We start from the raw sequence: 129,948 nt of genomic DNA, 5'->3' as shown, positions 1-129,948 counted from the left end.
AGAGATGCCCAGACTTAATCAGATAGTGCTCAGTAGTTATCTGGGAACACAGATGTATTCATCTATCCAGCTAAGGCAGCCCCTTTGACCACATTTTCACATCCTAGTCCTGACCTCCGTAACATTAGCTCCCAGTAAAGCCAGCTACAAAGCAAAAACCAACCCTAATCCCCACCGCTACTACCTATACTGGCAGGAGGAAAGATCCAGAGATTAAACGTCTGGCCAAGGGTATTTGTCAGGGAGCAGCAAAGATGAATCTGCTTCATGGTAGGAAAAACAGAACCAAGAGCCAAGGGCGGCCCTAATGCCAGCAATGCCCTCACCATCAGGGGTTCTACAGGATCTGAACTGGGTGAGCAAAGCTAAGTGCTGAGAGCACCGTAACAGTTCCAGAGAAGGTGAGAAATTAGGTCCAAGGTTAACCCAAAAGAAGTTCAGTCAGGAACAAATGGGCCAGAATATAAAGCTACAGTATATATCCATCCAGGAGACAGAATGGAAGAAAAGTTACCTGCAACATAGGTCTGAGATCCCTCCAGAAAGGAGAGGCCAGGTGAGCACTCTCACACTTGCAACACAGCACAAACTGGATATAAAGGAGCAGGGCTGAGCTTAAATGGGCTCCTGGCAGGGGTGTGGCTGAGCCCCAGGTGAGGATGCTTGGGGCAATTACTGCCTTCAGGGCTCTGATAGCATTAAGGCTCGATCCCAGCATTCAGAAGCATGGTGTTGAATACCAAAAACGTTGTCACCTGTCCTGGCATCTTAAATAGTGCTCTTCTGACAGCTACTCTATGCCATTGTGTGAACAAGCTGATGCGTGTTAAAGTGTGAAGCAATAGATGCTCCTGTTGCAATCAATTGCAAAGCAGAGAACTGTCCTGTTGTTCTAGATCCATATGTGTGGCTTTGCCCTGGCTCAGGAAAGCAAATATGAGGGTGTATAAAAACACAGGTGAACTTGCTTAACCTCAGTGTGTGCTTATGTGCCATTGATTTAAGCTACTGCATTTGAAGTTACACGTTTGTCTGAAACAGGACTTTGCTAGCAGCTCTTGAGTTTAGTAAAACAACTCTTCCTGTGCTTATGTTGTTTCTCAGCAGTGCTTTGAGACATTATTTGTCAGAAGGTTCTTCATCTCTCCAGCTTATATATGTTAAGTAAGTACTCCATAAAGCGTGGGATGTATATTATAGTCAAATGTGCTTTCAAACATTCTTGGGGTTTTGGTAAACAAAACATGTTCTGGTTTTAAACTCCCAAGTTTTACCTCATGCAATATAACTGTACACAAGTTTTCTATTTGATTATACATATTATTAGCCGTGCTCTTGTGTGTCTCACTCCTATTCTACTTATTTACTCTGAAATAAAAGCCAGTCATCTCTCACAGGGCATTGCAATTTTTATCTGATTTTTTCTGCAAGATGTTAGCAAAACATATTTAAGGCTGACCCTGACACCTGTACTCATTTTCCTTCAAACATTTCAATTATTACTTAATTTAGTCCCACTTGAATAGTCCTGCAGCAATGTCTTGAAAATGAAAGGGTTTTTAAATTGCCCATACAAGCACTGATGTTAATACCATGACTTCATTCAGTATGGAGGATTCTACCTCTAAATAGATTTATTGCTTTCTGGAGATGTGGTTTAGACAGGAAAATAAAAAATAACAGGGCTTGCCTTGGGTCAAAATGGGACACAGAGGTGGTGCAAAGGGCTGGAACCCAGGTCCCCCTCCAAGGCCCCCTCTTCTGTAGGCCAGTGGCTGAACAGGGACTATAAACAACCTCCAGCTGGCATTGCTGCCTTCTGAGAAGTGGCAACCAGCTACGCTTGTTGCTGATTGATCAGTACTATCCAAAGCAGGCAGGAGTGTAGAGCAGAGTTCAGAGCAGTTGCCTTCAATGATTTCATCACTGCTATAAACCAAAGCATGGGGCTATTCATTTGGGTATGGGTATCAATACAATCATCATTCAGATTTTGTTGGGAGGGCACTGACTGGTGGGGCTGTGTGATGCCAGGGCACACATAGGGTAAACTACATCTAGCATGCCTCACTTGAGGCATGCTCTCTAAAATAAACACATACTATGTTATATATATAGTATGTATCATAGAATCATAGAACTCCAGACTCGTTTGGGCTGGAAGGGGCCTTAAAGCTCATCCAGCTCCAACCCTGCCACAGGCAGGGACACCTTCCACTAGAGCAGCTTGCTCCAAGCCCCTGTGTCCAACCTGGCCTTGAACACTGCCAGGGATGGGGCAGCCACAGCTTCTCTGGGTACTCTGTGCCAGTGCCTCAGCACCCTTACAAGGAAGAGCTTCTGCCTAAGAGCTCATCTCAATCTATTCTCTTTCAGCTATATATATACACACATACATAGGTACATATATATACACTATACATAAAGTATATTAAAAATTAAGAAGGTGCTTGAAATAAAGAAGAAATTAAGAGTGAAATATTCTAATTCTCTGTAGTGCAATCCTGGCATAATTATACTCTGCCAAAAAGGAAAAAAAATTGTGCAGCTCCACAGAAGATTCGAAGAGTTAAAATGCAGTTCTCAAAAAGCACAGATCTCATTAAAGGAGGTAATAATCTCTGAACGTGACAAACTGCATGGAGAAGAACAATATAGCAGGCCAAAAGGGTTTTGAACAACATCTCTCTGAAGACATAAGAGGTAATAATAAAACATCTTCAGAAACATTAGAGGAAGGACACTTGCCACAGAGATGGTGTGGCTGATAGACGATGACCAAACAAAAAGGATGCTTGAGAGAGACAGGTCACAGCAGAAGGGTTAAGTGAATTGTTTGTGTTGTTTTTCATTATGAAGGAGATGAGAAAAGAAGGCAGGAAACAAAGATAAACAGTCTGTTTTCATAATGACAGCAACTTCCGATTGCAATCCCAGAGTGACCTGAAAATAGATCTGCTCATACATTAAGATATCATCTGGGGACTGGAGGTGTGTGAGGAGTGAGACAGCAACATTTATTAATGACACAAAATTAATCATTATAAAGAAAATCTGAATTGGTTTCAAAAAAATCTGACAAAATCCAATGTCTGAAGAATAAAAAACATAGCTGAATTTCAGTGGAGGAACATGGATGCTGCTTTGGAAACATCTGCTCCAAGTTCAGCACAGCCATGGGTAAATGGAGTGTGAGAGATTTCTGGCAAAGAAATAGAGAACAAAACAAACTACGCTGTTATCTGGATCCATTGTGCACCTTCATGATGAATAAATTTCTGCTCAATGCCTTCGAAAAAGGAGACAACAGAATGAGGAAGGGTGAGAGGAAGGAAGTGAGCTTGGACAGAGACCGTAGCTTCTGCATGAAAATAGGCTAACACATCAGGACCCTTCAGTCTGGCAAAAAGGTGGTTGGAAGGGATGTAGGAGACACCTCTTAGCACGAATAGAGAACAAATACTTGCTGTTCTAGGAGGTATCCAATACAATTACCAAGAGAAGACTTAAAAACAAAGCCCAAGGAAGTAATTTTGCAAATAGTGCACAATTATGTTGCTGATTTTTTCCTGCAAGACATGATGGTGCTCCAATTGATTCTTATTAATTATGGTTATAAATAAGGGGGGAAATGACCAAAAGCAGAGATAGGTTCAAGGAAGAACTGAAACAGAGACAGGCACAGCTTTCAGCTCAGGAAGTTTCTCTCCATGAGTGATAAAGTTGGGAAGTTGTAAGAGAGTGCATGTGTGCTCTTGCCCTCCCCCAGGATACTAAGTGAGAGGGGAATTTGTCCTCACTATTTATAGAGGCTATGTCAAGGCATAGACCTCCTATACCATTACCCTGAGTCTATGTGGCTTTTTTCTGCTGACAGGGAAGAAAACATTTCCTCCTGTAGCTGCTGGACATTGAGAGCTGGAAGACATTCTTCATCAGACTGCAACAATTTTATGTGGATCACATTTTTGACATGAAGTGTTCAACTAATGGTGAAGAAAAAGCCTAGTGAGTCATCAAATGTGACCCTGTGCTCTGCACAGAGCAGGTTCTTTTCATAATTCACACTATTAAACTCAGCTAATCTGTTCTTTAAAATCCTCTCTGGTGAATCTGACTTAAGCACGTTATCACAATAAAATAAATACATTTTTTCAGGGATTTTCATGGGCTTGTCAAGAAACTGCACAAGAAGGCTGGATATTCTGCCTTGTCGCATTGGTCTTATTAATTCCTGTTCCCAATATAACCAGGTGCTCCTGGCAGGCCCCAGAAATAGCAGAGGGCCTCAAGGACATGGACAATCACCTTTTCCCATCAGCTGGTGTCACCAAGCCCCGGTTGCTCCTGAGTCCCTCCTGTCTGCTCTGACCTGCTGCAGACACATCTATGCACTTGGGTGATAGTTGCTGGAGGAGGTGGGAGGGAGGGGAAGAGGAAGCCACTGTGGCTGACTCTGGTTTCTTCAGGTCCTAGAAGAAGACCTGGTGTCCTGCTGTTAGATCAAGAGCCTTCTGTGCAGTACAAACCCCAATGCAAAGGATGCCTGCTGTGGTCGACTGTTCTCCACCTCTGCTTGGGAACATATCTCAGGATCAGGAGAAATACCAGCATGTGCCTCCAGCTTTATACTTGCTTCACAGCATTCTCACACACCCCCTGCCATCATTTTTATAAAGAAACCCTGCACTGTACGGTTTTGTTTCTTTGATCATTAAAATTGCACCTTCAGTCCGTGGACCAATCTGATGCAGGAAAGAACCCATCTACTCTGTCAGCCTGTTTTTCATGGCTGAGGGTTATCTAAAATGCCTGAACCTTCTTTCTCACTCTGTATGGTCATCAGAAACTCAGAAAGCACAGAGGCATAGGGCTGGGCTCCATCAGGTGGGAGCAGTGAGTCTCCTGGCTGTGTCTTACACCCCAGCTACCTCCCCATGGCCCAGGGTGCTGTGCTGAGGGTGCATGTGTCCCCCAGAGCTGCACCAGGTCCTGCCCCATCAGGTTTTGCTCTGGACTTTTCTCTGAGGCCAGTATCAGGTAGGGTTAATCCTCCTGGTGTTATCAGCATTACAATGGATCTGGATCTACGGTTTCAGTTCCAAACCATGGGGTTTTGCAGGAAAGCTCACTGAAAGGAACTTATAAAAATAACACAGCTTGGCGTGGACAGCGTGTGTAGTGCCAAGGGGCAATGTCACCCTAATAGAAGCTGCTCGGCACTGACACAGCTCACACGTGGCAGCATGTTAACATGTATAACACTCACATAACAACATCATTTCCATCACCAGCCCATTTGCCACAGCAGAACTTCTGTACTTCCCAGGAGCCACCAGCCACCAACCTCTGGCCATGGTTGCAGATCTGGAATCACTCAGTGGTGTTGTTAATGGTGTTAACATCCTTATGAACAGCAAGCATCCATAGGGCCACCAGGCTCAGTATCTCCTCCGTAACAGCGCCTGTCCTGCAGCACAGCTTTCTTGTTCTTAAACCCTGCAAGAACTTCACTCTTCTCAAGTGATTCCTTTCCCAGCTTCATAGGCTGCTTTCGCACGGCGTGTTTATGAAGGAGCAAAAAGAAAAACACATTTTAAATAGATTGCTGTTTCACTTACAGGTCTGTGTGTTCCGGACTATCCCTGTCTTTACTCTTGCAGTACCAAGAGAAACCCTTGCAAAATCACATGGGGGCATCCCACCAGCTTCCAGTAAAGCATTTGCAGCTCCTAAGGGCTTTCTAATCCACTCTGAAACAATGCCTTAGGCTCCCAAAGCACTCGGTTAAACTGGAGTCAATGCTTTGGCCAGAGCCAGAACTAATTCAGAATAATTCAGTTCCTGAGCACACTAGGTCACCGCACAAAAGGATTTGATGGGTGAAACCTCTATCAATCTGGGCAATACCTGTACATAACTTTCTTGAAAACCTACTTTCAATGATCCCCAGGGCTTTTGATACAATTTGGCTTAACATTTTTTAAAGATCAGCCCCTCGCAGATAATTGATTTTTGGCAGTCTCCGGGTGGCCGTGGAAAACAAGGTTTACATTGTGCAGCATCTCACCTCTCCTTCCATTAAAATGTAGGTTTAAAATAATACACTGAAAGTTGCTGATGTTTAAAGGGGAAAAACATACCATGAAGGAATTAAAAAAAGATAGAAAATCGAAGAAGAAAAGACCACATCAGATAGTGGGTTAGCCTGAAAGGTGACCCGAACCCAGCCAAACCATCCAGATGATCAGCAAAGATGATCAGATGATCAGCATGAGCCACATCTGGATCATGCCGAGACCCCTGGACTTGACTGCTCCCATCCTGCTACATTGACACACAAAGCTAATGTTTATATCTCCAACATTTTGCTTAATAACTGTGCAAATTCATTCACATGATACATTTTTATGATTTAAGACCTCTAGAATTTTATGACTGCTTTTAATTTATCATACTAATTCAAGCTGTAATACCCTGCCGGAGATGTAGAATGAGGTTGACATACATCCCTTGCTCTGAATAGAATATATTAAATTCCAGCAGCTAGAAAGAGTAAATTTAGGTTTTATCTCAGTCAGATCCGTTTTGGTCCCTTCCTGCTCCAGATACACTGCTATTTCTCTTTTGTTTAAAGGTGGCTAGCAAAGAAGCAGCAAAAATGAGAGCTATGCTTTTTGTATTTGTGCTTTTTCCAGTGTACGGGGTGAAAGAAGCAGGAAAGGTTATTACCTACAATAATTTCTGCTTGTTCCTCAGAAATTCAGGTCTTGTTTGTACTAGGAAGATCTCAGATGGTTGAAGACTGACAGGCAGGGCAAGATGGAGCAAATTGCCTTGTGGGACTTTTATGAAGCTCTGATCTTTGAGGCCACTTGGGGACTGGTCTCTCATAGTGTTACCAAGTAGCCTGGGGAGAGAAAAGAGCTCTGGGACTGCAGAGAACTCATTGCACAGTTAATTTGTGCAGGATGCTGGTGACTGTGAAACTTGCTGAAGGCTTGTGAGGTTTGAATTCACCCTTTCCACCTGCAACAGTCTCTATGGCTGTGCCAGCCCTCCAGCACATCTGCCCGGATGGGGAGAGACAAGCTTGGTACAACTTATCATTCATAGTGAAGAAAAGAAAGGGAGAAAAAAAAAATAGAAAAAAGAGGCCTTTCATCACCACAGAGCTGCAAAGAGGAGTCCAAACTCAATTTTCTCAGTTTAGAAGAGAAAATCTTATGCAGGTCATCTTTAATTTGAGTGATGCCAAGTGAGCGATTCTCTGCCTGCCAATCCTTCTAATTCCTTTTCTCATCATGGGTCAAGAGTGGTTCTGAAATGCAGAACACAGACCTTAATTATGAAGGACAAAGCACTCAGTTACACTAATTGTTGATCTTGAAAACAATCCGCACACCCTCCCCTCCAGCTTTAATCTTAGTGTTCATAGGATCAGAATGAAAAAGCCAAACCTGGCCACCCAGCCCTCCCCTGCCACAGAGTGCCGCTCCCCTCAAAGTTCAGATATCCATCAAGAGGTAAATCCAGGCTTGGGCAGCAGAGGTGGCTCAGGGTGGAAGTTGTAGGTGACATTTAAACTCCATCCTCCAGACGGGTTCAGGTCCTTATCGCTGCCCATCATGCTCAGTGTAGTCCCACCCCAGTGAGGCTTTGCAGGGTCTCCAGGCTGCACACTTGGTAGTGCTGGAGATGCAAACGGCTGGGCCCAGGAAATATCAATCTGTGCCAAGACACATTCCCTAACAGTCAGCAAACTTTTCAGCCCTTCATTTCATTCTAAAATTCCTGCTGATGGCACTATAAATAATTGCTCCCCACCCTCCGGATGCTTGAGAGGCTTGAGTCACTTTGCTGAAGGGAGATGTATATTTTGTTCGTCTTTCCTCACTCCACTTCTATCTGCCAGTGGTTTTCAAATCCAACTCTGGGGTTTCCAGCTCCTCAAGGTGAAGGAAACAGGTTTCAGGGGCTTCACCCAAGAAGAGTTCGTCTGCAGCCCCGCTCAGACCACAGGAACAGGTTTTTTTACTTTCAGGCACTTTCAGGTTTCCTTGCCAAGTCATTTGCTCTCCTGCTGCAACCGGGAAAAAGGGAGCTATTGTCCCAGTTCTCGGTCGCAAGGGGCAAGCTCCTTCCTCATGTCACCAGAAGTCACAAATGGTTAAATTGCTACCAAAGAGATGGGAGCCAATGACAGAAGCAACCTCAAGCAGGAAAACCGATCACTGCAAATCCCCAGGGTAAGATGTTTCTTTTCCCCAGCACGCCCCGCACCCCTATAAGTTAACGGCTGTGCCGCAGGTTCCACCCTGTCCTGGCGTCTCCGCTGTGCCTCCTCGTCTCTAAGGCTCATTCCTTTGACTGCTCAAGTCAAAACATCCCGCTGCCCACCAACCACCTCATCCCGCCAGGTGCTCCTGCTCAGCAGCTCATACACGGATACATGGCTCCAATTGCCTTGCTCACTTGCAAGTTCCCTGTCCCATTGCTCTCTCATTTACATCAAATACCATCAGTGAGAAAAAAGTCCCTTTCCCTGACCCTGCACCCCCAACAGCTCCCAAAACCCTGTGTGCTTTGAGCCGTGCTGAGTTCGCAATATCCCCCACACAAGCCTGTGAAATGACAGCAAGGCAGAGGTTTTTGCTGGTGGATTAGCAGAAGGATTTTTTTCTCCTGTGCTAAGATTTCAACATGCCATACATAAACAGCTCATCTCCTGATTTACTGAGAGTGGTGGCCACCATCTAGCACTTCTCAGGGAGATTAGTGGATGCTTTTTCAACCCTATTTCAAACCTCGAGGACGTCTGTTGTTTGTCAAAAGTGTTATTAAACTCAGATAGGCACCAGGATAAATGTTTTCCTGGCACAGTGTCTGTTCCCCTCCAGGAATCCATGTAGGAGAGAGGCTCCTTGGGACCCACACTCACCTGGGACCTGGCTGCAAAGAGGAAAACAGGCTCTTATTAAGGTCAGGGCACCCTCATGGTGCACCAACCTGAGACAGTGATGAAGGAACAGCAACACATAATTTAAAGAGACAGCTGTTTTGCGTGGAAATACAAATTAAAAGATCACTCAGTTAGAAGGAGGAGGGAGAGAAAAATCGATCAGTGATTGAGATAGTTACCAGCTAAATGTCCCTGTGCACAATGTTCCTGCTGAAAGGGCAATTTATAAGGCCAGCTAAAGCTTCCACGGGTTATACTGCTGAAGAGAGGAGACTCCAGAGTGAATATAACGCTGTCTTTCTTTATAACACCAGTATTCGGTTCTTGAAGCTCTTAAGAAATGCTCTGCATTGAGAGTGCAATGCGCATGAAAGGATATGGGAAAACTCTCTTAACCTGGTGCACTTACAAGGGGGGAGGCAGAGGGGAGAGGAGCCGGGAGCAGAGCCAGTGGGGGCAATCGTCGGTGAAAGCGTGACAGGGACCAACTTCTGCAGTGATTTATGAAACAGGCATCCCAACTTCTCTTCTGCTGAACAGCAGCATTTTGATTTAAGGAGCAAGGGGGAAAAAATCCCAACTCTAGGTCATGCACTTAATTATTTAAAAGGGAGGGAGGAGAGCAGCGCTGGCAGGACGGGGAGCCCCTTGCCCCAAGGTGTGCTGCAGGAGGATGCCTCCTGCCTCCGTCCCCATGAGCCAGAAGCAACGCGTTAGACTTTCTCTTCGGCAAAGGAAAAGACATGGGAAAAAAAAGGGGGGATGCTTCCAGCTGACAGCGAGGAGAGGGGGAGAAGCCATGCAAGCAGCCCGTGCGTACCTACTGCCGCCGGTCCCAGGTGAGCGACTCCCCCCATCCATGCCGCGGTGCCGGTGAGCCCTGAGATGTCCTGAAGAAGTGACTGCTGTGACTTGGGAAGATGGAATATGGTACAAGCTTTAATTAAAAGAGTCTGAAGGCTCTCTCCTGCTGCTCGCCCGTTTTTTTGCAGTACCAGATTGGATTTAAAGGGCTAGAACCCCAATTCGGTTTTGCTGCTCCCCCAGGAGCAATGCTCTCCCACCTTGGCCTGACAGTTCCGGCAGCAGCTTGCAGCCCATCAGGGGCATCCTGGCAGCTGAGCAAGTCCGTAGAAAGCAGCAACAGTAGCTACTCAGTGGCAGCAGCAACAAATTGTAGTTCAATGCTCGGGAGAGCAGGCACAGTGGGTGGCAAGCAGGGATGCTCCTGGCAGAGAGGTGGGCGAGGGCAGCCTGAGCACTTCCACAGATGCAAAGTTTGTGCTCTACCAATTCTCTGGTGAGTTAGGAGTCATGTCCCCTCCGTCCTGGTGCTGCCACTGCTCTGCGACAGTGCTCAAAGGCATTGCCACTCCATCACCAGCCCAGAATGTGAACGGAGGGGGGCTGTGGGGAAGGGTTGCGTCACCCCAGCTCAGCAAGACGGGGTCCTCAGCCTTCTCCTGCCTGCAGCCAGCAAGAAGGGAGACATTTCCATTTGGATTAGACAGCTGCTTGCTCATGCCAAGGCAGCATGCAGAGGACCTTCTGCTGGCGGGCATGCTGGTGGCACTGATCCCTCCTTTGGTTTCAGGTTCCTTCAGCCATTTTCCAGATCTCCATCAAAATGCCCATCTGCAACAGTCCAGGCTCTCAGATCATCCCAATCTGCTCAGCATGGATAGTCAAAACACTCTGTCAAGCCTTGCTGGACTACTTCCCCCTTCCTTACCCAACAAAGAGGGGCTGAAGATTGAGTGCAAGGTTTTAACTGAGCACTACTTGGTCCAGATTATGAGTTAGATGAGGAAAAACCAGAGGAACAACCAGGACAGAAAGCCTAATCTCCTTTTTCCCTGTTTGGGCCAAAATGCAACCAACCCTTGCTGAGGCCAGCTTCAGAGCATCCTGACCATCAACTCTGGCGCTGGCCATGTCCGATCAATCCCTTCCTTGCACACACAGCTGACCCGCATGTTCTGGCTTTCTGTTGTCTTATTAATTACATGAGGTGGTGGATGCCAAAACAAAAAAGCTGGTTTTAATTCCATGCTGCAACCCAGTTCCAGGCTGCTGAGATAATTAGCAGGTTTTTAATGAACAAGAAGACTACCAGCATGGAGAGAGGAAGGATGCGGAGGGCCGGGAAGCACAATTTGGGTCTGGTTAGGAAAATCACAGTCAAGTTGGAGACTCCCTTCTTCAAGACAACGTTCTGAACCATCGTCAGCACCCGGCGAGACACTGCTGGCTAAGGGGATGCCGCCGGCTCTGCAGAGCAGCGTGACGAGGCGTCTGCTTGGCTGGAGGCCACACCGGCGAGCGAAGCGGCTCCGTCTCGTCGCCATAGCCTGTTGACATCCATCTGGCTCCTGGAAGAAGGGAGGAAGCAGTTTTGGAGCCTGCTTTTTCCCAAGTCTTGGGCAAGCACAGCTGTGAGTCCCATTGACCTGTGGCGACTGGGTTTGCTGGAGCATCATCAGCACTCTACAAGGGCTTCTGCTGGTGGCTTGAGGGTTTCACCCCAAAACACATCTATTCAAATCACTTATAATCTATGTGAACACCTCCGCGTCCTCCTTCAAAATCAATCTGATAGCAAGCACGGATACAATTTCCCAGGCTAACGCTGATGTTAGCTATCAGCTGCAAATTGCTAGGTAAGACATTCCTTGGCAGAGGCTGGTTGGAAATGCTTTTCTAAATAATGAGGTGTATCAGGCAGAGGTGAAATGCCAGCAAAAACAATGTGTCCCCAGAGACTCCAGCCTCCGACCTGAGATGTTGCTTTCCTGTGTGTATCTCAGAGATATGCGGCTGTTGTTCCTTTAATTATTAATCCTTGCATTGACATATTCAATGTTCATGGGCTCCTAAAGGCTGCTCCAACGTAAAAAATGAAGAATAAATTTCCTTCTCTCCCTTAAAACTTGTCTCAATCCCATGACCAATTTTATTGCCGTTCTGCTCTAATTTTAAATATGACGAGAAACATTAAGGCCTTCAATTAAAAGATCTCTTCCTTGAGATACTGGAAAGTGGCCTGAAGTATAGACCACGTGTGATATTTTTCATAGTGATGATGTGTGCTATGTCTGATTTCCAGATCAAACGCCTTGGCGATCAGGCACAGGCTTGGCCAGGCTCGAGCAGCATCTCCTGGCTGTGCAGTATTTGGAAGATCCTTGGCCTTGTTTGTATTTTCAGCCACAGACTCCTGTTTCTGAAATGAACCTTGCATTGACTTTATTCATTTCGGTCAACCTGCAAGTCTATGGTAAGGGGCAAATAAACCTCTGTGTGATTCCACCCTGGATTCTTGGATCTTTTGGCTTTTGACTGTTGAATATTAATCTCTTCTCTTTCCTTTGTAGCGAGCTGGGCCATGGCCATGACACAGCAGGTCTTCCTTCCACAATGAGCTCAAAACTCTTCATTTACCACAATTTCAGTGTTGGGTTTATTGCATGCCATTAGTCATGGTTTGGTTCATTGAAGGTGTTCTCATGTCTTCTTTTCTACAGCAACATAACGTTCTTGCATTTGGACCTGTTTCTGGAGGGCAACAAGCCTCCTGAAAAGCTTGCAGCCAGGGAGATACTTAATCTGGGGCAGAATTCAGTGTTTGCAGGTATTTGCATTACCAAGTGCTGGCAATGCTAGACCCAGCTGATTCTGTGAGGCTGCAGCACTGCTTGGTCAGCAGCTCATTTTACTTCTGGTCAGTTGCTCTTTTCTTTGTGGAAGTGGTGTCACTTTAATTCTGTTTCCAACAAGGATGTTCAAGGATAGCTTCTCGTGACACTGGGGAGAACAGTGGGGTTCTGAGGATGAGATGAAAAGATAGAGCTGGGCATTACGGCGACACGTGAAAAGCACCAATGCAAAGGCACTTCAGGTGAGAGAAGCTGCTAGGCTGGATCAGACCTTTGTTCCATTTACTCTGACAGAGCACCCAGACTCTGCAGCAAGCAGGGACACTGCTTGCCCTTTCACGAGGCATCTCTCTTATTGACACCAGCTCAACCATCCTTCCCCAAATCCTTGGGTCTGATTGCAGCTGGGCAGGGTGCGAAGGGCACAAAGGCTGGGAAATCATATGCAGTTCAAGCAGTGGGGTGGCAGAAAGCCCATCAGTCAGATACAGAGCTGTGCAGGATCTTGTCCAAAATCCACATCACATTGCTGTTAAATTCCTTCCCAAACCTAAATGGTGAGGAAGGCCAGGGATGGCTGAACACACAGATGAGCTGACTCTTCTGCTCTCAAGCCAAAGTGTTAACTTTTGTCATTAGTGTGCGGTTTCAATGCATGAGGATATATCTTGCTTCTCTACATCACATTCTGTGGAGGAGAAACCACCTTCTCACTTGTGTAGGCTTTGAGGCTAGAAGACCCCATTGCTGCTTCTGTCATTCAGTGTTTCTCACAGCACAGACTAAAGAGTTTCATTGATATAACAAATTGCTACAGAGCAGCCATGCTGGCTGGAGACCTTAACTCTGATTTAATTAATTCATAATCCAAGGAGACTTCTGTACGAAAACCCTTTTTCTGCTGACATGGAAGCAAGATTCAGTATATCTGCTCTGGGCAGACAATGGACTCTCAAAGTGCGATATTGTGTAAGGCCAAGAATATAGCCATATGCATTTGCAATTAATCACACAAATTACAGCCCTTTAATAAAGATGAAAAGCAAAGAGAATAAAACATGCTGGAAACCTGTAGGCAGAGTTTTGGTCTCCTGAATTCAAATGCAAAGCTTTGAAAAACCTTGTTTGCTTTCACCAAGTGTCACAAGGGATTATTTAGAACTTCAAAAAGAATTTGGAAACAAACAAAAAAGCTAGTGAAACATGGATGATTAATCCACTTTTCTATATCTGCCCCCAAAGTCTCCTTTTGCTGACTTTCTAAATCCTACTTGGACATTGATGACCAAGACCAGACCATGGAGAAAGTTCTTACCTATCTCACAAAATAAAGGGGTACTTAACTAATTTAATCATGATTTTTTTACCCCGATTTGCAAATGAAACTAGATTCATGCCATGTGGATGTGCATGTGTCCATCTGTCTCAGTGGCTTCTGCATTCCTGGAGGCAAGTTAGCAATAGGGTTGTGCCCAGCCAAAGAAAGCCTTTAGCCTGACCCTGTCCAAGGAGAAGCCTTTGAAAAGCTGCAAATCTGGCAAAAATACTTCATCCAGGCTTGCAAGACAGAAATCAGCAGAACACTAAGCTTTACTAGGACTAGTGCAAGGGGATAGGGTGAAGATCCATAAAACCCCAGTGTCTGTGCTCCAGCTAATGACTGTTCACAACTGAAAACAAAATAAAGGGATTTTTTGTTTCCACAATTAGTGGGTGATGTTTTGTGCAAGACACACTGACAGCAAGGTATAAGCAGAATCCAGGGAAGGACTGCACGTGTGTAAATGATGGGAATCACTACTTCCACTGGCAAACAGTTTGAAAGGAAAATGTGAAGGAGACCTAAATCATCCTGCTTCAGGACATAAATCACCTTCTAACAGTAGAAGAGAAGAAATCTTATTGATAGGCTGGTTTAAGTTTTCAAAATGTAAAAGAAAAAGATTGGAAGCTGTTTGCTGACAGTTTCAATAACTGCTGCTCATTTTACGGCTATGCCTAGCTTGAGTCTAAGGAAAAGCCAAGATCCTAGAGCCAGTGCATCCACTCAGTTAACTACCTGTCCTTCTTCACTAAAATACTTTTGCATATATTGGCCAATTCAAACTCAATTTCACACCACAGCAGAGACCTCAATGATCTGCACTTCCAGCAAGTTTCATGACAAGAGGGTGGATAAGCAAGAAAGCCCAAAATTATGTCCCTAAGAGGAAGAGGCAAGTTCAACTCTGTCATATGCAAGACATCTCCTGTCCAACCCATCAGCAAACACAGCTCTGAACCAGCAGCAGCATATGGTGCCACCTGCCCTGCCAAACTAGTGGGGGACAAGGGAATGAGCTGGGATTACTGGATAAAGAGTTTAAAGCTTTAATTCCATAGGAAAGCAGGTCTTGACGATTCTGCTGTCCTCAGTTATTTGGCTGATTTTTTTGCCTTCGACTGAGTTGGAAAATTTCAAGTTCTCTTAAATCAGGAAAACATTCAAATAAAACCCACCAAGGCTTGGTCCATGCAATCTGTTCTGCTCCTGAGCATGACCTCTCTGCACAACACCTTCAGAACTGGATGGATTTGCAGGGCTCATCCATCACGACAATTCCCACCTGCCAACCTGTGCTGTGGCTATAATGCGATCCCCATCTCTTTATCACTCAAAGCTAGGCTTTGCCTACCAGAGGGGAAAGCCAAAGAGAATCTCTGCAAAGAGCACATAATATTTTACCCCTCATGCATGTTTCATACGTTTGTTGTCAGGTCATTTTGTTCTCTTTTGCTCTCTTAGGAGGACACAGAGCGCACCCACATGTACCATGAAGCAAGCCAAGACTGGTTTCATTACAAGACCTTAACACCTACCTGCCCATTCACATGGTTTTAGCATGTGCTGTTTTACCAGCATTCCATTCAGTGTGGCCAAACCCAGCTCTTGAGCAGTTCACACCCAACACCAGGAACCCTGTCCTGGGGCCACGAGTCCTGCTGGGTGGCCCTGGGGACGCCACTGTGGACCCAGCCTGGCACAGACAATGTGAACCTTCAACAATGGGCATCAAGCCTAGCTCTTGGGAGACCAGTTTCTGGAATAAAAGGGGGCTCAGCTATTTGCACCTGGCTGCAGCACCTGCTCAGGAATTAAGAGTCCTCCTCCACCAGCACCAGAACCCAGTCTCAGCATCCTATGCTGGCTATGTGAAAGCCTTCTCAGAAAGGGTAAGAAAGTTTGACTCCCTTCTTTCTAAGAGAAGACAAACACATCCCAGCAAGCAGAGGGTCTCTCAAGCACTTTCCAGCCTCTCCATGCTTACTCTCTGCTGTGATTTTGGGTGGATACTGGCATGGTGTGTGTTGCAGCAAAGGATGCTGTGCCTCTGGGCTGCTGCCTGCCCCACAAAACTCTGCCTGGGATTTCAAGATCCACAGTGTGCTTGCAGCCACTAACTGGGTTTTTATGGGCTCCTGCTCTGCTCTCATGTGAGCAACTCCGAGCACTCAGCAAAAGCCTCATTAAGCAATTCTCTGAAGTGGTGCTATTATTACGAACACGCTAAGCAGAACCTAACACTACCAAATTGTGTAACTGCATCCAACCGCACACTGCGCAACCTGTGTTTGCTCAGTGTGAAGCCGGCACACAAGTGTGCGCAGGAGAAAAAGCAGAAGGAGGAGGGAAGGTTTTAACCCATGCTTGAATATTTACATCGCATACAGAGCCGAGGCATTTGCTTAAAACAAAAGCACCAGCGAACAATGCCAAACTGTGTGTTTGCAGCTGGGGGAATTTGTCTTCCCCCACTTGCTCCAAGCAGAAGCTGCAGGACCAGGAGTGAAGTCTCTGCTGCCAGGATGCTGCCAGGAGCAGCGTGGCTGCTTACCTTGGTTTCCTGTCTCCATGGCAATGGTTCTGCGTCATCCTTTTAGCACAGCAATCTCAACCTATGCTAAATCTGGCCTCATTTTGGGATCCCAGGGTAGAAACCAGTGCAGCAAGTTATCCTCACTGTTGCGTGCTGGGTGGAAGGTGCTGTCCCACCAGGATGGCCATCACATCAAATGCACAGTGCTGAGCTGCCTGTCCAGGTTCAGCACTCACAGACAGCAGGGATAGACCAGCCCTGCTGCTCAAGGTGGTCTGCAGTGCCCAGTGGAGGGGCTGCAAAGCCACTTCCAGATTCATTTACCTTTACCCCACAGCATGGTGGGTGAGCCAAGCAGAGAAGTTTTGTCACCCTGCACCTTGCCCCCAGCAGTTTCAGGCTGCTTTTGGTGCAGATCTGAACCCTAGGAAAGGGACAGTTCCAACTGGTGTTTCCTCTACCACACAAAAATAAACCTCAAACTCAAAGGAAAAGCACCAGGGGCCTGCCTGACTTACACACCAAGGAAAGCCCAGAGGCTGTTTGATGGGCTGTGCCTTGCAATGACCTCAGGACACTCATGCAGCCTCATCCCCAGGGCTCTGCCTGGTACTGCTCAGAACAGGGCTGGGTCTCTCCAGCTCTAGCATCTACCAGGAGGTGCAGAGGGCTCAGAAAGTGTGAGGCAGCAACAGAGATGGAATGGTGCACCCTCATTTGTTCCCTGGCATGCAGTCAGATGTGGCATTCATGCTCCTCTGCCTCAATTCATCTGTTAATGCAGTCCCCAGCAGAGAGGAAATGTCCTGAGTGTCTGCTTGGGAAAGAAAAAAGAGATGAGAAAGAAAGTTAAACCCACAAGGCTGGGAGGAAGAGCTTATTGAGGGGTCTTGAGAGGAGAGAAGAAAGAGAAATGTGTTGGGTTTATTTGAAGCAGGTATTAGTGACTGCTCTGGCTGCCCTATCCACCCCTGGGCTGCTGCTGCCCCACACCTGTGTCTTTACCGAAATCACCTCCCCCTCAATCACCAGAGAGAATCTTCTGAATGCATTTTAGGTTAGAATTAAAGAGTAAGAGATTCTCCTTCCTAAATCGTCATTTTGTGTTAATCCTGTATTTATACTAAATGTGAATGAATCAAATAATTGAAGGACTAGGACAACAAGAAATATCAGCATACAGGGCTTCCCATTAGTGTACGTGGGATTGCAGCAACTCAATTCTGCCCTGGAGTGCAAAGATTAACCCTTCATGTGCCTTTAACCCCCTCATCAGGCTCCTGGGAAACCTCTTTTTTGTTTGCCCCTAACCAGCTATCACCTATGCTGGAGAAAAGGCACAAAGAGAGCAGCCTGTGGACCCCCAAGCACTCTTTTTTGGGGTGAAGAAGGAATTGAATGGTGCTGGTGGGTCCTGAATGCGAGCAGATGAAGCAATAGGATGGAAATAAACTTGAATGACCTGGGGAGAACAGGCAGATGACATGGAGCCCCAATGCTTAGCTGCTGACCTTAACATCACAGAATGATTCGGGCTGAAAGGGACCTTAAAGCTCATCCATTTCCAACCCCTGGTTCCAACTATGGGCAGGGACACTTGCGACCACGAGGTTCAGCAGAGATGAGGAAAAGCAGAGGGGACAGCGCAGAGACATCGCGATTCCCGACATCTCCCGACCCCCGAAGCCCCAGCAGCCCTTGCGAGAGAGCGGCTGACGTGACAGGGGGCGTTCCCGCGGGAACGGCGACCGCACCCCTGCCCCTTGCCTTGAAAGAGCCTCTGAGAGGGCAGTGACCAGGCGCAGGGAGGAACAAGCAGGTGGTGGTGCGAACCCTGTTGCTGGTGTCCCAGACTGCTGACCAATATGGTCGCCTCCAGAAGGAGGGCTTGCAGTAAGGAGACTGTAGCAACTCAGAGACCCTGTCCCAAACCGTGGCTGTTCAGGTCTCTGGCTGCAGGGAGTGCCAGAGCCTGCTGCTGCCGAGGGAGGGAGGCCAGCATTCCACCTGTGTGAGGTGTGAGCAGGTAGAAGATCTGCTTAGCTTGGTGGCAGAACTTAAGGAGGAGGTTGAGATGCTCAGGACCATCAGGGACTGTGAAAGGGAGATCGACTGGTGGAGTAACTCCCTAGCATGTCAGCAGGAACGGTTCCAGGGAGATACCCCCCAAAAGGGGATGGACCCCCTGCCCTCTCAGACAGAGGGGGATGACCCGAGACAGCCCCTGCCCTGTAGCTGTCGCACAGAAGTAAGGGACCAAAAAGACGATGAGGGCTGGAAGCGAGTTCCAGTTCGGAGTCGTGGGCAACCCTCCTCCCTTCCTGCCCTGCTTCCCCAGGTGCCCCTCAGTAATAGGTTTGAGGCCCTGGATCTTGATGGAGAGGTAGGTGAGGATGTGGTGCAAGGCCAGACTACAAGGTCACATAGGAAAAGGCGGTCGACTTCACACCTCAAGACTGCCTCTGATAAGAAAGAAAGAAAGGTCATTGTCGTAGGCGATTCCCTTCTGAGAGGAACAGAGGGCCCGATATGCAGAGTTGACCCTCATCATAGGGAAGTGTGTAGTCTGCCTGGAGCCCGGATCAGGGATATCACCAGGGCGCTCCCCAGCCTGGTGCACCCCACAGACTACTACCCGCTGCTGGTCTTCCAGACAGGTGGGGGGGAAGCTGCTTCCCGCAGTCTGAGGGGGATGAAGAAAGACTACAGGGCCTTGGGGCGGATGGTGAAAGAGTCTGGGGCTCAAGTGATCTTCTCCTCACTTCTTCCATCTTCCAGTGATGATGTGGGACTGAATGGGAAAATTCAGTCCGTAAACAATTGGCTACGAGACTGGTGCTTTAGGCAGGGCTTTGGGTTCTTTGATAACGGCTGGTTTTATAAGGCTCCAGTCCAGATGATGGCACATGGGAAAGGTTTATCTCACAGAGGCAGAAGGATGCTGGGGCATGAATTAGCAGGGCTCATTTGGAGAGCTTTAAACTAGATTCGAAGGGGGATGGGGTTGTAACTGGGCTTGCCCCAGTGGGGCAGCACTCTAGGATTGATGAAGACTGGGAGGCCTCCTATAATCCTAGGGTGAAATCGGTGAGCTCAGCTCCCTCCTTGAAATGCCTGTACACCAATGTGTGCAGCATGGGAAATAAGCAGGAGGAGTTGGAGACCTGTGTTAAGTCAGGAGATTATGATCTGGTGGCAATTACAGAGACGTGGTGGGACAGCTCACATGACTGGAATATACTCATGGAGGGCTATGTCCTTTTCAGGAAAGACAGGCCAGCCAGGCGGGGTGGTGGGGTTGCTCTTTATGTGCAAGAGCAGCTGCAATGTACTGAGCTCTGTCCAGGAACAGGGGATGAGCGAGTTGAGAGTCTGTGGGTGAGAATTAAGGGGCAGGCTGGCAGGGGTGATACTGTTGTGGGTGTCTGTTACAGGCCACCAGATCAGGGTGAGGAAGTTGATGAGGCCTTCTACAGGCAGCTGAGAGCGGCTTCACATTCACAGGCCGTGGTCGTCATGGGGGATTTTAACTTCCCTGATGTTTGCTGGAAGGACTACTCAGCAACCCAGCCACAGTCCAGGAGGTTCCTCCAGTGCATGGATGATAACTTCCTCGTGCAAATGGTGGATGAGCCAACCAGGAGAGGAGCGCTGCTGGATCTCATCCTCACTAACAAGGAGGGTCTGGTCGAAGCAGTAAAGGTTGAGGGCTGCCTTGGTTGCAGCGACCACGAGATGGTGGAATTCAGGAAATCAGGAAATCCCATGGGCAAGGCTGCTTGAAGGTAAAGGGGCCCAAGATAGTTGGTTGACATTCAAGAATTGCTTATTCCGAGCTCAAGAGCAGAGCATCCCGACACGTAGGAAGTCAAGGAAGAGGGCCAGGAGACCTGCGTGGCTAAATAAGGAACTGCTGGGTATGCTCAAGTGGAAGAGGAGAGTTTACAGGTCATGGAAGGAGGGGCTGGCCACTTGGGAGGAATATAAGGCTGCTGCTAGAGGATGTAGGAAGGCAGCTAGGATGGCTAAGGCCTCCTTAGAATTAAATCTGGCGAGAGGGGTCAAGGACAGCAGAAAGAGCTTTTTCAAATACATGGCTGATAAAACTAACACCAGAGGCAAGGTAGGCCTGAACGGGATGGGTGCCCTGATGACAGAAGATACAGAGATGGCAGAGTTATTGAATGCCTTCTTTGTCTCAGTCTACTCTGCCGGAGGCAGTCCTGAAGAGCCCTGTGCTCCTGAGACCTCAGATGAAGTCAGGTCACTGGAGCAGTTTGCCTTAGTCGATGAGGAATGGGTTAGAGACCAGTTGAGCAATCTGGACATCCATAAATCCATGGGTCCAGATAGGATGCACCCGCGGGTGCTGAGGGAACTGGCGGAAGTCATTGCTAGACCACTCTCCATCATCTTTACCAAGTCTTGGGAAACGGGAGAGGTGCCTGAGGACTGGAGGAAAGCAAATGTCACTCCAGTCTTCAAAAAGGGCAAGAAGGAGGACCCGGGTAACTATAGACCAGTCAGCCTCACCTCCATCCCTGGGAAAGTGATGGAGCACCTTATCCTTGGTGCCATCTTAAGGCATATCAAGGATAAGAGGGTTATGAGGGGCAGTCAACATGGCTTTACCAAGGGGAAGTCATGCTTGACCAACCTCATAGCCTTTTATGAGGAAATAACATTGTGGATGGATGATGGCAGAGCGGTGGATGTGGTCTACCTTGACTTCAGCAAAGCATTTGACACAGTCTCCCACAGCATCCTCATAGCTAAATTGAGGAAGTGTGGTCTGGATGATCAGGTAGTGAGGTGGACCGCGAACTGGCTGAAGAACAGAAGCCAGAGAGTTGTAGTCTATGGGGCGGAGTCTAAATGGAGGTCTGTATCTAGTGGAGTGCCTCAAGGGTCAGTATTGGGACCAGTATTATTTAATATATTCATCAATGATTTAGATGAGGGAATTGAGTGTACTGTCAGCAAGTTTGCTGATGACACTAAGCTGGGAGGAGTGGCTGACACACCAGAAGGCTGTGCTGCCATCCAGCGGGACCTGGACAGGCTGGAGAGTTGGGCAGGGAGAAACTTGATGAAATATAACAAGGGAAAGTGTAGAGTCCTGCATCTGGGCAGGAACAACCCCAGGTTCCAGTATAGGTTGGGGAACAACCTGTTAGAGAGTAGTGTAGGGGAGAGGGACCTGGGGGTCCTAGTGGATGGCAGGATGACCATGAGCCAACACTGTGCCCTTGTGGCCAAGAAGGCCAATGGCATCCTGGGGTGTATTAGAAGGGGGGTGGTCAGTAGGTCGAGAGAGGTCCTCCTTCCCCTCTACTCGGCCCTGGTGAGACCGCATCTGGAATATTGTGTCCAGTTCTGGGCCCCTCAGTTCAAGAAGGACAGGGACCTGCTGGAGAGAGTCCAGCGCAGGGCAACTAAGATGATGAAGGGAGTGGAGCATCTCCCTTATGAGGAAAGGCTGAGGGAGCTGGGTCTCTATAGTTTGGAGAAGAGGAGACTGAGGGGTGACCTTATTAGTGTATATAAATATATAAAGGGGGAGTGTCACGAGGACGGAGCCAGGCTCTTCTCAGTGGCAAACAATGATAGGATAAGGGGTAATGGGTACAAACTGGAACACAAGAGGTTCCACTTAAACTTGAGAAGAAACTTCTTCTCAGTGAGGGTGACAGAACACTGGAACAGGCTGCCCAGGGAGGTCGTGGAGTCTCCTTCTCTGGAGACATTCAAAACCCGCCTGGACACATTCCTGTGTAGCCTTATCTAGGTGTTCCTGCTCCGGCAAGGGGATTGGACTAGATGATCTTTTGAGGTCCCTTCCAATCTCTAACATACTGTGATACTGTGATACCTTCTACTAGAGCAGGCTGCTCCAAGCCTCGTCCAACCTGGCCTTCATGAGGCAGCCACGGCTTCTCTGGGCATGCACAACCATCCATCTGCAACCTTTTGGCCATGCTGCAGACACCCAGGATCTCCTTGGGGATAGTGGGTGTAAGAGGACCTGTTCTGCAAGAGAGATGCCTTTGAACATATTTTGGCTCATGGTTTTGGTAGAGGAGATGGGTGGTCAGAAGAGACCATCCAAGGACAGACAGCTCTTGCTATGGAGCCAGGCAGGTTGGCTGGGCAGAGGACCTCACAGAAGGGACCTTCACGATGAAGCCCTTCCAGCCTGGTCCTAGATAGCCAGAGCAACCATCCATAGCTGGGAGTGGAACCCTGAAAAAACGTGTGAAAGGATGCTAAGGAAAAAGGGATGCTGGAAGTATTGGGGGTGACAGGGCACAGGGTCAGCATGGTGGTAATAAGGCGGGGCAGGGGGGAACCCAGATGATGACCTGTTACTGGATATGTGGTCAGCCAAAGGTCTTCCTTTCCAGCCTGCTCCCATCACACAGGCTTAGCCAAAATACTCAAGACTGGCTCATCTGAACCACATCCTTAGGGCCATCACACAGGAGTTGGGAGAGGGCCTGGGAACTTTTTTCCAGATAGATTTACAGGCCCATGTAGGAGCATCCCCAGTGCATGAGCACATCTTTCCATGCAGGAAATCCCTAGCTTGAAGGGCACTTAGGTATAATGCCCTGGCCTTTACACAAGCAAAGACACCGGGTCCCGCTATGCTCCCCTCCTCGAAGTATTATCTAAGGAGACATCTGTAGACAACCCTTTCAAACACCTCCTCCCTTAGAGGCATTTTTCCACCCGTGGTTGTTCAGTGAGTGACTAGAAGCCTCAGGATTTTGCCCACAATTAATATAAAGCAGGTGCAGGAGCAAGTTCCAGCTCAATTACTCCTTTACAGCTCCTGGCAGCTCCAGAAGCAGCCTGGCTTGCACAGTGCAGGACTGTGATGTGCTAAAAACGAAACCTCATTCCTAGGGGGCTTATTTGGATTGCAGGAATCTTCAAGTTCAAAGGAAATGAGGCAGCACAAGTACTGCCAGGGTACCTGCCACAGGGCCATCACACCAGTGCAATGCTGCACTGCAGAGATGGGAACTTGCACAGTAACCCCTTGATCTACAGGAAGCTTGTTTCCCAGGTTGAACTGACAGTGGAAGCTTCTGGGCATCAGTCCCACTCCAGTTTCCCATAAAACTACTACTAATAGTAATGATCACATTATTATTGTTATTTTTATAGCCACACTCTGTATCAATTCCTTACTGGTATCACTGTAACATGGTAACTGCTACTTGAGGCACACACTGACAGCACAGAGGGACTCTGTGTTACCTGTCCATGATGCAATTAAGCATCAAAAAAGGCTTCTCTGACTCTCCAACCTTGTCGTCCTGCTGGCACCAGCTAGTGAAGTCCTCCAAGTGTGAGCACAAATGCTTTCTACATGCAAAAAAGCCCCAAATCCTGGCTGAGGTTTGTCCATGTTTCCTCGTGGATCACGCAGTGCTCTCTCGTGCACTTTCACGTGAGAGAGGTTTCAGGTTTGCAACAAAGTCCCTCTCTCCAAACATAATTTCAATGCCAATTCATTCAATGATTCACTTAAATTTAATAATAATAATAATAATCCAAAGGGTTGGGGTTTTTTGGGAGCACAATCCATTTAAGATGGGATCTGCTCCAAAATTATTATCAGCTATTCACCATTAAAAAAAAATCTATGTCATAATATCCCTCAGATGACTGATGGCGTTACAGGTGCTGATAAAGCATTAGACATGACGTAACACATTTCTATTAAAGGAACAAAGTCAAGTTCAAATTAAAGTCCTGCCTGATCAGTCAGAAATACAAGAAATAAAAAAAACCCAGAAATACAAGTGTATATAAATATATAAAGGGGGAGTGTCACGAGGATGGAGCCAGGCTCTTCTCAGTGGCAAACAATGATAGGATAAGGGGTAATGGGTACAAACTGGAACACAAGAGGTTCCACTTAAACTTGAGAAGAAACTTCTTCTCAGTGAGGGTGACAGAACACTGGAACAGGCTGCCCAGGGGGGTTGTGGAGTCTCCTTCTCTGGAGACATTCAAAACCCGCCTGGACACATTCCTGTGTAGCCTTATCTAGGTGTTCCTGCTCTGGCAGGGGGATTGGACTAGATGATCTTTTGAGGTCCCTTCCAATCTCTAACATACTGTGATACAAGCAAACAAACCCTGCTTCAGTACAACTGCTCTTGACTTCATCAAAGTGATGCAATTTCTTTTCAAATACATATAATTTCCTTTTCAATTATCTTAGGACTGGAGAGGGCACAGTGTCAAAATCCAGATTGAAATGATCGAGTGCTAACAGCGATGGCAAGACCTTTATCAGCTGGGGCTGTCTTTCAGCTGAGAGCATCCCTCCAGGAGTGGAGATTGGCAAGGACCTGTGCCCTGTTGCTACCTGGGCTCTTTCCCAGCACCCCGAAATCTCCTCAACACCCACATCTGGCTGAAAAACTACCCCTGGAAAAGCCTCAGGGTAGTGGGGGAAGAACCCCAGAGCATTTCTTGCCTGACTCTAGGAATCTTCTCTGGTATCTGGAGTTAGCAGCAAGAAGTTCCAGGGATGTTTGGGCTTGGCAGCACGCTGTCAGTTACAGTCCAGGATATAAAGTGTAATGAGCCAAAGTGATCATGACTATTTGATGGGATGGAGGTATAAAAGAAGAGTGAGCAACCAGCCTGCTCAGCTCGCTGAAGCACTTAATGCTGTGAGGAAATAATTAGCACCTAAAATGAAAAGGAACCAGCATCTGAAGATGCCAGGAGAGTTAGAAAACTTGCCATGGAAAGTCCAGGTAAACAGAAATAAAGGTGCAAGAAGAGTTATTAAGCAACATTTTCAAAAGTGGTTTAGGAAGCCTGAATTCAATTTTATGGAGGACTTTAATTTCCAAGGGCTGCCAATGAGGTCTGAGCTATAGGACCTGAAGAATATTTAAACACCTCAAACACAGCCCTGACCTCAGGGGCTGGAAGTCACTCACTATGAAGAAGTCCCTCGGTGTGACTAGCATCTTTAAAAGCCTCTGGCCAGACTAATGCAGATCAATTCCACCTCTGTCCCAGCAGCCTCAGCCATTTCAGAAATGAGATTTAGGACAGCCTGAAAAATTTGTCCAAAATCCCATTTCTACAAGCAAACATCACTGAGGATTTGGCTCAAGCATCAGTTTGAAAACCACTTCAAGTGGCTCTGAGCCACTAACAGAAGTCCAGCACAGTCTGGGCAGTGGCTGCACTTACAGCTTGTAAATAGAGCCCAGGAACAACAAACAGAGACCCAGAAAGGAATTAAAGATAGGAGGCTGCAGACATGGAGTCGTATAACACGGAAAAGGAAGAGAACAAAGCAATGGCAATGAGGATCCAGCTCCTGCCCAGAGGATGTGTGGGTACAGCATTTATCAGGGACATGGATGTGTGCTATGGGGCAATACCAGTTCATTGCTGACCAGCACATTAATAACAGCAGAGATGCTTAGTGAACACAAAAGGGAGAGATGGCTGGAGACAGCCACTTTGCTACCGTGATTCACAAAACGGGTGCCCAGGGTGTGATCCAAGTGCAGCTCCTTGCTTCAAGACCCATCTGTTATTTCTCCATTGGTAAATCAGCCTCGTAGGAGAGGCTGCCTGATAATGCTGCCTAATTCCCGATAAGGAGGTACAGATAAACCCCTCCAGAGCTGCTGCCTTTCTCCCCCCTTCAGTTAATATCCCTGCTCTCAAAGAAGCTTATTTTGATCCATTTGATCTCCTCTTAGTTGTCCAGCCCAGGACATGGGCAGCTCTAGAAGCACAGGCTCTATATTTCACTCAAAGTTGCATTTTCATCTGTCCATTTTCTCCTCCAAATGATCCACTGGCCCATCAACTCTCAAACACACAAGCACCAATGGGGCATTTTGTACAACAATGTCCATCAGTGGCAGAACCTATCACTCAGCTCTTCCAAAGCCACTTGCAGTCAGCTCAACCCAACACCAGCATCCCCAGGAGCTCCACACCAACCTCCTAAGGGGATGTTCATGGCTGTATCAGCCATGTTTCCTCTTGAACTTGACACCCTAGTGTTAGGCATCCCTGCTCATGGCAGGGCGGTTGGATCTAGAGGATCTTAAGGTCCTTTCCAACACAAACCATCCTATGATTCTATGATTTCAATAGATCAATGCATTTCTCCACCTTGTCCTGGTCCCTGCCAAAGCTTTATTTTCTCATACCAACAATACAAAATTAGTACAGAAGCTGTAGAGGAATGAGACACTTGCACAAGTGTGCTGCTCCGTAAATCCTTGTATGGCTGAGATGTTGGAAGCTGGAGGAAGGAACCAAAGGATGGTTTATTCCATTGCTGTTCAGCTGGTCTCACAACAACTTTCTGTGCAGCTACAAGGCCTCGCTGCCTCCTCCTTTCTGTCTTTGCGATACCAACGAGCCAAACTTAGGGCAAAATGAGAAATATTCCTTCTCCTGGCATTTCCTCAACCGGAGACCCAGAAAACTTATCTTGACACTTCAAGATTTGATCTTCACACTTTTGTGGGTGTTCTGTTGGGAAATTCATGCTGATCCTGGGAGGCCTGAGGTGAGGTATGGACCTGCCAGGTTCTCAACACACACATGAGAAAAAACCACCTCATCTGAGCAGCTCCCAGCCTGTGGTTACAGAGCCAAGACTTCCAGAAACATTATGAGTAAAGCTCAGTCCCACAGGCACCGAGCTCATCAGAGAACCCACCAGCCTCCCCTCTCCTCTACAAAATGTTCTATCCTTACCTGAAGGCAGGAAAAGATTACATCTCAAGTACATAATTCCCATCAGAGGCAGGGATGATGTGGCTGCAGCCCCAAACTGTTGCTCTGGAAATGGTGTTCATGACTCAGCCACGACTTCTGGTGTGAAGCTGGACAAGTCAAAAACCCTCTAAAAACCCACCTGCAAAAGCAGGACAGTTAAGAACCAATTTCTTCCAAGTCTTTGTTATTCTTCTATATTAAAATTGTAAACTGCCATGGTTAGAGATGATTCAGACAATCATACCACCTCTAGGCTTTTCCTTTATAAAAAGGCTGCATGGATACCTCACAACGTCAGAAACTGTGCCTTAAGTGAATGGACGCTACAGTTTGGGATCTTTGAGCAGCCATCTCTTACATCAAAGCTTTTGCATTTAACATACCACTATAAAAAAGCCTCAGAAACAACCTTTAACAACTTGTAAACAGGATGGTAGCACCTGGTAGCCATGGGTGACATGCTGAATTACTTGGGTTGCCCCGTGCTTGAGAATGACAGGTATATCTGGCAATTCTCCTTTGAGAGGTAAAAGGAAAATGTCAAAACACCCCATCTGATCCAGTCTAGCTCTGTTATTAGCATTGCAAAGAAAGTTACCAAATGCATGCAGGTAGCACCAAGATGATTTACATTATTGCTCCTACAATTATTATTAGAGCTCAAAGATCCTTAGGCACAGCAAGACCATTACAGAATAAAATACAGAAGTAAATTGCAGAGGAAGGCAAAATAATTGAAGTAATAAGTGAAAACACATAATGCACAAGAAAATACTGTCATCCAACAGTGACTTTCAGTGCTGTAAAACTGGACGGCTTCCATAAGAGAAAAAACAAGGAGCACCCATTTAGGAGAACCTCCAGAGCACTGAAGTGTTTCTGTGAGCTTTAAAGCAGGCATAAGAAAGCAATTCTGCCTGCACCATTGATTTTGAGGGAAAGCTGGGAAGGAAATGCCAACACAGGGAGATCACAGGTGAGGGAACTTCATCTCTGGGTCTGGGCTAAATAGAGCCAGATGCAGACTGACTCACTCAGCCACAGGGCAGAGCCAAGAGGAATGCAAATGTGCTCCTCCACCCTCCTCCAAATCCAGGGTTCCCACTGGGGTCCCGGCTACAACAAAGGGAACAAGGAATTTAGATCAGATACTATTTAGACTGAGATGAGCTCTTAGGCAGAAGCTCTTCCCTGTGAGGGTGCTGAGGCGCTGGCACAGGGTGCCCAGAGAAGCTGTGGCTGCCCCATCCCTGGCAGTGTTCAAGGCCAGGTTGGACACAGGGGCTTGGAGCAAGCTGCTCCAGTGGAAGGTGTCCCTGCCTGTGGCAGGGGGTTGGAACTGGATGAGCTTTAACTTTAACACAAACTATACCATGGAAATTCTTCCATTGAATTTCCTGAAGCAGCAGCTCAGCCTTGATCATCACAGCACATCCCTGTGCCGTGAGCAGATGCTGAAAACCAGCTTCAGGCTTTGCAATGCCAACCCAAGCAGTGATGACACCAACATCCTCATAGAGGAAAGGTCACCACAGCACCTTACCTTGCTCCAGCATTTCATTCCATCTAAAGCACATGGCCTCAGCAGACCCCAGACTGACCCCAAGCTTGCTCAACAAAAGGTCCCAGCAGCTCAGGAAAAGAGAAATGTCCACAGCAGAGATGGAAGACCGAAGAGCTTGACACGTCATGCCTGCAGCACAAAGTTTGCAGTGGTTACAGATGCAATGAGTCTATAGAGCAAGATGATAAAAAAGGAGAATTAATGAATTGTTGGCCAAGAGCTGTTGGGGACCCACGTGGAGAAAAGTACAATTTTCTCTTCACAGTGAAGGTGTCTCTGAAGAATTACTGCCATTCCCACTAATGTAATTGTATGGCACTTCAAATGATGGGACAAGAGCACCTCATGGTATTTTAAGGATCATGCAGAGCAATTTCTTGTTCTCCTGGGGGATTTGTTCTTCTCCTCCTGTTTCCAAGCAGCAGCAATCACAGCGCTCTGTGTGTCAGAGTTACGCTCATGGATTTTACAACTGCCACAAGAAATCAGAAATAGATGCAGATGTTGGACACCTTTTCCTGAGGGCATTAATGATGAACGTCATCCCCTCTACCTCTGCTGCCCTTAGTGGCGCCGGTGGAGGATAATGAACTACCATGCAAAGAGCACCTGAGAGGAGGTGGGAGGCTGTTTGTGACCAGGTTTTGTTCTTCCCAGCTTCTTTACATCCCTCTACATGAGACTGGAAGGATTTGGTCCTGGGCTTCAGGATGTCCCCTGGACCTCATGAAGAGCAGGCACAGCAATCCCACTTGGTTATACCAGGAAAAGGCAAGCTGTGTTTTAATCACAGCAGGGTTAAGACTGCTGAGGCCACAACAAAACAAGTTGTCTCCCTAGCTGAGTTCAAGCATGACATTAAGTACCTCTTTCAAAGCAGGAAACACTCACATTAGCTTTTGTGTAAGTGTTCTTTCTGATGCATAAGGAGGACCGTGTCTGGTAGGAGATGAAGTTAACATCAAGCAGTCCCTTTTGACTTCAGAAATGCATCCTCAAGTGGTGCCATGGAGGCCCGGCTGTCCTGCATAAGATGTTTCCAGCAGCTTCTTTGCTGGGAAGATAGTTCCTCCCTTTGCTACTGTATACTTCTTTTTAACCTTACACTACATCAGAGCTTTTCCTCTCTTCCTTGGTTTTGTTGGTTGGATTTCAGGGAACTTGACAGCTTGAGGCTATGAGCAAAGCTTTTCTAAGCTTACTGATACGATGCTAAGGGACAGGTCAATATGAGGTTATCATTTCAGCCCTTCCATGCTGGCTGGCCAAATGACAAGGCAGAGGACTCCACATAGTTTCAGGACCTTAAGACCTCTAGGTAGATCTTTGCTTGGTGGCTCTGTTGCTGCTGCTGTCTGCACACTAAAACACAGGCTTGGGCAGATTATGGGCTGGGCTGCATTAGTTTCACAGGTCATTTCTGCAACAGCTTGGATTTCTCAGGATTTGCAGCCTGCACACAAGGACACAGAGCAATGCTGTAAAGGGCTACAGGCACGTTGCCTCTCAGTATGGTGAAGGTGGCAGTGAGAACATATGGGCAGGATTCCTGGAGAACTCACCTCCCAGCCAGGCACCAAAAGAAACCTCAGTGTTTCAAGCAACATCCACCAGCCTCCAATGGGAAGCTCACAGCCACATATTGGATGTGCAGCATGTGCACCACAAGCTTTTGAAAATCTGACCTTTCTGTGTTTAATGGGTTTTTCACAAAGAAATAAAGCAGAGAACAAGGGGAGAACAGTCAGAAGAACTGCTGTGTTTCAAGAAAAGGTATAGAAAATGTTAACTTCCCAAAGCTGCTGGCATTTGCCAAATTGCAGTGGGAAGAATGAAGTGCAGGGTCTAAGCCTGAGTCCTCCTTCCAGCATTACAGTCAGAAACAGATTACTCCTGTTTTCTCACCATTCTCTTTCTGTAGTCGTAATTTCTTTGTTGCTGACGTTTGCCTGTGACTTTAACTGGAATGTTAACTTCAGCAGCTAACACACAGCTCCCAAGACTCTCTGCTATGCTGGGCCTTGAGACTGCTGCAAAAATCCATGTCAGAGGAGTGATGAGCATTATCACCAGGGGCTTTGCATTTTTAATCAAGCAGTAGAGCTCATACTGAAGGGAAAGCTCTGGGCAAGGCACAAATGCAGCCTGCCTGCCTTTGGGGCTTGGATTTTGGAGGTGAGCTTAGTTCCATGGTCATTATTTTTTGCAGAACATGGTGTACCTGCTGCTCTGGAATGGTGGAGCTGATACCTCAAACTCACATCAGGCAAAGCACCAGAACTCACCCATTCTGCAAAGACTACAAGAGGAAACCGTGCCCCACCCAGTGCTCCTGGACTGCTCCAGGCACTCAGCCAGCATTTGCAAACTGAAGGTAAAGATGTGCTATTCCACTGTGCTTTCCTAGAGGAAAAAGGCTGCTGAGGAACTCCATAATAATTAATGTAGTCTCCTAACTCCACTTGCCTCACATCGTTAATATTTACAACCAAGAAAAGACAGGTCATGGAGCACAGCCATGCAGAGACCAGACAACTTGCTCCAGGGATGCTTTCCTGGAGCCACGCTGGGATGCACAAACCAGGAGACAACTGCTCAGCAAACACAACCTGCAGTCAGCCCACCACCAGAACACAGACCTGGGTGTAAAGATCCTGGAGGGAGTAAGACCCATGGATCCAAGAGGCCATGCACCAAAGCCCATCTCCCAGACCAGGGGGCTGGTGTGCAACAGCCACTGGAAAAGGAGCTTCCATATCAGGGGGGTTGAAAAAGCTCAACAGGGTATCAAGAAGGGGGAAGGAAGCAGACACAGTTATTCAAAGCCAGATTGGATGGTGCTTGGAGCAACCTGCTCCAGTGGAAGGTGTCCCTGCTCATGGCAAGGGGTTGGAACTGGGTAGGCTTTAAGGTCCCTTCTGACCCAACCCATTCCAAGATTGCAGCTGTTTTCTCTCTATCCAGCTCACACACTGTCATTGGAAGCAAAGACCTTTCTCCAAAAGCCAGGTTTTAGTGTTAAAGGTTTAACATCAGCAGAATACACCAATGGCCATTAGACTGTCGGAGAGTGTTAAGGTCAGCAGCATTAATCCAGTCCGAGGGTTATAAAATGCCATAGCAATGCTTTCTTTCATCCATTCCCTCAGCTGTGGCACTCTGGGGACACAAACCCCTGCGTGAACCAGGGCAGTATGATCCAGCCATGCGCTCCTGGTGTCTCGCAGGTGGTGGGAGCCAGAGAAAGCACCCTCCCAGTCTTGGCATGACTGCAGACAGCACTACAGGAGCTGCTGTAACCCCTTAGAGACAAGCAATAGCAGCATGCAAAGTGCTTGAAACATCTGATGAACTGAAGGCACAGTGACAGAGGTTTATGATGACAGAGCTGCTCCTGCACCACAGTTAAGGGATGTGATGAATATCCTGTAACTACTTGTACCTGCAATGCACAGCAGATTTACAGCCTCATCTCCAGACAACCCTCTAAGGAGATCAGCTCAGTGCCCTGTGGAAGGCCAGACACTGCCTCTCCTTTTCCTCCTTGGCCATCAACTCCTTCCCTGCACCAAGACCCCATCAACACTGCCACAGCCCAAGCTCTTATCCCACCTTCCCTCCAGCTCAGCTTTTTATTAGCCTGGATACCTCCACAGCCCATTGCTCCATGTCAAGACCATCCACGAGCCACATGAGTGGTATCCTTTGCTCTTGCAGGGGACCAGCACAGAGCCACCCTCAGCCCCTGCTTCTATGTTACTTTCAGACATGCACCTCTCACTCCCCAAGGCACTGGCTCACCGCTCTGCCTTGCGGACCTCTTGTGCTGGTGTCCATGCCTGCAGACATTCATCTGCTTCCTCTTTGGGCATGGTCTCTAAGGAAAAGTGACTCCGGGAGCCCTTCTCTGAACCCCTCCTCCTGCGCCGTACACACACACACACACACACACATCTATTTAGATCATTACTACTGATGAGATTAAATGTTTCCAATTTAGCAATTTAAGAGCCTGAGGGCTCTGTTCCCTTTGTTTTTCCTCTCCCTTCCCACCCTTACAGCTCAAAGGAGCCCACTTAAAGGAGATCTGTGCTGGCCTGGCTAGGGGGACCTGGTGAGTCCCAAGCAGGGCTGGTCAGGTCCATTGCTTACTCTGGTATATGCAAAACAACTGTGAATAACATCAGTGAACCCAGCTCACTGATCCCCCAATGCCAGCCACCCTCCAAGAAGTTCCCTGAGGCTCACTTGAATTTTTGCCACCAGGTTTTTAGTTCAGTGGATTTATTTTTTCTTGCAAACATGAAACAAGTCCTGATAAATGACATTCCCACTTTCATGGCTCTTCCCTTTGTCTTTCTTATATATTTTCCCTATTTACACAACTCTTCCCTTTCCATCCCTGTTGTCCCTAGGCTTTTTATCTCATGCATCATTCATCCCAGCTTACTGTCTCCTTTTAACACAGGCTTCTGGGAGATGTGTATCTCCTTGAATTCCTTTTTCTCCTTCTGCCTTGCCCTGATTTGCACTCAAACACACACTTCCCCAGCTCCACAGCTGCCTGCAGTGGAGTCTTGCTGGGAACACTACATCCATGGAAGAGCACAGGGAAGAACAGCCTCAATGCACCCTTCACCAAGTCTTGGTAAAGATCCATGCAGTTTTAGTGACCAGAGCCTGGCCCCAGCTTACCCAGAGGGATAACATGTCTCAGCAACATCTATCAGCTTTAATGGTGCTCGGTGGAAAGGGACAGGGCAACATATTGGTAGTAAGCATGGTAAAACACAAAGCTAAATTATCAGGAGAGCTGCATACCTGGTGCACCTTGCACCAGGCTTTGGGTATGCACCAATGCTCAGGGAGGATGCTGTGCTGGCTTCACAGCACTGCTGGTGAGAACACTGAGTCCCCTTTGCATTGCACTGCAGGGTGATGCTCACATCTGAACCCTATAACTGCTCTTTGTGCAGCACCTTTGGGAACAGCCACTACAGATGCTGCTGGCTGAACGTTTAATTGGGGTTCAGGTCACCACAGCAGTGTCCATCACAGCAGGTGCTCGCATTTCCACCTTGGATATTCCTGCTGCATTTCTCCTTTGTTTGCCAGCTCTCAGCAGGGAACCAGCCAACATATGGACACAGCTCTGGGATAGCTCAGTCCCTCCTCTCTTCTTGCCCTTTCCCTGTGTTCCCATTCAAAACCACAGAGCGTATTTGCCAGAAAACCCAAGTCCTCTTTCGGTGACATCCTCCCCACTTGCTGCATTACAGCTGCCAGCTCCACACACCAGAAAACTCCCTCAAATCCCTCAAATGTGCTGTCTTCTGAACAAAAATTACAGTCCTGGGTAACATGAACTGAAAGGCAAATGCAAACACAGAAGCAAAAGCTTGTAAAAGGCTTTCCAGTACTTTTATGAAGCCTCCCTGATTTCCATTAGTTACAGAAGTCTTTAAACATCCCACCTCTTGTTCCTGACACTGGTTAAAAAGGTAAAAGCTTCAGAAATTACCACCTATGCCCAGGACCCTTAGGAGAGCTCACAGCTGGGGATTTGGCCTCATGCTGGTGACAAAGAACAAGCCAGAGCTGTCTCCATCTCTTTTCCTCAGGCACTGGCCCTGTTGACTGCTCCGGGTGTTATTCTCCAAGTGCTCACGCCTGCCAAGAGCGTGGGACTAGCACATGGGCAGCACTTCTCTACTGGGCTATAAATGCACATAAAATTCCAGAGGCAGAGCATGGCAAACTATTGCTGAGGAGACGTAACAGCTTTTCAGATGCTTTTTGCCTGCACTGAATGAATTAATGCAGTGGGTCCTTCCCTCTAGCAGCCCTTCTGCTTACTCGTAGTGCAGAGACCTTTCCCAAGGAAGTCAATAGCTCTTGTGCCTTGTATAAATGCATGTACGGGCAGGTATACGCAACTGTGACAAGGCTTGCAGCCTTTCTTTAGGATAAAATATTTGATTGTTGACCTGTCAGAGCAGAGCCAGCAGGAAACGGGCACCCTCAGCACCAAGGCCACAGGTAATGTGGAGCAGAAGCAGGAATGAACCAGGGAAATCTATCAGTAAAGTCAGATCTGGATGTGGGGCAGCCTAATGCCAAACAGAGAAGGGTGCGATGGACCTTCACCAGGGTGAGGAGAGACACAGTGAGATGCCTCTGGACACAACTGTAATTCCCACGATCTTAGTGGATCAAGAACACTTGGGCTCATCTCAAAGCATCAGGCTCCACTCCATGCTTGACATCCCATTGAAGGAGAGGGGACCCATCCAGCCATTTCAAAGCACATCTCAGGAGAAAAGTAGGGGTGACCAGCCACAATGAAGGACACCAGGACTGCTCTGAGACCCTGGATGAGGGCTGATCCCACCCTGGAGCTCACTTCCCCATGCAGACATGGGGTGCCCAACTGAGCGGGACCCACGGCGGGTGATCAGCTCACAGTTCCCTTACTCAGCTCTTGTAAAGTGCGGCTCACTTCTGAGAGGATTTCAAATTAAGCTCTTTAAGTAACAAAGCAAGATATCTCTTTTAAACCTCTGTTTAATCACATAATCCTGAGGGAAGCCCTCTCCTCCCCTTGGGGAAAGAAAGAGAAGTAGGTTTGCTGAGAGAGACATAATTACTTGATCCCCACATAATGGGATGATATTTGCTGATCAAATATAGAAAGCCTTGGGGAAAGACTGATTTTTGATAACAATTTAAAGACCTTTGAGAAAATACAGATAATCCCCCCAAAAAACCCAACAAGACTAAACAAAACCCCAGGAAGAGACATTGGAGAGGCTGGGAAAAACAAAATGGTCATCTTCTGATGGCTATGTGGTACAAGCGGTAGAGCACATTTTGCTTTCACTGCAGGAGGACGCAGGAAGGACTCAGGATGACTCCTATTAAGGTCCAATGTGATAAGGAGCTAAACCACCCCCAAAGCCTGGCTGGCTGTGGTGGGAACAAGGAGGCTTTGATCACCAGGGCCTCCAGGCACAGAGTAACATGGAGAACAAGGACCACAAAGACCACCCAGCACAGCCATATGGGGAAGCAAAAAGGGCTTTGAAGACTTCAGATGGAAGATAGGAAACATGAAAAAAGCCCCATATTATGTCATCAAAGCAACAGTGAAGCAAATCTGAAAACAGTCTAGAAAATACTAAATACTATTAATATAAAATATTATTGAATACTTGAATCTGTCTCGAGCTCTCCTGATTTTTCTGTGAATCTTTCAGTTTTCTCAACACTGCTTATGTTTGATGTGATTTCAGCACATATATGCGAAGGAAGATGTCATGTGAGCTTGAAATCTTTTTCATATGTGGAGCAGTTGACCGCTGCCAGTGTTCCTACAGAACTGATCCTCCATTCACTGGATAAAATTTAGGATCTCAGACTGCAAAGTTGTTAAGATAGCCAGAAAAACAAACCACTGAGAAATGCCTTTTTTTGGTACCAGATTTGGGTTAATGGTCTTGCTATGGCTCAGTCCCAAGTAACCCAGGACCCTTCCAGAGGCAGAGACAGCTGCAGCGCTGCAACCACCAACATCCCACCCATGGCCTCGACAAGCCCCTTAAGGAAAACGTGCACAGCATCCTTCACAGCAGACATCAAACAGGGCCTTTGAAGGGATCAGAGCTTTACAAGGATTTTTCAGAAGGGTCTGGATGTTTCCTGTGATCTCTGTTTAATCTTGGGAGGAAGAGAGAGAAAACAGAGAGGAGAAACACAAACCCAAGAAATACCTGCCGCAGGGGTGAGCCCAGGCAGCTGGGGTAAGGCACTGGTCTTGGTCCATCTGAGGTCTAGGAAGCAAACATTTCCCATCCCCTGGCAACAAAAGTGATACCAAAATTAACCCCCCACATCAGCTGCCATAAGAAACCCTGCCCCACAGCTTCTTGCTCTCTGCTATGGTCACCTTGGTATGTGCTGACAAAGCCTCTTCTGAAGGCAACTCAGCACGTCACAGTGCTGGATCAGGCACCTGGGAAAGGCTGCCAACACGGACAAAAAATGCACCAACCTCTCCTCACTCTGAAGAGGCTGACTACAAAAATAACTTGAAAACCTGATAAAAATACCCAAGACCGCTTCAGAAAGACACAGCTGGCTGCACAGAGCTCAGCTGGGCTTTTACAGAAGCTTCACAGCGTTACAATTACAAGCAATCATCAGTTGGATGCACTTGTTATTAGAATACTAGCAGAAAATACATACCTGAGACAGGCTGGCCAGAATGAAGTCAGGAAATAAACACTCACCTGCAAGGGGGTTGGAAGTAGATGAGGTTTAAGGCTCTTTCCAACCCAAACCATTCTGTGATTCTACAAATTGTTCAGTCTTCCACTAGCTAAAGGGGTTACGAGTATCCTGGGGAGGGGTTTTGGACAAGGGCCTGTAGGGACAGGACAAGAGGGAATGGCTTTAACCTCCCAGAGGGGCGACTGAGATCTTAGCTCTTCCTTGTCCATGCCAAGGATCCCAATGGAGATGATTTTTCACCCCCAAAAAGCCAGAGCAGATCTCAAAAGAATCACAGTGGTCCTTTTTTAGTTTTGCTAGCTAATTTAATTAAAGCAGAGAAGCACAGGAGCAATTGCTGCTCCATTTCATGGCCATCTCCCAGCAGGTTTCCCACCCATCACATACTAGGACTCACTTGCCCCCTCTACCCCCCACTATGAGGGGTTTAGACCATGAGATTAGGGGTGCACCTTCCTCATCTGCCAGCACAGAGCCTGATCTGGCAGGGCAGAGATGCCAGCAGCCCTCACCCCATGAGTGCCCAAGGAACATGGCCAAGGAACCTCAAACCATGGTCACCACTAACCCCACCAGCACAGTTTGTCCAATTGGCAGCATTTGCCCATCCCTGGTCCCACCAGGCTCACCTTGAGCACCATCTACAAGCAGAAACAACCTTCAGCAACAACTCCCCTATGTTCACAGCTCTACATCCAGAGCTCAAAACCAAACTCCTTCAGTTTAGGCAGCCCCAGTGCATTTTATAACCTTCCCAGCTGCCCCAGTCCCTCCCTCCCGCTGTCCTTACAGCAGACTAGATCCACCTGTAGAAAATGACCTGCTGCTGGTTTTCCTCCTCCAGAGGCCTTTGTCAGCCACATCGCTGCTTCCACATAGCAGTATGGGCCTTGTGACCGTGGGAAACACCTTGGAACAGTGCCCTGGAAGAGCACAAATTGCATAAAGTGGGGGTTTTCTGGAACTAACTACAGAGACCAAATGGGTTTTGCTGTTGGCCATGTTCACCTTTACTGTGGTGCATGAAGGTGCAGGTGGATGCTCACCATTGCACTCCAGAAGAGCTCTCAAGGAGCCATGGTGGACTGCTGGGGAGGCAGCAAATAGCTTAACACCAGATAACCACATCTCCTACCCATAGATTTGATATTGCCAACTTCTGTGGGAGCTCAAACTCCATTTGGGCTAAGCACAGGTCTCCCATACCCAGCAAGCACTGTGGGACCACCAAGCACAAGGCTTCCAGCCAGGCACACACCACCCTTGCTGTGAGTTCCCCAAAAGATGTAGGAAAAGATAAAGAAGGAAAACAAACGTGTAAAGAAGGAGCTGGATGTCACCACCTTGAGGTGTCACAAGTGTGCCCGGGCTTGGAGACCTTATCAGGACTGGAGATCACCGGCTCCATCCCCCGTTCCTCCAAGTGAGGCTTGAGGCAGAAAAGCTGGATAATAACTTCAATTTCTGTGGCCTTGCTTTCTCACTGCTGGTACTCCATGGTGTTTGTAGCTTATTTGTTTAAAGAAAGCAAAAACCTTTGAACTGAGCAGCGGCACAGGTATTTGGGTGCTACCCCGTAAGCTGAGCAGGGCTCAGAGCAGCTTTCCCTTGTAATGCCCTCAGCCTGCTGCCAAAGAACAGGATTGTATTTAGTAGAGTGCTAATGCCCTGACCCAGCGTTCCACAGCCTCAGCTCCTGCCTACGGAGCTCACCACAGGTTTTCCTTCTGCAATGATCTGCAGAGCAGATTTCCATAATATTTGGACAATATATTGTATCATCCTCAGGGTGATCTGTTCATAAGCATGATTCGAGGGGTGGAATAAACATGGAATTACTGGGGGCATCTTCATGTGAGCGAAGCATGTGTGTCTCAACGAAATACAGTGCTGGTGGGTCTGTTTCTGGGTTTCTGGGCTGGATTCCTACAGATCTTGCCTTTTATTGAAAATAAACCCCAAATGAACATATTTTTGTAAACCTTCAAGCTGCTCCTACACAGCAAAGGGGGGGTCATGAGACACAGAAGCAGTGGCAGGGGGGGAGATGGGGGAAAGAGCACTAGTTTACCATCATCTTCTTGCTGGGCAGCTGTACCAGGAAGGTTTTGAGCATACCCAATAAAAGCCTGACATTCCATAGACTCACGGACTGGTTGGGGTTGGAAGGGACCTTACAGGTCATCCAGTTTCAATGCCCTGCCATGGGCAGGGACACCTTCCACTACAGCAAGTTCCTCCAAGCCCCATCCAACCTGGCCCGTCAATGCTGGAAATAAGACCTAGGAGCTCCTGTCACCTCCAGCCAGTCAGTGTCACTTGGCTGGCAAGGGGAGGAGACAGACAAAGAGGAGGAAGGGAAGGAGCTGATGAGCTCCCACCTCCGGGAACACTCGGCTCCAGAAACCCAAGGCTTTTTCTGAAATCTTTACCGTGGATTAATTGCCTCCCTTCATCACAGCAAGCTGCAAGAGCAGCTCATGTTCTCACTGCTGGGCTGGGTCCCCTCCCGTGGGGCCGCAGCCTTTGCCAACTCCTGGCTCAGTTCTCAGCTGACAAAATGAGCAAGACGCCCTTCCCTCGATTAATTCAGCTATCTCCTTCCTATCCCCTCGAGGCACAACAGCGGCTCTGACTTCATAAATGATTTAGGAGCGGAGCCAGATGAAGACAATGCTGATGGATGACAATTCTCTGTTCGCAGGATGCTTTCCAGCTGAAGATTTTGAGAAACAAATATATTTATCCTCACCCAAACACAAAACACAGCACCCGTCCCAGATGAGTCACTCTGAGTCAGGGCACAATGGCAGCACAATGGACAGAGCTGCAGCACAGCAAGGAGGGCTGCAGCCTAGACCATGGCTTTAACCTGCCAGTGAGGAGACTGAGATGAGCTCTTAGGCAGAAGCTCTTCCCTGTGAGGGTGCTGAGGCGCTGGCACAGGGTGCCCAGAGAAGCTGTGGCTGCCCCATCCCTGGCAGTGTTCAAGGCCAGGTTGGACACAGGGGCTTGGAGCAAGCTGCTCTAGTGGAAGGGGTCCCTGCCCGTGGCAGGGGTTGGAGCTGGATGAGCTTTAAGGTCCCTTCCAAACCACTCTGTGATTCTATGATGGAGGGAGTGTGAGGACATACAGAGGATCAGGAAGAAGGATGGAGTGAGCACAGGGAGGACACAGGAGAAGGATGGAGGTTATGTGAGGACACAGGGAGGATCAAGATGAAGGATGGAGGCAATGAGAGGACACAGGGAGGATCAGGCAAAGGCCTCTTACAGCACCTACATGTTATTTTGAGTGAACCAAATGGCCCATGCAGAAGCACTGTGTAACAGGGACAGCAGCAATCTGTGTGTCCCAAAGAGGGCTTGGGAGGAGGAATAGTGCCAATGTCACAGCCCAGGAAAACCACACAGACAGTTTTCTTTAGGGCTGCTGTAGGATTTCTAAGGGAAGGCACTGTCAGGGCTCTATGGGGCATTTCACATACTGCATTTCACAGCTGCCATTGAGGAACAGCAGCCCCAGGGCTCTGGCAGCACTGGGGCCACCTCTCCCAAGAGAGCACTGGCTGCTACCAGAGCTCATCGTGAACAAGCAAGAGATTGGGGTCAATACAGGTGATTTATGGCTGCTTCATCCATCAGGGAGGTGGATGCAGGATGGAGGTGTCTGGCCCAGAAAGGAACAACAGGTACAGAGAGCTGTCATCCATTAAGGGGAGGAGGTAGGTTATTGTGGATATCAAACACGCTGACCCAAGAGTCCAGCTGCACTCACATGCAATCGATGCTCCAGATTTAACAGACTCCCACAGAAATCTCAAGCCTTGCCAAGGCTGCCACTGACCTCAGTTAATGTGACCCACAGGAGATTGGTGATGAAGAGACAGTGAAATACCTGTAGATCCTTCTCATGCAACAAACGAGAGCCATTCCAATCGAGCTGAGTGCTCACCAGCACACGTGAATGGGGGATGAAGCACATGGAGAGTCTTAGCTAGGAAGCAGCACCTAGAAGCCCAGAAGATCAGATCTCACCATGACCATGGCCCGGTTCATCTCAGCCACATGAGCTGGGCCATGGCACATGGAGGCCTGGGCACAGGGTTTCATTAGCCCAGCTGGGACATGTAGTACACCAAGCTCAGTCTCCAGCTCTGTCCTGCTTGGACACCAGCCAAGCCCTCTGCATTACCCATGGACACACAGATGCTCTCTCATTCCACCTCACATGCTATGAAGAAAAAAAGCAGATATTCAGCAACATCTGTGCTTTTGATCTTAAAATCCCTTCAGCATCCTCTTTTACACAGACTCGTGCAGCAGTGACACACCAAAAGTGCTCACAGGAAAATGATTTTATTTTCTTTCTTCTTTAGAAACAATTTTTACACAGCAAAAAATTAGGTGTTTGAAAAAAAAAGTCACAATCTCAGCAACACTCACCACCTACACTGCCACTGGGAACTGCAGGCTTATGGACCTCACCTTTAAGGTGGGAGCACTGAGGACACCTCTGATCTCTGCTCCTGGAGCCCAACAGGAAAACAAAAATACTTGAGCATGACCACGGTTTCTTCCCCCAACCTCTGGGTCTGTTTCTGCAGCTGGATTCAGTTTTCATTTACATCAGATTACCCAAACCAGCAGCAATGCTGTTGACCTGCCTGGGTGGAGCAAAGGAAGCCACCCACTGATGGCCAAGCTTGCTGGCTCCCCACAGCACGTTCTCACCATCAGCAGGACACTTTACACACACAGCCAGAGCCTAACAGGGCTTTGAAGAGTTCTATACACTGCTTAGGGCTGCTGGGAGTGGGATAAAACTACTTAGAAAATATCCATTGCCAAGCCCATGAACCTGGAAGATATTTGGAGAGATACCAGAAACTGCAGAAGACATTAATAGGGATGCTGTTACTTAGAGCATTCCCAAGTGGATGGGATGGGGGTCTTCATAGGAATTGGCACCAGTTTTTACAATACATAGATCTGTTACGGCCTGCGCAATGACATTTCCAGCAGGGCTCAGGCTTTTAAATCCAGATCCATCTGCAGTCTTACCCACACAGATCCAACCAAGTTGTGGTGTTGAAGTCCCCTTGGCACTCAAGGATGTGAAATATTTTGCTGCCAGTTGGTGCCAGCACATGCCGGTCTCTCCTTGCACCAGGGCACAGAAGTCAAATGAATGTTCCCCCTCCTCATCCAGCTCCAAGTGCTCTCTGCTGTGGAGACCACAGCCACTGCCTTCCCTCATTGTGCTGCCCATTAGGATAAACTGCCAGCAATACACCATTTGTGATGTACCTTGAGATAGAAAGCAATATAAATATTTTCATCCAAGGAGCCCTAAAAACCGGGGAAAAGGGTCAAATAAAGTCTTTGCCCTCCTTCTCCACATCACACATCAGAAAAGTCTAAGTAAATAGATTCAGAACCAGTGTTAGCCTAGAAATGGAGACCAAACCTCAGCAGCCAACCAGTCCTGAGTTCAGTGAGCCCCAGCCTCAGCACCCAGATGTCCCTCGCTTTGGTTTTCCACTGGTATCTCACATCCAAGGGATCGAATCCCCTCTCTCTGGAGCCAAAGAGTGCCCAATGAGGAGTCCTGGCTGTGTCATTGGCCACTGTGAAAGTCTGGGAGCCTCCGCTCTGATCCTGTGCTCGCACCAGCTCCTGGAAGCGGACGGACTTCATCCAAGTGTTCCACTTGCCATTGATCTTGAACTGGAAGGAAAAGCAGCACGTTGCTGAGCGAGGGAGCAATGAGAAACACCAAACACCACGTGTGCTAAGACAAGCTGGGTGCATGTTAAACTGCTTTCCCAGGGACAGCCCCAGGCCACGCTCTGTGACGTCCCCCAGCCACGCCCTGTGACGTTGCTGCTCGCACTGCTTATATTCCACCCAGCGAGTTCCATAGGGCACTTGCTGTGGGAGACGACTCTGAGGAGTTCCCAGAGGAGCACCTGCAGCAGCATCGCTCAGCGCTCAAGGGGAAGGTCTTTCTGGACTGCCAGTGCCAGCAGCACCCGGGGTGCACCAACCCTGTGCTATGGCTGCAGAGTACGTGGGGGGCTTCCCGGCCACTTCCTGGGCGTCCCTTTTCCAGAAGTACACACAGCTGCTGGACTTGCTGAAGCCCTGGGTGTCTCGGGAGCTGGAGCGGTTCTTTGGGCTGGGGAGCTTCAAGGCGTTTGTGCTGACAAACATGATCCTGGACGTGCTGCCCGTCTACGGCCTGGATGAAGACGTCCTGGTCGCGGTGCTGAGCCCCGACCTGCGGAGCCACATGTTGGAGTTTGTGCGCAAGCTCCGTGAGGCCACGGAGAAGGAGTGCGGGGAGGAAGCGCACAAACTCCTGGTGCGCGAGGACTGCTGTGCTGGCAGCGGCTTGGAGAAGAGCCAGAGAGCCAGCGAGTGCTGGGCCGAGTTCAGCTGGTGGCGGGAGGGCAGCCCTGTGGCCAGCACCAGCTGGACGGCCTGCCGGGAGCAAGAAGAGGGCAACCTCATGAAGAGCACCACCTCCTCTGGCTCCCAGCACAGAGGCGAGTGGAGCGTCACGACCAGAGTCACCTGCTCTGCCCGCCCCAGGGGCTGGGAGCTGAGCCCCGAGCGCAGCCTCAGCCCCGCTGCCTGCACGCTGGGGACCCCTGAGCCCAGAGCAGCCCCCTCCAGCAGCGCTGCCGCAGCGGATGCGGGTGCGCTCCCGAGCACCTCGACCGTGGCCGTGCAGGTGGATCCTGCCTGCATCCCCGCTCCCATCCCAGCAGATTGTCTCTTCGTCAATTCTCCAGGACACAGGGGAGGACCCTAAAAAGGCTAAGAGGATTGGCCAGGTGAATAAATGGTTAGAACAGTGGTGCCATATCCAGGGGTTTGGGTGTCTTGAACACAGGACCAAAGTTAGTAGGCCAGGTCTACTGAGAGCTGGCGGAGCCGGTCTGACAAAGAAGGGGATGAGTGGTTTTGGCAGGAGGCTTGCCAGACTGGTCAAGGATGCTTTAAACTATATGTGCTGGGGGAGGGGGGCGTTATTCCATCCCAACACCAACCCAGTCAGTTGCCAGCACCTATAATAAATGCTCAGAGCCATATAGAGATATTCCAGCAGCTCCAGCCAATGAGCCGGCTTCATTTGGAGCTCAGCTCAGATGCCTCTATACAAACGCCCGTAGCATGGGGAACAAACAAGAGGAATTAGAGATGTGTGCACGTCTATGGGGGTATGATATAATAGGCATCACAGAAACATGGTGGGATGGCTCCTATGACTGAAGTATTGGAATGGAAGGTTACAGGCTCTTTAGAAAAGACAGGCCTGGCAGGTGGGGAGGGGGAGTTGCTATTTATGTTAGGGATAGGCTGGAGAGTATGGAACTCTGTCTGGGGACGGGTGAGCAGTCAATAGAGTTTGTGGGTCAGGGTTAAAGGGAGAACAGTGATGGGAGACATTACTGTGGGGATCTGTTACACACTGCCTGATCAAGAGGAATCTGTGGATGAAGCACTCTATAGGCAGACAGGAACAGCCTCACACTCGCAGGCCCTTGTTCTCATGCGGGACTTCAACCACCCTGACATCTGTTGGAGCAACAGTACAGCCCGGCATAAGCAATCCAGGACGTTCCTCAATTGTGTGGAAGACAACTTCCTTCTGCAAGAAATAGAGGAGCCAACAAGGAGAGGTGCCATGCTTTACCGAGTGCTCACCAACAGGGAAGGGCTGGTTGGAAATGGGATGCTCCAGGGCAGCTTTGGCTGCAGCGATCACGAGATGGTCGAATTCCAGATCCTCAGGACAGGAGAAGAGCATGCAGCAAGCTCACTGCCCTGGACTTCAAGAGAGCAGACTTTGGTCTCTTCAGGAACCTGCTTAGTAAGGTTCCATGGGATACAGCCCCAAAGGGCAGGGGGGCCCAAGACTGTTGGTTGATATTCAAGGATCACCTACTACAGGCTCAGGAGTGTTGCATCCCAACTAGAAGGAAGTGCAGCAGGAGGGCCAGGAGACCTCCTTGGGTGGATAAGGAGCTGCTGAGGAAAATTCAAAGGAAAAAAGAGGCTTATAGAAGGTGGAAGCAAGGAGAGGTGGCCTGGGAAGAATACAGGGATGTTGTCCGGGAAGCTAGGGACCAGGTTAGGAAAGCTAAGGCCCAGTTGGAATTAAACTTGGCTAGAGATGTTAAGGATAACAGGAAGAGATTCTATAGGTACGTAGTGAATAAAAGACAGACTAGGGACAACGTAGGCCCCCTCCAGAACCTATTGGGAGAACTGGCTACCCGGGATTTGGAGAAGGCTGAGGTTCTTAATGACTTCTTTGCCTCGGTCTTCGCTGACAAAGGCTCTGACCGCACCACCCAAGTCTTGGAAGGCGGACGCAGGGACTGTAAGAATGAAGACCCTAGGCCCACTGTAGGAGAGGATCTGGTTCGAGACCATCTTAAGAGCCTGAACGTACACAAGTCCATGGGACCTGATGAAATCCATCCACAGATCCTGAAGGAGCTGGCGAATGAAGTTGCTAAGCCACTGGCCATCATATTTGAAAAATTGTGGCAGTCAGGTGAAGTTCCTGATGACTGGAAAAAGGGAAATACAACCCCCATTTTCAAGAAGGGGAAAATGGATGACCTGGGGAATTACAGACCAGTCAGTCTCACCTCTGTGCCTGGCAAACTCTTGGAGCAGATTCTCCTGGAACGCATGCTAAGGCACATGAAAAACAACAAGGTGGTCAGTGACAGCCATCATGGCTTCACTAAAGGGAAATCCTGCCTGACCAATTTGGTCACCTTCTAGGATGGGGCTACGGAACTGATGGACAGGGGCAGAGCAGTTGACGTCATCTACCTGGACTTGTGCAAAGCGTTCGACACTGTCCCACACGACAGCCTTGTCTCTAAATTGGAGAGACATCAATTTGATGGGTGGACCACTCGGTGGATAAAGAACTGGCTGGATGGCCGCAAGCAAAGAGTTGTGGTCAATGGCTCGATGTCCGGCTGGAGACCAGTGATGAATGGTGTCCCTCAGGGATCGGTGTTGGGACCGGTCTTGTTCAACATCTTTGTCGGTGACATGGACAGTGGGATTGAGTGCGCCCTCAGCAAGTTTGCTGATGACACCAAGCTGTGTGGTTCAGTTGATACGCTGGAGGGAAGGGATGCCATCCAGAGAGACCTCAACACGCTTGTGAGGTGGGCTGATGCCAACCTGATGAAGTTTAACCATGCCAAGTGCAAGGTCTTACACCCGGGTCAGAGCAATCCCAGGCACAGCTACAGGTTGGGCAGAGAAGAGATTCAGAGCAGCCCTGCTGAGAAGGACTTGGGGGTGTTGGTCTATCAGAAAATGAACATGAGCCGGCTGCAGTGTACGCTCGCAGCCCAGAAAGCAACCGTATCCTGGGCTGCATCAAGAGGAGCGTGACCAGCAGGTCGAAGGAGGTGACGCTGCCCCTCTACTCTGCTCCCATGAGACCTCACTTGGAGCATTGTGTGCAGTTCTGGTGTCCTCAACATAAAAAGGACATGGAACTGTTGGAACAAGTCCGGAGGAGGCCACGAGGATGATCAGGGGACTGGAGCACCTCCCGTATGGAGACAGGCTGAGAGAGTTGGGGCTGTTCAGGCTGGAGAAGGGAAGGCTGCGTGGAGATCTCAGAGCAGCTTTCCAGTATCTGAAGGGGGCCTACAAGGACACTGGGGATGGGCTATACATTAGGGACCGTATTGACAGGACACGGGGTAACAGGTTCAAACTTAAACAGGGGAAGTTTAGATTGGATATAAGGAAGAAATTCTTTACTGTTAGGGTGGTGAGGCACTGGAATGGGTTGCCCAGGGAAGTTGTGAATGCTCCATCCTTGGTGGTGTTCAAGGCCAGGTTGGACAGAGCCTTGGGTGGCATGGTTTAGTGTGAGGTGTCCCTGCCCATGGCAGGGGGATTGGAACTAGAGGATCTCAAGGTCCTTTCCAACCCTAACTATTCTATGATTCTATGATTCTATATAGTAAGTTTCAATTTTCTAGTGACCACAATGTCCAGGGTAAAGCCATCCAGAAACTACTGCACGGTAACTGCTTTGATAGCAAAAAAAAACATAAATGCAGGTGAACAAAACCCAGAACTTTCTGTTTCTCAGCCACATTCATCCACAGTGTTTGAAAACACACACAGATACAGGGTGGCTGTTACAGCTTTCTCATTTAGTGCTGTCTACCAGCAGATAATCTCCATGGGCAGTTGACTCTTGGGTGCTTTACTGGATCCTTCAAAGTCCCACCACTACCTACCACCATTACAGCCCCGCTTTGGAGGAGGAACACTTCCACAGTGCATCCCAAAGCCTTCCCAAGTCTGTGTGCATTTGTCAGGTGTCACTTACACCTGAAAGACCCTGGTTTGGGGAAGAGCCCTGAAGAAAGTGTGTAAATTTGAGATAATGTCCAGGTACCCCTTAACAAAGTGACCCTTCCAAGGTCAACTGAAGCCTGCTCCTCACCCCATCCCTGGCAGTGTTCAAGGCCAGGTTGGACACAGGGGCTTGGAGCAACCTGCTCTAGTGGAAGGTGTCCCTGCCCATGGCAGGGGATGGAACTGGATGAGCTTTACGGTCCCTTCCAACCCAAACCAGTCTGGCATTCGCTAACTCCAGGGAAAAATAATACAGGAGCAACACCAGAGCTGTGTGCTGTGGGGACTGGGAAGGATTTGGTTGATTCTTGAAAGGGGCAAAAGGGCTGTTTTAGGGAACGGGGAGATGATAAAGAGGTTTAATGATGTGAATCCTCTTTCTATGTGAGAATTTTAAGAATTGCTTACTTTGATGAGCTGAAGCTGCATTTGTGTAGCAGTCCTGCTCTGCTCATTTAGCAACAGCCTTGACTGAATCCTCAATTAGGATTTATCCTAGCGAAGAGCTTCTTATGTATTTCATCCTGAAGAAGAAAAGTTAAAAAGAGGAAAAGGAGACCAACTCCCTGCTTGGGTTTATGTTTCAAAATCCTGATGGCTCTGCATTTAAAATGGCACCTGACTTTCTGCCCAAGAGCTAAAAGCTTTTTTGGTTGGAAAAACTGCTGACACCTGCAGAATTTTGCAATCAAACATTGCTAATGCTGATCTATTGCTGCCTGTGTCATTCCAGCAGGAGCTGTGCTCCACAAGGAGATGTGAAACCACAGGGTCAGAACAGCAGGAGCAAGTCTCACTGGAAATAAGTTTGCCCAACAGTCATCATTCATAGGTGAAGGTGGAGGCTATGGGTCACCAAGGAGACATGTCCTTCCCTGTGTGAGCAGCCACAAGTAAAGCAACAACAGAAGAGACAACACATCACCTGTAAGCAGGAGGTCCCAAACAGGATCCAGCCTCAGGAGACCTGGACTTCCCTCCCAGTGTGTGAGGAGGTGCCAGGTGACAAGTTCACACCATGTGTAAGAGTCCCTGCTCCCCCCAAACCTGATTCATTAACACCCAACAGATTCTCACACAAATTAAGGGCAACTCCTCCAACCCACAGGATCCAGCAAAGCCTTTAACACACATGGCACATGAGAGAGTTGCTCAGCACACAAGCTGTTGAGCTTATTGCCACAATGGGTAGGGAGTGCTCCTACCACATGAGATGGGTCCCTAGATATCCCTGAGGCCAACCAAGAGAAACCTAGCACAGAACGACCAAAAAAGCCACCCGGGCTAGGGCACCAAAGGGAGGGTTTAAGCTCTGTCATTTTAACTCCATCTGAACATGCAGCTCCTGAACACAGCTGTCAAGGCTGGGAGATGCTGCCTGCAGATGAAGGTGATGACACCGTTCCCACCACAGCAACCCAGCAAAAGCTGTCTGGGATTCATTACAAAAGCAGATTAAAAAATATTAAATATTTGTAGTGCTGGAATAGCACAGCTATAAAACACGAAGAAATGGGAGCAATCCTTTAAGTGTGTCATGGAAAGCAATTACTTCTGCTGAGGAATAAAAAAACCAGACAACCATGGGGTGGGGGAGAACAGCCTCAATTGCCCACAACATTTACAGATTGCATTTTAACAGTCTTGTGATTATTCCACAGACAACAAAAGATTTAAGACCCGAAACAGTTTCATCCATATAACAGGCAAGCCAGTGCTAAACATCGGTGTTATTTCAAACTAATGCAGTCAGGGGTTTTATTGAATTTTTCACTACCTGGTTAAGTCTTTTAAGGTGATAAATACATCGACAGAAGACAAATGGCTGAAACCTTCTGGGTTTTTTTTAAGCTAGCATCATAAAAAGAACCAGAAAAAAGCTCCTTCAGCTTGCTCTGAAGCCAGGCTGTGCTGTCTGGAAAGAAAATCTCGCCCTCCACAAGCTTTGCTGGAGCAGTGAGATGATGTGGGAGCCAGCAGACACCTTCCCATTGGAGCTTGTGCTCCTAGAGTCCCCACACTCTGGTCCCCAAGCTCCAGCCCCCATGGTCCCACCACCAATCACTCCTTACAGACGTGACAGCGGGGCACAACAATACAAATCCTGCCTGATTCCTGCATCTGTGGGGAAAAAAAACCCAAACGTAAAATAGTTTTGTGCACAAATCCTTTTTAAGGGAAGTAATGCATTCAGAGCCTGCAAAGGTCACAGTTCCTGCACCACATAAGCACTTAAACATGCAGCGTGCTTTACAAACAAACCCAAAGCTACTACACTCCATCTAGATTCTTATCTAAGAAGATAACTTATCTTTGGAGAAGCAGGCGGGATATCACCAGCCCATCCTTCACTGACTTTTCCTTGAAATACTTCCTTTACTGAGCTTAAATGTATTCTTTTGCTGTTAAGGAAAAGCATTGTCCTGGGAGCTGGAGACTGGCTTTGTGCACAGGTCAGTTAGAATCATAGAATCATAGAATAGTTAGGGTTGGAAAGGACCTTGAGATCATCCAGTTCCAACCCCCCTGCCATGGGCAGGGACACCCCACACTAAACCATCTCACCCAAGGCCTCATCCAACCTGGCCTTGAACACCTCCAGGGATGGAGCATTCACAACCTCCCTGGAAAACCCATTCCAGTGCCTCACCACCCTCTCAGTAAAGAATTTCTTCCTTAGATCCAATCTAAACTTCCCCTGTTTAAGTTTGAACCCGTTACCCCTTGTCCTGTCACTACAGTCCCTGATGAAGAGTCCATCCCCAGCATCCTTGTAGCCCCCCTTCAGATACTGGAAGGCTGCTATGAGGTCTCCACGCAGCCTTCTCTTCTCCAGGCTGAACAGCCCCAACTTTCTCAGCCTGTCTCCATACAGGAGGTGCTCCAGTCCCCTGATCATCCTCGTGGCCTCCTCTGGACTTGTTCCAACAGTTCCATGTCCTTTTTATGTTGAGGACACCAGAACTGCACACAATGCTCCAAGGGAGGTCTCACGAGAGCAGAGTAGAGGGGCAGGATCACCTCCTTCGACCTGCTGGTCACGCTCCTCTTGATGCAGCCCAGGATACGGTTGCTTTCTGGGCTGCGAGCGCACACTGCAGCCGGCTCATGTTCATTTTTTCATCGACCAACACCCCCAAGTCCTTCTCCGCAGGGCTGTTCTGAATCTCTTCTCTGCCCAATTATTTACTTTTTAATTCCATGTTTAGTGGAAGGTGTCCCTGTTCATGCCGGGGGTTAGAACTGGACGAGTTTTAAGGTCCCTTCCAACCCAAACCAGTCTATGATGATACTTCGGAAAACATCTGTAGAAGAAATGGTCCTCTCCTTGGAACCCCTGGCAGCAGCTGGAACAATACAGCAGCATCAAAACACATCAGCATGCAGTGACATATGTGAACGTGTGAATACAAAAATTAATCCAGCTTGGCTACTTTTTACACTGCAGCCACAACCGGCCACACAGCAGGGCAGGAGTTAGCACCCTTCTATGATTAATTACTTTAATATAATTTATGTTAAAACAAATAATTCAATAATACAATAAAGGGTAATGCTAATAATAAGTAAGTATCCCATTATAAGGTAAAATAATAGGAATTATATATAATGTAGATAAAAACTAATAATAAATTATAAGAAAGTATTTAATAATTTAAATAATAATTTTTAAGAGATTATTATCAATCTCTTTTATTTCCTCTTACAGACCCAGCTCTGCTGCAGCATAGGGGTTGTAAAGGACTGTTACAGACCAATACAGCACCAAGCTGGCAGAGATGTGGCTCTGTGAGCCACATCCACACCTTTGGTGGGGTAACAAACACATCTGGATTTCCTGCAATGGGTAGACAAAGTCTCATGACCTGTCTGGACAGTGCAGCTGTCTCAGCCTTTCCTAATAGCAGAGGTGCTCTAAGGTCACTTGGCTTAGAAGCATTTAAGACCTCAGGTACCTGAAACAGGCCGTGTCGGAGCAGAGCATAATGCCATGTCAGAGGTGTCACTCGGGCACTGGTTACCACTCCAGATGCGCAACACATCAGCTGTCAGCTACTGGTTTTCTATTGCTGATCTCCACCGTCAGCCACTTCTCTGGGCACAACATCAAAAAGACAGCTGGAAAAATGATCTTGACGGCTCCAGTCCTAAGCTCCCTAATTTAAACTTGAAGACAGCCCATTATTGCAATAAACAAAACAGCGTTTATGTTTTCACTTGGGGTGTTATTAAACAGATCATATATAATGGGAGTGCAAAGCACTGACATTATCAACTGCTCTGACTGATTTTGCCACCTACCAGCATGAAGTCAAACCAATAACTCATTGAATTATTACACAGGGTTTCTCACCAAATTAAGGCTCACAATTATTTAAGGCTCCCTTTGTTCAGCACTGGAAGTGACTTGAACTGGAGTCACTCAGGAAAAGAACACAAAATACTGCAGATAAATTAATCTTAATAGGGTCATAATGCTTGTTAAAAAGCTAAAAAGCTTTTCTTTTTAATTATCATTCATAACCTTAGGCTTCAGTAGGAAGAAATCAGGATTAAGCTGGAAGTTACAAATACATGCAATAGAAGATATAACCAACCTAACAGGACACCACGCGCACGAGGCAAGAATCTCGCTACATCCCTTGTCCTCAGGGCTAAATGAAAACGTGCACAGTTACACCGAGTCATGGGAATATCCGAGCTTGGAACCCCTCCATGACTTTGCAAACACTGTCCCTGAACAGTACCAATGTACCAACAGCTTCCATCATGTACCAACAGTTTCCATCAGTCTTAGATGGAAACAAAAAGTAGCCTTGTAGTCATACATTCAGTGATTTAAGTGCTCATTAGCAATCAGACATGTTAAAGGAGATGAACCTCCATCCAAAGCTGGCAACTAGAATACCTGGAAATGGGATTTGCTATTGTGTTTTCCAAGTGAAACAAAAAGGAGACACCAAACCAAGGCTGATCTGACCCTCACCAGAGCTGCATAGCCCTTCGCCCATGGGACTGTTCCTCTGGAACTCCTTACCTTCTATTTATAAAATCTAATCTCGTGCGAGTTATTCTAAAGAAATGATTCATTATTGCAGATTTCTTTCTTTTAAATCCCTACCCACTGCAGAGGAGAACATCTCCTCTGCCAATTAAGCCAGGGCTACATCCAGACAGTTTTAATTCCGATAGATGAAAACCGTATTACTTTAGCACAACGGTGATCTTCTTTTAATAACTAAGAGATCAAGCACAGCAGAGCCACCCTCCTTTTTGGAAAGAGACAACAGAAAGAAAGAAAACCTTCAGGGAACTTAACATTTCATACACATGCCTGCATCAAGGCTGTTCTTTGGCTACTGGGACACCTTGTCCTCAAGCTGGGGAGCGGCCCTATCCCCTCTGCCTCCTGCAGACATGGGATCTTGCACCTATTCAGTGATCTTCTGCCACAAAGTAGCAGCCCAAGTTTGTTTTTCCCCTTGCACTGTGATGCTGTCATAGGTGCAAGATAACTGAGGGATGAACAAACAGAGAACATGATCCAAATCCTGGATCTGGGATGCCGGATCGCAAGGACAGATTGCACTCTCCAAATGACTTGCAAGGCAGGAAGGAAATAAAATGTGATGGACTATTTTCCTCTAATATAACCCTTGTCAGTCGATCTGCAGCTGGTAGTTAAGTGCTTCCTTTTCCTCCCTAAATATAGATGAAATGCTCAGCATGGAACAACTTCAATGCCTTTCACCCAACCTCTCAAGCCTTCTGTAAGTGCAGCCAGGATGCACACGAAGCCATCATGTTCCATCCAAGCCCCGACGGTACAGACACGAGTGGGGCTGGAAAACCAAGTGGGAAGGAAAAGGCCGATTCCCTCTTTGCTGGGAAGACTTCCTGGTTGATGGAGAGTGATGAGCACCTCTGGCCAGGCTACGAACTCTGCCCAGCTCATTCCAGGTCAAACTACCCATGGCACCTGCCTTGGAGGTACCCTGTGTGCCACAGCATTGCATTTGGGTTATGGGAAGTGAAATGCTTACGGACACCTTCCTAAAAGCACCTGGCTTGGGTGGTTTTGTGGATGCCAGGCTCACCCTGCCATGTTAACCCAGACCACATCTACCTGGGAAATAACCCATCTGGTAAGACAAGGGATTGTGTTTGCACCAAAAAGGAACATCTGGATCCAGGGTACAGATTTGGGTCTGCTACTGTATGATACATGTATCCATTTATTAAGGGAAAAAAAGGATGATGGCCACCAATTTTCTGAGCTCACCAGCCATGCATTTCACCCTGTTAACTGAGACCTCCAAAGAGAGCAAAAAGCAACAGGATTTCAAGACTATTGCCTGTGCTGTGCATGGATAATTGACACAGCATCAATACCAGGAGCACAGGGAAGAGGCAAGGATGCTTTCTTGTACCAACAGACTTGCTAAGGACCAGCCTGAGCAGCAGCACATGGTACGGTACAAATTGGACTCTTCAGGATACAAATTCAGCTCTGGGGCCCCCAACACAAGAGGGACGTGGAGCTGTTGGAGCGAGTCCAGAGGAGGCCATGGAGATGCTGCGAGGGCTGGAGCAGCTCTGCTCTGGAGCCAGGCTGAGAGAGCTGGGCTGGGTCAGCCTGGAGAAGAGAAGGCTCCTGAAGGGGAGACCTTAGAGCAGCTCCAGTGCCTAAAGGGGCTGCAGGAAACCTGGAGAGGGGCTTTGGACGAAGGCCTGTAGGGACAGGACAAGGGGTTGGAACTGGAAGAGCTTTAAGGTCCCTTCCAACCCAAACCACTCTGTGATTCTGAGATTCTAATAGAAACTCGCAGCTGGAAAGCAACAGGGAGAACGTGGCAGGAAACCAACCTGCTTGCAAAGCGAGGTAGATATTTAAGTGAACATAATAGGAGATAATTGGCAGGCAACTGCTTCGACACAAGGGAGCGGGTGGTAAACACACACATAAAGCAAAATCAACAAAGCAGAGCGGGGCGGGATTATTCTGGAAATTACCAAGATGCAAACTCTCATTCAAAACAAACCGTTGCTGCAAGGCAACTGCAGCACATTCCCCCTTGTCAGGCACTTGTTACGGTTGTCTTGAAGATACACCTATTGTTAGAGCCCAGGAAAAGCAGCCACCAAAGGTGTCTCTAGGGAAAATGTTACTTGAATTAACTGTTAAATTATAAAGTTGCTGCTGTGTCAATATCTCAGCCAATTAGTTCAAAAGCACTGTAATAAATTAGATTTTGTTGTACCACTGTGTTTATAGGATTTGCTACAAAGCAAATATGATTTCTCAAGAATTCAGCACTATTGCTAAAGAAAGATAACCAAGATGGAGCCAAAACATACCAGGCACACCTCAAGGAGAGATTGGAAACCAGCATGCAGGGGGAAGTGAAAACTGGGAGGAAGAGGCGGAAAAGACACAGAAGAGGAACTTTCCCACCCACAGGAGCCCAGACCAAGCCAAGGGAGGGCTGAACTCACAAGTGGCCGGCATCACTTGTCCTTCAGGCTTACAGAGGCTGACATTCAGTTGCTCCCCCAAAAAGTGGAAATAACAGAATCAGAGCAGTTTGTGTTGGAAGGGTCCTCAAAGCTCATCCAGTTCCAACCCCCTGCCATGGGCAGGGACACCTTCCACTAGAGCAGCTTGCTCCAAGCCCCTGTGTCCAACCTGGCCTTGAACACTGCCAGGGATGGGGCAGCCACAGCTTCTCTGGGCACCCTGTGCCCGCGCCTCAGCACCCTCACAGGGAAGAGCTTCTGCCTAAGAGCTCATCTCAGTCTCCCCTCTGGCAGGTTAAAGCCATTCCCCTTGGCCTGTCCCTACAGGCCCTTGTCCAAAGCCCCTCTGCAGCTTTCTTGTAACCTCTTTAGGCATTGGAAGCTGTTCTAAGGTTTGTGAAGGGCAACTGGAAAACAAACGTATTGGTGTAAGGCTTCAGTGTATGAGAGTTTTTATGCTCTCTCGGGACAGTGCAGGAGTGCTGGATCCAAGGCCCTCCCAGGTTAGGTGGGACACATCTCACTTCCCGAGACCCACCAAGTCCTGAAGGCCTTCACAAGTACCTCACCTCTAACTGCAAAAGGACACTCAGACACCAAGAACCCACTTCTGGTCAGCAGGGAAGCATACACAAAGGGGAGGTGTGTGTGGGAAGAGACTTGGAAGAATAATGATACATTTTTAAGATACTGAAGTACCCAAAACCACCACAACAGCTCCTATCTCTAATTTGCTTCTTGATTTCCTGAGAAAAGAAAGTAACAGCAGACCTAAAAACTGCAGTTTCCTCTACCTAAAAGCCCTTTTTCAACATAAATCCCTGGCCTTAAGAGACTCCAGAGCTTAAGATCTAAACTATTATTCACCAGGTAAGCAGGTGCCAATCAATGATTCTCCATACACTGAGGAGCAGAGGGTGCAAGCAAGAGGCATTATTTTTCTGGCATTTCCTACAGGCTGGCATTTCAATACTGGGGTTTGAAATTATTCATATGAGCATTGTTTGAAAGTCTCAAAACTCAGACCTCAAAGAACACAGTGAAATAAATCACATTTCCTAATGATTTTTATTACTGTCTTCCTGCAACTCCTTAACTTTTTAAAGACACCTTTGATTTTGCAATTACTCACTATGGTTTGATTGCTCCCAGAGCACACATTTTCTGCAAATAATATACACTGACAAATTTTATTCTCCACTGGAGCCTGAAATTCACAATTAAACGTAACAGAAATAAATTTCTTTTTATTAGTTATTTTCGTACTGAGCATAGATTGTTTCCAAAAGACGCCCTCTCCTAATGGCTTTGGAAAGCAAAGCAGCTGTTGAATTCCTCCTGGGCCGGTATCAATCTATTCTTGTTACTAATGGGGTTACTTAAATGATGCATCGGTAAGTTTGGTGACAATGTGTTTCCTTCACCTTCAACCAGGAAAAAAGTAATTTGCATTCAAGGCTTTGTCAGGCGCAGTTGCCTGTGGCAACAACCAAGACTAAGGCTGCAAATAAAGCAACTTTGAGGTGAGTTAAAACAAAAACAGGGCCAGGTATCCAGGTATCCCTGTTTCTTTGGCTCCTTTACAGCTGTTCCCATAAAACTGCAAATGGCAACAGCTTTGTAACCATGCAGAAGCTTCCAGCAATGACATTCTAATGATTTCCAAATGTGGAATTAAAACGTTTTGGATATTTTGTAAGAGGTGATTTTAAGGAGTTATTCCCAGTGAAAACTGGGAATTGCCTCGCATGGGAAGACCCAGAACACCACTCACTAGAGCCAGCCCCTGGTTCATAGAATCACAGAACAGTTTGGGTTGGAAGGGAACTTAAAGCTCATCCACTTCCAACCCCCTCCCACGGGCAGGGACACCTTCCACTGGAGCAGCTTGCTCCAAGCCCCTGTGTCCAACCTGGCCTTGAACACTGCCAGGGATGGGGCAGCCACAGCTTCTCTGGGCACCCTGTGCCAGCGCCTCAGCACCCTCACAGGGAAGAACTTCCTTATATCTACCCTGAATTTACCCTATTTAAGTTTGAACCCATCACCACTTATCCTATCACTACGGTCCCTGAGGAACAGTCCCTCTCCAGCATCCTTACAGGCCCCCTTTCAGATACGGGAAGGCTGCTCTGATGTCTCCACACAGTTCTCTTCTCCAGGCTGAAGCAGCCCAGCTCTTTCAGCCTATCTCCAGAGCAGAGCTGCTCCAGCCCTCTGATCATCCTCATGGCCACCTCTGGACTTGCTCCAGTAGTTCTAAGTCTTTCCTACATTGCAGACAGCAGATCAGTGAGGGATGTGACAGCGCTCATGACTTCAGCAAACACGAGTGAGGAATATGCAAGGAGCCAAATCATCACAATTAGCATAGGAAGTAGCTGCTCCACCAGTTGCCAAGCTGGCTCTTTATCTCACATTTTTATGATCTTTTTATTGAGCTTTTCTGAAGCTCTGAGAGCAAAATTGTACTTGATATTTTTTCATAATCTGCATCCTTTACAATTAAGTTGGGGTTTTTTTGCCATTTCACTTGCATTTCAAGTTGTGTTGATGACATTTAGGAAGGAACCCAAGTTTAGAATCATAGAATAGTTAGGGTTGGAAAGGACCTTAAGATCATCCAGTTCCAACCCCCCTGCCATGGGCAGGGACACCTCCCTCTAAACCATGCCACCCAAGGCTTCGTCCAGCCTAGCCTTGAACACCGCCAGGGATGGAGCATTCACAACCTCCCTGGGCAACCCATTCCAGTGCCTCACCACCAACTTTGAAACAGAACTTCCTTTGGAGAAATAATTTTGACAAAAGACACTGACATGTGTATGTTACAGAGGATGCTTTCCTTTTGAACTAGATCTGCCTTCCTGCAAACCTGCATTGCTGTGGTAGCACTGAGTTGTTACGACCAGCTGCATCTTTAGCTTTCTCTGAAATATATGCTTTTTTCCCCCCTCAGAAAAAGTACCCAGCTAACTCTAGAGATAAATGCGTTGGAACAAGGCAATTGTGCAGCATTTCCAAGGAGATGCACAGTGCCTGGTATCACACCCTGGCACAGCCTCACCTCTTTGTGACCGATGAGGAGACAGTTCGAGTGCTCATGCTCGCAGGCAATTTCATAGCGATAAGGTCAGTGAGCTCCTGGATGAAGTGCACCACCTCCTCGTGCCAGGGGACATTGGCCATGGTGAGATTGCCGGCTGAGCTTTTACTGCAGTAAGTCACACCCTGAGAAGAAACATGGAAACCATCATAGAATCATAGAATAGTTAGGGTTGGAAAGGACCTTAAGATCATCTAGTTCCAATCCCCCTGCCATGGGCAGGGACACCTCACACTAAACCAGGTCACCCAAGGCTCTGTCCAACCTGGCCTTGGACACTGCCAGGGATGGAGCATTCACAACTTCCCTGGGCAACCCATTCCAGTGCCTCACCACCCTCACAGTAAAGAATTTCTTCCTTAGATCCAATCTAAACTTCCCCTGTTTAAGTTTGAACCCGTTACCCCTTGTCCTGTCACTACAGTCCCTGATCAATAGTCTATCCCCAGCATCCCTGTAGCCCCTCTTCAGATCATCAGCTTGACTCCTCATAAGCTCAGGGCAGTGCAGACATATCAGCCACAGCAAACCCTGAGAACAAGCTGGTTTGTCTCCTTTTCACTCTGTATCTTATGGAAAGGTACAAATTTGGAGATGGCATCAAAAATTGGTCTCTCCCTCAGTGACACATCAACAAACTGTGCCCAGTCTTCCCCAGCAGTAAAACACTGGCCAGTCTTTATCCTGCAAAAGTAGCTTTGAATGCATTCAAATGCTCATGCTCTAGAGCTACCAAAGGACCTTTGAGAAGGTCACTTGGCTTTAAAATGTGAGATGCCTGGAAGAAAGTCTCATGAGCAACCAACACAACAAATCACTGTGGTGCTTCTTCACTGTGAGAGTGCTGAGGCGCTGACACAGTTTGCCCAGAGAAGTTGTGGCTGCCCCATTCCTGGCAGTGTTCAAGGCCAGGCTGGATCCCAAAGCACTGCCAGGGATGGGGCAAAGTTTCCAAGGTTAGTCTTTAATTCTCTGGCTTGGCATCAGCAGCTTTGTTCACGTTGGGGTCTGCAGGCTGCAGGGTGGCAGCATTTTAAGGAGGATACTGAGTGTGCTCCTCTCTGCTCCCTGCCCCAGACCTCACCTAAGATGATGTCAGCTACAGCAACTGCCTGGAGTTCAGCACTCCAGACCCTTGTTAAAACACATAAATGAATAAATAAATAGAGACTGAGGGCACTTGTCCAAACTGCCTGAAATCCCCCCTGGCTATTGAGGGCCATGAGCTAGATACAAAAATAACACCGGCACAGTAAAGACAGTGCAAACACAGTCAGTAATCACACAGATTATTTTTCAGGGCTGAGTACATGAGCAAACACTCAAAAAGGCACTTGGAAAAACTCCCTCCAGCTCACCTCAGTCTTACTATCTTTTGCTTAAATTAATTCAATAAATACTGAGAACTGCTTGGAAAAAAGTCCATCTCTGCCTGCATCTCCTGCACATGCAGAGGGAGGGTGGAAATCAGGCTGAGCATGGTGCTCTAGAGAAACTCCTATTGTTTACTGCTGAGTAGAATTGACTTGATGACATTAAAAAGTAGCTTGGATTGTTCTGGTCACAGGCCACCAGAATAACTGAGGAATTTCTATAATCCCACCACTCCTCAAAGAGCCTATGAAACACTGAGAGCTGAAGGAATCGCAAACGTCCACAGCAAACATCAAGAGGGTTTGTTATGTGAGTGATTATCTATGATTATGGTCTTCCTCTGAGTAGAACACTTCTACTTCTTTTAAATGGCATTTTCATCCAGGCAATGTTTATGGCACCTGGTCCCAGCTAATGATGCACTCCCAAAACATAATTCACCTGCACTGAAGTTGCACATGTCATGTCCAGCAATAAAGAGACAGATCCTTTGCAAACACTTAAAATTAGTGCAAGGTGAACAGTGCACAAACAGGGCTACAAAAGAAACAGGCTCATGCTAATTAAAAACTGTGCATGTTTTGGAAGCAATTACTTTCTTGCTACTAAATTTATGAGGCATTTCCTCTATTAAACTGCCCAAGCAAAGGGTATTAGAGCCACGCACTGTAACTCAGATCCAGCGTGGAAACAGGTTGACTGTGCACAACCTCAGACAAGTTGGGGAGTGCTAAACACGGATGGACGTTAATGTTTTAGCCTGGCTCTAAAGGCCTGAAAGAGATTTTAAACATTCTTTTATTAGAGCAGCCAGCCATGCAAAGAATAGGATATGTACCTCCGAAGTTCAGCTGCAGAGACATGGCTCCATACAGCAGTGTTTTTCCTGCGTTCATTATATAGATTATGATTTCAGCAGCATGAAAAATGGATGACTACAGAGGGGGAAAATTCTTAGGAAGCTACAACGTGACTCATTCTTTTGGTAAACTTCAAAGATATCATTCACAAGCAAAGAAAGCGCAGAGGCAAATGGAATAACTGAGTGCTCAGATGGCTCATTAACTCACGAGCACAAATCAATGAAAACCAGCTTAGCAGCCCACCAAATGAAAGCACATCAGCTTTCAACTGCCCCAACTTCTGAAAACTTGAGTTAATTAACGATGCTGATACCACTTAAACTGGTAGCAGTTGATTAGGGCGGTCACGTTCTATTTGTCAGTAATGCACCGAGACAGTTATTAAGACATCAAGTATAAAAAAAGGAAACCATTCCACCGTACATCCTAAGCTCTTCCACCACCTTCCCTGCAGCAGCAACACCAGGGATGCTCTCTTCATTAGTCCTTAATAAGGGTGCTTTTATCAGCCTCATCACGCCACGGAGCTTTTGGCCGTGAAACGTAGAAGCCTTTTGTAAAGCAGCTCGGCTACTCTGGGATACACCAGTGTGAATCCAGAGCAACTGCACTGGGTGGGCTCTGGATTCCCGTGGTGCTGTGTCAGAGCCGACTGTGCACAACTGTAGTCAAGAAACGCCTTATGCCAAGATGATTATCACTGCAGAGAGGAGCACATTTATTCCACCACGATCTGGCTCCTTGCTGGAGATCTTGACAGCTAGCAGTCATCTTAATCCATGATGAAGGAACGATTACTGGGGAGCTAAATATGACAGCGCTTTGTTTCTCAACACTGTAACTCCAGGCTTCCCAACTTCATTACCAAACAAGAGAATTTCCTTAACTGCTAGCCCATAAATTAGCCATTTGTTTAATTGAGGCTCATGTGAAATAACAGGAGAACAAAACATCGGCCAAGCTGCTGAGTGACAGAGCCTCTGTTTAAAAACCAGGGCAGCCCTGGCCCAAGACAAATAGAAAAAGCCTCAAATGACATGTTGATAGATAGCACTCTCTGCAACAAAATTGCTCGTGATCCAAGCATCAGCATTGTCCAAATTATATACACAAGCTCTCATGCATGCCTGCTCCTCACTGGACTGGATTTGGGCTTCTTGGTTGCTTTTAGTAATCACTTTCAAGTTGGTTTAAAGAAGGACATGGGTTTATTTGTGTCAGTTAAATCTGAGAAGCAAGAATGGAAATGGTTAGTGATGCGGCCCAACCCCAATATTTAACACCAGCTCTCCAGACACACCACGAGGATGACTATAAATCTTCAGTGACTTCCTAGAAGTCAGAGAAACTCCTTCTGTAAAAGCTCCACTCCGAAATACTGGATGCAGCCCTTCATTCCAGCTCTTCAAAGTCAGCCATGTTGATGTTGAGAGAGAAACTGACACTGTGAAACTACTCACCCCCTTCCTCTTATGCCCTGGTAAAGAGCAGTCACACTGAGGGAGGTGGGAGGAGTAGAAAGACTGAGATTGGGAGGCAGGAGGTGGATTTTCCACCAGTGACCTGCTTTGCCTCAGCCGTTTCCTACCCTGCCTCAGTTTTCCCAGGTACAAAGCACAGTCTATAGTGCTAGTCCTTCTCTGCAAGCAAACACTTGGAGCCATGAACAGAACTTTGTTATCACAGCACAACAACACTGGGACATCACACCCAACCAGTCTCCATAGGCTCTTTATTTTCTACAGCTTCCCCTGGTCATACCTAAAAGCCTCCAAAAGCCTCATACAATTTCCATGCCCTGTGCTTCCCACTTATCTCTGGATATTGACTTTTATTGCAACATAAAAAATAGATCAGAATGATCCATTTTAACTTGGGTTTTCATCAGGATTACATGTGCACCCGAGCACTGTGCTGGACTGCAAAAATTCCTCCACAATTCCAGAACTGTATTCGTGTCAAACGACAGGCTCAGACTAAATACTGACTTTTCAATGAAAATCTGTGGCTCTTGAAAATTCAAAATTTAATCATGCATCTGCATTTGCAATGAAACTTGTTACTGAATCTTACTGTACTCACAGTGCAATCATAGAATCCCAGAATGGTTTGGGTTGAAGGGACCTTAAAGCTGTCCAGTTCCAACCCCCTGCCATGGGCAGGGACACCTTCCACTAGAGCAGCTTGCTCCAAGCCCCTGTGTCCAACCTGGCCTTGAACACTGCCAGGGATGGGGCAGCCACAGCTTCTCTGGGCACCCTGTGCCAGCGCCTCAGCACCCTCCCAGGGAAGAGCTTCTGCCTAAGAGCTCATCTCAGTCTCCCCTCTGGCAGGTTAAAGCCATTCCCCTTGGCCTGTCCCTACATCCCTTGTCCCAAGCCCCTCTCCAGGTTTCCTGCAGCCCCTTTAGGCACTGGAGCTGCTCTCAGGTCTCCCCTTCAGGAGCCTTCTCTTCTCCAGGCTGCCCCAGCCCAGCTCTCTCAGCCTGGCTCCAGAGCAGAGCTGCTCCAGCCCTCGCAGCATCTCCGTGGCCTCTGGACTCACTCTGACAGCTCCACGTCCCTCTTGTGCTGCTGCCCCAAAGCTGGATCAGGACTGCAGGAGGGGTCTCCCCAGAGTGGAGCAGAGGGGGAGAATCCCCTCCCTGAGCTGCTGCTCACATTCTGGGGGTGCAGCCCAGCACACGGGGGGGGTTCTGGGCTCAAGCACACTCTGAATCCAGATCATGGGGAGCTTCTTGTCACCCCAAGTCCTTCTCTTCAGGGCTGCTACCTTCAGTCTCCCCCAGCCTGTGTTTGTGCTTGGAATTGCCCCGACTCACTGATGGCAAGCTGGTCAGCCCTGCCACTGCCTGCCCAGCCACCTTGGACCATCTGCACCTTGTGTCTCGTCCTCCAACCCATGGCTCACAGTTGAGAGGACATTAAGTGGTCAGTGCAGGGTTTTTTTCCAGGCATGGAAATCAGACACTGTCCAGATTTATTTTACAGCAGGCACCAGGGCAGGAGGGTTTTGTTTAACTTCACCTTCTCTTCATGTAAATGCACTCTGGAACAGCAGCAGAACTCTGAATAGCTTTGACAGGTGGGGGCAATCGCCTTTTGCTGCATGCAATTAAAAACTCATTACAGCAGAGCTCCTTCCCCTCATTACTTTAAGCACTTGAGTAATCTTTACTGTTTAACATGACAAGTCTGAGCAGACTTGGACAGATATCTCCCTTTGGTCCTTCCTTCACACATTTACTTGGTCATTTTTATTCCATAGCAAAGCCTCAGATGCCAAGAGCAGGAGCTGCAGTCACAGAACATCATCCTTAGCTCCAGCAGCCACCGATCCAACCCCCAAACATAAACTTGGTGTGAAGGTGCTCTGCTGAAGCTGCAGAAAAACCATCAGGGACAAGTGCTTTCAAGTGGCTGCAAACTCCTTTCACAAAGGCTGTGCAGTGCCACAATGCTCATCTCTGCTCTGTCCAAGCCCTGTCCATGACAGCATCGTGCAACAGCCCTTGAACAAAGGACAAACCAGGCTGGCTTTTTTTCCCCTCCCTCCTTAAATTAAAACAGATGGAGGAAACAGCAAGGCTCTGCTCGGGCAGGAAGCCACAATGCTACTGAGCGCTGCAAGATGAAGTGTCATGTCAGGAAACAGACCACTTCCCTGAGGATCTTGTTCTGCTTGCAGCTCCGGCCGGAGCAGTCAGACCTCCCTCACGGCTGCAGAAGCAGCTCTGAAATGCAAAACCAGGTCTGTGAGGCCAAGCACTGGACATGCACACTCCCATACACCCAAACTTAAAGCTGCTGACAGTGCAGAGAGCATCACGAAATCACAGACATAGAATCCAACCTGTGGCAGGGGCTTGGAGCTGGATGAGCTTTAAGGTCCCTTCCAATCCAAACCATTCTAGGTTCTAGGTCTTAAATATAACAATCGACTTTGTACAGCTGTGACAGCAACATTATGGCATTAAAACAGACTAAGGCAATAAATAAAAATTGATGCATATTTAGTAACCATATGACTGATTCTTCCTTTATCTGGGTTTTACACAGGGGTAATCAAGCCTAATTTCTATTGGCTTAAATAGGAGAATAGAGTCCCACAGAGTTTCAACACTGTAAGATACTCATGTAAATGAGAACAAGTATTGAGCCCTGCAAGGATCTAAATCTCTCTCCACTCCACCCCACGAGCCCCTCTGGAGCAACACTGGATTAGCTACATTCGTTTTAAATGAACGTCATTTATCTCAAGTATTTAACCAGGAAATCCTGCTGAGATGAGACTCGTTTTGCGGCAGATGCTTTGCCGTATCTTGTAGTACTTTTGTGTTTATTTGCTTTGAGCCGGACCTGCTCTTTGCCTTTTTAACCTATCACTGTGGAGCTTGAAAAAGAAAAAGCAAAAGCTAAGCCCTGTCCACACAGCAAAGTGATTCTTCAATACACCTCATTCTCAGAAGAATACAAGAAATTGCTTTCAATCAAAAATTACCAAGTCTTTGGGGGAAAATTCCCAGGTTCCAAACTCTGTGTGAACACAACTGTTGGGGCTGGACTAAAGGCCAGTTTTATGCTGGTAGGAGTCTCTGTCCAGATGTGATCAATACACAGTGCAGAAAGGGAATACCGACAGCAATGAGCTGGATTTGAACAACCTCAACCCCACCTATCCACCTTTGGGTCAGAATTTAACTCCTGAGTTGATGTCCTACTGTACCAAGCACCACGATGAATGCTGGGGATTCTAAGTGGTCACCTTGCCTATGCACACTTTGTCTGCACAATCACAACCTCCCAGGCTTCTGGGGGTAAAACACAGCCCCTTTTCTGCTGTTCTCCTTTGCTGAGAAGATCTGCTCACCTTTTATTGCAGAGCAGCCAAACTTCACACGGACAGAGACCCCAACTAAGCACCTTGCAGCACCCTTGACCTCAGTTTGATCAACAGATGTAACCAAATCCACTGCAGCATAAATCCCCACCATTGATCCTGCCCTAGAGAAGTCTGATCTCATAGGTAAGACACTGGACAAGAGCTTTGCAAGTCAGGATAAAAGATGATCAGATGAAAACAAGCTGTCTGCAAAGTACAAAGGAGGATAAGCTGCTCATTTCATCAGATTAAACCATAGGGTGAAGGTCTGAGAGCAGGCACAGCAGCAACATGAACATCTCCAGCAGCCCAGGGGCTACACCACTAGCAATCAGTCCACATTTCAGACCCAAGAAGGAAGCCATCCTCAAGAAGACATCCCCTCTATCAGCCCTTCCTTAGCTGGACACTCTCACTACCCCACAGCAACACAACTCATTGCTCATCAGCCACTCCAGAATGTGTTGCTTACTCCTTCTGGCCAAGAAAAGGGAGAAATTGGTTCCACACCACGTAATCTCCTCACATTTCAAAGTCACACACAGTGCAGCAAGAGGAGAAAGCCATTGGGCCCCCCTACCGAGACGAATCGTCCACGCTTCAGGAACGCTGCTGTTCCACAGGAACTGGCAGATGAAACTATGTGAAACAAATAAGGCCACTGACTGGGCTAATGCTATATTTAGCGTGAGCTACTTCCTTTCTACAGAGCACCAAGTGCCCACCTTTTGGAACATTACGCTTGCTCCAAAGAGGCAAGGAAGAAAGGCAACTGTTAAACAAAACCTCACATAAAATCTGTGAGCAAGAGCTTTCATCCAATCACAGAATCACAGAGTGGTTTAGGTTGGAAGGGACCCTAAAGCTCATCCAGTTCCAACTCTCAGCCTGTCTCTGGAGCAGAACTGCTCCAGCCCTGGCAGCATCTCCATAGCCTCTGGACTCTCTCCAACTGCTCCACATCCCCAGCACCAGAGCTGGACACAGGGCTCCAGGTACCACCAACTTCAGGTCTATTTAAACTGTCTAATGTCAAACAAGAGACACTGCTCAAGAGAAGCCATCACAGTTTTTTGACTGTTTAGAAGGATGAAAATGCCATTTAGACCCCAAATGCCAGCACAGAGTTGTACCATTTGTTTCAGGCAGCAATAAAACTTCATCTCCTGCTGTGAATGGATGCTCCAGCAATGCTGCTCTCAGCAGTGTGCTTCATCCTTCACATACACGAACCCTGCTTTCCTCTCTTCAAAAGATAACAGGGAAGCACAGCTCTATTTAAAAAGCTCAATTAAATAGAATAAAATGGAAACTACCTTAAAGCCTGCTGGTGCATGAGGTGGAGCTCCCTGACAACTCATTTCTGCTGCTGAAGCTGGGAAGGAATCAGTCAGCTTCCCTGTATTCAGCTGCTCACTTCGGGCTTGCAGGGCTGTGCTGCTGTCAGACTTGCCGTGTGGTGCATCCTTTGAGAAGGCTTAAACCTGAGTTTCCCCAAGTACTGCTCCTGGGACTGGAAAGACGAAAGACTTTCTACATGCCAACTACAGATACTTTCAGGGCCACAGTACAGGCACAACACTAAATCCTGAACAGAGAAAGAAACTGAGGGACGAGATGTTCTGTGCCTTAGCTTAAAGGCCACCACTGTCTGGCCAGGATCACCTTATGCCTGAGGGACACTATCCTCCAGCACTTGCAGAAATTCATTTACCTGCTGGAAATTCAGAAATGTGTTGTATTTCTGGAAATACCATATTTACAGCAGGGCATCCTGAGTTCAAGTCAGTAACATCGAGCAGCACACACTTTAAAGCACAAACAAAAACCAGACATAGCAAACTCACCCTTGTTTCAGTCCCTGCAAAGTCCCCAACAGACTCAACAGCACCTGGCCAGACAGGGTGTGCTTTCCCCCTGCACTCCTCCACCTTTTGTGTCCTTGCAGCCCCTCTGAACCCCCTAACTGCTAGTGTTGGCAGGTACATGATTGCGACCGAAAGCCCCAGCTGTGCTATGTGGCTTTGGGAACATCACACAGCCCCTCTCTGCCTCAGCTCATACTTTCGTAAAGAGGTGTTGCAAAGTGTTTCATATATATTCTTTCCTCAGAGAAAAGTCCTCGCTGGTTGAAATCCAGCAAGCACTTTGAAGCACCTGGAATGCAAAGATGACCTTTTTGGTTGAAGCAGTGTGGGCAGTAGCTTGTCCCAGATGGAAGATGCCCAGATGTGGCTGCCCCATCCCTGGCAGTGTTCAAGGCCAGGTTGGACACAGAGGCTTGGAGCAAGCTGCTCCAGTGGAAGGTGTCCCTGCCCGTGGGAGGGGGTTGGAACTGGATGAGCTTTAAGGTCCCTTCCAACCCAAACCAGTCTGTGCATCTATGAATAGGAGTGTATCTGCAGCCACCTTGCTTTCTCACCTATTTCCCTGGCAGTCCAAGGCATGATTTTATCAGGGAAGAGGGGCTGGGACAGCTGAGCTCCACACTGCTGGGAAGCCACAAGGATGACGCTGAATCCTTCCCCAGGCAAAGGGAACAGCAGTCCCTGCTTTGGAGGAGCCAGATGTTCACCCTGGAGAGCACTCAGGGGTATCATAGAACTCACAGAATCATAAATCTGTGCCCAGAAACAGTAACTTACACCTGATTCATTTTACTAATTAAAATCACTACCCATGACAGAGCAGACTAAGTGGTATATACACTGACAGCTCCTACTCCATGCTGGCTTACACGCTCATCTCTGCCCTCTTGGCATGCTGGAAGCATCTTATACAACCCAAGCTGCAGTAAGAAAGTCAGGAGATGAAGGGCCACATAGGAGCACTCTTCCTGCTAGATTTTACCTAAGGAATATAAAGCAGTCTGATACACATTGTAAAATAGGCTTTTTCCCTAAACCATACTCAAAATCTCATTTAGTGTTAAGCTATCAACTTCAGCAGCATGTTCAGAGAGAAAGAGACCTCTTGATACTGACAGTATCAAAACCTTTGGGGTTTGTTTCATGAGGAAATTACATCAAACTCCAGGTTTTTTCTTTACAGCAGCAGTAAATAAAGGTTGGGGAAAAAAAACCCCACAAAACCAGGAAAGAAAGAAAGAAAAGAGAAAGGGAAGTCCAGGAATTAACAGTGTTACAAAAAGACATTCCCCACATAAATGTGCTGGTCTGCAGGGGAGTTGCTGGGTGGAAGCGCTGATCCTGTTTCTTTATAGAACACTTTGTAATGTGCCTTTTTTACCTTCTCTAGGTACTGAATTGATTAACCCCAAGATAAAACCCCTCCTGCCCCACTGCATCTCACAATGCTCCTGGTAGTAGCTCTTCCAGTCCCAGAGGCAATATTCCCCCTGTTTTGCACAGCCAGACAAGCATCACATCAGCAAAGCAGACATTTATCACCTTTTCCTGCAGCAGAATTTGAGAGCAGGATGGGAAGAACAAGACCACAAACTGCCAGCTTGTCCCAGAATATTTTGTTTAAAAGGTTGGTTGACATAAAGGAGGAATATCTCTTTATCAGTCTCTGCTTTCATGAGAAATAAAGAAAAGACCAGAGGGTCTGATTCTGCTGGGCAGAAATTGATGCTGGCTGATACAAAGCTTGTTTGTGTTAACACTGAAGACTATCCAAATGCACACACAAGCTAACATATCTGGCTGCCTGAAATTAAAAGCAAGAGATAAGTTCCTTGCATCTATGATAGGTTCCTTATGTACCACTGAAATATTTGGAAGAGTTACATTTACTCGTATCGGTTTAAGACTGGGAGGAGGGAAAGGGAAGGAAAGAGGAAATAGAGTAAAACACTGATGGAAAAACCATAAAATGGCTCCATGCAGCTTACCTTGACCTTGATGAAGCCTGGTTTACCAAGAGATATCAGGTCAGCATAGGCTTTGAGTGCCTCCACATTCCAAGCTTTCACCAGTGTCAGTCTGTAAATGGTGCGCTCTTGCTGAAATAAAGGCAAAATTACATTAACAACACAAAAAAAATCATTAATTTATTCCAAGAACCCAGGGGTAATCCAAAGCAAACCCAAACCAGGAGCCACCTCACTTGTTCTTCCAAGAAAGCAGCTACTCAGCATTTGCCAGCTGAGCTGTCTTTTTCCATACAAAGACTTATCTTCTATATATCCAAGCACTTGTTTTTACAACAGCAGCTTTAACTTGAGGGTAAAACAAGCAGGAAGTTTCTCTCTTTGGTTTGCTTCCCCAAACATAAAATCTCTCTATTAGTTGCTCTATAGATATTTTATTTCCTCCATCTGGATCAGCTGGAACTGCTGAATTTCAGACAGGATGAACAGGGGACAGACCATTGTGTGCCCCTGCCCACCAACTCTTCAAGCATATCAGGCACAACACTGCTGAGAAAAGGCTCTTCCATGATCAGAGTGGTTTGTGTTGGAAGGGACCTTCATCCAGTTCAAACCTCCTGCCATGGGCAGGGACACCTTCCACTGGAGCAGCTTGCTCCAAGCCCCGTCTAACCTGGTCCTGAACATTGCCAGGGATGGGGCAGCCACAGCTTCTCTGGGCACCCTGGGCCAGCGCCTCAGCACCCTCCCAGGGAAGAGCTTCTGCCTAAGAGCTCATCTCAGTCTCCCCTCGGGCAGGTTAAAGCCATTCCCCCTTGTCCTGTCCCTCCAGGCCCTTGTCCAAAGCCCCTCTCCGGGCTTCTTCTTGGCCCCTTTAGGTACTGGAACATTTTATTGGAAGCACAAAGTGACAATGTCACGACCAGGAAGCACTGAAAACACCCTGCTTATGACTTACAAGAAGTCTGGAACAAACCATTAGGAGCACACACAGTAGCTGCAGCACTAGTGACTACAAGACTAGCATCCACCCTCGTTACCCTCTGCACAGGGCACCTGGATTTCTGCCTGGACCATCCCTGCATGGACCTGTCCTCTCCATCCTGCTGCTGAGTGTCACAGCTCCTCATATCACCAGTGCCTCTTGGAGATGTATTTCAGTGCACAGTGGCAGAGAGCCCTCTGAGCACTTCTTTCCTTGGACTTAATCTGATTTTCCCCTTTAGGAACTGCTCAACAAAGAACTGACTGGTAACAAAAGGCCTTCTACTACTGCTACAAGCACTTGGCCATGGAACAAATCATCTTGCTGCTTCATCTGCCTGTTTCCTTTTTTTCCTCTCTCCCTTCATCTTCCACCAAAGTTTTGTTTCACTTATCTCTGGGATTTTTTTACAGAGCAATCTTCCAGCAAATTGGTTTTTTAATTAACCCATTTTCCTTCCTTGACACACTGTAAAACGTGACAAAGGCACCAGACATCCAGAGCAAAAAAGCACTGCAACAAATCCATGGCAACCTCAGACTCCACGGCTGGGGCCAGGCTGAATCCCAGGGCTGGAATCAAACTCTCCTGCTCCAGAAAGTCCAGGTATAGATTCAGGTTGAGCCAAGAGATTCTCCCTTCCCTGTTACCCATGACATGCCTGTGGCACAAGGTTACCTGAACTTCAGTGCCATGGGAAGCAAGCACACTGCTTGGTTTATTACATTTTTCAACCTCAACCCAAAAGCAGAAGCTACTAAGGAGAGCCGCAACTGAACTCTCCAACACCAAAGCTCAGATCATTTCCCACTGGGATAGAATCATAGAATAGTTAGGATTGGAAAGGACCTTAAGATCACCCAGTTCTAATCTTTGGACAAAGGATCTAGGGACAGGCCAAGGGAATGGCTTTAACCTGCCTGAGGGGAGACTGAGATGAGCTCTTAGGCAGAAGCTCTTCCCTGGGAGGGTGCTGAGGCGCTGGCACAGGGTGCCCAGAGAAGCTGTGGCTGCCCCATCCCTGGCAGTGTTCAAGGCCAGGTTGGACACAGGGGCTTGGAGCAAGCTGCTCCAGTGGAAGGTGTCCCTGCCTGTGGCAGGGGTTGGAACTGGATGAGCTTTAAGATCCCTTCCAACACAAACCAGTCTGGGGTTCTATGTTGTTACACACATTCTGCAGAGGGACAAAACGTAGGTGCCACCAAAAAATGGTTCAAAGCTCAGGCTAACAGCCTGAACACAGGAGGAATGGTGCCAGCATCAAGTGAACGTGGTATTGCAGGAATAGTTTTGTGGAGAGGGCAAAACAGTCTCAGTTTACTTTTATCACAACATTTTCTAACATAAATTAAGCACAGTGCTTCAGCAAGTGGTTCAGTGAAGGCTCATCTGAAAGGAGCTGGTTTTTTCTCCCATTTAAATCTCATTTTTAACACCCTCCAATATACATCCTAGATTATTTTAGAAGACTAACTCTAAAGTTCAAGTACTTCATGAAACTAAACCTGCTACAAGTGCATTAAGAGGGCTTTTTCCCCCACAGGGCAGCACTGACAAGCAATAACAGCAGCCTGTGTGTATTATCCATCACTTCAATAACTGAACTAGCACAAAAGCTGTATTAACTAATCATGACCAGTGGTGAAAGAAGTGGGTAGGGAAAGTAAAACACTGCCAAAGGGATACAGAAAAAAATAGCTAGAAAAATCAGAAATTAATATTGTGACTGAAGAAACATCTTTCCAGAGGGCAACATCTCTCAAGTGTTGTCTGAGACGAGAGAAAAGCTGGTAGAAGGGACATATCAAAAGGAGTAAGGGTCTAATACCACAAAGTGTTAGATATAAATAATCCTTACAGTCTGCTGGCGGTACAAATACAAGATCCTGTTTTATTCATGTATTATTTGTATTTGGTTGTACAATAGGGCCCCAGGAGATCCTCTTGTAAGCACTGAAGAACAAGAATTAAGAGCTTAAGCCCTGAGATTTTAATGATATAAAGCATCAGGATAGAAAACGAGGCTACAGTGCTTTACACCGCGCGATTCCACGGGAAGCAACCATTATTTCCCTTCAGACAGGCATCAGAATAACATTAGCAGAAAAAGAAAAATTAATGTGATAAGGAGCCTTTGAATGGGTGAAAGTTGAGAGTGTGGAACCACGTCTATCATATGCCAAGAAGCTCTTCCTGCAGCAGATCACCCTGCCAGGAAAGGGGCTGTGCCGGGGCCATTGGAGTGGGAGCCCTACCACCTATCAGGTTATAATTGATGGAGATTACATAACCAGCAATTCAGAGCTCAGTGAAGAACTGGTTGCAGAGAGAACAGTTGAATGTGCTGAAGCAAATAATCTTTGCAAGGCTGGCAAAATCAGAATTGCTTTTAAAGTAATTCTATGAAAACCATGGAGGCCATCAGAGCAGTTACATGGCACGATGCCTATATGGCAACAAGCAGAGGTCACAACATATGTCAGAAGCATAATGCCCATCCTTAGGAGCTGCCAAAATAGCACCAGGAAGGGTCTGTACTGCTCCATAAAGACAGTTACCAGCAGGTACTTTGAGTCCTTCACAGTGGGAGATGTTCCTTCGAGCCAATGCAGTGCTCAGGAGCAACAGGACAACATGTTTCTGTGATCCTGCCTAGTTCTAACAAACTTCTCCAAGCCTCAGCCCACAATCTTGGATATAAAAAGCCGCTAATGAGGTGCTTTTGCCTGCACAGGACGCTGAGCATATGGGTAGAAACTGAGCAATCTTACACAGATAGCCCCTGCTTCCCTGATCCTTTGCTTAGGTTATCTCCCCACAGGCTGCTCTAAAACACAGCATGGGGGGTTTCTTTGGGATCGTATGTGGCACTTGGTCCATTAAAGGCAACTTAATACAGAATATTGTACAAGAAATGCCTTAAAAAAAAGGGAAAATGACTATGAACCACTTTGTTACATACCACACTATAACTTGCTCCCCTAAGTCTTTCAAATCTTACCCTTTGGAGGACAACGTAAACCACATCAAGTCTTGGCAGCATGCTCAAGAAACAGAGATATTGCGCTTTCTCTCTCCTTGCATTCTGAAACCTGTGTAGCAACTGTCACCTTTTTTTTAATGGGGTCCCAAAAATGCAACTCAACAAGGCCCAGCTCAGCCTTCTGTTCCCCAAACATTTGAGGACAAAGAAACGAAGAATCAACCTGGGGAATAGCAGTTTTTCCTTTAGGCAACTCTTGCTAATATCTTTCCAAGCTCACCCAAAATCCCAGCATCCCTCAAAGGCCAGAACAGGGCACAAGGGAAAATAAGAAAAAATAACAGGGTTAGGGAAGGGCACTTACAATTAAAAGCATAAACATTTGATTAACTGGATCTGAGATCCTCGTGTCTCACTCACATTTTGCCGATGGCCACAGCTCAAAGCCAAACCAGTGAGCACACCTCGGACAGAGCCGAGGAGGTGACACTGCTCTGCCAGCACCCGCTGGCCCAGAAGATGTTAATAAAGGATGTACGTGTCAGTTTGACAAAGTGCTCCCTCTCGCTTCAATAACCAAGAGGGATTGGGGCTGCCTCCTTTTTTACTACTATTTCTCTTTAATTCCCTCCGCATCATCGTTCATATTTTTGTAGATCAAATATAATTATTCTTCATAAAACATTCCAAGTCAAATCTCAGCAACCACTAGACCAGGTTGCTCCAAGCCCTGTCCAAGGGAATGTATCCCTACCCATGGCAGGGGCTTGGAACTGGATGAGCTTTAAGGGCCCTTCCAGCCTAAACCATTCCATGATTCTATAATTCTGAACACTCATCTACCTTCCTTCAGTATAGATAAAATACCTCTATTGTTAGAAAATAACATTTCATTTACAGAGTTCTTGACATAAATCCCTATTCTGGCAGCTAATGGATCTCAAGTAACAAAACCAATATTGCCAATGGAAACACTGCATTGCTTACATGGAAAAAGCACCCTTGGGAGAGAAGAAATTGTGGTGCAGACTCTAAACAAAAAAGACCTCCTTCTTTCACACATCTTCACAGATCCTTTGCAGGTATTAGATGATGAGCAGGAAGCCGCTTCAAAACCCAGTTCTTAGTTCCATTACTATTTCTTACTTCCTTCAAGGAAAAGTTTGACTTGTAAACTGACTTCAGGACACATTCTCTGGCTTCCCAGGAAGAAAGAACCTGCTTTCATCATGACACAGAACAGGGTAAGAAATGAAACACGTGCATCACCCCACAGCCCGGCATAGTGCTGGAGCTCTGGGCAGGCTCCTTGCTCTCACACAGTGGCAGGAGACAGCTGCCTTTTCCCAGTGAGAGCCCCTGTGAAGACAGAAGCCATCCTCTCTACAGACTCAGTTCAGTTCCCTTGTTCAGGTTATGCAACTCCTTCCTAAGTGCATGAGTCCTGAATAAAGATATCAAAGCAATTTTCACACTTGGAAATTACTTGTCACAGGGATGTGATCAGAAAAAAAACCAACCCTGCAGCCAAGCAGCTTTTCACCATATTCAATAAGACACATCTTTATGCATAAAATCCCACAAAAGGATAAAAGATCCAAAACACAGCAAAAAGAAATCTCAAACACCAGCACCCCCCAAATTTCACAGTTTTCCAAAGCTTCCCGTTCAGCCTGGAGACACGGTCTCTGTAACAGGACTGGAGATCACTTCTGCCTCTCCTAAACCCAACCCTGTGGAACCTCCAGGCTCCCAAAAGCTCTGCAGATGAGCTGTGGCACCCATCATGCTCCCAGAGAGCATCGTCAGGGAAAGACTCAGTGCCCTTGGATGGCAGATTAATCTATTCCTCTGGCAACCAGGACCCTCCCCTTAAATAAAGGGCTTGTCATTTCGTCTGGGCTCATCTATCACTACACAGCCAGCCCTGAACACAGGCACTGGAGGGATGACATCCTCCTAGAAGTCACATTGCAAACACCTGAGAGCATTCTGCTGAGCAGAGCTGCACAGCAGAGGAGTTTTTTTTTCCTTTTAAAGATTAACTCAGCAGAGAGCACAAAACTTTTCAGTTTCCTTTTCTCAGGCTAACAGGCATTAAAGAAAAAAACCTGAATAGGTTATGCTGCGTAGGTAGCTACTAAAAACATACATTGTTCAAGCATTTGCTATTAATACACCAGTTGAGGCTTTGTCTTCGTTGCTAAAAAAGGTGTATATTACCATAGAATAATTAACACATCAGCTACTCTGCTGTAAAACCAGGGCAAAGCCTAGAACTTTGAGTTTACTGCTAGGAAAGTGAGAGAGCTCAACCCAGCACCTACCACAGAGCAGCACTAAACCCTTGCTTTTCGCCCAGGATCTGACAGTGCAACAGTTGTCCACATGTCATCTCCAGGAGGGGGGAGAAAGCCAACCTCATCATCACCACTCTCTTTTTGGACCCTGCACCAGCTCCAGAAGCTGTTCCCTGTGAGGGTGCTGAGGCGCTGGCACAGGGTGCCCAGAGAAGCTGTGGCTGCCCCATCCCTGGCAGTGTTCAAGGCCAGGTTAGACACAGGGGCTTGGAGCAACCTGCTCCAGTGGAAGGGGTCCCTGCCCGTGGCAGGGGTTGGAGCTGGATGAGCTTTAAGGTCCCTTCAACCCAAACATTCGGTGATTCTATGATTTGAGGCAAACTTTCCTCCTTCTCTTGGGCTCCCCTCCTTGTCTGTAGCTTGTTCTTAATATTGTCCTTCTCTTGACTTCCTTGCACTGCCAGGGTTACAACTGCGCTATTAAGTGACATGTTTGAAATGATGCCTCTCCAGGATCACCACACGAGGTAACCTCACTGTTGGTCAAGCAGCCAAGCCTGAGATATAGTCCATGGAGCTAAAGGGACACACCAGCGAGGAGCTGTAGCTAGGATGTTTTGGGGAATGTGAAACAAAGGTGTGGGAAGTCCCAGAGGGTGGTTTCAGCTCATCCCCATCGCAAGACTGGCTCTGAATGCTTCTTCTCTTTCAGAGACATGATCAGACACAAGTATGTCTACCCCATCCTGTGACTTTGCACACAAAGTACTGGCCTAGATGAAAGCAGAGGTACCTGCTCAGCTTAGAAAGCAATCAGTTCTATGGGCAGATGAGAGCAAGGCAGTGATTCTCCTGCCTTGTTATTTTTGCACCTCCTTGTCAAAGGGAATGTCTTGCAGATGGGATGGAGCCAGGGTGGCTGGGCAGGTCAGCTGCTGGCTGAGCTCCTGTGCTCCTGCTCACTTTGTGATGAAGAGCAGCAGCTGGAGCTGGACAAAGTGCTTGTCACTTGGTGCCTGCATGGCAGGTCCCTGCTGCTGTGGCAGCTGCTGCTCCAACCCGTGTGACTGTTGCTGTGCTTAATTGGAGATGCCCATGCAGCAAAGGTCCTGATCCTGCCTCTGTGTGGGAGCCTTCACAAGAGCATCCCCTGTCAAGCTTCTGGTGTAAGTCCTTTCAAAGTCAGTGGGCCCTGGGCACAAACTTGGAGCCTTGCTGAAGGCTTACAGGTTTCCTGTAGCCCCTTTAGGCACTGAAAGCTGCTCTAAGGTTTTCCCTTAAGGGGCCTTGTCTTCTCCAGGCTGAACAGGCCCAGTTCTCCTAGTCTATATCCAGAGCAGAGCTGCTCCAGCCCTGCAGCATCTCCATGGCCCAGTTCTTAACACACAGAGTTGGGAACTTACAGAAGAAACTTGAATAGCATTCACATGTGCAAAAGAAAGGTGAAGGATAAGAGCATGTTTAAAGACAGAGGCCAGCTTCAGCCAAATGCTTCTGGCTAAAGAATGAACCCACCATTCACCCAAGTCCCTTTGGATGCAATGCAGGATCCCAGTCTCCCCCATGTCAGTTGCCAGGCATTCGGTATTTTTAAGCCATCCCAGCAGTTATTTATACACACAGCCAAAGACTTGGATGCTTCCTTACGGACCTCTATAGTTGGAAATCTCAGCCAGGAAAACAACATGAAATTTTGCAGGGCTCTAAAAGAAAATTCCTCAAAATCAGTGCTTTTTGCTCAGCAATGGGAAGACTAAACTGCATTTTAAATAGCCCCGCAATAATGATGGTTTGAGTGAGCACTTGTAAGATGATGAAAAGCCAAGAGGCATCAAGCCTGTAAGGTAAAAAGGTTTGACAAGATGTCAGCACCTGCATTGGTGTAAATCACAGACAGCAGCACCCAGCAATGCAGGAACGACAGATATGTGACCAACGGTACAGCACAATATGGCACACAGCTCAACCCACACCAGGGAAAGGGCTATTATATTTAAGAGAATAAAGTGACACTCCCTATCTTGGGAAACAGCAAACCAGCATACGCAACTTCATGAGTTCAATGATGAAAGCAGGGATTAATCTGCCATAAAAACATAATTACCTCCTTAAAAACCACTCTCACAGGCTGTGAAGCAAAGGATTTATAGTATTTTTCTTCTGGGTTTTGACCAAATCATCTAAGAATAGAACTGAAACCCCCCACCAGGATTTGCTGAAAAGCCTGCCCATTTCATTTAACAAGGAACAACATAAACAAGGAGTCTGAAATAAATTTCTTTCTTATTGATTAAGCAATTCTTGCAAGCTTACTGCTTTTGTGAAGCTCTTACTCAGGAGTCAGGCTCTAAAGCAATAAACATTCTGGAAGGGTAAATAAGATTCAACATTTTAACTGCCCATCCTATTTAATAGCCAAGCTCCAACCTGTGCTAGGGCCTCATCATCCTCTCAGGGAAGAACTTCTGCCTAACATCTAACATGAACATGAAGTAACTGGGCATCTCTGGAAGCCAGCTGATGGGACACTCTAGAAGCATCACACACATTAGAGCTCTCCCTTGCCACCATGGCAGCATCCTGTTGTTCCCACCTCACTCGAAGTGTGGTATTTCTCCATCAGATTCAGAAGTCTGTTCCCTAAAGACAACTACAACAGAAGCACTGCATGAAAATGGAGAATTTAGAGCAGAATCAGAAGGATTTGCTCAATGCAACAAAAATGGCAACCTTCTATTTGGTCAACTGCCAGCACAGCCAAAGCCATTGGCAGGAAGCTGCCTAGCAAAGGCCTGATAAAGAAGGTCACAATGCTGCACAGTCTTCACCTTTTGTAAAGGAGTCTGAGTCCAATCTGTATCAAAGGAATAATCTTGATTATTTCAAAGGTCTCCCTAAGCCTGACATATGGATTCAAAAATTACATTGCTTCTTACAAAAAGAAAATCACAACAAAGAGTTTTAAAAAGCCTTAAGTATCTCTGGATTCAACTTGTACTCCCCACTTGAGAAGTTTGCCTTGGGCGATTATGCTTGACATTACCTAAATCTCTGATGTCTCAAATTAAAGCATCCTTTTAGAGCCCTAATGTCTATGAAAAGCAATCAGATTCTCCCACTTTCACAGAAAGTTGGACTCTTCAGAAGAGTCCTACAGGGAGGTATGGCTCCTCCAGATGGTTAAGCAAATTTCAACACAAAGCCAGAATGAAATAGATGCAATGAAGTGGATACACATTTTGACAGTCTAAACAGTTACATCAGCACTATGGATCATCAACCCTCCAGCTCCAGGGCTCACCACCACCTATACTCCCTATGCTCCTTAGGTTTTCAAACTAAGGAGTTAGAGGAGATAATTTACAATGCATCTAGATTCAGTTGCTCCACCATCCAAACAGATGAGCTGCCAAGAGCTCTTCAGGGATAACAAGAAAGGGAGATGCCCAAATTAGTCAGCACAGGAATTGCACATGACAACTGCACTTAGAAATGGCTGAACAAATTGGACAGAAGCTGCAGAACCCATACAAAGGCCTTGATTGTGTAAAAAAACAATAACGAAAACTCACCTTTGATTTGCCAGTTTGCTTCAATCTTTGGTACTGTCACTAATGCACAGCTTTCTGCATTCAAGTATGTACAAGACAATAAATTCCACAAATTCATACGAAAGATACTCCAGCAATTCAGCAGCTTCAGAAGAGACTGAATCCATGTGTTATTCCTGTATTTCTTACATTGGCAAATCTAACAGCAGTTTCATCCAAGGTGAAAATGCAGGACTTGGCTGTGTTCAAGACTAGGTTGGACAGGGCTTGGAGCAACCTGGTCTAATGGAAAGTGTCCCTGCCGATGGCAGGAGGTTGGAACTGGATGAGCTTTAAGATCCCTTCCAACCCAAACTAGTTTGAGATTCTAAGATAACAGACAAAGCATTGTACAAGGACTAAGACAACATGGATTTTACTCTCACCTCTGCCTAGGGCACACCAGTGACAAGAGACACCTTGCTTCCCTCCCCCCAGTTTCACATTCCTCTCTTTATAAGACACACAGCAACAACCAGAAGCTTAGAATAACATATCAGTTTGATTGTGAAGTGTATTTATGAACATTTTTCTCCTTTTCTTGCCTGCAAGCAAACTCAAGAGGTACTGGAACAGACAGAAGAAATAAGATTTCACTCCCTCTGCAGCCAAGTATCTCGCTGAAGCCTCATTTGGATTGCTGCTTGCTGTAAGCTAAACTGAAAGAAGATGATATATTTCAGAGACAATAACTTAATATTAACCACCATACCTTTGTAACACTCATCATATTGCATTTCAAAAGCCTTACACCAGAAGTCTCATTAGCAAAACCATTAAAACAAGCACACAGCTGGTGGAGAGCAGTTGCTGTGCAGAAGAGTCAAATTCTTCCATATTCCTAGTGGCAAAATTGATTACTGATTCTAACATCTGTTGCAAATTTTACATTTAAATTCTCCTTACAAAGTCACTTCACTCAGAAGCATCAGACCAGGCTCAACAAACCAGCTCCCCCCCCAGTAACCACATAAATAATCTCCATGCAAATCAAATGTTCTCTTTCCATAAAGCAATTGTTACTCTCATAGACCATATTATAAGCACTAAAATGTGCTTAAGACGTAATTCCACACATTCACACTGTTCATAATCACACAGAAGCCCAGGGTAGCTTTGAGGAAAGGATCACGTTGGAGAACAAGAAAAAAAAGATAACTGAAGTAAACAGCACCAGATGCAAGTCTGAGAGTGTTTAAATATGCAACTGGTGTCTTCACCAGCCAGCAGTGGAAGAGAAACAACCTGTATGCAGCAAGCTAATGCAGAACTGGAAGATGGTAGCAGGAGATGGGTTTATTTTGTGCTTTTCTCTGGACAAACCATCTTTGGCACCTTCCAGTAAGGACAAGAGGTACCAAACCATGCACAGTCAAATATGTGATATCCCAGGACAAGCAGAGCTAAGAATTCCCCTTTCTGGCCAGCTCTTTGAGGAGCTCAGTGTGATATAGAATCATCACCTGGTTTGGGTTGGAAGGGACTTAAAGGTCATCCAGCTCCAGCCCCCTGCCACAGGCAGGGACACCTTCCACTGGAGCAGCTTGCCCCAAGCCCCTGTGTCCAACCTGGCCTTGAACACTGCCAGGGATGGGGCAGCCACAGCTTCTCTGGGCACCCTGTGCCAGCGCCCCAGCACCCTCACAGGGAAGAGCTTCTGCCTAAGAGCTCATCTCAGTCTCCCCTCTGGCAGGTTCAAGCCATTCCCCTTGTCCTGTCTCTACCAGACCCTGTCCACCCAATTTCCACCAGCTCACTTCTCAAGCATGTCAAGATTCTGCTGGTGTGTCCATCACCATTTTTCTCCAGTTATTTTCAGAGTGCTTGGGCAGAAATCTGTAAGCACATTCACCACGCTGGGTCACTGCATCCCTGCTTCATTCAGCAGCAGCTCAGTGGGAGATTCCCATTTGTCTCAGTCAACATCCCTGTCACTTGGGAAAACACTTGGTGATTTATGGTCAACAAGAACAATAGTTTTCAAAGTTTGTCAACATAGAGAATCTGATCTAGCAACTCTGAGGGAAACAGCACAAAGTGAGAACACAAATGGATCACAAGTCTGACTGCTTGTGAATGACCGCTCATGGAACATCAGTTCCTTGTTTCCTTGCTCAGACACCACTTTTGTTTAATGGTACTTTTGAAAAGCATAAAACTTCCAGGGATGTTAAGTCTAACTCTTCCCTCCTGAGTTTCTGGACCCTCATTATTAATTTGTACCTCATTTCTCATTTGGATATAGCATTATGAAGCAGCAATGGCTGGAAAAAATGCCACTGGAACAGTTCTCATCCTTATGAGGAGAATAAGGACTCCCATTCTCAGTGCTTCCTCCAGGCACTTAAGTCACCTCTCAATTATTCTTATGAACTCAAGGCTGTCAGAGGATGAGACAAGACTTCTCAAATGTGATGACGTTTGGAAAGGGCACATTCTGAATTGCAGATGTTAATGTCTTTCTTTTTTGCTCTCAATTTAATTTGGAGGGCAGAAGACACCTGACAAGAAACAAGTGAAGCCTTCTGGGAGTCTACCTGCTGCTTAACAAAACCTCCTCTCTCAAAAAAACATCTCTCAGCACAAAGATCATCTCAATGAGAACCACTCTAGAAAGGATAGAACTTGCTCCAAATAGTAGCGGACAAAGAGGAGGTTTCTTGCTGTTTGCTGCAGAAAGAAATATCACCAAAACATTTTATCTTTTATTCCTGAACTTCCTTTGGAAATGCTACAGCAACTCATCACCAACGTGCTGCATGATGCTGTCAAATCATACTGGGAAAAATTCACTATTCAATCCTTTACTAAAAGCTCAAGAACTTTGTGCAGAACTTCAGTTAAAATCCTGAAATCCGTTATCAGTTTAACTACTTCACTAAGGCAAGAGATTTGAACCCTATCTCTTTGCCCAGGTCCTTCCATTTCTATTCCTAACAAGAATCAACCTGCCTTTGGGTGGCAGGAAGATGTCCAAGAAGGACATCCTTATTCTTTTCTCACATTGAAGCATGTCCTCTCCTCTTCCTTTCTCCCACTTGTCTGTTTCTATTACCAACATTTTGCAGCAGAAACTCTTTAACTACCCATCCCTGCAGCACCAAACCTGGCTCCTCAGCAGACACACAAGCAAGCAGGGTAGCTGTGCAGGCACTGCACTTGCCAACCACCACAAAGACAAGCCCAGCAAGGTACAACTTGCACTTTTAAAAGCTCTCTTTGTCCATTTTTATTTGCTAAATGCAAAAAGACCAAACCTCTCCATGATGCTTATTAGCAGTGACTCATATCAGTTGCAGTGCCAGCTTGTCTTGGTCTCAGGAGAACTGAATACATCTGGATGGTTTCTCAGGCAGTGTGAAAATATGGGACTTGTATTTTGTTTCCAGGTACATTAGCATCACTTTCCCAACACAATGCATTAGCACTTCCCCACCTATTCTGACACAGGATCTGCATTTCTCAAGAAGCACCAGCTTTCAACACCTTTCACTTATCACAGTCCTAGTGAGCAGTGCTTAACATCTCATGTGAACACCAAGCGACGTGTTCAGGAGGAAAACAGAAAGATGCTTCTGCCAGGAAGCAGCTCAAGATAATTTCTGGGTACTAGAACCACTCAGAACATTAAGAGAAAAACCTAACACAGAGCAGCTTCTTTCTGTCCCCCTTGTGTGATGATGCAATGTGCAGCTGAACAGAGCAAACCAACTGGAGCAACTATTAATGGGCTCTTGTGCTATTACTGTTTCAAGGACCCTTCAAAGTGCAGTTGCTTTGAGGAGAAAAGGCACCTTCTAGTTGAGTTTCTCTTTCCTCTCCTCTTCACCTTGACCAGAGTATTTTTAGCTGTATGGACCGACTTGCCAATACTTTCACCTTCAATTCTTTGCAAGGGAATTTCTGACAACACACAGCAATGAATGAACAGTATCTATCTAGGGTCAAGAGAGACAGAAGAAATGGTGGGCAAAAGCAAGTTCCCAAAAGATGTTTCCAGTACTTTTTCCTTCAATATTTAGCTCCTTGTCTTTCCACAGCATCCTGTAATCACACAGAGAACTTAGTAAATTTGTACCTGATTTCAGTAAGCTCAGAGTTTGTCCTGAGACGTTGCTTAACAAGATCAGCCAGCACTTGCATGCAGGCAGCTTGATAAAGCTACTCACAGCATTTGCAGGAGAAAGTGTCACACAATTACACTGAGCCTCCCAGGTCTACTAACGTGGATTTGGCAGAAAATGGTCCACCACTGTCATCTCAGAAGGCAGAAAATCTCATTATTCAAATGAAACAGTCTCTCTTGTCTGTTCATCTCAGCAGGCATCATGTCAACTTCTGCCAAATGAGTAAACAAAAGTACTTGCTTCCATCTTACCTATCAGTAAGTAAGACAGGGAAGACATCGTCATGAAGCTCTGTTCTTACCAATTAATGTGATGCTGGGACCACGAGTGCTTTATTAATTACTACAAAGCTTGTTAAATGGCAGACTACACTGTGAGCTGACAGCAGCAGCCGTGATCCCATCGGCCTTCAGGTCACTGCTCAGCTGTCTCCAACAGACACCAACTACTACAAACCACTGACAGTGCAAAGGGTCACCTTTGCTGTTACACTCAGATCTACTATTTTGGGTAAATCTTCCAGAAATAAGCAGATTTCTATGTAGCAGGAGGGCAATTGGAGCTATTGAACTCCAGCACACACATTGTCAAGTCCTTTATCTACTGCATCATTTCAGAACCAGTGCTAAGAGCCACATGGGGATTTATGACTCTTCCTAAGCTTCCCTGGATTTCCAGTTTTCCTTCAGCATCCTGCTTGAAGTGTAAATGCTCCATCAGGAAATTATCTATTGTTTTATAATCTCTTAATCTCTCATAGCATCTTTAATTCACAGCAGAGTTTACTATCCCATTTGACTCGCATTCTTCTCTCCTTTTGTCATTACATTTCTCCCCATATGGAAAACTGATCAAACATGCTGGACTTCATACACTTCAATGTAAAAAACATGTAAATATGCTCTAAATACACCCAGAACCCACTCCACGCTCCAGCTTAAGCCTCTCAAGTCTCCTTTTGTACTGAGTGGATAGGGTCCAGATGAAAGAATATTTCCAAGCACACTCTTTACTGGGTCCCTTTTCCAACAAGGCCTTTAAACTGTTCAGAAACCTCTGCCAGAAATCCTTGAAGAGGGCCTGATCAATTATCTTCAGGCTCTCTTTGGTGCTGGCATCCACGCTGACATACAGCTGCGTTACTGGCTCAAGGTTCCTTGGAAATAAAAAGGAGAAGGCAATGTTGTTTTCAGCCATCACCGCTAGCTGAATTTGTGTTTCCCTACCAAAGCATACATAAAATACAGGATTTCTAAACAAGCTGCTCTGCTGCTCCAGTAGCAACTATCCAGTATTTACAAGGAAAAGTATCCAAGTCCAGTGGTTCATCTCCACCAAGTGACCATCATCTTAATAGCAAGACATTACAACTTATTTCCAACAAATACACCCCAAAGCTAAGAACATCACATACAGAGGCCTTGGCTGATGTTTCAATATCTGCTCCTTTCTGAACGAGAACATATTTCACTCCAGTGTAGCTGTAACACATGCAGAAAGGCTTCCCAAAGCTGGTTGCCGGGGTTAGCACAAGGCACTGAAAGGCTCTGCTTCTCCCCATAGTTACCATAAAGCCCCTTCCCCAAGCTCTATTTGCTCTGGCTGATGGAGAAATCATCCTATTCAAAAGAAATGCGGCCATAATTCAGCCACTTTCTACCAGACACACCGAACTCACACCTGGCCTGCAGCTGGCATCAGTCAAACGATTTTTGGAAGGGAAATCAAAGCTGTTTAGAAAATAAAACCAAGCACAATCCCCCAACATGTTCTCCTAACATGTTCTTCTTCCACTTCCAAGGCTCTTATTTCACATAAATCCTTCAGTATAGTCTTTCTGGTCACACAATGCCAGTGAGCACAGCATCTGTGAGCCCAACAGCAGCAACTTCTAAAAAGATTAAACCTCCTCTGGAGCGTGAAGAGCCTGGGTTGAGTCAATCCCTTCTGTAAACCCCAAGGGTATAAAGGAGATGCAGCACCACTGCAGTCCATTAGCAAAGGGATAATGAAGAACATTAAGAGGAACAACCTAAAACGAGCTACCTTGTCACAGACAAGACTGATCAAGCCAGTGAGCACAACACACATCCACCCCCCATGGCATCTTCCACCCCATGGAATGACAGCATCTTAATTGTACCACGTATTTCTCCACAGTTTTAGAATGTTTTGCAAGCACTGTTTGGGAAGTCTGTTAATGAGGAGGCCACGGTCCCAAACTGATTTGGATCTTTAGAGAAGATGAAGATAAATTAGAAACTATTATTCAGCTGCCAAACAGTGCCACCTAAAAATACAACATCCCCTGCCCTCCAAAGGTGACAAAGGGACAAGAAATGTCCAGAATGAGACCAAGCAGAGCCCTTGCTATCCAGGAAAATCCACTTAGCACAGACAATCAAACAACATATCTGAACGTATTCTCTCCGTATGTATTTAGAAGACTGAAATAGCCCAGAATAAATATAACATTTTAGGTTTTAACAAAAAAACAAATCAACTTGTTTTGCAAAGAAGCTTGTCTGGCCTGGCAGCCCAAAGCCACAGCCTTCAAAATGATCAAGTGTTCTAGGAGAGAGTAGATTGAAGTATTCAGTTTCAAAGATCATGGCCAAAACACTCCTTTCTTTACTTAATGCTGCGTTTGCCCAGTTAAAAGGGGCCCCACAGAGGATGGAGAGAGTGTTTTCAAAATATGAGCTCAGAAAAGTAACCTCTTCTCTGAGGATCTCAATCCTCAGGACAGGCAAGAGCCAGACTCACTGTTGTGTTGGAGAAAATTAAGGAATTGAACGAGATCCCAGGGAGGGATTTCTACCCCACATTGCTCCGAAATAGAGGGTCCACAGGGCTCTGCCATGGCTGGAACTGGAGCCAGTTTGACCTTGTGCATTCTCTGCCAAAGGGGAACAAGGAGAAGGGGCACAAACTGATGTTCCTGGAACACAGCTACAGTTCAAACTCCACAGAAAATACTACTGCATAGCACCAGGATGGATTTTCCAATGTTCCTCCTACTTTATTGGTTGTAATTTCCAGCCCAGCTGAGAGCAAATTCACTGCATTTACCACATCTGAACTTGGGCAGCGATTTCTGACTGAGTAGGACAACACAACTGAAGAGCAATAAATGGCTCTCAGGCCACCAGCCATGAGGGGGTTTCCCCAGCCAGACAGGAGACAGCCTGGTCAATGAGATAAAGAACAGAAATGCCAATAGAATAAAAATGAGCATTTGCTTATGAGCAATAATAAGCATGAGGCTTTAAGATCTAGTCTAGTGAATATTCTATGATAATTATTGACGCTCATAAACCCAAACACATACACAAAGGTTCTTCTCCACAGCCACTAGCCAAAAACAAGAGGAGGAAGAGGACCAGAGCCAGGTAACTGCTCAATGCGAGCTCATGTGCTGTAAAACCTCCTTCACTTTATAATGACACTTTTGTGCCTGGAGGAAGATGAAGCTGCAGTCATAGAATCATAGAATCCCAGACTGGTTTGTGTTGGAAGGGACCTTAGAGCTCATCCAGTTCCAACCCCTGGCAGGGGCAGGGACACCTTCCACTAGAGCAGGTTGCTTGAAGTGCAAATACAAGAGGTGGAGGAGGAGAGAGGAAGGCACACGCAGCACCTGCTGCAGACCCAGCCAGAGGGCTGCAGAGCCCATGGGCACCGCTCCCAGCATGAGCACAAACCCCAGGCCTCACTCCCTGTTATAGCGCTGGATGTTAGGGGCCCTGCTGCCAATTTTAGGACCAGCTCTTACACTACAGCTTCCCTCTGCTGACAGTGGAAAAGTGAGCATGGTGCAGGCTTCAGTTACCATATTAAGCAAATCATTTGCTTTGATGAGCCAAGGCTCAGTTGCAATTTTTAAGACAGCAAGACTAGCATTTTACCACTTTCTTTTTTGTTTCTTTTTAAAAACACTCAGCGGATCCTAAGAAATGCAGCTTCAAAATATAGCACGTGCTCTCTTTTTAAAATGCTATTTTTAGGACAGAGCAATTTCTGTCTCTCAGGCACATAATCCATGACAAAGTAACTTGATTACACAATTACTCAATCATTTGGAATGCCTTTGTAGTGTATAATTACTCGCTCAAAAACTGCATTGCCCTCCCCCCTCAGTACCAAATTCAGACCACAAGAAGGAAGTGAAAAGGAAGTACCACCACAGAGTGCTAATACAGAGAGGCACGGAGTGGACAAGACAAGCTAAGTAACCTAAACCACCCTGTGCTCAGCTCCACTAACGTGCTCACTAACACCAGGGCTGGACTTGGACTTCAGCACCAGCAGCATCTAACAGTATTGTGATCGGTTCCCAACCCCTTGGACCATGTGCTGTGTTTGCTTGCTTGCATTGCTTCAGGTTGTTTGGAGACACTGGCACAGGGTGCCCAGAGAAGCTGTGGCTGCCCCATCCCTGGCAGTGTTCAAGGCCAGGTTGGACACAGGAGCTTGGAGCAAGCTGCTCTAGTGGAAGGTGTCCCTGCCCATGGCAGGGGTTGGAACTGGATGAGCTTTAAGGTCCCTTCCAACCCGAACTAGTCTGGGATTCTATGCTTTTGTTAAAAGCAGCCTGGATGCAAAAGAACATCTGCCACAGGGATTCTTTGCATTTGTAAAAACTCTTTCATCAGAGATCATTAAACTGTTTTGAGCTTTTTTAGCTCAAATCCACCCAAGAGGGAGATTAAAAAATACTCATCTCACTTTGGCAGGAGTTCGTGCTTTTCACCTTTTCTCATCCTGCACTCCAGGTTCTGCTGGAGACACTGGAGATAAATTTTTGGCTTGAACTCTTACAGCTGGTCTTAGAATCATAGAACAGTTTGGGTTGGAAGAAACCTTAAAGCTCATCCAGCTCCAGGCCCCTGCCAGGAGCAGGGACACCTTCCACTAGACCAGGCTCCTCCAAGCCCTGTCCAAACTGCCTGATGGAGTTAGAACAAAGATCAGACTGCAAGACAAGCTCAGAAACGAAAAAGGCAATTTACAAGCTCAGTCACCTGCTCTGGCTGTCAGAAACACTCACACTAGTTATCATCCATGTCCCCAGGCACAACACAGACCTCACTCGCTCTTCTTCCGTTGCACCTCCGGGAGGTACTATATTACATCCTCTTCCCTTTCAGAAGTAAACACACTTTAAGAGATATAGAAACAAAAATCAAACTGGTAGAAAGAGATGAGAAAGAGCACGGGGAGATGAAGGTTAAAATCAAATAGATGCCAAGCGGGCTTCGTTATTGTCAGTGCAGATCTGACTGATGAGCGATAAAATGGAATTAAAACACAGGTCTGCACTCAGATGTTTTAGTAGGGAGGTATTTTGTCCAACTCTTACCTAATCTCATCTGGGAACTGTGCATTTGTAACCAGGAAAGCAGAGATCCTGTGCTTGTGCAGGAGCCTCACAAACCGGTTGATCTCTGGGTACCTGATGGGCTCTTCCACCAGTGACAGTGCACAGTGCTTTGTGGTCATTGCTTCCTCAAAGCGAGCTGCTTGCACTCCTGAGATGCCTGCAAATAGAGGGAAAAACAGACTTAAATCAGCAAACACCCCCACCCAAGCCATGCATCTGTATCTAAAATAAACCAGAGAGGTGGTGGATGCCCCATCCCTGGAGACTTTCAAAGCCAAGGCTGGATGTGGTTCTGAGCAACCTGACCTAGTGGAAGGTGTCCCTGCCTATCGCAGGGGGGTTGGACAAGATGAGTTTGGAAGGTCCCTTCAAACTCAAACTATTTTGTGATTCTATATCCAACCAGGTGCTCAGATATGAAATCAGCTGACTACAAACAAGCTTTTGTTCCAAATATGTCACTTCACATTTCCTTGACGTGCCTTGGTGTACTCAGACAATATCAGAGGGTTTAGATTGGGGATTGGTCTGTTTTAAAGAAACCAAAGCCTTGAGTTTGAAACCAGGTCCTCAGATCACCTCATGTTGCCAAGAACCTAGAGCTGAGGCAGTACAGAAAATTATATGCTATGCTGCAAAGCCAAGATAAAAAGAGGTGTTGGTGGATACTGCTTCAACCTCACGTAGAAAAGCTGGTTTGCGATCAGAGCAGAGCCTGGTGCATGTTAAAGCAGCCAGGCTCAGCCCTGAAAAAGTGACAGGACTAATGGTTAATGCCACAAAAACTTGACAGTACTAAATGAGAACTCCATTTGAAAAGAAAGCAGCACCTCAACCACGCACTGAGATTAAAGGATAACTTTCCTTTTCCTAAAGCTACTGTAAATTGGTTTTGGATTTAATTAATTTCTCTCACTCAGCATCTTGTGACTGGACAACGACAAATACCATGTGCCAGCTTTAGAAGCAGACAGAAGGTAATTCCAGCAGCACGTAAAGTTTGAGAGTCACTTTCTCAAAGCAGTTTAAAGCAAATGTAGCGTATGGGACATACACTGCAGAGAGGTTTTGTAGGAATTGTTTGACCACACAAATCAGAAGATGGATGGGGATAAACTAAACAGGATTAGTGGGTATTTCAGGGAGTGTGTGAACTCGCCTGCACTTTTGGCTGCACTTTTGGTTGAGAACACACACAGTTCTCAACCTCTGCTCCTGCAGATGAGCCTCGTCCTGTCCTCAGTCAGTGCACTTCAGCAAAGTCAGAGCCTGGGCAGATTTTGAAAGGCATGCAACAGGTCCAACACAGCACAGGAGCTTGGAACCATAAGAACATGAGAAGCTTCTGCAAGAGGCCATGGTGTACAGCTTTCAGCTCCTGCCAAGCACAGATCTCAGCAGAGCATGCAGCCAAGCCTCCTTTGATCAGCACAGCTCCTTTGAAGAGCTGATTCCAGCTGATCTCCTACTGGTGGGCTTTAACTTGGGGGAGAAAAAAAGCAGCATCTGGCACATCTGCCTAGAGAGGCTGGTTGGTGACTTCGGGTACCAGCCATCACAAGTGCCTGGGTGACTGGGGAGACAAGGAACTGGTTTTATCCACTCTTACAGCCAGACACACAGGCAGTCTTAGAATTTCCTCCTTCAGGTCATACATTTTTGTTTGGGTTTTCATTTTTCCCCAAGTGCAACCAGGGCTGTATTATCAGACACTGCCTATCTCATAACTTTGAATTATGTTTCCATTCTCTGTGTGCCCTTCACAAGGGCGCAGAGATTTACCAGCCTCTACCTAGAAAATGTATCCATCAAATATACTACTTCCCACTGTCCCACCTTAGTTCCCTATCAGAGAGATGGCTCCCCATCCATTACCCTAACAGAATGATATGACAATAACTGATACCTTCAAAAATAGTACAAACATTGGCAACAATAAAAGAGAAGATGACATATCTCTAAAAGCATGCACAAGAGTTCTTACAGGACAGAGGGCTATCCTCTAGGCTATCCTATAGGATAAGACAGTCCTCAAAAATTCTTCTGTTCCTTCAAAGAAGATCTCATTTTTACTGCAGTGCATGGAACTAACGATAGAATGATTCTTGTAGCCCCTTTAGGTGCTTCAACCTGCTGTAAGGTCTCTTGGAAGCCTTCTCTTCTCCAGGCTGAACAATCCTTGAACAATCAAGACTCCTCCAAGTGAGACAGACCAGCAGCTCCACACTGCTAAAACACACAAATTCTAGACCCAGCATCAATAAAAACAGCCCTTTGGCCCAAACATTTCTTCCCCTACCTCAAGAGCAAGGATTCAAATGCTGCACTCAAACCAATTTACCATTTCAAAGATCTTTTAAGCTAAAACAGCTTTGCTTTGTAAATCTCCACACACTTTTTTTTGCCTCCCAACATGGAAAATTTCCTGAATACCAGCTATAAAAGGCATTTATAAAACTCTTACATGTTTAACTACAGAACTTGTACCTTGCATTTTTAATAGGGTAAGGTTGGCAGAAAATCAATAGGCTTTTGATACACACTGGACAGCCATCAGTGTCCAACAGTCCTTGAATTTTTAACACATTCTAACTGTTCAATAAAAATACCAGGTCAAGTCTACAAAGCTGCTTATTTGGCAAAAAGCAGTTTCCCTTCTAAAGGGGAGCAGGGGAGAAGTGATACCTTGTGCCTGATGAGATTGTTTCACAGTCCCTGGTACAAACAGAATTCCACTGTCACCTTCCCTTTCCACTGCGGGCTCTGTGACCCTCCTTGAGCAGATAACTGCGCACAGTATTCCTTCCCTTTCCAAGCATAAAAATTCAACCCGCATACACCAGAACACCTTTGTTTTATTAAAGATCCCAAGTGTGAAACAGGCTGGATGTGATACTGCAGAGACAAACCATGACTGCACAGCACCCCACCACCGTGGAACATGAAAAACTACATGACACGTGCTGGGAAGCTCCCAGCTGGCTCCTGCTCTCCCCAGGATGCAAACCAGCACCTACCTTATTGGCATTCCCACCAGACCTTGGATCTACCAGTATTATTTGCCATAATTACCAGAATACCCTTGGCAGTCAATCAGATCTCTGTGAAGGTGTGTGCTTTAGTGGTGCAGTGCATCCACCTCCCATAAACCAGCTTCTGCTTTATACTCTCTTAAAACTATAGGCTCATGGGATGGTTTGGGTTGGAAGGAACATTAAAGCTCATCCAGTTCCAACCTCCTCCCACAGAGCAGGTTGCTCCAAGCCCCATTCAACCTAGCTTTGAACACGGCCACACATATGTGTCTGCCTTCACCTTTTTGATTATGACCCTGTGCTCTTGTGCTCTTCATTTCATTTTCAGCTGGAGGATCACAAGGTTGCAGAAGAGCAGACTGGTTTCTTGTTATTCTTCATATCTTTGCTTTGTATTGCTGCAATCTGCGCTTCTGCCTAAATAGGGTTTAAAATCCTGCCAGTTCTCCTGAGCTCCTTTGCCCTTAAACTGTTCTCCAGGATGGCTCCTGCCAGTTCTCAGGGTTCACTGAAGTCTGCCTCTCAAACTCGTTTGGTTTCATTCTGCTCTCTCCCTGCCATTCCTTCCTGAGAACTGTGGCCTCTGTCCCTTCATGATCACTGCCACCAGAACTTTCATCCTTCCTGTTCCCAAGCAGGGGTCAACATCAATCAGTTGATCACTGGAGTAGATGACACTTTATATCCATGCAACACTTTCCCTCAGAATTGCTTGTAAGACTTCACAGTACTAAGCATTGGTCACAAAAGAGAGCATCATCCCCTGCAGTGCTGTGTTCAGCTCTGGGGCAACACCACAAGAGGGATGTGGAGCTGTCATCCCTACCACATCATACTGAAAACCAGCCAGAGCAGCTCACTCTTTCGCATAGTACCAAGCAACTGCTGTGACCCCATCCTGCACAAACACTGAGCACCACCAACACTGCCAGCGCCTCAAAGTGCCAATGCTCCTGCAAGCTGGGACACATGCACTCAGCCACCAGGGTCTGCTCCCATCTCACCTAATGAACCATGTTACCTTGTTCTCTCAGAAATGCCTCAGAGCATTACAGAGCTGGCAGAGCAGCACTGAAAGGCACCGAGACTTCTTTTCCTTACCACCACTGCCAGGACATGAACTAGATATATCCTATGTCGCCCTGTCCCCCACCCCATGTCTAGGGTTATTTCAAGAGTTCCTGGAAGACAGTCCCAAAGGTCAGAAACCAGAAAAGAATCAAATCAAATCTGAACAAAACAATGAACTTTGGGGTACAATACATTAAAACAGAAAAAAACCTACAAATTGAAACACTAGGAGAAGTGAATATTAACCCAGCAGGACAAGGATGGTGGCTGCAGATGGAAGGAGACTGAGCTTTCAGGCTCAGGTTCCAAGTTTTACAAACCTGCACGTCAACTCCTTTGATATCATAACATTCCACATCTCCCTGAAGAATTTAGCCTCTGGAGTCAAGTGACTTAATGAGAAAAAGCTTTTGTTTAATTCAGTTTCTTCTTAATTTTTAATGACCTTAAGTACCTCTCCTAAAAGAGATTATTCATTTTCAGTATCTTCATTTTGCAGGGCTTACTGTGAGCCACACACTGAGATCATCTGAACAGAGCTTCAGCTGTTGTCTACTGTACAAGCTGAAGCCGTCAAGTACATGTATAAACCTCATAAAGTTACAGAAGAAGAAATATGAACCAATTTCTGTACAGGATATTTCACTCCGTCTGGTCTGCCTCCTCCTCAGATGCAAAGGTAATAAACCCTATTAATTTAAATCATATTTAGCTCTTCCATCTCTCCACAATAATTGATTGGGCATTAGATGCTCAGCCAGAAAACATAATCATATCAGGCTTGCCTGGCGCCGGTGCAGCAACTGGGTGTCAGAAGCCCCAGTCCTCACACTTGCTCTAATTGATAAGAAGATTTGGTCACTTGCACATTTCCATTTAGACAATTAAGCTACAGAGACACTACAAACACAGAGAGACCAGCTGAGAGCAGTAAGTGATAGTGACAGGCTGTATCTGTAAGCAGAATTATGACTTAGGGATGTTGCAGTACTTAAGATGAGGGGTTCCCCCCACCCCGTGCTCTCAATGCAGCCACCTCAGGAGTTCAGCACAGCACCATCACTGCCCTGCGGGGGGAAACATCATTCAGATGGATAATCTGCTTCTCCCATCCTCCAAAGGAGCTGCCACATTATAAACCTGCCTCCCCAAACTGTCCACCAGCTCTCTGAAGGGGAGAGGCTCTGGGGAGATCCCCCCCACCCCGCAGTCCTGCAGGGAGCAACAACACGAGAGAAATGGAGCTGTTGGAGTGAGTCCAGAGGAGGCCATGGAGATGCTGCGAGGGCTGGAGCAGCTCTGCTCTGGAGCCAGGCTGAGAGAGCTGGGCTGGGGCAGCCTGGACAAGAGAAGGCTCCTGAAGGGGAGACCTGAGAGCAGCTCCAGTGCCTAAAGGGGCTGCAGGAAACCTGGAGAGGGGCTTTGGACAAGGACCTTTAGGGACAGGCCAAGGGGAATGGCTTTAACCTGCCAGAGGGGAGACTGAGATGAGCTCTTAGGCAGAAGCTCTTCCCTGTGAGGGTGCTGAGGCGCTGGCACAGGGTGCCCAGAGAAGCTGTGGCTGCCCCATTCCTGGCAGTGTTCAAGGCCAGGTTGGACACAGGGGCTTGGAGCAAACTGGTCTAGTGGAAGGTGTCCCTGCCCGTGGCAGGGGGTTGGAGCTTTAAGGTCCTTTTCAACCCAAACCATCTACGGTTTTATGACTTATGTCAAGCCTCAGGTGTACATAAAGTTATGCTTGGGATGCGTCTCAAGCTGAGCCTTAAGTCCTCCAACTCAATAGAAGTCTTGAGAAGAGCAGACAGCCAGCTGCAGTCCATAGGAAAGAGAAACACCTGCAACCCATTTCACTTGCAGAAGGTAGATAAATGAGAACATTTTTCAGCACAGTCTCCTGGAAAGCTGTTTCTCGCATTCAGGTTGTTACCATTAATAAAATAAGCATTCCAGCTTTCGTTATCATTAGGGCTACTGTTTCCAGGTTTCCTCTTAAAAGTGACAAATGACAGTTAGGGGATGATGAGGTAGAAGCACATGGAATGTATCACGGATGGTGATTTATCCCAATTACTGCACTGTTCAATTGACACTTGTTTGACTTCCCTGGTTCAGCCCCATACACCAGACACAGGCTGCTGTTGCTGCTAAGAAATACCGAGTGGGTCATTTTGAAGGGGAGCAGAGTTAAATGGTCTGCAGTGCACTATCAGGAGCAAAATTCTTCACTCTGACAATGCAATTGCTTTCTATTTGCTGTTTATGATGTACCTGCTGTGTAGGGACAGAGGGACAAAATGCATGGCAATCCTCTCCCTACCAGTCCAGTCACCACTGCAGAATTAAATGCACCACTAGAAGCTGATACATAGGAAAAAAGGACAAACAAGACAAAAGACACAAGCAGTACATTTTCCTTCCAACCATTAAATTGCTCTGAAGAAAAGCTGCAAAACTTGCACATTAAACATGCCATTTGCTGTGCTCTTTCAAGCCAAGATATGCTGAAAGCCCATCAAGAGCCCCAATTAACATTTCAGAATGCAAACTTCACAGGATGACCAGTGTCTAATGCATACACTTAACATGGGACACAGCTTCAAAGTGCCTCAAAATTCTAGCAGTCCTTCTGCACTAATGCTGCCAGTTCAATATCCTCATGAAATAGTTCCATTATTAAAACTTGAAGACTATGAAATAGAAAAAGTGGGATTCAAGAGGAATGTGTCTGGTTTTGCATGGAAATATTGGGATGTTGGATACACAGGCTTCAGGAGGGAATGGGTGTTACTGGCAACCAGCTCCCAGAGGAAGCACAAGCCCCATTGTATGAATTAGCTGACAAAGTAGAAGACGAAAAAGCTCACAGAATAACCTCCACGTCCTCCTACTCAGCGCACGTTCACGTCACTGCTTTTATTTCTGCTGAGTGTCTCTCACCAACCCCATCTGCACTCCCCCAGCCTGGCAAAATGCTCCCTTGACAGCCCAGTGAGTAGGCACTGCTGGAGCTGCTCACCATTCCCATCCTGGCAGAGCTCACCGCCTTTAGGGAACAAAGTCATTCCTCTGACTACAGGGGTCACTTTACTGACTAGAATGGAAAGTCATTTATTAGCTACTGTTTTCAGAAGGCAACAGTTACCAAGTCATCACTTTTCACTCACCGAGATTGTAACTGAATTGGTAAGGGTGAAGTCAGTACTTGAAGTCAGAAAAATGGTCCAATTTCAAGCCAAAGATACTCACTTCGCTTTGCACCTTGGTGACTTTGCGCAGCCCATGTTCTCTAGAGCACCAGGAGCTATGGGGAGTCTCAGGTAGTGATCTCCAGAGGGAACTAAACCTCTGCCAATTGGGAATTGCAGAGCAGCACATGGAGAAGCCTGTCTCCTCCCTCCCAATTCCTCTTTCCACTGGTCCCCAGCTAGTCTGACAGGGAACACAGCTCTAGGGAAGGTGGCACCTCCTCAGCCTCTGTGACATGAAGCCCACTCACTCAGTTCACATCTGACCATCCCAGACCCATGGGCTCCAGCAGCTCTTGGAAGCAGAGGAGTTCAGGCAGGAAGGGGGAGCGACCTGCTCCCTTCCAAACCCATCCTCCACCAATTTCCAAATGAAAGGGACACGACAAATAACACTGCCCTAGGCTTGAGGAACAGGACAGGGACAGAGTGGAACAGAGCCCCTATCCCAGAGTAAAACTGCATCAAGGTTTTACCTCCAGCAAAAGATGCATTTGTTGGCGCAGGTTAGGCTTGGCACGGCCTCCATGCAGCGGTGGCTCTCAATTCCATCAAACTTGTGCTTGTAGCAGCTTCCTCGGAGCATTGACTAACAGTAAAGAGAGACAAACAAATACCAAGAACTTGTTTAATTTTCCAACTGTATAGCAAGGCTTTGCATATGTCAGGGATTACCTGCGGATTCTTTCCCTACTGCTCAGTGGAGACTTTCTTTTGGATCACCAAGGTAGGAAGGTAGATTAAAAGGTACCATTGTCATATTTCAGTTTTTCTCTGGAGAACGGTAAAGATTCACTCTAGTTTATTATTATTTAACTGAGATAATGAAAGACAGTCTCTGCTCTGACCAACTTGCATGCTAAATAGGAGTTAATGCCCGGTGGGAAGGCTGCTGTGGTTCTGCTGGGAAGGGAAATGCAGCATCCTGCTGGAGCCACTCTCTGGTGTGAAGGAGGGTTTATAAGGTCAAGGTATTTATTTAATTTATTGCTAGAAGCAGTGCTCTAGCAGACAAATGAAAAGAATGGAGTTTTGAGTAGGGCAGCCTGGGAATTGATCCTTGTACTCTTTAGTGAGCTTTTACAATAGTATTTCAGGCAGCTGAAGTGCTTCACCTGCTTCCTTTTGTTGGCTCATTCGGTTAAAAGCTTTGGTAAAGCACATTGCTACACTGTGGTGTTGCAAGAGAGAAGTTATTGATTACGTTGAAGCTTCTAGCTAAAACAGTTGTAAATTTGGATCTTTCTTCTGAAAGGGTGCATGTAAACAGTCACACTATACACTGATTTTTCCCCTCTGCTGTGCACTGGGGAGAACCCCTCCACAGTCCTGATCCAGCCCCGGGGCAATAACACAAGAGGAACGCGGAGTTGTTGGAGCGAGTCCAGAGGAGGCCATGGAGATGCTGCGAGGGCTGGAGCAGCTCTGCTCTGGAGCCAGGCTGAGAGAGCTGGGCTGGGGCAGCCTGGACAAGAGAAGGCTCCTGAAGGGGAGACCTGAGAGCAGCTCCAGTGCCTAAAGGGGCTGCAGGAAACCTGGAGAGGGGCTTTGGACAAGGGCCTGTAGGGACAGGACAAGGGGGAATGGCTTTAACCTGCCAGAGGGGAGACTGAGATGAGCTCTTAGGCAGAAGCTCTTCCCTGTGAGGGTGCTGAGGCGCTGGCCCAGGGTGCCCAGAGAAGCTGTGGCTGCCCCATCCCTGGCAGTGTTCAAGGCCAGGTTGGACACAGGGGCTTGGAGCAAGCTGCTCTAGTGGAAGGTGTCCCTGCCCGTGGCAGGGGTTGGAACTGGATGAGCCTTAAGGACCCTTCAAACCCAAACCCATCTGTGATTCTATGATATTTTGGATTTCATAAGACACTCTTCCTAAAATTTGCAGCTTTTCTGCTGTTTCTCAGAATATGTCAGAATCTTTTTAATCTGAGACATCACTATGAAACTCAAAACTAATCCTTTCAGCCCTGCTTCTGCTTTCTGCCGATACAAACCTCAAACAAGCCTCCCAAAGATACTCACATATTGGTGTGGATCTGAGTCAAAGCCGCTGCCTGTAACCAATTTCAGCTCAATTTATTAGAGCACTTTACATTCAATTCCTGCTTTAGCTAAAAATAGTAGGGTCCTATCTAAGCACACAGAGCTGCTATTTATTTTATGAAATGGCATTAGAGTGCTGCACTAAATTCCTGTTCTACAATAAACATGGGTTCTCTGGTTTCCTCTCTTGGTCACAGCATTGATGAAGTTTGACAAGTTTTCCTTTAAACATTGCATGGCCTTCTCTGATGCTAAAAATTATAGAAGACAAAAACATTTGTAAGAGTAAACAGCAGAAGCATCATCAGGCTCAGGATGTCTCACAACTACAACAATGCAGCGGTGGGCTTCTCAGATTGCTCACGAGAACAAGCCTTCTGATCAACCAGTTCCTTGATACCAGGCATTTCAATAGGAAACCCTCACTGCAGCCACTCACTTTGGGGATTGCCATTCAAAGAGCTCTTTTCAAAAACAAAGTTGATCATACAGCAAAGCAAGCCAAGAGACAAGGAACCCATCCCTGCCGCAGCATGAGAATTAGGGAACTGCTGGCATCTTAATGAGGTGCTGATTGTCATAGTTTATCATCCCCCAAATGCTGAAGGCCTTAATATGTTATATCAACATTACTCCCCAGGAATGTAACATCATGGAACTACAGACTGGTTTGGGTTGGAAGGGACCTTCAAGCTCATCCAGTTCCAACCCCTGCCACGGGCAGGGACACCTTCCACCAGAGCAGCTTGCTCCAAGCCCCTGTGTCCAACCTGGCCTTGAACACTGCCAGGGATGGGGCAGCCACAGCTTCTCTGGGCACCCTGGGCCAGCGCCTCAGCACCCTCACAGGGAAGAGCTTCTGCCTAAGATCACCCTCGATCTGCTGCTCACACTCTGGGGGTGCAGCCCAGCACACAGGGGGGTTCTGGCCTCAACAGCAGACTGAAGCTGGGTCATCGGGAGCTTCTTGTCACACAACACCCCCAAGTCCTTCTCCTCAGTGCTGCTCCACCCAGTCCCCACTCGCCTGTGGTCACAGTCCCAGAACAACAGGCTCAAATGCCCTTATGCGCCTGTTCCAGTGGAACGACAGAGTGCAGTATCTCTGTTTCAGGGACCTCACAGTGGTGATGAAACCTTCCCACTTTTCTCTGTGGTGTTCTGCTCCTGCTGTGTATCTCAGGAAGCAGGAGTTATTTTAGCAGACAGCAGAATAACAGGAAAAAACAACAGAAAATGATGTTCCCAGCTCTTGGCCACGGTCACATGCTCACTCTTCGCAGTGGGATTTTAATAGCTTGAAATGTAAAACTACAGCTTGGAAGATGAAATTTGGTTTTATTCAAATACTACCATTTTTTTAAACAATATTTTATTTGGAAATTGTACTACTTGAGTGTCTCCTTTTTTCTTTCCATTTAGAAAATAAGAGAAAGAAAGAGAGCATTTACCTTTGCCCATTGGCAGAGCTTCATCCCCGAATGGCTCCCCATCAGTTTGTAACCTGGAAACAAACAGAACAACAATCAAACTATTGATTTTAACCTTTTAACCTGCAATAATTCAAACACAAAATGTACCAACTGGTACACCAAATTATTCATCATCACAATCTCACTGCTGCTCTTTCCCATTGGCCCAAGGTGATGCTACTCAGTGCCCACCCACATTTCATGCTGCGAGGACATAGGAGCAAAGGCCATGGCTGCACAAAGGACTTTGGACAACTTGAAAGAGTTTCTTCTCCTGGGGTATTTATATTGCTCAGTCTTGTTTGAATCAACAGGGGATGGCCAGAAGACTTCTCAGTGTGACAGGAAGGCAGACTAACAGGTCTAGCCCAGTGACATGGGATACCTCACTGACCCCAGGGGGATAGGATGTGGGAAGGAGCAGGACAGGGAACCAGAAGCATCTCCCCATCCCTAAGCCATCACCCCAGAACAGACTCTTCCCCAGAACCACAGAGACCTAATTCCCACTGCTTCTTGGCAGGTCTGATCAGCCTGGAGGACATCATCTGATTCAGCAGTGAGGGCATAGGCAATGAACCACAATGCAGGGCTCACCTTGAACCCAAATTTCACAGGTTCACCAATTCCACCTTCATTGGCCATAGTGGAGCTGCAGAGAGGGAGCTGCTGCACTGTGCCTACAGGAAAGCTGATTTCACATCACTTCTCTGCTCTCCAGCCAACATCAACACAATTTCATTTCAATTTATTGGTCCAGGAAGATTAATTCCACAGCGTTCGTTAAGCACTAAGTACTATTATTACCCAAGCTGCTTGAGTCGGGTTATTTTCCTCTTTGAAAAAAGTGCTTAGGGACCAATATGTCTGAAGGATTAAAAGTCACTTCAAAAATCAGCATAAAAATAAGAGGGATTTGAGAAGCCTGACTATGTCGTTCACACAGCGGCACCCATATACTGATGGCCTGGCTGTCCCCAAACCAGCACATCTCAACTGACTGCTTCAGGCTGATGTTTATACTAACACATCAAAGAGAAAAATCAAGTTTTATGTATCAAGTCTCCTTCCGGCCAACCAGCATGAGCTTAACAGGGGAAAAAAGCCTTCTGCTCAGAGGAAGAACTGGCCTTCACCTCCTCCAGCAAGTAGCACAGTGATCCTGCTCATATGTCACCATGTCTCTCTTGCGTGGCAAGGCCACAGGGGAGTGTGACTGTGCCCCAAAGTCCCCCATAGCTCTCAGGACACTGAGTCAGGAGCTACAGTGAGAGCTGCACCAGGTAAGAATTAAACTGTGCGAAGACGCACGTGGCTGAGGACACTTCTGTCTCCTCACACTGGTTCGATCCTTGCTGGGGGTTAGGACACAGGCGATTCTCCAAGAGACTGTAAGCACAGCACAGGGGAGGTGGCTGCAACAGCAAGCAGTGGGGACCCCCTATTAGATGGCAAAGGGGCCAATTGCCACGTTAAGCAGGGATTTGGGGACATCAACGTCAGGCTGCTGCTATGTCCTGAGCTTCCTCTCCCCATCCGGCAATGTGGAAATGGACAACATTTCAACCTTTTCCTCCCTAAATGAATAACCCCCTATACTGCAAGGAAGAAAGCAAGTGCTGCAAGCCAGAAAAGCCTTGGTATTTCACATGGCAAATCATCCAATCCTCTCCTGAAGACATCAGCACTTCTAGCATGGAAGTGATAGTCTCCAAAGCCACATGCTTTTTGGAACACCTTTATCCACAACTTGATGAGACCCAGAAGACCTTGTGGCAACTTCTGACTGACACTTGTCAGAGGGATAGCCACAACTGCATTTGGCTGCGTCACATCATCTCTCCCACCCGAGTCTGTCCTATTTATTCCTTCAGCATGTCTTTGCAAACAGGCTTGTCCAGCAAGGTCTAATCCCAATTGAGACCTCCATGTGCACCTGAAGTTTGTGTCCTCACAGGATTTCTTGACGAGAAACCTTTGCCAAATGTGAAAAGGGTGCTGCATTCCTGCTCCCTCTACTACAGCTGCACAAGGCAGGCTCCTTGCTGATGGCAGCCAGCACAGCCCCAGCCTTATTTATTCCACTTTTCAGAATCCAGCAACAGTATTCATGTAAGATCACTCTCTCACAAATCACTTGTCAGTAGAAGTAAGATAGCTGCTTTTAAATGGGGTTTAGATTAACATTAAATTGGAAATGGGACATGCTCACCCAGATCTGCTACCGAGTTGTTTGACGGAAGAGAGAAAGCAGCTAAACTGAGCAAGGTGCCAAGCTCCGGAGCCCGAAGCCGCAGCACTTTCTCTTAAGTTACTTAAATCATCTTCCACCATGTGGAACGCCCACGGCTTCCTTTGAAGGCCAAGAGAATTGTACACATTCAACATCAAAACTTCAGCCAGCTTCAGTGATGAGAAGGGGTTTACTCATCTTGTTTGCTGCTGCCAGGAGTCACAGCTACAGTTACAGGAAGAAACAGCACATACTTGCAGAACTTCTCAAGACCACTGCACAAAGCTGTTGAACTCAGGTCTCCACCATGTAGGTGACTGGTAGAAAGTGTGGTGACCCTGGTAAGCCACCCCAGTGAGCGCTGGCCACCTCCTGCTTTTTCAGACTTGGAAATTAGATAAATTAAATCAATCAGAACGTTTGTTACACATCTGCTCTAAGTGAGCAGAGTCTCTCCAGCTCTGCAGAGCCTGTTTCTTCAAGCAGTTGCTTTACTGCTGGCTGGTAACACAGGCAGCCAAAGTAGTTTGGGCTAAAAGAAAGTACAAAGGCTTAAGCAAGACCAAGCAGTGCTAAGTTCTAAACCAAACACATGAGGATGTGTTCAAGAATCAGTCTGAGGGGCTTCTCAGTTCTATTTCCCCCCAGTAGCTTCTGCTGAACAACCCTTGTGAAAGCTCAGGCCAGCTCATCTCTTCCACCACCTTTGCCACAACTTCACTGGGGCTCTGCCAAAGGAAATGATGGAAAAATCAAACCTTACCAACGGCCCAGAAGTCTGCACCTGCCAGGACTCCTCATAAACACGTTCACTTCTCTGCTCTGAAGGTATATTACTCATGAGTAATCACTCTAAGTGAATATTTGGATACACCACCTTCCAAACAATACGGAGTGTTGCCTCTATGGGACTCTGCTCACAGTCCTGGTGCACCTTCAGATATTAGGGCTGAACAAACACAATCCACTTATTATTTCTACAGCCTAATATTCAAAGGACTCCTTAAATTATAAGCAGGCTCATAGTAATCAGCTCAACTCCTGACTAAAGTCTAATCTGAAGTCTGCAATTTAGTTGATCCTGCTCTAGATGATAAATTCTGAATGAGCTAGAAGCCTGCCAAACTTCACCAAAATTGTCACTTTATTTAGTATAATAAGACACGAATTAAGCTTTTAGACAAGCTTTTGGGTGAAGAGAACGTTATCAAGCAGTAACACTAAGCTCATAAACGTTGGGACCATGTTGCTCCAAGCCCCGTTCAACCTGGCCTTGAACACTGCCAGGGATGGGGCAGCCACAGCTTCTCTGGGCACCCTGTGCCAGCGCCTCAGCACCCTCACAGGGAAGAGCTTCTGCCTAAGAGCTCATCTCAGTCTCCCCTCTGGCAGGTTAAAGCCATTCCCCCTTGTCCTGTCCCTACAGGCCCTTGTCCAAAGCCCCTCTCCAGGTTTCTTGCTGGCCCCTTTAGGCACTGTAAGGCTGTTGCTTTTACTTAAGCTTACTTTCCTTTATTATACCTGGGGTAATCCTACCAGCTCCAGTAACTACATGAGAGAAGAATCAGGCCTGCAATACCAAGCTTTCACCAGCTACTCTGCCCTGATAAGCTGCTACATCTGCACCAGTGAATTAGTATTATACTGAGCTCAGCAGCAGCTCTTGGCAGCTTCCACACTGTGGGACTTCAGCATCTTCTGCCTCTGGATTCTTCCTGTATAACTCTATATTCACTGTTTATCTACATAGGCATGAGTGCAAGAAAGCTCAGTAAGCTTCATCTTGCCTGGTTTCAGTCACTGTATTTATTCTGCTTTCTAAGAATCATTTGTTATTTGGCAAACTGATTTTCAGTCTTCCCATGGCTAACATTTGAATGCTGTGGCACATTTCAGGCACTGCACCAGTGTTATTGATCCCTGACCCAGCTGTGAGCTGCTAGTGCCACCTGGAGTTTCACAGCTCTGCAAAAAGGACATGGGATCCCGAAGATCAAAACCCCCTCCTGCAGCAACCTCTGTGCAAGGTCTTTGCACAGTGGATCTCGCTTCCAAAGCCTGCACGCTCCCAAAGCTCAGCACGGTGAGCCAAGCTTAGGTGGTCAGAACTGCTCAGAGCTGCAGGCACTGGAACCTCAGTCAAGGAATGGACAGCAAAAGCCGACAAGTGCTTTTAAAAACTGAATCACAAACAAGGTTGGTAAGCACTTGAAAAGCCCAGTCTTCAATATTTTACTGAAGTAAGCCTCTTAATTGCCCATATACACTGAAAAACATAGATCTAAGTACATCTTTATATTATCCATGAAGGCAAAGCATGAAAATAAGTGGTTACTGAGGTAGCCCAAACTATTTCAGATACAAGCTGCCTCCTAATATCACCTACCTTCAGATACAAGTAAAATAGAAGTATCCTGGACACCCTGGTGCTAAACTGTAGGCTCACTTAACCAGGAAAGACAGAACAATCCAACTGGATGGCAGGAAAACTGTACCTGTGGTAGCAGAGACACCACAGACCAACCAAAACAATGTCAGTGGGGTCAATCTTTGGGTATCATTAATCCATTCCCTTTGCACTGCCCACAGGAAAAGCACAGTTTTATTTAGTAGTATACAGGAGAAAAGAAGAAAGCAAAAGCCTGTCAGAAATACACGGTATGAGTACCTTAAGAAATCCAGGTCCTTGGAATCTTCTAAGCAAGCAATTGACTTGTTGGGGCTTTGAGTTTGGTTTTTGTCTGCTTTATTCCTGCACATCCATACGTAGCACACAGTCGACTTGAAGCACTGCTAAATACAACTGCCCTAATAGGGATGATGGAACTGCCTGTCACTGGTGACGTCATGTTTGACCACCAAACACTTCAAAAAGTCAGCTGCAGGAAACCCATGATTCCCCCCCAGCTGCCAGCCTTTGCTTTTGTGTTCAGCACCACTCAGTTGGCTTCAGCCTGAACATAGAATCATAGAATAGTTAGGGTTGGAAAGGACCTTAAGATCATCCAGTTCCAACCCCCCTGCCATGGGCAGCGACACCCCACACTAAACCATGCCACCCAAGGCCTCATCCAACCTGGCCTTGAACACCGCCAGGGATGGAGCATTCACAACCTCCCTGGGCAACCCATTCCAGTGCCTCACCACCCTAACAGTAAAGAATTTCTTCCTTATATCCAATCTAAACTTCCCCTGTTTAAGTTTGAACCCGTTACCCCTTGTCCTGTCACTACAGTCCATCCCCAGCATCCTTGTAGGCTCCCTTCAGATACTGGAAGGCTGCTATGACGTCTCCATGCAGCCTTCCCTTCTCCAGCCTGAACAGCCCCAACTCTCTCAGCCTGTCTCCATACGGGAGGTGCTCCAGCCCCCTGATCATCCTCGTGGCCCTCCTCTGGACTTGTTCCAACAGTTCCATGTCCTTTTTATGTTGAGGACACCAGAACTGCACACAGTGCTCCAAGGGAGGTCTCATGAGAGCAGAGCAGAGGGGCAGGATCACCTCCTTCGACCTGCTGGTCACACTCCTCTTGATGCAGCCCAGGATACGGTTGCTTTCTGGGCTGCGAGCGCACACTGCAGCCGGCTCATGTTCATTTTCTCATCGACCAACACCCCCAAGTCCTTCTCTGCAGGGCTGCTCTGAATCTCTTCTTACCATTGCTATCAAGAAAACATTTGGCACATCAAAGAGTGGTAAAGACCACTCCAACAGCGCACAGTCCTTGTGCTGCTGCTGTACTGACTTCAGGGCAGCAAGAATGACAAGAATTTTGTATTTTGGTCTCATAAAATAAGGACAGCTGATACAGGGGACACTGAGGGAACCACCATGGGTTCACACTGCAGCTTTTTACAGTCACAAGAAGGATGTGGAGCTGTTGGAGTGAGTACAGAGAAGGCCACAGAGATACTGCGAGGGCTGGAGCAGCTCTGCTCTGGAGCCAGGCTGAGAGAGCTGGGCTGGGGCAGCCTGGACAAGAGAAGGCTCCTGAAGGGGAGACCTGAGAGCAGCTCCAGTGCCTAAAGGGGCTGCAGGAAACCTGGAGAGGGGCTTTGGACAAGGGCCTGAAGGGACAGGACAAGGGGGAATGGCTTTAACCTGCCAGAGGGGAGACTGAGCTCTGGACAGGCAAACTGCATCACATACAAAATCCTGCACCAGCCAGGCCAAGCAAAATAAAAACCTTCCAGCCCAGTAGGGGTTGTTTCAAGAACATATAAGCAACTACAGAAAGCCAATGCAAATGTGTTCAGCTGTGTCTAATCACCACAGAAAACATTAATAGGAAAAGTTTGCTTCTATTTTCAGTTTATTTCTGGACATCTACTTAAACAGATGAGATTACTAAAGCATTAACACTGCAGAATGGTACCACTGCAGATACAACACACAGCCAAATAACTTCTGTCAGCCTCTCTCTCTTGCTATACTTGTTACTTGGAGTCACTAAATAGTTTATGCCGTGTTTGTATTTTATACAAGACTGAACACGGAGGAAAAGGGAATCAGCATCTTCTCCTAACATAAGATTGGCCATGATTTTAAAAAGCCACTTATTACAGAGCAGTGTTTATAAAGGTATTTGCAGCCAGGCAACTAACACCTGCGCAGCCCAATAGGTAAGGCTATATTTAGCTGAAATTCAATGCCAGGGCTAAAATAAAACCACTGTTTAAGCAATATTCAGTTTACCTACAGGAAAGTAAGTTTGTCTGAAGGTGAATCAAAATAGTGAGCATTGCAACAGTCTGAAGAGATGCTGTTCAAATGCAAACTCCTGGTAGGCAACTACAACTTCCAAGAACAGCTTTCTCCTGAATCACTAGGACTAGTTTCAACTTCTCTTGGGCTAATTATGCCCTCAGGGATAATCTTGAAAATACACTGAGCCTACACCTAAAGCAATCAGTTTTGACTATGTTGCACTTATTATTTTGGGGGGAAAGGTGCTGAGGGAAGGAGGGAGTTGTTTTATTTTTATAGCCACATAAGCCTGTCTTGTGTTAGTTGCAAGGAAACATATGACACTCCTCTTCCCCCTCACAGTTATATTGGGAACTTGGCTGGAAGGATTCTAGTCTAGATTCTTCTAGTGGAAGGTGTCTCTATCTGTGACAAGGGGTTAGACCTGGGTGAGCTTCAAGGGCCCTTCCAACCCAAACTGCTCTGTGATTCTATGATTTGAGGATAATGAATTCCTGGTCCCTGGAACATCACAAGTTCTCTGTGGAGCTTCCCCTTGTGTCAAAGAAATTATGGTAGGAAGGTGACCTTCCCCCCAGCACTGTTTTCATTCTCCAAATGGTCACTTCTACAGACCATCAGAAAAGCAGTTTCATTCACGGCCCAAAACCAAACCAATACAGACTGGGTCAGTGTGAAACACTCCTGTGACTACCACAGCACAAGGCGGAGGCAGCACAAACCCTGCACTGCAGAACAGCCCATCTCAAGTTCCTGTGTGCTAAAGCAACACAAGTTGCCTGGGGGACTTGGTGCACCCTTCCATTGAGTCAGTTGCCTCTCCAGCCTCTGAAGCAGGGGACTTGCTGCAGACAAGAACACTTCCCTCCCCACTGCCCAGTTCTAGACAACCCTGTCTCCAGCAGCACATTCCAGAGCTGCCAGAACCACCAGTCCCCTGAACTGCCTGCTGGCAGGCAGAACCATGAGACTTCTGGATCAAACACAGACACTAGTAACTAAATAAATGAATAAATTAGAAATCTAAGGCTGTAACAGTGCTGCGGCTGCTCTGCAGCACACTGCAGTCTAACTGCCACGCTGTAGCCTTCAGAATTGAAGCTGAAAAGGTGTATTGAACCAGCCTCCTACAACCTCTCCACTGGTCCCAGCAGCACCCTTATGGGCACAAAGAGGAGGAAGAGTCACTGCCACTCCTTGCCAAGCCTTCACTTTGTTCCTTCAGACTACAAATTTAAAGAATGGCTCTTTATTTTATAGCAGTGCTATATGGAAAATGTATGTAAAGAGCTTTGTTAATGGAAAAAAACCCAACAATGACCATGATCAAACACACCACCAGTCACCTACAAAAGCTCAGGCTGATCCTGTGGAACAAAGGTATTGGGATCCCACAGCTGCTGGACTCACACAGGATGTAGTTAGAACACCAGAGCTCTGAAGCAAGGTGCCTCCACTACAATAACCACAAGCATGTTCTCAGCAGCACCAGGAGAGGTACTATCGATTTAGCAAGGAAGAAAAACTGCACACACTCTCACCCTAAGAAATAAAAGAAATTAAGACTAAACTACCTTCAGTCTCCAGCTGAACAGAAGCTCCCATCACCCTTCTCCTGGCTCTGCCATTCAGAGCTGAAGCTTCTGAACTGCAGGACCCTCAGTCCAGCTCTTCTTAAGCTTGTCTTCCTTGTTTTAAAAAGGGCATTAAGTTTTCTACAGCTCATTGGAAGGCCACTGATCCAATCAGTGAATTGGTGAAGTTCCACTGAACTACTTTTTTTTCGGAAATAAAGTTTCAATAACAAAATCAGAGTTCGAAACTGAAATAAAAGCAGGGGCAAAGCTGATCTTTAAGTAGTCTTTAAGGAACATATGCTCTCAGAGCAAAAGACATGTGGGAATATCATCTTCTGTCCCGAGCTGCCTTAGCAGCACATTAAACCCTCTGAGCTCTGATACACTCACCGCACTCAGAGCGCATCATGCTCAGATGTGTTACCCAGCTTCAGATTCCTATCCTGCAACAATCAGGTACAAATGGCCCCTGTCTAAGCCCTGTCCTGCTTCTGGTCAGAGCCTGCCACGACTGAGCGCCCAGAGCAGTACCTCTACCAAAGAACACCATCTGTCACTTAGTCTGTTAAAAGTCCACCACTAAGACTTCAAAGGCTGGGCCACCATTTGCTCTCTGCAGAACCTCACCTTGTTTTGTGAGCGCTTCTCTCAGAGCTGGGGTTATCATCGCTCGCTTCCCACCCTCCTCCTTCCTCCCAGCATTTTCTCGAGTCAAGCTCATTCCAACATCTCCCTCCTTGAGCCCACGTTCTCTCTGTTTAAAGACAAGGAATTACAACCATTTAGATCCAAGCATCACATTTTAAACACTGCGGCGCAGTTCGGCCACAGACTTGCTAAGCTTAAAACTGACACAAAGCATCCACACATTAATTCTTGCATTTGTGTAACCTGCGTTTTATGCCTCTTCCCATCAGACTCTGACCCCTCAGTGGTTTAAGACAGGAAATATATTTAAAATAAATAAATAAATAAAAGCCATCACCACACCGAAAACCAGGTGGCTTTGTTCTAACACAGCAACAGCTTTGAGCAGCCTGGGCTAGTGGAAGGTAGGTAGGGTGAAACTAGATGAGCTTAAATTCCCTTCCAACACAAACCAGTCTGATTCAATAACATTCTCTAGGACATTTTAAGGAACAAGCTGTTTGAACCTCATCTGAAAGCGAGTGGGACCCCCAGGGTTTAAGCCCAAGTGTTTCATGACTGCACATAACCTCATGTCTCCACCAAGCACAAACCAGAGGGAACAAACCATTGCCTGCAGTGACAAGCATTTATTGTCCCAATTATCTGGGACAGGTCAGCAAGAAAACCGCACCACTACCATGACTTAGCCCAGGAGTTTACAGAGTTGTGCCCTCCACAAGTCACCTCAGGCTGCAGCCATGTGCAACCACAGCCATCACCAAAAGCCCTGCAGGAAAAGGTTGTTCACCAGCATCCCACCTAAGTCTGGCCTCCAGCAGATGCCACTTTATAGATACAGTTGAGCCCTTGGAGCTTGCTTCAAACCACACGCAGGATCACGTATTAGCAGAGTTCCAGGTAGGAGAAGCAAACCCCAGCACATAACAAATTGTGAATCACCCGCTGTTTAAGTGTCACTTCTGAGACTTTATGGGTATTTATTGTTTTACATCTGCACAAAGAAGCATGAAAGTGTAAATAATTACTTTGATATTTCATGCATCTTGTAATCTGTCAGCCCTTTATGTCTGGTTTTGAAATATTAAAGGAGTTATGGATAAACAACAACCAAAAACCAACTGAGGACATTTTGTTTTCACAAAACTGAGGTTGTCTCCCATCCAAGCTTTCTTCATGCCAAAGACATCAAGAAGTTCATACAGACACTTCCAGTTTGAGCCTGCCCACCAACTGTTGGCATCACAAAGGAAACCACGGATTTCTTGAATCTGAGCAAAATTTCAGAAAATAAAGGTGCCCGGAAGAAAAAAGAAAAAGAAAAACCCCTCACCCACCCAAGCAATCAAAAAAACCCAACCCCACAGACTCAGGTTCAAGGACAACACAGCTCCTTATGAGCACCTGAAAAGGAAATAGCAGGCATAGGAAATAGGACCATTTAGGGACACAGGTTATTACCTTTCCTACTCATCTTGAGTAAAACTCTGTTCACAGTTTCAGGGAGGCTGATCAGGAAGGTGTTTTCTAATGAGCGCTAACACAACGTGGTCCAAGCTGTTTCCATCTTCTATTTCCCTTTTACTCTGTTTGCTGAATTTTTGGGTGGGATTTCATTGCTTTCGATAACACAGCAGAACTTCCCTGAAAGGCAGCACTATAAAGTACCTGTCATTTATTGGGTTAAAAGTTCATTTCTTGAGACTTGATTTATCAGCAAGATGCTTCAACAGTAAAATATTAATCCTAGAATCACAGAATGGTTTGGGTTGAAGGGATCTCAAAGCTAATCTAGCTCCAATGCCCTGCCACAGGCAGGGACACCTCCCACTAGGTTCTCCAACCCCTATGGTTCTCCATGGCCTCTGGACTCACTCCAGCAGCTCCACATCTCTCGTGTGCTGTTGCCCCAGAGCCAGATCAGAACTGCAGGGGGGGTCTCCCCAGAGCACAGAAGAGGAGGAGAATCCCCTCCATAAGCTGCTGCTCATGCTCTGGGGGTGCAGCCCAGCACAAGAGGGGGTTCTGCGCTCAGGTGCATGCTGCCAGGCCATAGGAGCTTCTTGTCAACCAAGACCTCCAAGCCCTTCTGCTCAGGGCTGTTCTCAATCCATTCTGTACCCAGTCTGTGTTTGTGCTTGGGATTGCCCAAACCTAGAGGCAGGACCTTGCCCTTGGCCTTGTTGAACTCCATGAGGTTTGCACTGGCCCACACATAGGAAGGAAGGAAGGAGATAAAAATCTTCATCTTTTAACTAGTAAATATTAAACAAAGAGCTTCTCCTCCCACCAGCTACCATTGAAGGCAGAACTAGGCCCAGTCATTAAACTGAAAAGGAAAGGCACCATCTAAGCACAGATTTTTGAGCTACTCAGAGCAAAATGCTATGCAGGATTTCGAAGTGGACACATGCTGGCCTGTCTGCTCTACAGTCTCATGCCAGGATAAGTCTCCCAGAAGAACAAAAGCTGCATTATGGAACACACAGAATCATATCATAGATCGGTTTTTGTTGGAAGGGACCTTAAAGAGCATTTGGCTCCAACCCCCTGCCATCATAATATTAGAAATGCAGTGATTGACTTAAGTACACGTGAAACATCCTGCCCAACACAGCCTTCAGATACAGGAAAGGTCTGTCTGAAAATAACGGGTTTGCCTGTTGTGCCTCTTACTGCAATGCCTGAAGAAAGCACCTGAACATAAGAACAAGCAAAACTGTCCTACTGGCAGGGCAAAACCACATTTCAATAATCATTTTTCCTCACAGAGCTGATAATACCCTCCCACATACTCACCAGCCTGATGTGAAAGCCTGTAAGGAAAATGATTTGTTTTTCCCTGAGCTGCAATACCCAACTTGTTCAGTTTGGCAAGTGACTGACTTCAGGTATTTCTTGTGGGAAATGGAATTTGCAGCCCTGTGAGTTTTACTTATTTGCTTAATAAACATTTCATATCTATTATTTAGGGCTTGAGTGGTGAGAGCAAAGTTAACTTTGCACAGAGCAAACTTCTCAAGTTCTGATTTAGCAGAAAACCTTGCAGCAAATCCAAGACAAATTACAGGCCTTCCATAACAAATCAAGCAAGCAGTGACAACAGCCAGCTTTTCAGGCCCTGGAAATACTTCACCACCAAAAAAACTGAGGAGTCATCCCCTGGTCTGTGATGACAAAGGATGAGAAAACACACTGACAGATGAGAAAACCTGGGGATACACTCCAATTCCCTAGTACCTCCAGGCTCAGCACAGTTCCTGCTGCAGGAAGGGTTTTTGCTACTGCCATAGAAGCAGACCTGAATAAAAGCACTGAACCTCAGGTGTAAGGACTTATGATCACCTCCTCTACAGGTGAAGGCAAAACCCCCACCTCTTCCCTTTCACTGCAATACAGGCAGGGGCAGCACATAGTGTATGGGAAGGCAGAAGCCCATTTTTGATGGTCAAGAGCAGAGGATATTTGACACAGGGCACAGACACAAGCAAGGATCTCTGGGCTTGTTCAGCCTGGAGAAGAGAAGACTCCAGGGAGACCTTAAAGAAGCTCCCAGTGTCTCTCCAGGGCTACAAGAAACCTAGAGCGGCGCTTTGGACAACGCCCTGTAAGGACAGGACAAGGGGGAATGGCTTTAACCTGCCAGAGGGGAGATTGAGATGAGCTCTTAGGCAGAAGCTCTTCCCTGTGAGGGTGCTGAGGCGCTGGCACAGGGTGCCCAGAGAAGCTGTGGCTGCCCCATCCCTGGCAGTGTTCAAGGCCAGGGCGAACCTGGTTGCTTGGAGCACCCTGCTCTAGTGGAAGGTGTCTCTGCCTGTGGCAGGGGGTTGGAACTGGAAAAGCTTTATGGTCCCTTCCAATCCAAACCAGTCTGGGATTCTATGCCAAGGCAGAGGTGTCCTTGCCCCTTTGACAAATCACAGCTCAAGTGTTTCAAAAGATTTCCTACAAATATGCCTACCAAACTCATTCACTGCCACATCCAAACACGATCCACAGGACATACAACTGCCACTTCTCCTTTGATGTAGTCTCTCCATGATGTCAATGTGCCCATTTTATTACATCAAACTCTTCAAACTAATATTGCAGGGGTGCAAAACAGAAGACCTAAACAGCATGCAAAGTAGTATTCCCTAAGTTAAATTAGTTTATAGTTTTTAGCCACGTGGCTCGATACATTGGTGTGCCTTGGCTGAAAAATCATGTTCCTGAGAAGTTTCTACTCACAGAAGGAAAATGACACCCAGAATAACCCATTTCTGCTTGAACATCTTTCCTACTTAACCTCGCAGAGGCCAAACAAGAGGGAACCCCTGGCCTTCTCGTGATTTATAATCTCATCCATCAAAAAGCTCCAGGGCCTTTTAACAAATGAAAGGCACACACTTTAAGAAAACAATAATGAAGGGCTGGAGCCAGGACTAACAGAACCAGCACTGAGGGAAAACGCTGGCAAGGCTGTCAGAGAAAAAGCCTGCCTGGCAGCAAGGAACATTAGTACAACATTCCCAGTGGAGTTGTTAAATGGAGTATTACAGTTCATGGATTACATGAAGGAAGAGTTGAAGTTCACACCCACAGAGCTCTGGAAGCAATACTGCAGTGGCAAGAGGACAGATAGAAGAGCTGACAACTTGCTCAGGCTCATCCATCGGTGACACCACAGGCAAGAACCGCCTGGGGGTTTTGTGAAAGTGGATTAGACATCAGGCTGCCCACAGGAACAGCGCTTGGCTCCTTGCAAAACAACCTTCTACAGGCCTAAAACACACAGGAAAAGACCAGGACAGGGAGCAGACTCCCACACAGATACTCCTGAACACAACAAAAGAGGAGCAGAACCTTGCTAGTGCACATCAGCATCTTCCTGCTCCAGATACAAAGCTCTGGCTTGTCACAGCCCAGCTGAACTAGACAGGGACAGCACTGCAGTTTGCTCAGCTCACAGAAGAAAGGCCCTGCAAGTCTTACACAGCACAGGATACTCTCACTGCTGTCAGTCACAGGGAGAATGGCTTTGAGCATTTGCACGTGAGCACAAAGATGAATGCTGGAACCTTGGACTGAGTGACCTGTGAACCAGTAAACACCACAACAGCAAGAAAACCTTATTAAAAGTAGCTACTAAGTCAACATAACCACAGGCTCCATACCCACTCCAGTTAAGCTCAAAAGCCTGAAGCAAAAAGATGCCAAGGGTTGAAAGCATGACAGCTGAGAGATGGGGATTTTGGCAATCCATTACCCTGCCAGGACTGACAGAGAAGGTATCTTGATCAAGAGCAAAAATCATGGCATGCATTTTCAAGAACTGTCCTGAAATGGGAAAAGCCCCTAAGAAGTTCTTGGGAGTGAGACTTTTCCTCCTGGAATAGAAACCTTTATGACTTTTCAATAAGGAAGTCTCCATCCCCACCTACCTCCCCACACTATAGAGTAATAGAAGGTCCCTTATGTTATGCTGAGGCAGCCGGTACTAGCTACCAGCCAAAGCAAGGATGCTATTCAAGCAGACCTGCAGCTCAGCCTCCATGTGGGGAATCTTGCATTTTCTTTTGTTTGAAAAGTCAATGCTGAGGTTTTTGGACATATACAACAGCATCTGAAAACCCAGATTCATGCAGACACATACTGAGAGAAGACTTCTGCTGCTATCTAACCACATCAGTCTGCGAGGGCACTGCACATCTGCATAATACAGAAGGATAAAGTGATCCCACCAACATCCATTTTCTTGTAGGTTCAACATCAGACAGAATCCTCACAGATAAAACAAATCCCAGGTCGCAGCCCTAAAAATCCATCTGCAGGGCTCCAGTGGGGTTGAAGATTGCTTCCCTGAGCTACAACACCTCTGCTCTGCTGGAGGGAAAGCTTTACAGGGGGTCATGAAGCCACAGCTCCATTTGCTGCACAGTTCTGCCAGCATTTGTTTGATTTGGGAAACTTCCTTGAACGCACCATAAAGAGCGATTCCCAAAGGAAGCAAAAGAAACAAAACTAACAATGTGCCTGCCTCCACCCAAAAGTGACTCGCTTATATTTGAAAACTGGGCCATATAGCCGCATTTTTATTCCTTTCTTCTGTGCTACATTAATCAGAACTAAAATCCAGGCAAATGTGATTTAACCAGCGACCCAAAGCCCCACTTTCCAAAATCACAAGCCAGAAAGTGAAATAACTCAGCCCTTCACCCCTGAAGGGGGACACAGCCCAGTTCCATGCACACAACCACACCAACTGCTTTGCCAGCAAAGCCTTGTGCTTCACACCTGGGCTCTTCTGCATGCTTTCAAGGGAGCCAGCATCATACTACATGTCAAAGACAATGTCCAGGCTGAGGTTACCTTTAAAGTATTTCTTCTTTTTTCCCCTTATTTATCAGGCACTCCCAAGTCCTATGTAGAAAAGGCAAGCCTCAAGAGCTCTTGTAATGTTATTTATGAATTATAATCCTTTTCAACAGCCAAGGTTTAGAGGAGAAAGATTCAAAGGAAAGGGTGAAGTGTCCCTGTGACAAATCCAGATTTTAATGCTAGGAGTAGTCCCAAAGCAGTTAAAGGATATTTATCAAAGCTTATTATAAAATGTAAGCTCACACTGAATTCTGAGCCACAGCAGCAAAGGTCAAAGCCCAGCCAAATGAGCTGCTGCAGAAAAGGACACATTGTTCCTATAGGAATATCTCACCCATTAAAAGTTATATGAAGTTTTTGGAGAGCTCTAAACGTGTACATCATTTTTAGCTGATTTTAAATCTGACAGTTAAGTACCCCAGACTCATGCAGGTAGCTTAAAATGTAGCCAACAATTCTTGCAGACTCCAAGAAGTTTCTGCCTGCAACTCAAAGTTGCAAACAACCCTTTTTCTGGAAACCTTATACCTTAAACACCTTATACCTTAACACTCACTTTCAAATAGAAACTTTTTCAAGCCCCATTTCAAATAGAACTTCACCAGAAATTTCTTCACCCACTGTCAGCAAGGTTTGGTCTTGCACAGCCATCGCATGCTCACAAAGGGGGAGATGGACAGTCCCAGTGGTGGTGAACAGCTTCCATAGAACGGCTTTTTATGTGAGAGTGCCAAAAGGGATCAGGAAACGTTCCCCCATGGCAAATAGACATAGAAGGAAACAAGCTTCTTGACCATATATTGTTTCCTGTAAACCCCATCTCATTCTTGCTCTCTCACACAGCCCCTCCCGTGTATTTACATTGCAAATGTGACTGTCAGCATCATTAAACTTTTTGTTAGGGTAAACAAGAACATTAATCTCAAAACTGTGTCAACAAAATATGCCCATTTGATTGCTTCCCAGCCCATCAACAGAAAATTAGGGTATTATTAGCAGTATTACTCGTGCCTGCAGTTTATAAATATGAAGGTTAATAAAGCCATTTCATTCCCTGGGAACAAATCTAGATTGAGCTCTTTCCAGTTTATCACAGTCTCCCAGCTGTGGGAGATAATCTACATTAAGAAACAGTGTCCCTATGATTAATAGTAGTCCTGCAGGCCACAAACACACCCATTAGATTTCACATTTTATCTGATAAATACATATCAGGGGAGTAGCTTTGGAAGACAGGGAAGGTGTGCCACAACTGTAGAAGTCCACTTACTAAATTCACTAAGAACCACCACTGCCTTCTGCTGGTGCATAAAAGTCATTTGGAGAACAGGTCTCAGCATAGAAACAAGCAGCTAGAAGGATAGTAAATGCAGAAAAAGCCCAGATCTTCACCCACCTACTTGTGCATCATCCATCCCTGCCTGGCGCCGCAGCTTTGGATCCCCAGGCACCCAACAGAAGCAGCCTCAGACCTTCCCAGGCCTCCTTCAGGCCATGGTCCTATTACCCACCAGTGAACTTTCATGCCCAGCAATTCCCCTCATGAAACCACAGGCATTATCCACACTAACATCAACGTTTGGGTCCAGCTCAGGACCCTGATCAGCATCATCTGCAACTGTATCCTCCGCAGCAAGTTCCAGAAGTTTAACTACTCAGCAAACAAAGGGCTGGTTTTAGCAGCTCTGAAGTAGTCACCACCACATAGGATGTGATTTGCTAAACCAAGTGTGGAATTTACTTTTGTATCAGCCATCATTTTATACATTTGAACGATTTCCTGTTGCCACCCAACCTCGTGCCAATTTCTGTGCTCAGACTCAGAGTGCAAGAGGCACCACTACCTTGAATTGCGTATCTTCACTCTCAGAAGCTCATTGAAAATCCATCTCTTTCCCAAGAGAAAGTACAGAATAACTATAACTCCGAAAGGAAGAGAGGTTCTGGCATTCACCTTGAATCCCTGAGTCCATCTGCCTGACCCAAAAGACTGCAAGAACCCAGCATCTGTCTCGAGCCCTTTGACAATACTTTGTGAAGGGCAATGGAGCATATGGAAAAAAGCAGCAGAACAGAACTCAGCCTGAACTTCTATCAAGTCAAGCAACAGAAGATGGATGCAAAATTACATTAAGATCACCTGCAGAGATGTGAGCAAACATTTATTAGATAAACTCCACAGCTTCACTCTGCCAGCCCATTAAAGGCAGGATGACAAGGAATTCTGACCATCTGTGCCTGCACATGTGAATGCTCCATCCCTAGCGGTGTTCAAGGCCAGGTTGGACAGAGCCTTGGGTGACACGGTTTAGTGTAAGATGTCCCTGTCTATGGCAGGGGGGTTGGAACTAGATGATCTTAAGATCCTTTCCAACCCTAACTATTCTATGATTCTATGATACATCTGTCTTATCCACAAGTGATTCTCACTAGAGGCACTACCTGCCTGCAGAAGAGATCAAAGGTCATCAAAATTACCCTAAATCATTTGAAATTAACCATATTGCACAGGCAGAACCTTCTGTTCCATCTCCTGTATGCAGAAGAGTTAATACACATCACTGACATCCACAACATCTGTGCTGAAATGTGAGCATGTTTCAAACCCACATAACTGTGTATGAAGTACCTGTAATACAATCCTGAAGTACACAACTTCTCTTCAGACTTGCTAGCTTGTATGAGGATAGTTCAGCTACAAAAACCCAAAGCATTCCCTGTGCTGGGAGGGATTACTGCAAGACAACAGATGACGTTGGTGTAAAACCAAAGTGTCACTCATTTCACACAATTCAGCATTCTGCAACAGGAAAAAATGGCTCAAGGGACAAGGCAGCTCATGTGGAAAAGAAAACTTCTCATTGCACAAACTCACAGCCAGTAAAGTGAGGATGTGACTTAAACCAAGATTTAAACAACTAAATCTTCCTGCCTGGGAGCAGGAGAGGCTGATCATGATAAATTACCTTCATAAATGCAGATCATCCTGCTCTTTCATATCAACTCTGCAGCATTTATTTTCATTATAGTAAATAACTGCACCTACGGGACCATTTTACAATTGAAGTGTTTGCATAAACCTGCTGCGGGTCAATACGCAGATTCCCCAGGAGATTCACCACCAAGACAAAGTCATTCCTCCTCCAGCTAATGAAGGACAGCGATCAGCTCAGGCTCCTCAGGAAGTATGTTCAGAGCTATCTCCTGCCATCGCCCCACTCAGGAGAGCTGAGGATTTACATGAAGTCACCCCTGGGGGCCCTTTCACCTCTACCTGCTCTGGTTACAGAAGCATGAAACCAGAAATGTAGATTTCAGCTAGGCTGATCAGCCATGCAGAACAGGAATAGAGGGGCCAGGAATGAGAATGACATCATTTAAGGCTTCAAAATTAACCCAAAAACTTGAACATGACTAGAGCAGCGCAGCTCAGTGGCATCAGCAACATGGAAAGTCTGATCCATGGCTTTATGGCCTCCTGTCTCACCAGCTGACCACAGCTCATATTCAAAAGGGCCAGGACACTTCCATGCACAAGAGGATTGTAATTCCAGTCCCACACAACACCTGCACTCTCAGGATTTCACCATTTGCAGATGCAAGAGGGCAGCATCCAGCTGTCACGGCAGAATAACCATTTGCCATCAGATCAGACACTGCAGCTCACTGCTGCAGACAACTGTCTGTGCTTGGCAGAAGCTGTCTCTCAGATTAGAGGGGCTGCTTAGGGTAGAGCCACAGGAACCTGATCTACACAAAGAAACTTGCATTTCTGTAGTAACTTATACACATAACATACAGGCATCTCACTGCTCAATGAGCAAACCAAGGACAAAGTAGTCAGTTGAATCATAGAATCATAGAATAGTTAGGGTTGGAAAGGACCTTAAGATCATCTAGTTCCAACCCCCCTGCCATGGGCAGGGACACCCCACACTAAACCATGCCACCCAAGGCTCTGTCCAACCTGGCCTTGAGCATCGTCAGGGATGGAGCATTCACAACTTCCTCGGGCAACCAATTCCAGTGCCTCACCACCCTTACAGTAAAGAATGCATCAGCCCAAGTCACAAACAGGAATGAATTTGCACTACCTGTGTATGTAATCCATAGCACACTGGTTCAGCTGGGCTCACTAACAGAGTAACCTAAGAGCAGGAAAGATTTTATTGCTGTCCTTGATTTTTATTCCTAAACTGGCCTGTGACGTGTGGCTCCGGTTGACACTGCTCTGCCATCATGGTGATGCCAGATTTTGTTAGTCAGTGAAATCTCAATGCCTGATTTTCCATAGAGCTGTCGGACAGCATCACCTCCCTTCGCTGGCCCCGCTCAGCTCCAGGTCATGGAGGTAGCGAAAATGCAGTTACTTTTTCGTTGGTGACCTCTAGTGGTGAGTACCCTCAGACAGGAGAAGACACAGGACCACAGCACCACAGCACAGCTACATAGGGAGAGAGATTAATACCTTTTCCCTCCAAGAGGTTCATCTGCACCAGGTCCGTACAAGCTCAGGGGCAGGAGCTCTCACACAGCAGCCTGCCTTGCCCCATGTCACTACAGTTACTCTCCTCAGAGAGCTTGTTACAAGCAGTGGGGAGGATTTTAGCTCCTTTTCCCTCCCTAAGGTGAGAAACAAAGATCCCAGACTCCGCTCCAGAGCACACAGCCTCCTGTGATCCAAGGCTTGGAGTTTCAGGAAAAAGCTGCAAGAAGCCCACAGCGTAGAGGCATGCAAGACAAGGAAGGTGCAGTTACAGACAGAAGTAGGTTTGTTGAGAAGGGGGTGGAGAGCACCTCAAGGGTTAACAAGGAAAGACCCCCCAAAGAAAGATTGCTAAGGGGGAAACAGTGAGTAGATGGCAACATGGGCATCCCAGCTCCACCCTGGGGCAGACCCTTCCTGTAGTTTCTCGTTACTCATGTGGTGAGGGACGGAAGCACTAGTTCCCTCTGAACTAGGGCTGAGACATAGAGCATTCACGGAATGCGGGTCAACAACAGATTTATTGCGCAGTTACAATTCCTTATATTTGCCGCCTAAGCACCTCCCCAGGGTCAGCTGGTTCCTGTCCCTCCTGGCAACCTCCCGTCCGTGCACCAATCCCTACACCTTCCCCTGCCAACTGCTCAGCCAGCAAAAAGTGTGGGGAGCACACTAAGGCTTAGCCTAGTACCTACGTGTATCCTCACTCCTTCCTGTGTACTAACCAGGCAAATGAGTCTGATGTATCCTCTTTGCAGACTGAACATAGAAAAAGAAACACGAAGCAAACCACACAGGAAGGGAGACAGCAACACCCAGAAGAAGGATTATGGTTTCTTTGCCGGGCTCAGCACAGGTCAGATCAAGCTCCCATGGGCAGATCCAGTAACAGGATTTGTGTTTAGACACTGGACTGTGAATCACAGCAACAGAGACGGATATTCAGATCTGAACAGTGGAAGTAATTTTCCCTCTGACTGACAGGAACAGGTTACCACTGCAGCATTTGCTCAGTGAACAAGTCCCAGTTAGCTGGTAAGTATATCCAACGCACCTCCAAGTATATTCTTGTTTGGGGACAGGTTTTCCAATAGCTCCTGTTTTACTCTCCCTCTAACTAGACCCTACCAATTCAAATCCAGCAAGTGCTTTTTAATCAATTCAACTGATCAGTGACAAAGACCTGACAGTTCCACACTCACTGTAACAGTGATACCTTTGCTTTCTTCATGTAGCTCATGATATTGCCAAGATCTTCAACATCAACGACAGAATTTGTCCCTCCATCTTCCTCAGCATCAGCCTCCTCCTCACTACTGGTTTTAAGCAGCTCCTATGCCTGTGTAGGAGATCAGGGAAAAATTGAAAGTGAGGAATGTATCTGAATGTTAAACATCAGACCTTCATCTACGCTAACCACTGAAATTAGCTCTCACACTCAGCAAAGAGTACTGAAAAACAAGGAACGGTTTACCAATAACCTGTATAATGTGTTCTGGATGCATTTAAACCTGGGGCCTTCTTCAGTGTGTATTTTTAAGAGTTCAGTAGCACAGACTGCCTGAAGCTCAGCCAGTTTTCTTGCCTCCAGATTGCTACATTTCCCTCATGTGCCCACCTGATCCCATAAGAGGCAACACAGAGGAGTCAGACCTCCACTGCACACTCTGATCATCTGGAAGCCTAAACCCCCTCAATAACTCCACGTACCCCTTGGTGTCTGAATGAACAGGGAGTGAGAGATCTGCTTTCCAAGTCAAACTCTTCACAAAGCAGATAGTCTGAGACCCATAGAAAATCTTTACCCCAGCAACACAGACCTCCTTTGCCTGCAGGGTGGCACATCCATTGACTGGTTGTCTTCTACACCAGAAGAAGCAGGATTCCCGGTGGGTTTCTCACCCCATGAAACAAGCACTGTGTCACATTTCATCCCTTTTCAAAGCAATGGTACCCCAATTTTGCCCAAAAGCATTGAACATTCCAGTCCTGTGACCAGGCTCAGCGCTACGCAAATGGAACAAAGCAGCTGAGTGTCTGACACCTCTAGAAAAATGCACAAGTAGTTTTCTCTGAACTGGGCCACACTACAACACGCTCAGCTCGCACACCACAGAGATAACAGGCTCCAGCTGAAGCCAAGAACTTCCCAACTCATGCAGCAGAACTTCACTCACCTGGACAAGGAGGATTTAAATCTCTGAGTGGCCTAATCCCACTCCTGTCCTAAAAGCACCCCAGCCTTGTCATTAACATCACAGGAAATGTGAAAACACTGTGCAGAAGCAGAGTGATTTGCCTGAAGTGACAGAGCAACCCAAGCTGACACATTCCCTCAGTAACAAATGGGAAGTAGAGCAGAACTCAGCTGAACAACATCAGAGCAATGAGAGCATTCAGTTACCCACAAACATAAGACAAGCCAGACTGAGGATTAGAACCGTCATAAACGCTGAACTACAGCTGGCATGTGCAACATCTCAGGTGGGCCCACAGTGAAGTAGCACATTTCACTGCACCAGTGGGTGCCTTTCCCCAGCAGCTATTCACTTCCACACACAGATTTTTGGGCTCTTCTCAGACAAAGCACTTACATGCTCAGTTGCCTTCTTTTGGGGTTTGGAGGTGGAGAACTGAATGACAATTCAAATGCTGATCCCGAAGGCAACTGCAGAATAGATGTAAAACCTGTGCAGCCATAAGGGCACCAAGCAAGTATAGAAGAAGATCCAGGTATCCATTGAGTCATCGAAATCTAGAATAGATCACAGATTTAGCAAGAGCAGATTCCAACAGTACACATTAAGAATGAACACAACAAACCCAGCCATCCCATACCTGCAGGCTCAGGCCATGAGCTACTCCACAGGCTTTACAAAAACAGCATTTGGCTAAGAGAAGACACTACAAGGAGCCTTCACCTCCTCAGAGGTGCACCAGCCAACCTCCATCTGTGTGTCCAAGCGAATAGTTTAACCAGAGTGTCCTGTGGAAACCCTGGTTTCCCTTAGGGAGCATCGGTTCTGTTACAAGCAAATGCAGAAAACACTTGAGCTGTGCAAGTGTCGATACCCTGTGAAACATCCGGGGTATCGTACTGGCCTTAGTTTTGCACAGGCCCAACACGTGCAGATCTCTGGAGCTACAGAGCTCCATGGCAAGGGGGAAAGAGCTTGCTGCTGAGCACAACCATTCCTCGTGCACATGAGGTGCCACACTGCTTACAAGAGCTTTGACCCAGTTTCAAGGCCTGACCAAAACCTCGATTCAGGTGACAGCCTTGAAGGGAAGCCCTTCACCAGCAACACCGAACCTCCCAAAGATCAGAGCTGCGAGCGCTGTGGCTCTGCGGCAGCCCCAGCGAACCGCTCGAGGGGCGCTCCAGGAACCTGCAGCACCCCGGGAACCCCGCTCCCCCCCCGTGCAAGCCCTGCAGTTCCCCATGAAACACGCCCACATCCCCCGTGCCTGCCCTACACGTGCCCCTCTCACACACCGTTAATTCCTGCTCTGAGCTCACCCAAACCATGGAACCACGGCAGATCCTCACACAAACCTCGTGTCCCCTTGCCCCGAAACCACCTCACGGGTATCACCCCACAGCCGGCCAGTACCCACCAGAACATCCTCCCCGCCGCAGTTACCTTCCACACACCCCCAAGCTCCTACACAGCCAACCCCGGCTCTGCCATCCGCACACGCACACGGCCCCGCTCCCTCCCGGGCAGCGCCCGGCCCTCGCACGGACACCGCCTCCCTCCGCTCAGGCCACGCCACAACAACGGCTGCCGCGGCCCTCACCGACGGAGAGCCCCGTCCTCAGGCTGAAGAGCACCGCTTCCAGCCGCCTCCCGCCGCCGCGCTGCATCTCCCTCCGGACGCACTTTGCAGGGCGACGGAGAGGTGGGGAACGCGTAGGGACGGCCACCGAGAAGGCAAAGGCAAGGCAAAGGCAAGGCAAAGGCAAGGCAAAGGCAAGGCGGCCTCCGCCAATGACAAGACAGCGCTGGACGGCCTCGGGCAATGGAGAGACAGCGCGGGGCGGCCCCGAGCGCTCCCGCTCGCCCGTCCGTGTGTCAGCCACCGTCGCTGTCGTGTCCATCTTCAACTGCACGCACCGGGTTTGCTTCCCTGACGGGGCCGTGGTGCGGGTACGGCGTGGCGCGGCGGCAGAACTTTGACACCGCCGCTACCGTGCCAAGGTCCTGGGAGGGCGCAGCGGAGCGAGAGTGACGGGCAAGTCTTGTGGGGGCAGGCCCGTAGGGGGGACCTGCCTGTGGTGGAGGCAGCCCCGTGTGGGAGCTGGCTGTGGAACCGGAGAGCTGGCAGTGCCCGGGGGCTGTGCGGTGCTCCTGCCCTGCCCTGCCCTGGCGGTGACACGTGGCTCATGGAAGCTCCTTGGGCTCCACCGGTTCAGCCCTAGGCAGCAGCACTTGTTCCTCCTCGCTGACTACTCGTGCGCTGTGACCGAAGGTCTGGGTAAAAGAACTCTCTGAGACTCAATGTGGACTTTTTATTGCAGCACTGGGTGCACGAAGCCAGCCTGCACCTCTGTTGCGTCTTGTGGGGGACCAGGACGTGGTCACTGCTCAGCCCCGAGGAGCAGGGGTGGCTTTGACCTCCCCCCCAGCGCGGTCTCTGTGGAAATGTTGCTGCAGGGGAGCTGTGCGGACAACTCTGCCTTCCTCAGCTGCGCTGCAGGGTGCCCCCAGCAGGCCCATGGCATGGGGATCCTGCTGCTGGGTGGCCCGTGGGGGCCATGGCCAAGGAGACGCTCAGAGGAACCATTTTCTGTGTGGTCTGTGTCATCGTCCCTGCCCGGCAGGACACAGCAGGGCTGTAGAAGCTACAGGCCCGGCCACAGACGCAGTCCGTCCTGAGAGAACCTGTCCCACTGCTGCTGCCTTGGGTGAGCACCATGGGAGGACCAGATTGGATACTCCTGCCGTTAAAGGCAGCGCTGACCACTGTGTACCTGCAGAGCCCCGCCACAGACCTGCCGGTACCCGGATCGGTGGCCCTGGGATGATTTTCCTACAGGTACTCTGGGACAGTCAAATGCCCAGGGGCTTGCTGTGGGCCCGCCGCCCAGGCCCGCTCTGCAGCCCAACATGAAGCTGTTCTCCCCTTCCCACTCTGCCTTGCCCAGTCGGCTCAGGGGAAAGGTTTTCTCCAGAATGTATCAGTAGGGAAGAGCTTGCTTTGGCTGTGGGGACCACAGAACAACTGGGTTCTGAGAGGTCCTGAGAGGAGAGGGAAGGAGAGCAGCAAAGAATAGTGCCGGACTTGCGGTGAGCATTCAGATTCTGCAGCAAAACAATGCCTGGGATGCTGTGGGAAGCAGCTGTAAGAGCCAAAGGAGGGACGGGAAGGGCTGCCTCATATGTGAGCAGTGGTCTTGGCTGGAGCAGGGCAGCCAGCACACTGCTGCACAGGGGCCTCCCTGTGTCCAGCCTGCGGATTCTCCTCACCCAGCACTCCCCAGTTTGCAACCATGGCCAGGTGGGTGCGTGGGGCCAGGACGCAACCGCTGCCCAGCAGCTCCTGCCTGGCCTTCCGTGCTGCTTGTCAAGGACACCATGGCCTTGGAATTGTGGTTGGAGCTTTAATCAAAAAGACACATTTTCTTAAGCAGGGCTTCACTGCTGCCTGGCTTTCCAGAAAGAGCAGCACAGCGCCCCCAGAGTCCACCTCCGTCTTGTCTGCGTCTGTATACAGGTCAGGATGTGTATTGTCTGATACACCAGGGAGGAGACCTGGGGTTCCTTGTCTCCTGTCAAAGGATGGAGGGCTGCAACAGAAGGAAAGAGAGCAGAGCTGAAACCCACCGATCTGCAGAGACCCGCAGGCATCTCTTCCAGACCATGCCAGCTCCAACCATCCCCTTCCCTGGGCAGGAGGTGCAGGCGGACAAATGGCGTCACACACAGCACTGCCCCTACTCACCGTTGCAGATCTCCTGCCGTGTGACCTTGCTGCTGCCCTCCAGGTACCGCGCAGCCAGTCCTGTGCAGAGAGCTCCGTCAGACCTGCTGCTGCCCAGCACACTCCTGGTATCGTGGCCCCAGCTCTGCTGGTTTGGCTGCACCCCTTCCCTCCCCTCAGCAGGGTGACCCCAGGGAAGGACAGGACCCGAAGGGAGGTGGCACTGAGCAAGGGGCCACCGAGCCCTGCTGCGAGGGCAGGGATAGGAGGGGGAAGCACAGAGCCCCTGGCTGCCCAGGCCTTGTACGGGGCAGCTGGGGCTCTGGCAGCCACGGGGCTGCTCCTCGCTGCCGGTGCAGCAGATGGGACTGGGGCCAGGCTGCCATGAGAGGGACCCCAGGGGCTGCGGCTCACCAATGAACCTCACGGCTGCCACTCGCACGGTGACCTGAGCGTGCTGCAGATAAGGCATGCTTTGACGCACATAGTCGTCAGCCCTGCTCCGGTCGTGCTCCAGCTGGAGAGAGCAAAAAGGCACAGGGCTGACACAGACCCTCCCCAGTCACCCGGGACAGTCCCTCTTCCCAGCACCCCACACACCCCTCGATCCTCAGGCCATTTGCATCTCCCAGCCAGGAGCCCTGTGGGGCTGAGGTTCAGAGTCAGCTACGCGCAAAGCAGGGCCTGGAGGTCCTGAGAGCCCACTGTGCTACTGCCAGGGCCCAGATGGGTCTCCTGCAACATCCTGAGGGTGGGGAGGTGAGAGGGGCCTGGACCAGAGCCCTTGGGAGCTCTGCCTGAGGGCAGGGAAGGAGGATGCAGCACCAGGCTACAGGCTCTGAGCTGGAGCAGGGCAGGTGAGGCACCACTGCACAGGGGGCACCCCATGTCCAGCCTGGGACTTATCCTCACCAAGCACTCCACAGTTCTCCAAATCTCATGTGCCTGCGCATGGTGACTGAGCCATTTCCATTCGAGCACCTCCGCAGCTACACAGACAGCATTGTGAGAGGCCTGCAGAGGAGGACAATGATTGGGGAGATTGCAGACAGGGCTTGGGGCCCAAAGCGCTGGCCCCCAGCACCTGCAGGGACAGCTGGGAAGCCCCTGGAGACTCTGCTGTCCAGGCCTTGGTGGCCATGGGCTGCTGCGGTGCCCTGCTGGACCATGTAGGGCAGCTGTGGGAAATGTCCCTGCCAGCTTCTTCTGCCCTTCCTGGTGCCCAGGCCACCCCTGCGGGCTCAGCACGCCCTTCCCCGCACCACTGCTCAGGTTTGGAATCTGTACCTTGGCCACGCTCTCAATCTCATCACTCATGTGCAACACGAGTGGGACCAGGCTCTCCCGCACCTTCTTCTGCATCTGCTGCTCGTGCTTCCAATCCGCCATCTGTATTATTTCTTTGAAGAGGCAGATGGAGAGCACTCGCACCTGGCTGGACACCTGGTAAGGAGGAGGACAGGAGGACTTCAGTAACAGCAGCTCCCTGCGCAAGAGCGTCAGCGTGGCTGAGGGGAGGGGGTTCAGGTCTCCCAGAGCCATCAGCAAGTCAGGGAGAAGCTGGGCTGGGCTGCAGGGCCCAGAAGCCATCCCCACGAGAGCGCAGGGGCATGAGGAGGGGCACAGCTTCATCCAAGTGCTGCCGCCAGGCTCTGCTGCCGGGCACTTCTCCGTGCAAAGGGCCCATCAGTGGGGATGAGGCTTCCATAGCAGCCTTACATCATCAAACAGTTGCAGGAGCTTCTCGGCCAGCTGCAGAGCGGTGGAGCTGGCCTTCTTCTTCAAATGACCCATCACATTCATGAAAATGAGCAGTATCTTCATTCTGTTCTTACTGTGGGCTCTCTGCAGCCTGTCTATCAAGTCTGGCAGCAGGACCAGTATTTTCCTTGCCTGTATGAAGCACACAATTCCTTTTATGTGAAGTGGCGAAAGACCGCCCAGGCCAAAATGCTCTGGCCGTTAAGCACCAGCCTGCCGCCTGGCTGCCTGGGCGGTGGCACAGGAATCCCTGCAGCAGCCTCCTGGCAGGCCGTGCCCATGGTGCACTGAGGGGATCGGGGCCTGTGAGGGGACGTCGAGGGCATTTGGAGCCGTCACCCCAGCTCCCGACTCCCAGCCCTGGTCAAGCCATCGCGTTACCCGCTGCCCAGCCCCAGGAGGCCAACACGGCTTCCCTTGACTATGCCCTGCTCACCGAGTCAGGTGACTGTGACAACGTGACGAGGCCTTGGAGCATCAGTGAGAACAGCGCCAGTTTTCGCCGCCGCGGGAAGCTTTTCCTCTTGTACCCCCCAGCGAACTCTTCTGGTGTCACATCGCTGGAGGCCAGCAGCTGAAACAAAGACGGCAGTGAGGGACCGGCCGAGCCTGCAGGGCTCCCCGCACTGTGCAGCTCCTGGGTCCCACTGGCAGCTCAGGGCAAGGGCACCGGGGACAGAGAGCCCGTGCTGGGGGACACCTGCCGCACACCACACGCTTGTCTGTGCCGGCTCTGCCTGTGCAAGCAGAGCACTGCCCGGGCAGACAGGGATTCTGTGCACCCGCACCCGAGCAGCGTGGCATGGCCCTGTGTGGCTGGCACAGGGGAACCTGGTGCTGGGCTGGCCCTAAGGGGCTGTGTCCCTGTGTCCCAGAGGAGGTGACTGTTTGGGGGCAGATGGCAGGGGAGAGGGCTGCGCCTGTGTTTCTGGAGAGGCAGGCACAGCCCTGAGTATGAGCAAGGACTGGTCTGGTTACTCACAGTCAAGAGGTGGATGCAGACCTTCACTCTGCGGGATCTGAATGTCGAACCTGATGGCAGGTGCTGGAGGTTGCTGCTCAGCTCCCTCAAGACCTTCCCGAAGAGGAGGGGCTGGGACAGCAGCACTTCCCACATGGCCTGAGCAACTCTGCAGACACAGAGCACTCTGTCAGCAGGGCTCCCTTGGCCACCACAAGGTGCCCAGGCCAGTCCTGCAGCAGCGAGGCTGTCCTGCAGCCCTGTCCTTCCCGACCCCTCACTGGGAGTGCCCAGGTCCCAGCCTGGGCAGGCAGGAGGGGGCTGAAATAGTGTTCCCCATGGGGCAGGGAGGAACCTCATGGCGGGGCTTGGGTCTGGCTTGGCCAGCTTTGCCTACTGCAGGCCTGGCTTGAGAGTAATGAGGTGCAGGGCCCAGCTCCTTAGGGGTGTCCTGTAGTTTTCTGTGAGCCTCCAGGCCCCTCTCCCCACATGGAACAAACCCACGAGGGCTGTGGGGGTCAGTACCTATCACACGTTGGAGAGATATCCATAAGGCTCACAACCACCTCCCTGGGGTTCTGCTCTGCCATGCTTAGAAGCAGCAAGTTCAGGCTGCACCGGGCTGATGCTGCGCTGATGTGCTGCAGGTTGTCATAGATGCAGCGCATGACGATTGGCACCTGGAGGGCACACGGGTGAGGGTGGTGCTGCCACCAAACTGCAGCCATTTCCTCAGCTGCCGCTGAAACAGCTGCCCTTCCCATCCTGCTCTACTGGAATGAAATGGCTTCAAGGTGCCTGAGGCACCTGGGTGAGGGGAGGTGGGAGGTAGGGAGGAACAGTGCCTGGAAGGGCTGGAGGACAGGGCAGCCACAGCTGCTTACCTCTGTTAGCCAGGAGTCAGGTTCTGTCACAGCCACATTCACGATGCTGACCAGCTCCTCCTCGTCACATACACATGGGTCTCTCATGGCCCCTATGGCCTCGAGGACGATGGCTGTCTTATCAGTGGGGTGGAGGTATTCCCCAAATGCCTGCAGGAGGAAGGAAGGCAGGGAAGAGGTGTTACACTGAGTGCCCTGATAGTGCTGCTCAGCTGAGCAGTGAGAGCAGCTCTGGCGAGAGTACCCACAGGAAAGCTGGCAGCAGGGGCTGCAGTTGCTGTGGGGTGGAGGATGAGAAGAGAGGGCCCTAGGGTGAGAGAGGAGGGACGCTGGAGTGCAGCCCTCTGAAGTCCCTGCTCCAGAACAGCAGCAACCTTCTGAGTAGAGACAGTGAGACCATGCCAAGCTCGCTGGTTCTGGATCCCTTTGCTTGCACCAGTCTCTTTCTGATGCCCCAGACAAGAGGCCCAGCAAGGAAGAAGCTCATTACCTTTGCCATGCTCCTCGTGCTGCACAGAGAAAGAAATGAGGGTCTCTCAACTTCTGTTTTCCCTCCAGCTTGGGGATGCTCTGGATCATCGTGACAATTGTCTGGTTGAGGTGACGTCATGCCTAAACAGGAGGGGATGACGGAAGAGTCATTAGGACACACCATTGATTACCATCAGTGACAGCTTTGGCTGTGGGGACCGTGGAACTGATGGGTTCTGAGAGGTCCTGAGAAGAGTTCGAAAGAGAGCAGCGAAGAGCAGTGCCAGACTTGTGGTGAGCACTCAGATTCTGTAGCAAAACCATAGCTGGGATGCTGTGGGAAACAGCTGTGATGGGCAAAGGAGGTGAGGGAAGAGGGCAGGCTGTCCTGGACAGCCTCCAGCAAGTACAAAAAGAATGCACTACAACACTTGGGGAAACAAGCAGGACTATGAGGAGACGTCTGTGCGTGGAGGGACGCAGCCCGACAAAGCTTCTCTGACATTTTTGCGGCTGGATGAATCTGGAGAGGTGATGAAGAGCAACCAAAGCCTCCTGCTGGATCGCCGCGATGTTGCTAGTCCAGCA

At 47.6% G+C, this 129,948-nt stretch overlaps 1 protein-coding gene across 1 annotated transcript; it reads right to left on the bottom strand.

Annotated features, from left to right (window-relative positions):
- Positions 1–11,188: 11,188 nt before the first annotated feature.
- LOC308227350 (S-adenosyl-L-methionine-dependent tRNA 4-demethylwyosine synthase TYW1-like) lies at positions 11,189–123,460 on the bottom strand (the record flags this gene model as incomplete). Its single annotated transcript, XM_080629894.1, is given in 16 exon segments — positions 11,189–11,334; positions 42,600–42,846; positions 58,127–58,185; positions 58,188–58,290; positions 69,140–69,244; positions 84,109–84,259; positions 88,466–88,643; positions 90,393–90,444; positions 95,757–95,793; positions 96,314–96,426; positions 99,326–99,378; positions 108,492–108,618; positions 120,575–120,691; positions 121,164–121,221; positions 121,953–122,046; positions 123,160–123,460. Coding segments are annotated over 16 exon segments (1,941 nt in total).
- Between the last annotated feature and the right edge of the window lie 6,488 nt (positions 123,461–129,948).

Source organism: Psittacula echo, assembly GCF_963264785.1.
Source record: "Psittacula echo genome assembly, chromosome: 15".
Lineage (NCBI taxonomy): Eukaryota > Metazoa > Chordata > Aves > Psittaciformes > Psittacidae > Psittacula > Psittacula echo.
Note: the sequence above shows the minus strand (reverse complement) of the source record. Positions and strands in the feature narration are given on the sequence as shown.